General features: G+C 49.6%; 2 protein-coding genes across 2 annotated transcripts; one reads left to right on the top strand and one right to left on the bottom strand.

Moving 5' to 3' along the window:
* The first annotated feature begins 24,630 nt into the window (after nt 1-24,630).
* Tacr2 (tachykinin receptor 2) lies at nt 24,631-41,091 on the top strand. The gene is made up of 5 exons (XM_075980148.1): nt 24,631-25,147; nt 31,973-32,167; nt 34,890-35,043; nt 35,806-36,002; nt 39,504-41,091. Exons 1-5 carry the CDS (start codon nt 24,756-24,758, stop codon nt 39,718-39,720), a joined length of 1,155 nt encoding a protein of 384 aa, XP_075836263.1. The 5' UTR covers nt 24,631-24,755; the 3' UTR covers nt 39,721-41,091.
* Nucleotides 41,092-53,142: 12,051 nt separating this feature from the next.
* Hk1 (hexokinase 1) lies at nt 53,143-121,664 on the bottom strand. The gene is made up of 18 exons (XM_075980147.1): nt 121,097-121,664; nt 96,683-96,845; nt 87,067-87,215; nt 80,909-81,028; nt 77,273-77,368; nt 76,611-76,710; nt 76,335-76,518; nt 72,686-72,841; nt 70,458-70,691; nt 68,885-69,189; nt 67,644-67,792; nt 67,251-67,370; nt 65,076-65,171; nt 64,222-64,321; nt 59,430-59,613; nt 58,213-58,368; nt 55,813-56,046; nt 53,143-54,069 (listed from the first exon to the last, which is right to left on the bottom strand). Exons 1-18 carry the CDS (start codon nt 121,157-121,159, stop codon nt 53,922-53,924), a joined length of 2,757 nt encoding a protein of 918 aa, XP_075836262.1. The 5' UTR covers nt 121,160-121,664; the 3' UTR covers nt 53,143-53,921.
* Between the last annotated feature and the right edge of the window lie 8,776 nt (nt 121,665-130,440).

Here is a 130,440-nt window from a genome sequence, read left to right as displayed (position 1 = left end):
TGAGTAGACCCTTCCAGCAAGGGTGGACAATCGAGTCTTAGGTATTTTACTGAAGTCGCAGGACCGGTTTTGTGACAACCTGCTCTTGAAGGCTTGCATTGTGGATATCCTATGGGCCTCAGAGTGTGAAGATTAATCTTCAGAGCATGGCAGGGACGTGTAGAGGGGCCCTACCCTTGTCAGTAACGGCTGCCATGATGGAAGGAGAAGAACCTCAGCATGCTGTGTGGCTGACAGCATTGGGTAAACCTGCAGCTTTGCAACTGGACCCATGACTCTGCCTGGGTTTCCCCATCCATGGAACAATGAGGCCGGACTGTTTCTATCCAGCTCCAGCATCCACAGCTTCTTAGCCAATAGGTAAGTCAGCAAATGTGTATATTGCTTCGAGTCTGGGGTGCTAAGGAAATGTTCAAAAATATCAACAAAAGAATGTCTGTCCCATTGAGGAGTGGGGAATGTCGGGGCATGCAACATAGGAACACGAACACACACACACACACACACACACACACACACACGGGTGCACCCATGTGCAAAAGCACAGAAGAGGTTAACTTCAGTCGCAGGTGTATGCTAATGATACAATGAGCTTCCCAGTGGAAGAAATGGCAGGTGCAAGGGCCCTTCCACAGCTTCCTGGAGAAGCTGAAGGGGGCGGGGCCAGTGCCTAGGAAGAAATTCTTGTATCTTCTTTGCCAATGAAGGCAGCCTCTGCCTAGCGGTTGAAGGCACACCAAACCAAAGAGACTTTGTTTATTTCTCATTATAGTGCAAGCCTCAAGTAAGGTTCATGAGGGGAAGTGACACAGAATCTAACCTGTAGTTTCGAAGGCAGCTGTGAAGGTCGAGTTGGAGGGGAGGAGCTGAAAAGGAGGGGGCAGTGGAAATGGTTGGACTGAGCTGTTTTCTGGCTCCGGGGCTCTGCACGCCCCAGAGAAGCTGTGAACTGAGTCCGATACAGAATCATAAACTTACTCAGAACATTGTGAGAAACTTTTTTCTTTTCTTTTTTGTTTTGTTTTGTTTTTGGAATTTGATTACATAGTTCACTGCCCGGTGGTTCTCAGACTTGAATTTTGTAGATAACAGTGTCCTGTTGTGATGTCAAAACACTGGACTTGTCTGGTAAAGAGACAGGGCTTACTGGTGGGTGGGGCGGCTTGTGAGGAAGCAGATGTTTGGGAGGATCCCAAGGTTGGTTTGGATTCCTTTCATTGAATAGCTAGGTAGCTGTTCCTATCATTTACAAAGGGCGAAGAGGAAAAGCAGGAACAGTTCCAGGCATTTGAGGATGGTGATGATGGCGACGGTGATGATGATGGTGATTTGGAATGTCAGAATGTATCAGTTAGCTTTTGCTGTACAACAACAAAAACCACTGAACCACACGTCTCTGGAAGGAGGGGCTGTTTAGAAAAGTTCAGGAGGGTTTTCTCCAGACGAGACAACTGTTTCCTCAGTTTCCCAACCTGGGCCCCAAGGACATGTGCGCAATCTTTGGGCCATCTTCATCCATCAGAAAGTCTTTTCCAGTCAAGTGACAGGGTCTTGAGACCACACACTGCTGAAGATAGTGTGTGGTTTGGGTCTCACACCATCCTGACTCTCCATGAGTGTGAGCTCCAGCTCCAGACAGATACCAGCCTGGCTCCTTCCTGAGCAATCTGGGATAAACTCTTCCTCATGAGAGCACCCTGGGGTTGGATTTGCCTGGTGCTCCCTGCCTCCTCAGGACCCCGCCCCCAATATCACCCCCTTTTTTATATCCCTTCTGTCCAGGTTGCTGTCATCTTCTTTTGCCCAGAATTGAAAGCAGATCCTCAGATTTAGGAACTGTCATTTCTAAATTAAAACTGCACCGTCACTCTGTATGAGTTTTCCAGGACTGAGGGATACCCCCAGGGCAGACTGTGAGTATAAATGATAGAAATCGTGGGAAAGCCAAAGCAAGCCAGCCGGTCTGACTTCCCTCCTCCCACTAGCTCAGGATGCTCGCAGAGAGTGGCCTGGGTGAGACAGGGTCTCGAGTGACTCAGGCTGCCCTCAAACTGGTTGACCATGAAGGTAGTGGTTTCAATGAGAATGTCCCCCATTGGGTTGGACCTTTGAACACTTTGCCCCAATTGATGTGCTAATTTGGGGACGTTATGGAGGTGTAGCCTTGCTGCATGGACTTTGAGAGTTCACAGCTTCACTGTACCTCCAGTTCCCCCGCTTGGCTGTGTGTGGTTGGAGATGCAGTCTCATAGCTACTTGCTCCTGCTGCCGCTGCCGCTTCTGTGCCTTGCTGCCTGGATGGCCTCTTACCCGTTCTGGAACTGGAGCCCCCAAAACTCTTTCCTCCCCCAATTCTTTTTGCTCAGGGTATTTCATTCCAGCGACAGAAAAGTAGCTAATACAATGACCTTGAACTTCTGTTCCTCCTTCCTACATCTTCTGAGGGCTGGAATTACAGGTGTGTGCCTGGCATTTGGATGCTGTTTATTTTGGGGGGCACTGTCAGTATGTGTAACATGAGGGCCTTGCTTGTTGGGGTTTCTGTCCTGCCCAGTTCCCACAGCCAGTAAGCCCCAAAGATATCACACAGAGAGGTCTATATTAGGTTATAAACTGATTGGCCCATTATCTCTGGCTTCTTATTGGCTCTTGTAGCTTATATTAACCCATTATTCTTATCTATGTTAGCCACATGGCTTGGTACCTTTTTCAGCGAGACAGATCACATCCTGCTTCTTCAGTGACCTAAGCAGGACTGCAAGGAATGGGCTTCCTCCTTCCCAGCATTCTCCTGTTCTCATCGCCCTGCCTCTACTTCCTGTCTGGTTGACCCGCCTATACTTCCTGCCTGGCCAATCAGCATTTATTTAAAACATGATTGACAGAATATAGACAATTCTCCCACACCAAGTATATAACTCAGACTGTCCTGAGCTCTCAATGTCCTGCCTCAACCTCCCACGTGGTGGGAGATCACACCATGCATGTCTTAGTTTACTTTTTATTGCCACAGTGAAAACCCTGATCATCTTAGTCAGCCTTCTATCACTGTGAAGAGACACCACAACCACAGCAACTCTTGTAAAAGAAAGCATTTAATTGGGGCTGAATTAAAGTTTCAAAGGGTTAGTCCTTTATCATGGTGGGAAGCATGGTGGCATGCGGGCAGAGTTAGCTGAGAGTTCTACCTCTGGATCCTCAGGCAGCCGGGAGTGAAGGAACCACTAGGTGTAGCGTGAGCTTCTGAGCCCTCAAAGCCCACCCTCAGTAACCTACTTCCTCTAACAAAGCCACACCTACTCCAGCAAGGTCACACCTCCTAATAATGCCACTCCTAATAGTGTCACTAGAGGGAGAAGGGTTATTTGGTTTACATATCCTCTTTGCAGTTTATCATTGAGGGAAGCCAAGGCAGGAACTGAAACAGAGGCCATGGAGGAGCGCTGCTTACTGGCTTGCTCCTTACACCTCTCAGGACCTCCTGCCCAAGGTAGCAGCCCCCACTGTGGGTTATGCCCATCAATTGTTAATTAAGAAAAAGCCCCACACAGCTGAGGATAGGCAACCTGAAATGACCCTATCCTATAGCAATACTGACGAATATCTTGCATACCACCATAGAACCTTCATCTGGTGATGGATGGAGATAGAGACAGAAACCCACACTGGAGCACTGGTCTGAGTTCCCAAGGTCCCAATGAGGAGCGGAAGGAGGGAAAAGATGAGCAAGGAAGTCGGGACCACGAGGGGTGCACCCACCCACTGAGACAGTGGAGCTGATCTAGTGGGAGCTCACCAAGGCCAGCTGGACGGTGACTGAAAAAGCATGGGATAAAACCGGACTCTCTGAACATGGCGAACAATGAGGGCTGATGAGACGCCAAAGACAATGGCATGGGGTTTTGACCCTACTTCATGTTCTGGCTTTGTGGGAGCCTAGCCAGTTTGGTTGTTCACCTTCCTAGACATGGATGGAGGGGGGCGGACCTTGGACTTTCCACAGGGCAGGGAACCCTGACTGCTCTATGGACTGGAGAGGGAGGGGGAGAGGAGTTTGGGGGAGGGGGAGAAGAGTGGGAGGAGGGGGAGGGAAATGGGAGGCTGGGAGGAGGCAGATACTTTTTTTTCCTTTTCTCAATAAAAAAAAAAAGAAAAGAAAAAAGAAAGAAAAAGCCCCACAGACTTGCTCATAAGTCAATTTTTTTTTTTTGAGACAAGGTCTGGTTGTCCTGGGACTATGTAAACCAGGCTGGCCTTAAACTCCCAGAGATCCACCTGCCTCTACTTCCTGAGTGTTCGGATTAAAGGAGTGTTCCACCATACCCAGCTCCCATAAGCCAATTTTGTGGAACATTTTCACAATTGAACTTCCCTCTTCTAAAATGACTAGCTGTGTCAAGTTGACCAAAAACCCAACAAGGACAATGTGGATCTTAAAATATTTCTTGCTTTTGTTTTTATAGTCCTGGGAATTGAACCCGGAATCTTACACTTGCTGGGCAATCACTCTTATCACTGAACTATACCCTCAACCCCCTTTTTATTTCTTATTTTGAGACATCCCTTTTACTAAGTTTCCCAAGCCTTGAACTTTTGATCTTCCTGCCTCAGCATCACAAACAACTGGCATTAAAATGTCTTGTTGTTTTTAATTATTTAATTATTTATTTTTAGCTATATATGTATGCCTCTCTCTGACTCCCGAGTTCTGGGATTAAAGGCATGCACCACCACTGCCCAGATAAAGATATAAATTGTGTGTATATATGTATCTGTGAGTACGTGCACATGCGTGTGCAGGTGCCCATGGAGTCAAGAAGGGGGTGTGAGGTCCCCTGAAGCTGGAGCTACAAGTGGTTGGTTGTGAGATGCCTAGCGTGGGTGGTGGGAACCAAACTTGGGGCTGCAAGTGCAGTATGCACTTTTTAACAGCTGAGCCATTTCTTTAACCCCCTAAAAAAATTTTTTTAAAGAAAATATTCCTGTTTTTATTTTCATTTCCCCGATGGCTGGTGAAACTGAATATATTTAACATGCTGATTAGCCTTTTGTGGTTCTGCAAATGTCCTGTTTTATCCATTGTATACTTTCGAGTTAGGTCATAGATTCTTCCTGGGAGAGGCCAGTGCCTAGAGCTGAGAGACTGAGGAAATGCCTTCAGGCTGGTCCCTTGGCTTTGGTGGCAGAGGGTTCAGAGGCAGTCACCAGCCAGGGTTGGCTTTGTTGGGGCCCCGCCTGGAATTCTGGGAAAGCAGCCTGGGTGCCTTGATTGACAGAATGTTGGGCCAGGCCTGTGTGGCTCCTACAGGGAATGGCTGATGTCCTAGAAGCTCCACCTGTTGCTTGCAGTGGGGAGAAGGGCAACTGCTTCCGGAAAAGCTGAGTGCTGCTGGGAAGAGCAGCTCAGGGAGGTCTGGTTAGGCTCCCCTGGCATTCTGAGGATCTACTTTCTGTTTTCTGTTGCTGTAAGGAAATCATGGAGGCAAGCTAATTTATAAAGTACTGATGTTTATTTAGTACATAGTTCTAAGGAGTGGGAAGTCCAAGAACACAGTGCCTCCTCTGCTTGGCATCCAGTGAGCATTCTTGTATTTTAACCCGGTAGGGCATCTCATGTCAAAACTCTTCTCCCTCTTACCCCACATCCGCTCCAACATTATAAAACCCCTAATGTGGGCTCAGCTAGCAGAGTGCTCGTCTTACACACACGCAAGGCCTGGGTTCAGTCCCCAGCACTACGTACAACTGGCACACGGTGGCAGGAGTCTGTAATTCCAGCACTCCGGAGGTGGAAGCAGGCAGATCAGAACAGCAAGGTCATGTTTGGTATACAGTGAGCGCCAAGCTAGTTGTTACAGTAAGATCCTGCCCCTAAAATACAAATAAACCAAGCCACTAATGCCATCATGGGAGCCTCAGGCTCGTGACCTCACCTGTTCCTAACGGCCTCCCAAAGGACTCATTTCCAATTACCGTTAACATAGGAATTTGGGGATGAAGTTTCCAACAAGTGAATTCTGAAGGACAAACCTTCAAACAGTAGCTGCTTGGGTTGGCAGGATGGCTTGGTGAGTAAAGTCACTTGCCACCAAGCCTGATGACCTGAGAGACATTCCTGGGACCCACATGATAGGAAGAAAGAACTGACTTTCAAAAGTTGTCCACTGGCCTACACACATAAACAACACACACACACACACACACACACACACAAATGTACTCCACCCTCAGCAAGCTACAATGCTGGCTTCTTCCCCAAGCTTTCACCAGAGATCCAAACCCTCAGACATTCAATAAAAACCTTGCTGGGTCCTGGAGGGGTCAACCCTGTGCTTGAAGCCTCCCCGTCTCCTTTCTGTACTTCCTGTATTTTTAAACTCAGGGCATTTCAACTTCCTCTTCCCGGCTTCCCAGTTTCTACTTCCTGTCTCCTGTATCAATCCCTCTGGGTCCTGCTCAGAAAACCCGAAGGACTTTAACAAAATTCGATTTTCTGTTACCAACAGGAGGGACAACACTGTCATTTCTGTTTCCTCTCCCTTATGAGATAGCACCACACCTTGGTGGGGCAAAACAGACAGACAGGAGTCTATCAGACTCAAGAGCAGGCCCCGTACAATCACACAGACCTCTAGAAACCTGAAGGACCAGGAACCTGGGGTTGGTCTTTACCACCCCGTGGCTGCCCCAACCGTCCCTGAAGTCAGGAAGCAATGTTCTTTCTCCCTCTCTGAACCAATAACCCCACCTATTTTTCCCATGATTTCAGGGAACCCTGCCTCTTCGGAGTGTCCTGGGGAGGGACCACCACTTTCCCTGCTATGCTTCAGAGCGCCATGATTACTACAGGCAGCTAGGGTGGAGAGCATTGTAGATTTTTAATAAAAGACCAAGCCTCTCTCCAATTTTACTCTCTCACAAAACCAAACCAACTGCCCCCAAATGACTTCTACTATCACAGTTTCCATGTCTTAAAACCAAAGCAAACCAACCAAATAAACAAACAAACAAAAAAATCCAGATACTTGTTACGTGACTGGCTTTGAACTCCTGGAGTCTTCCTACCTTAGCCTTCAGAGTCGATAGGAGAATAGATGCATACCATTACACCAATTTGGCTCATGTTAATTGTGTATATAAGTGTCTGTCTGTGTGTGGGTCTGTGGACGTGAGTGCAGTCTCCATGAAGACAAAATGAGAGCAATGTGGATCCTCTAGAGATGTGAGGGGCCCAGCAAGAGCAGTGTGCTTTCTTAAGGACTGAACTGGCTTGCCTTAAATACAGGACAGGTAGTCTTTGGTAAGTATAAAGTCCAGTGTGCCCTTGTACAACCCTCAGGATTCAGAGAAATGCACTGGGCAATTTTGTTTTGTTTTTCCAGACATTTCTCTGTGTAGCCCTGGCTGCTCTGGAACTCACTCTGCAGATCAGGCTGGCCTTGAACTCACAGAGATGCTGCTGCCTCCCAAGTGCTGAGGTTAAAGGCCTGCGCCACCACCACCCACTGCACTGGGCAATTTTTGACATTGTGCAAACTTCAAAATGGTGACAATTTTACTAGGTTGAAAAGTGGCCTGAAACAAATGCACCCTTACCGTGAGAGGCAGTCTAGTTTTTGATTGCATGTATTTTTTATGTATGTGTGCATAGGCCTGTGTTACATGTATTGTTATGTATGTGTGCACAGGCCTGCTAGAGCCCAAGTGTGGCAGTCAGGGGACACCTTACAGGAATAGTTTCTCTCCTTCTGCCATGTAGGTTCTGAGGACCAAATCCAGGCGGCTGTGCTTGGCAGCAGGCACCCTTACCCAGTGAGCCAGCTTGGCAGCCCTGTGTGATTATTATTTGTTTTGATACAGGCTGGATAAACTGTTCATATGTCTGAGGCTAGCTGCTTTGCCTCTTGGGTGCTGGGAAGATAGATATGACTGACCACATTCTGCCCCACCCCCTCGTTATATTTTATTATGTAGCCCAGGCTGCCCTTGATAACCCTCTAGGCTCTGCCTCCAGAGTACAGGGATACAAAGTTACCAGTATACAGAACCTCAGGAGAAGTCCAGGCCAGCGTCATGCATGGAAGCCACACCTAGATTTGCAATATCCACTTACACAGAAAATGTCCATCTATGAATCAAAGCATAACCTTTACAAATTTGGCTCGAGTGGCCCCTACCATTTCCATGATTGTATCGGGATTGTGTGTCTCCTTATCCCTCTTCCCCTGCCAGGAGGATCAGGAGGCCTAGATCAGAGGGGCAACTGAGTCATGAGAATATTCATACCACATATACCTCCATGGAAGGACAAGAGCCAGTGGGACTTCACTCTCCTGAGCCTTGGTGGAAGGACAGGACCAAGAGGAAGGCCTGACATCCTCAGGGCAGAAGGGATCCCTCTTTCTTGGCAGTGAGCCTGTGTCCAACAGGGGGCAGTTAATACTGAGAATTCAGATTGCTCAGTGGGTAGGAATGTTTGCGGTGGCTCAAACACACACACACACACACACACACACACACAATAAATAATAAATAAATAAATTGTAACTATTAAAACAATTCACTCAGTGGCCTAGAAGATAAAGTGAGAGAGAAAGCTCACAATCTAGAGCAATACAAACAAAGAGGTGAAGAACAAGAGATGTCGCCAGGCGATGGTGGCGCAGTCCTTTAATCCCATCACTCAGGAGGCAGAGGCAGGCGGATCTCTATTGAGTTCAAGGCCAACCTGGTCTACAGAGCGAGTTCCAGGACAGGCTCCAAAGCTACTGAGAAACCCTGTCTCCAAAAACAAAACAAACAAGAGAGAGAGAGAGAGAGAGAGAGAGAGAGAGAGAGAGAGAGAGAGGTGCAAGGCAAAGCAGAGAAGAATAAATGTGGCCCGTGGTATCAGCCAGCTGCCCTAGCCCATCCCCACGGCCACCATCCATCGCTGACTCCATGCTGAAGGCTCGTTACCAGGGTCCCTCGCTGTCCTCAGACCCAGAAGTTAGCCTCTAGAGAGAGTTTGGTTTGTTTTTCTAATATAAATGCCATGCAGAGACGACGCCTGGAACCGCAGCAGCCATCAGGTACCTACAAGGAGAGCTTGAGAAAGCCAAATAGATGCCGATCCAAACTGGGCTGTTATGAAAGAAACAGGTAACCAAAGCCAGAACATACCTCTTTATGAGGTTCTTGTTAAATAAGAAAAGTCAGCAACTGTTGGCGACAGTCATTTTTTTACTCAAATTACTGAAAAGTGTTTCTTTTTTTTTTTTGTTTCTTTTTTTTTAAAAAAGTTTATTTTATGGTTGTTTTGGGTGCAAGCCTAGTTTTTAGGAAGGCCAGGAGAGGGCATTGGATCCCCTGGAACTGAAGTCAGAGACAGCTGTGAGCTGAACCTGGGTCCTCTGCAGGAGCACTCAGTATCTTACTCGCTCCAGCCATCTCTCCGGCTCCCCTGACGATGTTTCTAACTAATATGAGGAGTGGTGATTACAGAAATTGTGCAAAGTGAAGAAAAACTTTTAATAATATTTGTTTTTCCTCTATTTGTTTTTATGTATGTGCACGAGTGTTTTGCCTGTGTGTATTAGTTGATTGCCTGGTGCCCACAGAGGCCAGAAGAAGGCATCAAAGTCCCTGGAATTGGAATTACAGGTGGTTTTGAGCTGTCATGTGGGTTCCGGGAACCAAACCCAGGTCCTCTGGGATTTGCCAGTGGATAGCAAGTTCTCTTAATCACTGAGCCATCACTCCAGCTCATAATTTTATATGATGTGTATGAGTGTTTTGCTTGCGTGGAAAAGCACCGTGTGCGTGTAATACCCAAAAAAGCCAGAAGAGGGCGTTGGACCCGCTGGAACTGGAGTTAACCCAAACCCAGGTTCTCTGTAAGGGCAGCAAGTGCTCAACCTCTGCGCCATCTCTCTAGTCATCATCCAACCCTTTTGTAGGAGCAAAGTTCAGCTTCTCAGCCTGTAGAAAGGGAAAACACTGGGTGAGGGAGGAGGAAGGACCCAGTGCAGGAAAAGGACATGAGTCGGGAGAGAGAGTAGAAAGCTAACTGGGTTTTCTGTTCTTGTTTTGCTTTTTCGTTTCGACTCCGTCATGGATTGTTTTATGTTGTGATGGATAAGTGCATAAAATATATCTGATAGTGAAGGCGTGAAATCCAGTCTGGAGCTCCACAGCTTCAGAATGGTTGTTCAAACTGCTTAGAAGTTCACTGAGATGTCTGGACTTGGGGTCTGGTTCATTTTAGTGTGTGATTTATTTTTTTTAATTTCCAAGTTCTCTATAATTTTTTTTCCTTTAAATCTACTCACATCTAAAAAAAAAAAAACAAGTTCCTGGAGAAATGACTGCCAGGCAATCATTAGTATTTCATATTTTTTTAAAAGATGTATTTGTTTACTATGTATACAGTGTCCTGGCTGCAGGCCAGAAGAGGGCATCAGATCTCATTACAGATGGTTATGAGCCACCACGTGGTTGCTGGGAATTGAACTCGGGACCTCTGGGAGAGCAGCCGGTGCCATCTCTCCAGCCCCAGTATTCCATTTTTAACTCTTGAATGTGAATGGCAGAGAAATGCCGTGAATGCAGAGGAAGTGGCTTGCATCTAAGTGTCTGTTTGTTACCAAGATCTCATTCTCTTGAAGGACACTCAACACCTCAGAGAGAATTCTGTAACCTAAGAACTCTCCAGAAAGGTACTGTACAAAACGCAACTTGAATCAGAGCACAGACCAAGTGTGGTGTGTCGTGTCTATAATCCTACCCAAGGAAACTGAGGCAGGAGGATCGAGAGTTCAAGGTCATTCTTGGCTACCTAGTATGTTTGAGGGCAGCTTAGCCTACATGAGACCCTGACTCAGAAGAAAAGACTTTGTGAGGGTAACCTGGGCTACATGGTTGAGATTGTCTCAAAAACCTAAAAACCAACCAAAATTCATAACCATATTTTCTGTAGTTTTGAGAGTCTTGGGCTGTTGTGGGCCAGAGTTTGGAAATTTCAAGTAGAAATCAGTACAGAATGGCTTCGAGCAGTCTCGAACAACAGATTTCTTGACAGTTACACCCACACAGAAAGGAAATGTGTTGGTATGAATGAAACCCTGTAAGGAAGTGACTCTCAACCTTCCTAACACTGGGACTCCGTTAATAGAATTCCTCATGTTGTGGTGACCCCCAACCATAAAATTATTTCCATTGCTCCTTCATAACTGCAATGTTGCTACTGTTATGATGTACTGGAAGTGCCTGTGTTTTCCTATAGTCTTAGGCGACTCTTTTGAAGGGGTCTTTGACTCCCAAAGTAATCTCGACCCACAGGTTGCTGCTCTAAATGGTTGAACTGCCAAAATCAGAATTTGGAGCAAAATTCAACATGGCAAGGGTAAAAATTACCCCACCTCTGAGGCTGCAGAGGCAGCTCATCATAAGGGCTCTTATTGTTCTTTTTTTTTATTTATTTATTATGTATACAATATTCTGTCTGTGTGTATGTCTGAAGGCCAGAAGAGGGCACCAGACCTCATTACAGATGGTTATGAGCCACCATGTGGTTGCTGGGAATTGAACTCAGGACCTTTGGAAGAGCAGGCAGTGCTCTTAACCACTGAGCCATCTCTCCAGCCCCCTCTTATTGTTCTTGCTGAGGGCTTGAGTTCAGCTCCCAGCACCCATGTCAGGTAGGTGGCTCATGGCCACCTATAACTCCAGCTGCAGAAGGACCCAAAGCCTCTGGCTTGTGTGGCCACCTGCACATGTGTGCACAGAACCAGACACAGACACAGCAGGGTCTCGCTGTGCACCCTCGGCTGGCCTTGCACTACCAGAGATCCACCTGCCTCTCTGCCTCGCGTTGAAGGTATGCACCACCAGGAACTATCCTCTCGGACTCTCTCGATGTAGTCATGGCTGTCCTGAAACTCACTGTGTAGACCAGGCTGGCCTTGAACTCATAGAGTTCTTGTCTCTGTCTGCCTCCCAAGTGCTGGAACTAAACGTGTGTGCCACCCTGCCCTGTGGTAAATCTTTGTTTATAAAAGTAGCCTCTTACATTGTCACGCTGCTGCGTTCAAGTTGTCACAGGCAGAAACAGCAGGGAGTCTGGGGGGGGGGGTAGCCGTACTGCGTAGTGAGTGTGCGGGCCTGGAGAGCCTTCAGTTAATTCTTGGAGTTCTAGGAAAAGGAGCCATGTTACGTAAGGGCCTGACAGATGGAGCGTCCAGGTGGAAAGACATAGCAAAGAGTCTCAGGGTGGTGTCTAAATTCGGTCTCCAACTGCAGCCATCTGGGATCTTTCAAAAATGCCTGCCCCAGGCATCCCGGCTCCATTGGTCTCAGCTGGAGCTTTCAAAGCTCCCCGTATGATTCCAATGTGCTGTGGAGTTCAGGAGCCCCAGGCCTCGTTAGGACACGAAGCAGTATAGCACGTGGCTCGTGGAAAACAGAATGCAGCACGGAGAGAGGTTGGCGGGCTAAAACATATAAGCCGCTGCAGAAAAAAATAACAGCATCTTGAAATTTGCAGGCAAATGGATGGAGCTAGAAAACATCCTTTTGAGTGAGGCAACCCAGACCCAGAAAGACAATTATCATATGTATTCATTCATAAGTGTTTTTTAAACATAAAGCAAAGAAAGCCAGCCTACAAACCACAATCCCAGAGAACCTAGACAACAATGAGGACCCTAAGAGAGACATACATGGATCTAATCTACATGGGAAGTAGAAAAAGATAAGATCTCCTGAGTAAATTGGGAGCATGGGGACCTTGGAGGAGGGTTGAAGGGGAGGGAAGAGGCAGGGAAGGAAGCAGAGAAAAATGTAGAGCTCAATAAAAATCAATATAAAAAAAGAAAGCTAAAAAGAAAAGAATAATATGAAAAAATATATAAGCTGCTGCAAACAGAAGTCACAGATTGGAGAGACAGACAGAGAACGAAGCTGCTGAGGGCATCCCGACGTCAGGCTTGACCATAGCCCCTGCTCTTGCCACCTTAGGAGCCACCTGAAGAGGCTCCTAAAAGTCCTGTAGTCACAGGGCCAGGCATGGTGGCACACACCTTTAATCCCAGCACTCGGGAGGCAGATGAAGGTGGATCTCTGTGAGTTTGAGGCCAGCCTGGTCTACAGAGTGAGTTCCAGGCCAGCCAGAGCTATAAATCCTGGTTCTACGGAAAACAACAAAAACAGCATGCTGCAGTCAGAGGATTTGTGTTGTAAGTCTGCTCCCTGGTGGCTTTATCTGTGTGTTACAGAGAGTGAGGGTACAGTCGCCCAAACCACGGCGGAGATAATAGAGGTTGAGCCCAGGGAGGAGCAGGGTGGAAAGGGAAAATCAGGGATGAGAAAGACATGCCTTCCCCTGGTACTCAGGCCAGCACTATTTGGAATGGCCACCGTCTTGCTGCAACAGTGATTAGGGGTCTCTGCAGAACACTATGTTGAACAGAAGCCCTGGGCAGTAACAGGAGGCCTGGAGGCTTGAGTTCCCTTCCCAGCTCTGCCAGTGAGTACCTTGCCAGCTGGGAAACCACATGGCTTGTGGCTTTGTCAGGGGTCACAGGTTCATCATCTCCGTCCCTCACACAAAGGACAGGGGACAGCTATGGAAGGACATGCAAGCGCTCCTCAGTGGCCAACAGGAAGTACTCAGAGGCTTCCTGGAGGATGTGGCATCTTTAGTATCTAAGGGTTAAAGAGCGGTGAATACTTGTATCTGTGGGAAGACTTCCTGTTCTGGGGATGAAACTTCTACGGGAAGCCAGTGGGGAAAAAAAGAAAACAGTGCGTGAGGCTTTGACCATCCCACCCCGGACAACTCATTTAATTTTCCTGGACACAGGCGGGGGAGATAGCGCAGTCAGCAGAGCCATCTGTGCAAGCTGAGGACCCGAGTGTCCCCAGAAACCACATAAAAGCCAGACCTGGCAGTGCAATTCTGTAATTCCCACACTAAGGATGGGGAGAACAGAAACAGAGGGATTCCCTGGAGTTCATTGGCCCACCAAGCTGGCCAAATTGATGATCTCCAGGCTCAGTAAGAGACTATGCCTCAAAAAGTAAGGGAGGTAGGCTGGAGAGACGGCTCTGCTCTTTCAGGAACCCAGGTTCAAGTTCCAGCATCTACGCGGTGGCACAGAACTGTCTGTACCTCCAGTTTCAGGGTGTCTGATGTCCTCTTCTGGCTTCCAAGAGCACACACATGCATCTGTGCCCCATCCCACAAGGCCCCACAGAGACACAAAATAAAAGATGCAGACCCGTGCTTGACATCCTGGTAAGTGTGTAACATTGTTTATAACAAATACGATTAGAAGGGATTTGATAGGAGTTGAAGACACACACTACTTTCTTTCCTCCCTGTTTCCTGTGTATCAGGGGGCTCATTTCCCAGCAGCATGAGGTGTTTTCAGTAGTCTTGAGTACCCCAAATGTGGAATGTGAGGGCCAGTCTGGTATAACTTCCGGTTTAGTCCAGCCATGGCAGTGCCTACCTGTGCTCCCCGCCTATGAGGTCAGTAAAAATTTAAGTCAGCAGTTCTCAACCTGTGGGTCATGACCCCTTTGGGGGTCAAACAACATTTTCATGGGGTCACCCAAAACCATCAGAAAACAGATATTTACCTTACAATTCATAACCCTAGCAAAATTACAGTTATGAGGTAGCAGCAAAAATAATCTTTTTTTTTTTTTTTTTGGTTTTTTTCGAGACAGGGTTTCTCTGTGGCTTTGGAACCTGTCCTGGAACTAGCTCTGTAGACCAGGCTGGTCTCGAACTCACAGAGATCCGCCTGCCTCTGCCTCCCGAGTGCTGGGATTAAAGGCGTGCGCCACCACCGCCCGGCAAAAATAATCTTATGGTTGAGGGGTCACCACAACATGAAGAACTGTATTAAAGGGTCTCAGCATTAGGAAGGTTGTAATGGATTAAGTAAAATACTGCAGATTCCTGAGGGGCTGCAGCAGCAGAAATACTGCAGGTCCCAAGCAGTGGCGGGGGGCAGTGGGTCCCGAGAGCTGCCAGTCCCAGGCAGAGACAGCGCAGTTCCCGAGTGGCTGCAGTGGGCCATGATGAGAGACATATAGGCATGCCATGAGACCACGCCACAGGTCTCTGAAGGCGGCTGGTCCTGGGCAGGGAGCCACATGGCAGGAGAGAGACAGAGACGTAGATAGGCAGGAAACAGTCTTGAGAATCTGCTGCCCCAATTCCTTTAACATGTGGTGCCTAACCTCCCACCCTTTTATTATAAAAAAAGAGATAGGAATGTAATGGCCTATTCTGTCCCTTTAAGAGACAAACAACGACCACTCCCTCTCCCCATCCACCCAGGCAAGCTGATCTTCAGCTTCCAGCCTGAATTCTTTCTCTTTTCTGTCTTTCCTCCCCCGAAGAGGCAGCTTCTGCCTAGCTCCATTCTCCCCCTTCTCCCCTCCCCATCTCTCTCTCTCTCTCTCTCTCTTTCTCTCTCTCTCTCTCTCTCTCTCTCTGTTTCTCTCTGCTTTTCCCTTACCCCCCTTTCCCTTCCATAACACACTAAATAAATATCCAACTACATTCTGCATGGTGTGCCTATCCATGTCTCTGTCTCTGGCCCACTGCATGGCTCCCTTGCCCAGGAACAGCCACCTTTGGAGGCCTGTGGCATGGTCTCGTGGCATACCCAACTGTCTGTCTCCCCTCGTGGGACTCACTGCCCCTCATGGCCCACTGCAGCCACTTGGGAACTGTGCCATCCCTGCCTGGGACTGGCTGCTCTCAGAACCCACTGCCCACTGCTGCTACTTGGGGACCTGCAGCGTTTCTGTCACTGCAGCCCCTTGGGGATCCTCAGCATCTTTACTTAATCCATTACAAAGGTGAGAACCACTGATTAAGTGGCCTTGGGTAGGCCACCCTTGGGTCAACATCAGTGGTCAAGAAAGCCATTTGAGCCAGACTTGGTGATGCACAGCTGTAGTTACATTTACTCCAGGGACTGAGGCAGAAGGATCACAAGTTCAAAATCAGCCAGGGCAATTTAGTGAGATTCCCCTCCCATCTCAAACTTGTTTGTTTTTAATGAGGAGCTGGGAAGGTAGCTTAGTCCGGAGAGTGCTCGCTGCACAAGAGTCAGGATCTGAGTTCCAGGCTTTTAACCCCAACTCGGGAGGCAGAGGCAGGCAGATCTCTGTGAGTTCAAGGCCAGCCTGGTTTACAAAAGTGAGTTACAGGATAGCCAGGGCTACACAGAGAAACCCTACCTCAAAAAAAAAACAAAACAAAACAAGACAGTAAAATAAAAAAAGTAAATAAAAATAAAATAATTCAAGTTCACTGCGCATGCTCGGGGACCTGAGCTCGTGCCCCAGGACTCAGGTAAAAAGCTGGGCTTGGGGGCCCGTGTTTGTCATCCCAATGCTTGGAAGGCTAAGGCTGGAGGGTTGCTATGCTTGCTGGCCAGCTAGCTTAGCTCGGTTGACAGGATCCAGGTCCCAGTGAGAACCCTGCCTCAAAACTCGGTGGCAGTTCCTGAGGAAAGGCACTGAGGGCACCAAGATTGACCTCTGACCTCCTCCACACACAGGTGTGCATACACGAACATACGCCGTGCCCCCCCCAAGTAAGAATAAAATCAAAGGAGGCTGGCAGGACGGCTCCCTGAGTGTTTGATGTTAAGACTGATGACCTGAGCTTGATCCCCAGGCCCCTACACAGAAGGAGAGAACTGAGTCCCAAAAGTTAGCCTTTGACTTCCTCACATACAGCCCACAACAGAGGACAAAGAACTGTGACAAAAATAAACACAAAATTAAAAGGACTGGAAACACAGATCTGGGGGGGGGGGCAGAAGGGAGCTTACACAGCACACATGAGGGCCTCGCCTCACCAAAACCAAAAACAACAAAAAAGGCTTATTTGGCAAAATGGTTCAAGTTGCTACAGTCTTGAGAAGGAGGCCTTTGGGTGTAGCGCCCATACCACTACCAGACCGTACGCAAGCCGGGAACTAAGCTAGAGACTTAAACACACACACACACACACACACACAGAGACAGACAGACAGAGACACGGGGACACAGATCATCCTTGATACAAGAATGCCAACTTTATTGAGCTCAGGTGTAGCTTATATGGGGCTCTGGCCATGCCCCAGCTCTCGGGATCTTTCAGCTGCAGACTCATCAGAACCCACTCCCCTGCCATCAGGGTCTCGTGCTCAGAGTAGCTGCAGGCTGCTCAGAGAAGAGGAAAACAAGTTGCTTACAGGAAATTCAGGATCTGGTGGCCCACACTCCCTAACATTTGGGAGTCTTTGGAGGACCAGCAGGGTGACTTCAGACTCAGTGTCCCCAAAAGAGCATCCAAAATTCTCCCGTTGTTCCCTGATGGCCTCCTCTCTGAGGCAGGAGGTGGATATTCTGACTGCTTTATTTTAGCTTATTTTGGAGGCAGAGAATCAGATCTCACAGCCTCCCCTAAACTTTCCATGAAGCCAAGACTGACTTTGAACCTCTGCCCCCGCCTCCCAAGTGCTGAAGTACAGGCCTTCACCAGTAACTCCTAGTGGCTTTAATGTGGAAAATTAGCTTTTGTTTTCCTGCCCTTTTCCCCTGTGTTGGAAGGGATGCAATTCTTTTTTCATTTCCTAAGTACTGAAGATGAAAAGTCTTCAGCCCTGGAGGAAATCAGATTATCTCCCCATGGCTAAGAGAGCAAAGGATGATGGGTTCAGAGGATGCTGGGAGATTCCCAGGAGAGAGGCTGGCTTCCTTGAGGAAAAATGATGGTGAGGCCCAGGGAAGCTGGAGGAAATGACCACAAGGTGGTGGTGGGGTCCGGAGAGATGGCCCTTCAGTTCTCACTCCCCAGAGGAACCCCCAAATTCCTGGGCCCCAGGCACCTCGCAGAAACAAGAGCCTCCCAACCCCCACCATTCTCTGGAACCCTGCAGAAACAGGGGCTGAGAAGTCTCAGTGGCCATCCAGGCACCTCCTGACAAGCCTTGGCACCGTGCACAGCTTCATGAGCTAGGGAGAGCGGCTCTGGGGTTGATGACGTTGGCACCCATGCCAGCTGAACAAGATGGAGCCCCCAGCTAGAATGAAGCTGGCTTTCAGAGAAAAAAGAACAGAAGCCTGTTTGGGCCCAGGCACTGAGGTTTATGCTTTTCCTGAACTTTTCCCATTAGCCTAAAATCCAGCTAGGTTCCATCCACCAACCAATATCAGAGATCATTCCACATCCCCTCCTCTGTCAGAAGCCACTAAAGGCCTCTTCTGCTTTCCTCTGAAGCTCAAGGTCCATGTCAGCCATGAAACTTCAGGGAGTTCCTGCTGCCAGGCTGGGAGTTCCAGGCTGGGACTTGGCTCCCTGTTCTGACTGAGGAGCTCATGAAGATAGATGATCACTTTCTTCCAGCTCTGAGCCGATCGTCCAAGCACCTGGTCTGCTAGCCACCTGCCCAGGTCTCGGGGCTGGAGTCACTTGGCAGACTGACGCTGGCAACCTCTTTTCCTTACCTCAGCCAGGCTGCAGTTGGCCGACATTCTGGGTAGGTGCCAAGTCCCCTCTGTCTGAGATACCCAGGCTGGCTCAGGGCTGAACCCTTGCTCCCTACTCTGGGAGGGGGTCGGGCTGCTTCACCACTTCCTCCTCTGCCTGCCATAGATGGACAGATTTTGTGAGAGCCCAGGGCTGGGTGTGTGTTAAGAGCCTCTGAGCTCTGTGTATACCAGCGGCACGGCAGATGTAAACACTCTGGCCTTTCTCTGCTGCCTAGATAAACTTCAAGCTTTTAGGGCAAGGCACTGCCCCAGCACGCTCCCTCTGTTTAAAGAAGATGTCAACAGCAGCCTGCACTCTTGGCAGAAGCGGGCGCTCTGTCTCTCAGCTTAATGTTCTGGGCCACTGACTTCCCAGCCAAGGGGCACACGGCTCACCTCCCAGAGGATCCATCCTGGGCTCCTGACATTTGTAGACAGAGGAGAGCGATCTATGATCCATAGCCCAGGACTGCTGCAAACTTTCACATCCTCCTCCAGTACCCCGCAAGCCTGATACAGAGACAAAGCTTATGTTGGCCTCAATATTTTACTAATAATGTAACTGAGGGTGACCTTGAACTTCAGCCCAGTGGAGGTCATGTAGGACAGAGGGCAGCTCATTGGGGGTAGGGCCTAGGTAGCCCTCCTCTCTGGGGTCCACGCAGCTCTTTGCTGTGCGATAGACTGGACTAGGGCTTAAGGATTTGAAATCTCATAGACCCAGCAGTAACCTAACTGGGGAAACCATACAGTCACCAACTTTTTATTCAGCCAAACAATGAACTTGAGAAAAGAAACAAAGCCTGGTCCATGTCTATGTGGTGTCTTGAGCGAGAATGGTCCCCACAGGCTCGTATGTCTGAATACTTGGTTCCCAGCCGGTGGAACTGTTTGGGAAGGATTGGAGGAGCTACATCCCTAGGTGTCACTGTGCTTTAAGATTTCAAAGACTCATGATCCTCGAGGCTTGTTCTCTCTACATCATGGTTATGGATCAAGATGTAAACTATCAGCTGTTCCTTCCTTCCTCCATCATGGTCTCTAACCCTCTGAAACCATAAGCCAAAACTGAATGCTCTTTCATAAGTTGCCCTGATCATGATACTTTATCAATGCAAAGAAAACTAACAAAGACAGCTGCCCTCATCAGTACCTTCATGAAAGAAGGGACATTTTTTTACCCCCACCCACCCAAACACTAAGGCCAAAGCTTCAGAGTGATCTTTGTATTTTTTTTTCAGACAGAGTCTCATGTAGCCCAAGCTAACCTTGAGCCTCCTGCCTCTACCTCCAAGTACCTGTGGACATTCACATTTGTCACCAGCAGGCAGGCAAACATGACCCTACTGACTTCATGGAGCTGAATAAAAAGGCTCAACTTCTCACCAAGTTGTCCCTTTTGTCCCTAGTTTGTCTGGTGCAGGTGACCCTCCATCTCTTATCACTGCCCTGTGGTGACCGGATGACCCATTGAAGATGTGACCCTGCACAGTCTACAGAACAAACACACAGTTGCCCAAATGCTAAAGACAGCTCGTGAGCCAGGTTTTATGGGAGCACACCTGTAAATCCAGCATGCTGGAGGCAGAGGTGGGAGGATCTCAAGCTTGAGGCTAACCTGAATTGCCTTGGAGACCCCAAGATGTTGGAGATGCCAGAGCTGTGGGATAGCTGCCAAGGAGAGCTGACCACAAGGAGTGGAACCAGCCCAGGAGAAAGAAGTGTGTCACAGTCAAGAAAGCCGAATGGAGTTGGAGACATGAAGAATGCTTTTGTTTTTTCTATTTTCAGTGTTTTTTCCAAGAAGGGTTTCTCTGTAAAGCAGTTTTGGCTGTCCTGGAACTCGTTTGGTAGACCAAGTTGGCCTCAAACTCACTGAGATCCGCCTGCCTCTGCCTCCCAAGTGCTGGGATAAAGGTATGCGCCACCACCACCTGGTCTGAAGAGTACTTTGACATTAGACACAGAGATGCAGAGTTTAGAGTTTGTCCAACTGGTTTTTGGTCTTGCTCTGGTCCAGTATTTCCTCACGATGCTGCCTCCCCTACATTTTGGAATGGTAATGTATATTCTGTGCCATATGTTGGAAGTATGTGATCTGGTTTTTTGATTTTGATTTTATAGGGGATTATAGTTAAGAGGTTGCATGATTCTCAAAGTTCATGAATCTGAAGTTCAAAGCAGAGACTTTGAACTTTAGACTTTAAATAAGTTTGGAACTGTTAGACTCTATGGGGACTGTTAAAGTTGGACTGAATGCCTTTTGCTATCATGTGGCTATGAGCCCTTGGGGCCCAGGGAGTGGAATGTGGTGGTTTGAAAGAAAATGGCCCCCAAAGGGAGTGGCATTATTAGGAGTTGTGGCCTTGTTGGAGGAAGTGTGTCACTGTGAAAGCGGGCTTTGAGTTCTCCTATGCCCAAGCCACTCCCAGTGTCTCAGTCTATTTCCTGTTGCCTGCATAGCAACATGTAGCAACTCCTTCTCCAGCACCATGACTGCCCACATGCCTCTAGGCTCCCCACCATGATGAGAATAGACTAAACCTCTGAAAGTCTAAGCCACGACCTCACTTAAATGTTTTCCTTTATAAGAATTACTGTGGTCATGGTGTCTCTTCACAGCAAAAGAACCCTAACTGAGACAACATCCATCTCATTTTATGTGGGTTCTGGGTGTGGAACTCAGGTCCTCATGCTTTTAAGGCTATCTCCCCAGACCATTTGTCTGTGACATGGCCTCATGTAGTCCAGGCTGGCCTCAAGCAGGCTATGTAGCCAAGGATGGCCTTTAAGTCCTAATCTTTCTGCCTTGTGTCACCAAGCCTGGCTTAACCCTCCCATTTTGATGTCCCAACAAGGACTTTAAAATACCTCTCTTTAGCGGGATATTAGTTGAAGGTGGGTTACATTTGTTTATGCTGTGGAACATTTGTTTAATGATGAAAAGATGTGTTTCATTCTTTTAGGTTGCATTTGTTTGACTCTGTGAAGCTGTGATTCTTTGCCTGTCTAAAACACATGATGGTCTACTGAAGAGCTGAACGGCCAATAGCTAGGCAGGAGAAAGGATAGACGGGGCTGGCAGGCAGAGAGAATAAATAGGAGGAGAAATCTGGGAGAAAAGAAGGAGCAAAATAGAACAAGGAGAGGAGGACCTCAGGGGCCAGCTACACAGCAAGCTGTGGAGAAAGAAGCAAAGAAAGGAATTTAGAAATAGAGAAAGATAAAAGCCCAGAGGCAAAAGACAGATGGGATAATTTAAGTTAAGAAAAACTGGCTAGAAACAAGCCAAGTTTTAGCTTTAGCCGGGCATTTATAAGAAGGAATAAGACTCCATGGGTGATTTATTTGGCAGCTGGGTGCCTCAACACCCCCCACTCCGCTGGCCTAAAAGGGCCAAAAGAGTAAAAAATGTAAAAACAACCAACAACACCTCTCTTCCCGCTTGAAGACTGGCCTGTGGATTCCAAGTGCCTGTCCTGAAATAGCACAGTTGACCAGCCACACTGTGTCCCGTCTTGCACCTCTCCTTCCCTGAGCCTACAAGCCTTCCGGCACATTGTTGGAAAGCTGCAAGACTTTATGATTTAAGGAGGAAATAAAAACTCAGATTTAATAGCTCCAAAGTATAATCCCTATTACATACACAGTGGAGTGGCCCGGGCGGGGATGTGCTATTCCGGGCTTCTGGAGCTGGTGACACACTCTCAGGCATCCTAGCTCTCTGCTGGGTTTGTGGACCAAAGCGCAACCAAGTGCAGCTGCCTGAGCCCAGGAGATTGGGCTAGCAAGGAGAAAATGGCTTCCGTTCTTAATGCTACAGACTGGCCTCCAGGAGGGAGGCCAAAGAAGCATAGGGCAGGAGCAAACCCAGGGTCGATTGGATACTGCTGCTGCCACTACGGTCAAAGACATAGGCCCTCTGGTAAGAGACCAACGTCAAAACATGGTGGTCCATCCAAGAGAAGAAATAAGCCTTCGTGGCCTGGCAAAGAATGTGGCTGGCTCCGTATTGGGCTCAGGAGTTTCAGGATCCTCTGGCTGCCATTCTCAACCTCCCTAATTCTGTGACCCTTTAATACAGGCCCTCATGATGTGGTGACCCCCAACCATAAAGTTATTTTTGTTGGTACTTCATTAATGAAATGTTGCTACCATTGTGAATCCTGATGCAAATATCTGATATTTCTGATGGTCTTAGGCGACCCCGTGGGAGGGTCCTTCGATCCCCAAAGGGGTTGTGACCCACAGGTTGAGAACCACTGCTCTAGCTCATTCCAGGGAAGATGAGAGAGGGGTCCCAGAAGTACCTCTTCTCCAAAGTCAAAAGCTGGGTCCTCCAGCTCCCAAATATACTTTTCACATTGGTCTAGTGGGGACAGCAAACACAATAGATACTATTGTGGCATTGATAAGCTCATCAGGAAGCTCACAGTAAGAACTGCTTAGAAAGAAACCGTGCAGCCAGGGGTAGTAGAGCGCGCCTTTAATCCCAGCACACAGGAAGCAGAAGCAGGCAAATCTCTGAGTTCAAGGTCTTCAGAGAAACCCGATCTCAAAAAAATCAAAAAACCTGCTGGGTGGTACTGGCACAACCTTAATCTCAACACTTGGGAGGCAGAGACAGGTGGAGCTCTGTGAGTTTGAGGCCAGCCTGGTCTACAGAATGAGTAGTCCCAGGTTAGGTTCCAAAGGCTGCACTGAGAAACTCTCTCGAAAAACCAGGGGGAAAAAAAAGCCTCAGGATGTGTGGTTTAGCATTGTTTTTATCTTAGAGTCTATAATTGCATTCACTTCCACCCTACAGTGCTCAGAACTGGATGTAGCTCTGTTCATAGATAGTGTGTCTAGCATGCAGGAAGCCCTGGGCTCAATCCCCAGCACTTCATAAACTAGGCTGAACGGCACACACCTTTAACTCCAGCATTTGTAGTTGAGGATTGGGTCTCCCGCAACTACATGGCAAGATTGAGGTCAGCCAGGGATACATGAGTCCGTGTCTGAGAGAGAAGTGTAGGGGGTGGAGAAGATTTGAGCACTATTTGTCTAAGCTCAATTGCTAATATTTTAAAAATTCATTTTTATGATATGTGCATTGATGTGAAGGTATTAGATCCCCTGGAACTGGAGTTACAGACAGTTGTGAGCTGCCATGTGGGTGCTAGGTATTGAACCCAGGTCCTCTGGAAGAGCTCTCGGTGCTCTTAACCACTAAGCCATCTCTCCAGTACCCTCAGTCTCTAATTTTACATCTAAGGAATCTGAAGCTTGAGATGAGGAATGACCAGGATTGCCTGGTCCATCAATAAGTCAGGAACAGGGTCAGAGACCCAGAACCTAGCCCTTACCATGTGACTGAAACCACATCAAACTCACCTTCATACCCCCTGGGTACATCTGAACATGAAGACTTTCTTTGCAAATGGAGTAAATGTCTTTCCTGGTGTTCCCAAGCCAGCCTGGACTCATTCTCGTTCCCAAATACAAATGCCAGTGTGGAACAGCTCCCACCAGGCAGAATGTAAACACTGAGGCTTGTACCCTCTGTACCACCCCCACCCAGGCTGTGCCTTGCTTCCTGAGGTCTCTCCCAGCTTCCCAGCAGGTCCTAAATCTTTCCAGAGACACGGCCCAGCCATCCAGGCAAGGGGTGGGATGAGGGAGGGAGCAGGCAGCAACTCTGCCAAGGACCTAGCCTGGAAGGAGGAGTTGGGAGTAGCGGCTGGCCGCTGGCAGCCTTGGGAGGCTACCCTGCAAAGCTTGGAGGTCTGCTGGCTGCACACTGGACCTGAAGGACCCACAGACTCACCATGCTGTGCACACCTCTCAACTGGCACGTATCCTGAGTAGCATTAAGAGAGAGATGAATTCAAGTCCTGGATTGTCATCAACTTCCTAAATGCCCACGGCTGGACATGTCCTCATTCTGACTCTGGTTTGAAGGAGCAGAAACAACGGGTTATCGGGATGCCTCCTGCTCTAAGGTTGGAGTTTGGGGTCTCCATCTCCACAAGATGGTTGAACAGTCTGGCTGGAACCCTGTCTTCTGCTCGCCCTAACTCATTCCTGCTTGAGCCATAGGTGTGGTCCTCTGGCTACACGTGTCTGCTTTCCAATTGTCCACCCCACCCCACCCCCGAATATCTACACTCCAAAGAGGATTTCTCTCCTGTGGCAGTTTCAATACGAACTGCAGGGTCAGACCCTGTGTTCCAGGCCCAGGATCAGCCATGGGGGCCCATGCCATTGTCACTGACACCAGCATCTTATCTGGCCTCGAGAGCAACACCACGGGCATCACAGCCTTCTCCATGCCTGCCTGGCAGCTGGCGCTGTGGGCCATAGCCTACCTGGCCCTGGTGCTGGTGGCTGTCATGGGCAATGCCACAGTCATCTGGATCATTCTGGCCCATGAGAGAATGCGTACAGTCACCAACTATTTCATCATCAACCTGGCCCTGGCAGACCTCTGCATGGCAGCCTTCAATGCCACCTTCAACTTCGTTTATGCCAGTCACAACATCTGGTACTTCGGTCGCGCCTTCTGCTATTTCCAGAACCTCTTTCCCATCACAGCCATATTCGTCAGCATCTACTCCATGACTGCCATCGCCGCTGACAGGCAAGAGCGGGCACCAGGGAAGCGGGGTGGGTGTCTTGTTGGAGAGCTCAGAGGATTGCCTCCTAGACCTGGTCTGGGTTCATAGCAAGAAGACAGGGGGATACGGAGCCAAAGTAGGGAGAGCGGAGATTAGACACAGAATGACTTTACCCTAAGAGCTTGCTCAAGGTGGGAAGGAACGATGTTCCCAGCGACTTTGGAAGTGTGATTCTTCCTATCTTACTGTCTTTATACAAGGAAATTGTGCAGATTGTTTTTGTATTTGGAAAAAAGTTGAATATTGCATGGGGTTAGAGTGCTGCCTCTGGTTAGATCTATGCTTTTTTTTGGGGGGGAGGGAGATGTTGCTAGTGTGTATATGGAAGGGTACCAGCCTTTGAGAAATGGGCCTAGGATGGGGTGGAAGAAGTAGCACTGAGACCTTCTGGGGCAGGCAGGCTGGGGTAAAAGAGGAGACTCAAATGCCTGGGGGAGTGGGAATCTGACTAACAGCCAGTATGATGAGATGATTCAAAGACCAAGGAAGTCCAGGAGACGGAGACAGAGCCATGAGACCCTCGGACAAAGAGTACCGATTACAATGATTGGGTAGATGTGAGCTTTCCTTTCTCCCCTCATCCCCCACCACTCCCCAACTTCTCCCAGCAACCTTCCCCCACAGCCTCTCACTGCCGCGGAGCTATGGATGGTTTTCTGTGGGGTTCTCTGGGGATTTCCTTTGAGGCAATGTTTTCAAAACATTTTTTTTCTTTGACAATGTTTTCTACTCGTTAAAAGTGAGAAGTTTGGGGCTGTGGATGTAGCTCCGTTGGCAGCATGCTTGCTTAGTGTGTTTGGCGCTGTGGCTGTGATCCCCGGCACTGCATAAATCAGATATAAGATGGTGGTGCACGCCACCACCTGCAATTCCCACACTTGGAGGTAGCAGGAGGAGGGCCAGAGGCCCAAGTCATCCTAAGCTCCAAAGACAGTTGTCTCACACACACACACACACACACACACACACACACACACACACACACACAAAAAAAAATGTTTGAATACCATTCATTAGGTACAGCTTCTGTCTTTACACCCAAGAGAACTGGGGAATCAGGATAAGTGGGGCTAGTTAAGGTCATCCAGTGAGTCAGGGCAGAGCCAGGGCCCTCTGGGCAGTGGGTTCAGGAGAAGTCTTTCCAAATTGGGCTGGTGCCTGCTGAACATCCCTCCCTCCTCCCTGGGTCTGTCTGAATGTCCCCTAAGGATTTCTTTTGTCATGCAGCAAATTTGGGGTGCTTCCTCTGTATTGGGCACAGTTCCAGGTTTGGTGGAACCTCCACTGATGCGGGGGGATAAACAATGTTAGCACATGAGGTCTTAGAGCCTCTACCTCAGAGGGAGTCTGGACCACAGGAAGCTAGGTGGAAGCCAGGGAGCCTGGAAGGCAAGCAGGAGGGCAATGACCGGTGGCAGAGCAGGGCTCTGAGCAAGCTGGCAGCAGCTGAGACTCGCAATTCCTTTCTCCACGCCTTTTTAAAAATTTTTTTATCACATTGGTTTGTTTGGTGTGTGTGTGTGTGTGTGTGTGTGTGTGTGTGTGTGTACACGTGCTAGCATGCACACTTCTCACAATACCCCTGGGAAGGTCAGAGGACAACTTGTAGGACTCAGTTTTTAACTTCTACCTTTTGTGGGTTCTGGGGATTGAACTTGGGTCCTCAGGCTTCACATCAAGCCCCTTTACCAACTGAGCCCTCTCATTGGCCCCCTTTCTCACTTTCTTCACTCAGCAAATATATACTCAGTGTGTGCCGTGTAAGTATTGTTTTGGGGTTTAGGTGGGGGAAACCCATGTAAATGTTCCTGCTAGGGTAAAAATTTAAATCCTAAACACACGAATAAATAAACTGTAATTGTATTTGAGGCCATGAGTGTTGCAAACAAATATTGGCTAGAGGGGGCTCTCTTGGCACCAAGATGTGCTGGGAGGAATAGTCTACACTCAGTGATTCTCAACCTTCCTAACGCTGAGACCCTTTAATACAATTCCCCATGTTCTGGTGACCCCCTAACCATAAAATTATTTTTGCTGCTGATTCATAACTGTAAATTTGCTACTGTTATGAATTGTAAATTTTTTTTAGAGACAAGTTTGTCCAAGGGGTCAAGACCCACAGGTTGGGAACCACTGGGCTACAGGCTTAAATGAACATGGATGGACCCATTGGGAGGTTGGGATCCGAGCAACAATGAGTAGATCAGGGCAGCCTGGAGAATTCTAGAGACAAACATTCCAAGCAATGGATAAGGTGGTAAGGTTCTCAGGGCTCAGTCTTAACACCCAGGATGCCCCAGTGTGGACTCCTCTATTTCAACAAACGGGAAACATGCAACTCCGTGCCACAGCCTACAGTTCCTACCTTGTCTCAAAGCTCAGGTTCATCCTAGAGAGGGAGGGCCAGGCATTGCCCACCAAAGCCCTCTCTGATGAATTTAAAACAATGAATTCATAGGACTGTTCTCTTTCCTGTGCGCATGTATCCCTTCCTCCATACGACAGCCCACATGCATGAATGACCCCATTTTCATGGAGCTGGAAATGGAAGGTCCAGAAAGCTAATGCTCTTTGTTCAAGATCTTGTCAGGAAGTAGTAGAGACAGGATTCGAACCCAGATCAGCCTGATTCTAAACTCCCAGGACCTTACCCTCTGCTAATGGGGCATGAGCCACCCTACAGCTGGCCCTCATATTAAAATGTTATTCTAGGCCAGGGGTGGGGGCACACGTCTTTAATCACTGCACTCAGGAGGCAGAGGCAGCTCTGCCGGTGAAGAACTTGCAGTGTGAGCATGAATACCTGAATTCCATCCATGCTAGCACAAACTTGTAATCCCAGAGCAGGAGAGGTTAGAGATGGGAGAATCCCCAGTGCTTGACGGACAGTCAGTGTCTCAGGTAGGGTTCCTATTGCTATGAAGAGACTCTATGACCATGGCAACTCTATAAGGAAACCGCTTAAGGAGGTGACGGCTGACAGCTCAGAGGTTCACTCCATTATCATAGTAGGGTGTTGGGGAATATTGTTTTCATGTGTGTGACTGTTGTTTACGCTGCGTTTGTTTAACTCTGTGAAGCTGTGTTACTGTGCCTGTCTAAAACACCTGATGGTCCTAATAAAGAGATGAATGGCCAATAGCAAGGCAGGAGCAAGGATAGGCAGGCTGGCAGGGAGAGAGGATAAACAGAAGGAGATCTGAGCTCAAGGAGAGGAGGACACCAGGGATCAGTGACATAGCAAGCTACAGAGAAAGAAGCAAAGAAAGGTATACAGAAATTGAGAAAGATAAAAACCCAGAAGCAGGTCTGGAGAGATGGCTCAGTGGTTAAGAGCATTGCCTGCTCTTCCAAAGGTTCTGAGTTCAATTCCCAGCAACCACATGGTGGCTCACAACCATCTGTAATGAGGTCTGGTGCCCTCTTCTGGCCTGCAGACATACACACAGACAGAATACTGTATACATAATAAATAAATATTTAAAAAAAAACAGAAGCAAAAGGTCCTTGTGTAATTTAAGGTTAAGAAAAGCTGGCAAGAAACAAGCCAAGCTTAGGCTGGGCATTCATAACTAAGAAAAAGCCTCCTTGTGTGATTTATTTGGGAACTTGGGTGGTGGACCCCTCAAAAAGCCAAAAGAGTAACACATTCGGCAACGGCGGGGAGCATGGCAGTTGGGAATATGGCAGTGTGCAGGCAGACATGGTCCTAGAGAAGGAGCTGAGGATTCTACATCTTGATCCAAAGGCAATAGGAAGTGAACTGAGATACTGGGTGTGGCTTGAACATATATGAGACCTCAAAGCCACACTTCCTCCAATAAAGCCGCACCTACCCTAACAAAGCCACACCTCCCAATAGTGCTTCCCCCTGAGTTTATGGGAACCAATTACATTCAAATTACTACAGTCAGCCTAGCCCAACTAGTGAGTTCCAGACCATCAAGAGACCCTGTCTCAAAAATCAAGGAAGATAGTATCTTGAGGAAAAACCCCCAAAGTTGGTCTCTGGACTCTATACAGTATATACACTTGTACAAATACCTGCATGGAGGCAAATATTTCAACTTGGCATGGTGGTGCATGGCTTAGCACTTGGGAGGTAGAGATGAAAGAACTGGAAATTCAAGGTCATCCTCAGCTACATAGAGAGTATGAGACCAGCCTGGGCTACATGAGACCCTGCCTCAAAATTCAAATGAACTCCTGGGTACAGTGGTGTTTGCCTTTGATCCAAGCACTCAAGAGGCAGAAGCAAGCAAATCTCTGTGAGCCGGAGGCCAGTCAGGGCTATGTAGTAAGACTATATTTCAAAAAGAAATAAGCTAATCTTATTGTAATGAAGAGTTTGTGTTCTTCATTGTGACCCATGGAGTCGCCAATCTAATCCTGCCCTGATCTCTGCTAAAAGGGAATCAAGCCTTAGGTTAGGGTGCATATTAGGAAGATGGGTTTCAGCCTTGGAGAATGGTGCCTTTGGGTCCTCTAGCCTTTGAGAAACAGGCAGTGAGCCTTCCTCGGTTGGGCCCTAGGCTGATGAAGCCTGAGCCCCCACTAAGTCCAGGGTGCTCCCTGTGTGGGTCCTGAAGAACAGGGAACAGAGCAATTCAGGTGTAGACAGCTGAGACCAACCAGGATTCAAAGTCAGCGTTGCTCTGTCTCCTGGTGTGGAAAATGGAGATGACGCTCACCATCCAGACCACTGCACTTCCCCAGACACAGGGCTCAACAGCAACCCAAGTCCCTGCCGTGCCCTGCAGAGAGACATCAGCAGAGCCTGTTCTGGACAGCTTCATCAAGAAGGTGGTCTATGACCTCAGCGAGTGCTGGCAGGAAGGAGGAGCTTCTGAAGGGGAGGGGAGGAAAGCCCCCGTGCGGGCTCTTCCAGGGCATCTTTGTTAAGGTTTCCATTGCTGTCATAAAGAACCAAGACCAAAAGCAACTTGCGAAGGAAGGGACATTTTCTACTTCCAGGTAACAGTTCACGAGGAAGTCAGGGCAGGAACCTGGAGGCAGGGACTGTAGCAGAAGCCATAGAGAAATGTTTCTTACTGACTTGCTTCCTGTGCTGTAGCGTGAATTCTAATTGGTATTCATAATAAAAACTCAGAGTCAGATATTAGGGACAAAAGCTGAGTGATTGGAGAAGCAGAGCAACCTGCCACTAGGGAGTTCTCACCTCTACCAATGCTCGGACCTAAAGGGTGATCCTGTCCTCAGACTGCGCTCTCTGACTGACTACCTAGGCTGAACTGAGCTCCTGTCTTCTCCTGCCTTATATTTCTCTCTTCGCCCACCCACATCACTCCTGTCTCCACCCCCCAAGTACTGGGATCACCTTTGTGGAGTTCTGTTTCTCTTTTAGACAGACTCACCTTTAAGTAGCCCAGGGTGGCCTTGAACTCCCAGAGATTCCTCTGCCTCTGTCTCCACGGCCCTGGGATTAAAGTGTGCACCACCACTCCCTGGCCTCTAGTGGCTTAGCTCTGTGCTCTGATCTTCAGGCACGCTTTATTTCTTAAACCGCAAACAAAACATCACTACACTGTGCCTTGCTCAGCTTGCTCTCTTACACAGCACGGAACTGCCTAATCACGGGTGACACCATGAGCTTGACCCCCACCCCCGAAGCATCAAACATTAATCAAGAAAAGGTCCCCCAGGCTTGTTCACAGGGCAATCTGGTGGGGGCACTTTCTCAACTGAGGTTCCTTCTTCTCAAATGACTTTAGCTGTGTCAGGTTGAACAAACAAATAAACAACAACAAAAACTAACTAAGACACAGGGAAAACTGTGAGAGCGGACTGAACTGAGCATTGGCAATGTGCAGAGTCTAAAGCAGTGATTCTCAGCCTTCCTAGTGTTTTTAATACAGTTCCTCATTTTATGGTAACCCCCCAACCATAAAATTATTTTCATTATTACTTTGTAACTATAATTTTGCCACTTTTATGAATTGTGATTTAAATATCTGATATGCAGAATATCTGATGTGTGACCCCTGTGGGGGTCGTGACCCACAGGCCAAGAACTGCTGGAAAGATTCATGCCTGCAGGATTCAGCTTGTGCCTGCACAAGTCTACAGAACGGGTTCAGGTGGTAGAATGCATGCCTAGCAGCTTGAAGTCCTGGATTCTATCCCCAGTGCTGCATAAATCAAGCATGGCAATCCATACCTGTAATTCACTGCACTCAAAAGGATCAGGAGTTCAAGGTTATCCTCAGCTTTATAGCAAGTTCAAGGCCAGCCTGGGCTACATGAGACTCTGTCTCAAAGAAAAGTAAAATGTTTGCTCATCCTCAGACACAATCGTCTGTGTCCTATGGCACCTATGGTGAGTGGTCACTGAATGGGACCCTGTGTGTGTCAGATACAGCTACTGCTGCAGAAAGTTCCAGAGGGCATCACTGGTTTGGTTTTTGTCTGGAAAATGCTTGTACCATAAAGAGTGGTGGGAAGCTGACTTGGGAACGAGAATACATACACTCAAGTCAGGCTGTGCTTCAGGCTAGTGCTGGACTGTACCCTGCTCTGGGTTGGATCATAGTCTGACTGGCCAAGGGCCTGTCCACGCCCAGGGGGAGGCAGTAGAATGGGTTCCTGGGCTAGATTCTGGGGTACTAGCATGCTATGGCTGGAGACAGTCACTACCTCCCCATCACCACCTCTGCAGATTGGATGGGATTCCAGCATCTGCCTACAGGGCAGCTGTGTGAACAGGGAGACGCTGGCCTGAACAGCAAGGTAAGGGGAGGATGTCAGCTGATGTTGTGATCTGCTTGTAGGTACATGGCCATCGTTCATCCCTTCCAGCCACGGCTCTCCGCCCCCAGCACCAAGGCGGTTATCGCTGGCATCTGGCTGGTAGCCCTGGCTCTCGCTTCTCCCCAGTGCTTCTACTCCACCATCACCGTGGACCAGGGGGCCACCAAGTGTGTGGTGGCCTGGCCCAATGACAACGGAGACAAGATGCTTCTTCTGTAAGCCCCACGCCAGGGATGAGGGTGGGCATACATGTGCTTGTATGTTGATTCACGTCTGTGTGTAGCATGTGCCTAGAGATATTCACACTATTCTGCAGGTATATGTATGATCATGTGAGTTCAGGTTTATCCTGAATCTCCTTGACTGCCAGCAAGGGGCTGGAGGTGTGGTTTATCGGTATGGGGTGTGTCTTAGTGGTATGGGGGTGTGTCTTAGCGGTATGGAGTGTGACTCAGTGGTAGACTGCTTGTCTCGCATCCAGGGAAACCTTAAATTCAATTCCCAGAACCCCATAAACTGAGAGTGGTGGTACACACCGGTTATTCCAGCACTTGGAAGAGAGAGGTAGGAGGATCATAAATTCAAGGTCATCCTCAGCTCACAGCATGCTCAAGACAAGCGTGGTCTCTATGAGGCTGTTTTAAAACAAAACAAAACAAAATAAAGCTAACAGTGAGGCTACACCACAACAAACCATTGTAGGTGGAAAATACCCAGTGTCAAGTGTGGGAAATGCCCTCATAACTGTGACCTGGTGGCTAACTAGAGGTGACACTCACTGCCATTGCTCAGTTTCTTCATAGAAAAGCAAATGGAAAGGTAAGAATTTAAGGTGTGGTTTCTGCTGAGTGAGTGTTTTATTTCCATCACCAGACAGTCAAGGTCATTGAATCAAAACATCAAGTAGGGGACCATCTATATGAAAAGCAATGCCAAGTACCAGGCCTGTTAGAAGCATTTCATATATACTGATACTGCTAATTCTCCTAATGTTATGGAGCAAATACAGCTCATATTTTGTGTATTTATTTTAAACAATGCTGACCTTGATGTCACCACACCTGCTTCATGTGGTACAGGGGATGCAAGGGCCCGTGTGTGCTAGGCTAGCATCCTATCAGCTAAGCTACATTCCCCTGCCTAGGGGAATTGTATGTAGCCTAGGCTGACCTGGAACTCTGACCCTCCAGCCTCCATCTCGCAAGTCACCACGACCACTACATGTATTGTATCCTTCCATCTTGGTGGTAGAGAAACTGTTACATGACGTGCCCCAGACAACCCAGTGAATGGGAAAGCAGGGGAACCAAACGCGGGCCAAACTGCCTTGGAGCCTGATTGCTCAGCCTGCCCGCCACCTCACTCAGGATGAACATGGACCATGTGTGTCTGCAGATGGAGTGTGTGGCTCTGCAGGTCACACACGCGCTGCCACTGGTGTCTGTAGGTAGGCCAGTGTTAGATGTGTTTGTGGAGTCTGTACGGAAGTCAATACCAGGTAGTTATGACAGCCTACCTGTAATCTCAGGAGGTGGAGACGGTGATATAGAGCAAGGTCAGCTGGACTAGCCATGTCAGAGAGCTCTCCAAGGGAGAGACCCTGCTTCAATATATATTAGGCAAAGAGGGCTCAAGGAAGACTTCCACACACACATACATACACACATATACACACATGTGCATACACGCATGCATAGCCCCACATGTACCTACTCACATACAGATATGCACACACATGCATACATGCCTACACACACACACACACATTGTTTAAAAAAAGAAGTCACATGGTAAAAGGGGACTCTCAGACCCATTCCTTGTTGCTTCAAGGACGACCGCCCACCCTCACCTGCCTGGGAGTCAGGGGAACTGTGACTTATTCAGGAGATCCTGACACCCTCAGAAAAATGGAGCCAGTGACACGTCTCTGGCATAGTGCCTTCCTCAGAGGAAATAGTGGGCTTCAGTACAACCCAGGAATCCTCCCTGGGGACTCAGAAGGCGCAGCGCTGGCTGGGTCTGGCTCAAAGGTCTTTGCCCGATGCCGCCGTGTACCCAGGCAGTGTTGAGGAGCAGGACGCAGAGGACCAGCGGCTATCAGGGTGGCAGTCTCCGCTGCTCATCTCTGAATAAGGCTTTTGCTACACGGTAGCTCCTGAATTATCACGTCTGCTCTACTTAATCTATGTATCTATTCATGTGCACACATGTTCATTCCTGCACTCACCACATAGCTATACACACAGAGATGATTCTGGGAGAAAACATACGTTGTGAACAGGGCGGGAGGGTTGACCTTTGTGCTTGATGGCATTTGTGTGAAACAGGGTCTCATATAGCGCAGCCTGGCCTCTGATTCGCTGTGAACAGAGGAATAACCTTAAACTCCCCATCTTCCTGCTTCCATACCTGTGCTGATGGGATTTCGGGCATGTGCCAGCACACCTAGTTTAGAGTATTATATATATATATAGTAAGGTTTCTTTTTTTAGAACATGGGGCACGGGGTGGGGGGCAGAGTTTGAGCACTCTACGGCCACTCTCTCATCTACATGTGGCTTCCAGGGATCCACTTCAGGTCATCATCGGGCTTGACAGCAAGCCCGGATTCCCACAGAGCCGTCTCCCCGGCGCCGGTGTTTTATTTTATACGTTAAACAAACATAAAATTTCATTAGCTTCTCCTTTTCCCCCCACCCTTTTAGCCTTTTCAGTAACACAGAACTGGGGCTGATGCCGGTGACATTTAGTGAGAAAGGCCCCTCTTTGGCACATATACTAGCCAATGTTGCTTAATTTTTCTTTAAATCAAACAAAACCGAGGGTGGGGCTTCAAGGGTGGGGGTCCGTGGGGTTCATGGACCTTAAGCGTGGGCGAGCCTGGGTGGATCTGGCCGCCTGCTGCCCACCCAGGTCCATGGCTCTCTCTCCGTTCAGGTATCATCTGGTAGTGTTTGTCCTCATCTACTTCCTACCCCTCGTGGTGATGTTCGTGGCTTACAGTGTCATTGGCCTCACGCTGTGGAAACGCGCGGTCCCCAGACACCAGGCTCACGGCGCCAACCTGCGCCATCTGCAGGCCAAGAAGAAGGTGAGAAGGGGATCAGAGAGGGCGGGACCTCCTGGAGTCACCTGGGCCCCAAGCCTGCCCGCTAGGGGGCAGCGGGGAGCACACAATCCAGGTCACTCAGCGCTACAGACCTCTGCCGTCTGGAGACAATGCTGGACCGACTTCTTTGTGTTCTAAAAGTTTCATCATAGCAAGCAGCGGGGTACTTAGGGTACTTAGGACACTTAGTGTCCCTTCCACTGAGAAGTTGGTCTCCAGTTGCGATCTCCAACTTGCCTTCTGGTCCTCAGGAGTGCTGGACAATTAGTGTGCCTGCAAATTCCAGGCTAGTGAGGTGCCCCGAAGGGCTCAGGAACCTGGCCTCTAGGGAGAGGATGGGTCAGGTTGGAACATCACTGCCTACATAGAAGCGCTAAAGTAGACAAAGATCAGAGGGAAGGGTGGCTGGGGTCCCAGAGCTTTGACCTCCTAAGAGAGGCATAGGATGAAGAGGTGACCCGTGGGAAAGAATTCTGGGAGAGTGGACCACAGAACGGGGCTGCTAGACTTGAGGATTTCAATGGAAGGACAGCAGTGAGCGCCGACAAACTAGCCTGTGGGAAAGCCATGAGGTGGTGGGCTCTGGAGCGTATTCACGTTCCAGCGGATGGAGGGCAGAGAGGTAGACGGGCTCTGACTACAGAAGGTTATCAAGGCCAGGATGAGGGGTACCCTGCGCTGCTCCCAGGAGGGGTGACTTGGGACTGAGGGACCAAGGACTGACCCGAGCCTCTCCCTGACCAGTTTGTGAAGGCCATGGTACTGGTGGTGCTGACATTTGCCATCTGCTGGCTGCCCTACCACCTCTACTTCATCCTGGGCAGCTTCCAAGAGGACATCTACTACCACAAGTTCATCCAGCATGTCTACCTGGCCCTCTTCTGGCTAGCCATGAGCTCCACCATGTACAATCCCATCATTTACTGCTGCCTCAACCACAGGTGAGTGCCACGCTGGCTCAGCCCCTTTTATTCCCACATAGGAATGCTGCCCCCTTCAGGTCAGCCCACAGCACACCGCTCCCTGTGGCCTGGATCTAGCCTGAGTCCCATCTCCTTCCCAAAGCCTTGTCCTTTGCCGGGCCATGGTGCCTGTGTTCTTCTCTGTCCTTCTGTCTCTTCTGGGGTCTGCATCAGGGACAAGGGAGAGGGCAGAAGTCAGGATCAGAGAGATGGAGGGAAGGAGGGAGCAGGGAGAGGCAGAAGGACAGAATGAGAGGAAGGAAGAGCCGGGACAAAGAGGTAGCACTGCCTCGGAGCTAGTGTTTTTTTCTTTTTAATGTTGTGTGTGTGTGCCTGTGTACAAATGAGTGTATGCCATGGCACCTGTGTTTGGGGGTCAGAGGACAATTTGCAGTAGCTACCTCTCTTTCTACCATGTGGGTTTCTGCGATAGAACTCGGCTTGCTAGGCTTGGCAGCAGGTGCCTCTCCCCACTGTACCATCTCGCCAGCTCAAAGAGCTGGCATTTCTAAGAGCTTCATCTTAAGGATGCACCTAGTCTAGGTAGGCAGGTTGTCTAAAGAGAATGGGGGCTGGGCTGGGGAATCACAGTGCATATTTCTTGCCACCCCATCCCCCAGGATGTGACCAGGGAAGGAGGGGCTGGGATCTTATCTTACTCCTGCCCCTGGTGCTCCTAAGGTCCTAGGATACGCTGGCACCTGATCTGGGTCTCATAGAAACGGAAGAGGTGGTAAGCCAGACAGAATCCGAGTCCCAGGAGCCCTGTGCACAGAGTGAGCCTTCTATCCTGGGAGGGGGCAGGCAAGAGGGCTTGAGAGGTAGACACTGCATCAGCTCAGTCTGCTGGATGGATGTGAGCAACATGGACCCTGGGGCCTCTTTGTTCATAACTTTTATCAGCCATCTATTCAGGTGCCCAGGCTCCCACGGAGGTCTTTGTTACTCAGTTGACCCACTCACCTGGGGCAGGCTCTGTGAGTGCTTACTGGGTGCCTAGAATCTTTAGCTCCAAGAGGTAAGTAGATAAGAGAGGAAAGGGAGTCTCCCATTATACAGATAGGGAAACTGAGCCTAAGGGTGGATCCTCCTAACCCCTGCACAGGCAATGGCTCTGGGATTTGGAATTCCGTGCGTCTCCAATGCTTCCCCCTCACGCATCTTGTTCACGAGATGGATGTGAGAACCTGGAGAATGCCCTGTCTTATCAGGGAGAGACACACACCCCCAGCACCCCATGCCTGTGTGAATGTCACTCTCCTGTGTCCCGGTCACATCCGATGTTGTGACACGGCACCGTATTCAGTCCTGCAAGCTTCTGAAGTGGCTTCTGCGCTGTTCTGTGACGACATTATCACAGAGATCCGGTGTTCTGGCCTGGCCTCTCTGCTCAGAAAACACTCACTAAGTAGCTCCAGGTGCCCAGCACTTTTCCAGCCCCAGGAGGTGAGGAGAGAGCAGAAGCAAAGATTTTTTTAATATATATTTTTAATATTTATTTATTTATTATGTATATAATATTCTGTCTGTGTGTATGCCTGAAGGCCAGAAGAGGGCACCAGACCCCATTACAGATGGTTGTGAGCCAACATGTGGTTGCTGGGAATTGAACTCACGACCTTTGGAAGAGCAAGCAATGCTCTTAACCATTGAGCCATTTCTTCAGCCCGCAAAGATTTTTTTTTTTTTTTGCAAAAGCTGATGGCCTAGACATCACGTAGCAAGCTAACGTAATGTGTGAGTGTGGGCAGGATGTGCCGACGGACTTCACCACTGGGCAGGGGCTGCAGCTTACACTGGAGCAAAAGCTGGAATGACTGACTCTGCCTGGCAGCCTGAGCAAGAATTCCACACAGAAGGAACACCCAAATCAAAAGCCCTGTGGTCAAGGTCGGCACTTGATCTGGTACTTCAGCTGGGAGAGTTCTATAAGGCGTTGAGGCAGAGACCTGGGAGACAGGTGCTCTGCTTTACCTTTCAAAAGAACCAGCCCTGGGGGCCGGATAAGTGGCTCAGGGGTTAAGAGCACTGACTGCTATTGTTTTATCAAAATTTATATCTTATGATTTTTACTAATAAAGACTTGGGGTCAGAGGCGAGGGGGAACACTTGCTAGCTCAGAGAGGTTGTGGAGCAACTAGCTGACCTTCCTCCTTAGCTGGAGCCTCAGAAAGAGTGCTCCTTTTCCTCTATTCCAAACCAAAAGGGACCACCAAATTCAAAGTCCCTCCCCTCTACTTCCTGCCAACTAGTGGCTGGCTCCGGCCCTTGACCTAAGGTAGATTTTATTTTATTAATGCAATCTCAGGGTTCACAGTGTAATCAAGTATCCCACAACAGGCTGCTCTTCCAGAGGACCCAGGTTCAAATCCCAGCACCCACATGGTAGGTCACAACTGTCTATGACTCGAATCCCAAAGGATCCAGCACCTCCTTCTGGCTACATTGGGCATTGCATGCACCTGTCACTCAGACATACATGCAGGTAAAACACCCACATGCATTAAGAAAAAAAAAATCAGCCCAAAGCAGGAGATGTGGTATAGTTGATGAGATGCTCGCCTCCTGGCGGGCATGAGGCTCTGGGTTTGATCTCCAGCACTCCATAAACTGGGCCTAGTGGGGTGCACCTGCAACCTGAGCACTTTGGAGATAGTCAGAAGGATCAAAAGTTCAAAGTCATTCTCGACTACAGAGGCGTCAGTGTCACCGTGGGAAAGGGTGTCTTTTGGTTTGGTTTGGTTTTTTCCCAACTTTTCTTTTCTCCAACATCCAAGGCCTCATTCTACTTATTTTGTGACAGGCCAAGCTACCTGGGCTAGCCTCGGACCTTCCTTGAGCCCTCCCCCCCTCCTTTCTTACTCTCTGGAGTAGCCGGGATTACAGGCCCACACCCAGGCTTGAGGGAGAGCTGTTTATTTCTCTGAGCAAAAGTACCCATACTTGGTAGCTTCAATGTGCCAGTTTTTCTTAGAGGCTGCCCCTGGAAGGGGGTCGGCAATGTCCCTATTCTACACAAATGGCCAGAGCTTAATTCTTTTTTTTCTTCCCTTCTTCTCTTTATTTCCAAAACTCCTCTTTGATTCTCCATTAGAAGTCAGTTAGATCACATGGTTTCTTTGTAATATACTTTGGTTTCTCTCTCTTCTCCCTTCTCCTTTCCTTCCTCCCTCTCTCTCCCTCCATCCCTTCCTTCCTTTCAAAGCAGGGTACCACTTCCTACCTTGGAGCTTGCTGCCATCCTCCCTGCTCCTGCCTTGGATGTGCATGTCCCCCGTGTTTCTGGTTGTTCCAAAGGACTAAATCCATCCAAATGTGTATCTCTCAACAGCCCTGACTTGTTGGTGGTCTCTTCAGAGTGAGGCACCTCTGCCAGGGAGCTAGACTGCTTGGGGGGGGGGGGGGCGTGGAGCAGCCATGTGGCAGACAGCTCCTGTGCCCCTACTTCCCTTGCTTAAAGTGACTCTTCACACCCCTCAGGTTTCGCTCTGGATTCAGACTGGCTTTCCGGTGCTGCCCCTGGGTCACACCGACGGAGGAAGACCGACTGGAGCTGACTCGCACTCCATCGCTCTCGAGGAGAGTCAACAGGTGTCACACGAAAGAGACCTTGTTCATGGCTGCTGACGTGACCCACTCCGAGGCTACCAACGGGCAGGTTGGGAGTCCCCAAGATGGGGAAACTGCTGGACTCTGAAGTCTTGAGCCTGTCTGTAGGCCAGGTTTAGCCCCTTTGAGAAGCCCCAATGTCATAGCTTGTCCAACACTCTATTCTTCAACACACTAATAGTAAAACAAGATGGTGTCTGGAGCTCCAAAGGCAATGCTAATACAAAGATCTCAGAGCTCACACACCCCCTTAAGCATTCCAGGGATGAAGGAAGGAGCCAGGAAGACTGGGAGCCAACACTTGACCAATCCAGGAGCTGCAAAGCAAAATGTCTCCCTGGAATATAAAGAAGGATGGGAAAAAACTGGATCCTATTAAAGATAGTTGTGCTTGTCATGAGAAGAGGCAGGTGAGGGGATGGCGAGATGACTCAGTGAGATACTAAAGGCACTCGCTGCTAAGCCTGGTGACCTGAGTTCAATTCCTTGATCCCACGTGGAAGGAAAGAAGCAACTCCTACAAGTTGTCCTTTGACCTCCCCAAGTGTATATGTGAACGCATGCACACACACACAATGTTAAAAAAGAAAAAAGGGGGCGTCCTTGCTGGGCAGTGGTGGCGCACGCCTTTCGTCCCAGCACTCAGGAGGCAGAGGCGGGCAGATCTCTATGAGTTTGAGGCCAGACTGGTCTACAGAGGGAGTTTTCTAGGTCAACCAGGGCGACACAGAGAAACCCTATCTTGAAAAAAGAAAAAAAAGAGGGGCATTCAGTGTTAGGGTCACAGGAAAAGGTGGGGACTGTGGCAGCCTGAAAAAGACAAGGCCCCACAAGAATACTCAGCTGCTTCACTCTGGACCACTGTTGCCAGATGTTCGAAATAAAACCTGAAATCTAGTTAATATATGGAAGCTCCAGGCTTCTGAACATGGTCATGAAAATGCTTAGAAATGCTAGATACGCCAAACAAAGCAGGGCACAGCTGAAGGGACCCGAGCAGTCCCACATGGCAGTCATGGCTCCGGCAGGCCTGGCCCTTCCACTATCTGCCCCCCTCCTTGCTAAAAGCCATTAGATTACATTCCTTAAGCTAACCATCAAGGTGTATTCCTTTATTTGGCCACTTCCTCCTCCTGAGGCTGACTACCAAGGTCCAGCTATCAAAGTATTGAAGTCCAGCAATCACAAGCCCCCTTTTGGCTGCCTTAATTAACATGCCCCCCAAAATTAAATATTTCATCCTAACATGGGGTTTCCTTTTTTACCTTTATCAATTACCATTTACCTGTGGGCCATGTCTGTCTCCTCTCTATCCAGAGCCAGTCCTCTGCCCCTCTGAAGTACCCCTGCCCCCTCTCCCTTGTCCCCTTCCCCTTCTCCCTCATCCTCTATCTCCTGTCTTTGTCTCTTATTCCCTGCCCTTTGGCCTCTTGGGCTAATAAATTTTCTTTGGGCTGAGATTTTGGGTCTGGGGTGTTTTGTGCCGACTCCAATACTTTCAACAACCATGATACAGACCCCTTGCCAAAGACAGGACACACAGGAGGAAGTTCTTCCTTTGGCTGTGAGTGGGTCTAGGGCTTCTCTGCCTTAGGATTTAGCAACTCAAACACAAGCCCAGAGTAGACGGTGGTTCATAGTCCAAAGGAACCTCGGCTGAGATGCTTGGGTAAGTCACTCTGTCCCTCTGCCTGATGGCAGGATTGCCATGAGGCTCTCTGGAAGTGATGCCTACAAACCAGCAGGTCATACTCAGATTAGCACTCAATAAATAAACAAACACCGTGCCAGCTGTTAAGACACAAAAGCCACCTACAAGTCAGGAACACAGTTCCCACCCTCATTTCGGCAGCAAGGAGCTGGCAGGCAGAGGACACTGACTGTCGCAAGTCTGGGAAAGCATCAGGCCTGGTTCAGGCCTCTCCAGGACTGTACATCTCCCTGCTTGGTGGGGACTCATTCACAGCTTACCCAGGGCCCCCTGAAAACCACCTAAGCTGTAAACGTCTGCTCAAAGTTTAACCAAGCTCTCCCAGAGATCACTATGCCAGCTGCTGGTTCTGCTAGTACCCCCAATAAAGGGCTCTGATGTCACTTAGATCTGTAGTCATGACCGGGACTTCACAGAGGACTTTAGAGGCCACTGTTGGGGGAATCCAGCAAAGGGCTGGGGATGAATCCCAAACTGCAGCCTTGGGCTAAAAGCAGCCATCTCCTGAGCTAAGATGGGTAAAAGGCCCAGGTAGGAGCTAAGGTCTCACAGATTGGATCCTTAAGTCTGGGGAAGTGACGTAGCAGCCACTCTGCCTCTTTAGACTGCCCGGATGTTCACGTGCCAGAGCAGAGGGTTTGTCTGACCGCTGGAGGTTGCAGAGAGGGAGGTAAGGGTTTGTCTGACCGCTGGAGGTTGCAGAGAGGGAGGTAAAGGTTTGCCTGACCACTGGAGGTTGCAGAGAGGGAGGTAAGGCTGCTTGGGGTGTGTGGGGGGTGGGAAGGGGGATGACGTGTGAAAACGGGTTAGACTCGAGAGAAACTTGGGTAGGCAGGAAAATCAAAGGCAGGTTCTCGGAGATGGCAGCGGCTTGTTCCCGGAAGACACTGACAGGGGGGAAAAGGGCATGGAGACATGGGGTGGGTGTCTAAACAGGACCAACACGGGGAAGGGGAGGGCCCAGGGCCTGTGAAATAGCCAGGCCAGTTTCTGGTTTAGCAATCCTCCACTCCTAAAGCAGTAATGTTTACTTTCCTTGGGGCTTGGTTTTCAATCTTTCTGGAGGGTCAACACTTTAGATGTTCAAATCTTTGTACAAAGGAAAGAGCTCAGCCCCCAGACAACTACCAGCACCCCATTATATTTCATGGGATCTTCCAAGGCCAGTGTTATCTGACTGAAAATCAAGGAGAACCTGGAAGTGAGGACTACCCTGTACTCCAAGGACCCTTCGCAGTGAGGCCCTTACCCCACCCCATTCAGTACACTGGGAAAAGCCACTCCTCTGCCCACACCTGGCCTTGGCGCACGAGCTGTGAATAGCTAAGGATAGGCACCTGGGGATTGTCTCCTCGGGGAATGAAAGCTGAAGGGTCTTAGCATGTAGGCAAACCCTAAAGTTTACCAAACTTCAAGTTCAAGGTGGGGTAGCCTTAAAATTCAAATGGACATGGCTCCTGGTGGTTTTTGGGGTACGGAGAGTTTTGTCTCCAGGTAGGAAAGCTTGGTTGTATCCTGGCACCCCTGAGGGGGTTTGGGTGTTTGCTTAGAACCCACATGGCTACTGTTTCTGTGGTGGGGCAGATGTCTTCTCCACACACTGTCCCTTCCCCAGCCCGGGCTGTTTAGTAAGTACGTTGGCCTCTGAAGGCCCTCAAGCCAAGCAGGGAGTGCATTGGTTTGACTAAAAATGGCCTTCATAGGCTCCTGTCTTTGAATGTTTTGTTCCCAGTTGGTAGACTATTTAAGAAGGATTTGGAGGTGTGGCCTTGTTGGAGGAAGAGGCATGGCCTTGCTGAAGGAGGTGTGTCGGAGGCTTTGATTTCAAAAGCTCACACCAGGGCCCAGCCTCTCTCTGCCTCCTGCCTTTGTATCAAAATGTAAAGCTCTCGGCTATTGCTCCAGTACTGTCCCTGCGTGAAACCAACTCCCTTCCGTGATGGTCCTGGATGAACTAACTCTCTTAAACTGTAAGCAAGCCTCCAATCAAATGCTTTCTTCTATATGATGCCTTTGGTCACGGTGTCTTTTCATAGCCATAGAACAGTAACTAAGACAGGAGAAACTGGGTGTAGGAATTGGCTGTAGAAGGTTTACTGGTGTATGCAGGAGGCCCTGGTTCCATCTTAATTACTGGAAACTTGCAGCAGCACGGACCCAATCTGCCGCTGATATCAACTAGAGGCAAAGAGGCTCGGGCTGCCTGGGCAGGAGGCTGGAGCTGAGCGGTCCGCTGGGTCTTACCACCGGTTCTTTCCATAGTCAGTCTGCTTTTCTCTCTTCTTTCCTGGCTAGCCACCTGCTTCTGTTTCTGCTCCCATTGCATACTGGGCACCCCACTTTTGATTTCATTTCCTTCTGAAGATAACAGGTACCTAGTTCAAGAAGACTAGCCCCAACACAAGGTACGTGAACCAAGTACAAAGTCTCCACAGCTTCAAGTCATTGATGGTTTTTCGCTGGGCCGGGCTTGAAGGGTAGGCTGTTTACAGGCCCCTGTTTCCTAAGCGCATCCTCAGCATCTGCCAAGTGTTGCCAATGAAGGAAGGTAATGCTTTCAGGGACTACCTCAGAAAAGGGACGCATAGAATGTTAAGAACCACCTACTCCTGCAGGGTCAGGGGAACCAGAGGGGGTTAGGCTTGAGTTAAACCGCCGCATTCTGAGTTCCTGACATGGTTCTCTTTCTAGGTTTTGTTTGCTACGGTTAAGAGATGGGTGTGGCAGGCTAGAGAGGTAGCTCAGTGGTTAAGAGCCTTGACTGCTTTTCCAGAGGACTCAGGTTCAGTTCCCAGCAACTACATGGCGTCTCTCAGCCATCTATAATGGGATCCAATGGCTTCTTTTGGCAGGCAGGCAGGCATGCATGTATAGGGCATGCGTATACATAAAGGAAGGGGGTGACAGATGCAGGGGTTACTTGTTGCAGAACCTTGCGGTTGTGGGGGAAGATAGCCACAAATAACCCAGTGTTTTGATTTGTTTTTCTTGTTGCTGTTGAACAATGGGTAGGTGGCATTGAATTCAGGCCCACCCAGTACCCAGCCAGTGTCTGAAACCTTACTGGCTGAACCTGAAATCTCATAGTCCCATGAGCCTGTTTCATCTGAATGCCACAAGACTCGAGGATAGATCACGGGTATGTCAGGCATTGTCTCCCCAAAAGGCTTCCAGCCTGTTCATCTGGGGACCAGAAGGAGATGTGGACATCAGAAGCAAGTCTGTGAAGGGGACCCACCCTGCCTGTTGGTTATGGCTCATAGCAGGCTAGCTGCCTGGCTTGTGAAGTTCCGGGGAAAGCAAAGATTCTATGAGGGTCATTTATGTGACTGAGCTGTTTCTGATTGCGCCCTGCCTGGTTCTTCCCTCTTAGAATGAGAAAGTGTGTCGTTCTAATGGTTTTTCTGGGGTCTCTGCTAATGATTTGAATTTCCAATTGGTGGATGGGTCCCAGAAAAAGGCAGATAAATATTGGCCCCTATGCCCTCCGGCTAATGGGCTGGACCTGACCCTCTCTGCTTCTGTCTCAAGCTGTGTGGACTTGAGTGGGTGACCGTGGGTTTATAGAATCAGACAAGGCTTCAGCAGTGACACCTGCTCAGTCAACTCGATACCCAGAGCTTCCTGTGACTCTTGGAGCATGCGCAGATTACCTAGAAAGCAGCTCTTGGGGCAAAATCAAGTGTTTTTGAGGACTTGGTGGCACCAAACATTGTGGAACACTAAAGAAGGAAACCAGGAGATGGCAGGGCACGGAGCCATGAAGATTTGGGATCTGCCTGCTGATAGGCACTACCTACTCATCCAGGTGGATGAAGAGAGGGGAAGGGATACCTGAGAACACTGGGAAGACTTGGATCTTCAGGCACTCAAACAAACAAATAAATCCCGATTTTCTTTATTAGGAAGTACTATCCCCTGAGTGATAAAAGAGATGTCCGCCTCAGTGAACCCTAATTAAAATGTCTCTCTCTTCCTTTCTCTCTCTCTCTGTCTCTCTCTTCCTTCCCTTCCTTTCTAGTTTTTTTAGAGATAGGGCCTTACTATGTCTCCCTGGCTGTCCTGAAACTCACTCTGTAGACCAGACGGACCTCGAACTTGCAGAGATCTACCTGCCTCTGTCTACTGAGTGCTGAAAGGTGTATGCCATTATGCCTGGCTCATAATACTGTTTTTAGGTGCACTAGTTGTGCAGGAGACAGAATGGTCTAAGGTCCCTTATGTTCAGCTCTTCTTCTACCTTTGTGACCACTCAGAATTGGCTTACAATTGTCAGCTGGGTCCCGCTACTTTGTCTGGTGTCCCCCAAACCCTGTCCACCATATGCTGGAGAGCCTCGAAGAGTTACACCTCAAGCTCCCCAAATAACCCCAGGGGCTCTAGAGATGTTTCCCTTGCAACAAATGGTGGGAGATTTAGGACCCATGTAGGTAGGTTCACAGAGCCTGTTCATTAACAAAGCTTAAAGATATCAAACCAGTTGGGGAGAGCCAGGTATGGCTACGCGCGCCTTTAAGTCCAGCACTTAGGAGGCAGCGTCAGATGGATCTCTGTGAGTTCCAGGCCAGCCTGCTCTATATAGTGGGTTTGGGGCCAGACAGAGCTACGTAGTGAGACCTGTTCCAAATAAAACAAAAAGCAAGATTGAAGGTAATTTTGAGGCAAATCCTGACCAATATGAACAGGCCTACCCACACCTTCAAAGTCTTTTACTACACAGCCTGGAGGGATGGATGCTAGTCTTACAGACCTCAGCTTCAGTGGAAAAGCAGAGAGTGGTACTGACTACTTGCCCAGAGCAAGACTCACAGGGACCCAGGTTGTCCCTTCCAGAGATCCATCTAGGGATGTCAGGGACCCCAGAGGTCACTGGGAGAGAAAGCATTTTATCTCATTTCTGAGGGCTTCAGGAAAGCCAAGATCAAAACTCTTTTTTTTACTCACAGAGGCTGGCTTTTAACCAGGGAGCAAATGAATCTCCCATGACCTTTCTCAGCGATTAAAGACGGCTATCAGGAAACATGCTGAGTCCTCAGAGAGGACTCTGAAAGACAAACTCCTGACCCAGTCAGCCCCAGAGAGCCATAGAGAATTGCAGGAACCAGCTGTGGTAGGATACGCCTTTAATCCCAGCACCCAGGAGGCAGACGCAGGTAGATCTCATGTTGAGTTTGAGACCAGCCTAGCCTGGTCTACATGGTGAGTTTGAAGGTAGCCAGAGCTACATAATGAGACCCTGTCTTTTTTTTTTTTTGATCTATTTTTCGAGAAGCTGGTGGCTGAACCAGGTAAGCACCTAGACCAATTATTCTAACCCAGTAATTCTCAACCTTTCCAAATGTTGCGATCCTTTAATAATTTCTTACGTTGTGGTGACCTCCAATCATTAAATTATTTTTGTTGCTACTTCATAACTATAATTTTGCAAATTTATGAGTTGTAATGTAAATATCTATGTTGGTCTTAGGCGACCCCTATGAAAGGGTCATTAGACCCCCAGGTAGAGAACCACTGGTCTAAACTGATACTTATTGCATCATAACCTGAACCCGAAAAGGAGAAAGGACAAATGACATGCTGGCCTACTGGCTGTTCATGAGAGTTACCCAAGGAGAGGGGGCATGATGAAGGGTCCCTTCAGGCCATGTCTTTGTGGACAGTCAGGAAACTTCTAGAAGGAATGTCCCAAGAAAGAGCAAGCTAGAAATATGTCTCAGCTCCCACCTGGACCCTGTCCCAATAGTCAAGACAATCACCGGATAAGGACAAGGCATCCCTGAACTCTAAGGCTCAAGGCCGCCACCTTCATTCTGTGGGTTCCAAGGCCACCTCTCCAGGTTTCCATAATCCCAGTTAAACCTGAGGAGCCCGAACTTTGCAAATGGAACCCCAATGTGCAGTATTGCCCTTTCTCCGATTCCTAGATCCCCAAACTGCCATCTTTGGGGGCATATCAGGTCAGCCATGAAGTTTTTTTTTTTTTTTTTTACACAGCCTCTTGCCTGCCAGTAGGGAGATCTCTATTCCAACACCATTTTTTCATTGTCTAGAGACCCCTGCACCCATTTAGGGAAGCGACATTGTCTCCAAGCATCAGGTTGGACTTGTCCTGCCTCTGGGAGGGAACCTGTGCTTGCTCCTGGTAGAAGTCAGTATATATCTCTCAGTATGGGCAGATGAGGAGACTATAGGGAAGGGGTTCTCAGCCTGTGGGTTGTGGTTCCTTTGGGGTCACCTAAGACCACCAGAAAACAGATATTTACCTTATGGTTTATAAAAGTGGCAGAATTGCAGTTATAAAGTTGCAATGAAAATAATTTTATGGTTGGGGGTCACCACAACACGAACTATATTAAAGAGATGGTTGAGAACCACCGCTATGCACAGGGCCATCTTTAATGCTTCACCTGTTCCAACATATTTAATTTTTTTATAAATTTGTTTTTTTAACGTACAGATATTCTTTTTTTAAAGATTTATTTATTATGTGTACAGTATTTTCAGTATTCTGAATGCATGTATGCCTGGAGGCCAGAAGAGGGCGCCAGATCCCATTACAGATGGCTGTGAGCCACCATGTGGTTTCTGGGAATTGAACTCAGGACCTTTGGAAGAGCAGGCAGTGCTCTTAACCGCTGAGCCATCTCTCCAGCCCCTGTTCCAACATATTTCAAGGGCCCTGATGTGGGACAATGGTCTGTACCATTGGTATTTTAAATAAATAAATAAATAAATACTGGTATTTTAAATAAACACTGATTAGCCAGTAACCAGACAGGAAGTATAGGCAGGGTGACCAGGAAGTAAGTAGAGGCAGGGCAGTGAGAATTCTGGGAAAAGGAAAGGTCAGTCTGCAGTCCTCACCCAGACGTAGAGGTGACTGCCTCGCCAATAAAGGTACCAAGCCAAGTGACTAACACAGACAAAAATTATGGACTAATATAAGTTATGAGTTAATAAGAAGGCTGAGCTAATAGACCAACTAGTTTATGATTAATGTAGACCTCTGTCTGTTTATTTGGGACTAAACGGATGTGGGTGGCGTGGCTGACATGGACTGGGTAGGACAGAAACCTCTGTCACCAAGGCCCCACCCATTTCCCCCACCAGAAACAGTACTCACTAAAGCCTGAAGAGACAGGATTCGAGTCTATCATCTTGGCCCTTAAAAAATAGGGACTCTGGAGGGAAGGCCTGTTCTGGCTCCTATAACCCACCTATTTTGGAAGTTCAACAAGCCCCAATGATTGGAAGTTAGTAAAAGACTTCGGATTAATCAAGGCTGTGGTCCCCTTCCACCTCTGCCCTCCTGACCCAGATTCAGCCTCGAGGAACTTACCATTCTGCCTGGATTTGAAGAATGCCTTTTTTTGGTACCATCTGCACCTGGATACTTGGCTTTTATTTGCCTTTGGAGACCACACTTTTAAGGCCTGAAAAGTTACTTGGACTGTCCTGCCCTAAAGGTTTAGGGACAGTCCCTGTTTCTTTGCACTTGCCTTGGTCCAGGACCTCATAGACTGGTCAGTCCCCATGTAACTTTGCATCAATAGGTAGATGTGTTACTCTGGGAAGCATGCAAAGATATGCTGACAGGGAACTCAGTCTCTCAACTTTCTCCACCCTGTAATGATCTGTTCTGTCTCTTTAATAGACAAGTCATAAGCCACGCCCACTCCTTCCCCCATCCGCTAAGACAGGCAGATCTTCCTTCCTGCTTGCAGCCTGAGTCTCTTCTTTTTCCATCTCCCTCTTGAAGATGCAGCTTCTCTCTCTCCCCCCCTCCCTCCCCATCCCTCTCTCTCTGTCTATCTCTCTACACACCAATTCCCCAGGCCTGTACACACCCCCTCTAATAAACTCCTAAGCTGGGGGGAATTTTTTTTCAAATCAAAACAAATTAAAATGCCCATCGTTTTATTAAATACGACACTCTTGGGTGGCTGGGAGACAGAAAAGCGGGGAGCACATGTATGTGTTTCTCCTCTGGGAGCCCACTTAAATACCATGTGGGAGGGGTCAGGACCTGGCATGCTGGGATTTGGAGTCCAGACTAATGCAGCTCCCAGGCCAGGGGGCACTGTAATAGATGTCAGGGGCTGGGGGCTACGCTCCAACATCCACCACCACCCCAGTCTCCTCAACTTCTCCACCCCTCCTCCACCACCCCAGCCTCCTCTAGCCATGTGAGGGAAATGAGATCTCTTGAGAAAAGTGCCAATCTCAAGTCACATACTTGAGAGCAATGCCAGAGGTTCTCCCTCTGGCAACCTGAACTCTGAATGGAACCCTCCTATCCAAGCTTCCCCCTTGCCGCACTGTTGGACAGCTGGGTGTCTTCCTTAGGTTATGGGCTTCCCAAGTACCTAGCTTCCTGGATTTTCAGAACCAGCCAAGACTCTCCCTTAAACCCCCCCACCCAACATGGGAACCTGAGGCTAATCATTCCTCCCAGTACTCAAGGGTGTATTAACCAAGGGCCCCTACTCTGGGGTTGCCCACTCAGCCTCAATTTCCACTGGTTTGTTTCTGAAAGAGAATTGACATAGACATTCTGACCCAATCAATAGGACCCATACCACAACCAGTGGCCTACCTTAGCAAGGAGTTAGACTCAGTGACAAAGGGATGCCCAGGATACCCAAGGGCAATTGCAGCTGTGAGGCTCCTGGTCCCAGCAGACTATAAATGAGCCCTAGAAAAAACCCTCTCTGTTTATTCTCTCCATGGCATTGGGGAAATAATTCTAAAGGACACTTATAGCTGTCAGGCTCCTAATGGAGAGACCAGAGTGATCATTAAGGTCTGTCCTTGTCTCAGCCCTGCTACTTGCTTCCCTGACACGGAAAGTGTTGAACATTCGTGCCAAGAGGTCTTGCTGGAACCCTACACTGCTAGACCTGATTTTAAAGCCTGAACTCTGTTAACTGATGGCCATTCAGGTTGGAGCTTGAAAGGGAAGGTACTCCGTTGTAACAAGAGGAGACTCTTGGCTCAGGCTTTGCGCTATAGTGAGACACTGAGGGTGAACATCTGTGCTGAATCCAGATGTGCTTATCTGGTTCTGCACTTGAATGCAGCTGTCTGGAAGGAACGAGGATTAGTAACATCTGGGACCCCATTTGGGACAGTTTAGCTCCCACTGATGTGGCAGCCATGCGCTGCCAGAGACAGCAAAAGGGAGGGGACTCATGACCTGGGGTAGCCACCAAGCCAGCAGGTCCTGCTCCTAAAGCAGCTGCATTGAGACCAGAATGTTCCTCTGAGCCGGCTAGTTTCATGTCCACTTGACACAGCTAGAATCATCTGAGAGGAGGGAACCTCAACTGAGAAATGCCTCCAGAAGACCTAGCTGGAGGCAAGCTTGTGGAGCACTTTCTTTCTTAGCGATTAACGTGGGAGGGCCCAGACCATTGTGGGTGGTGCCATCCCTGGGTGGGTGGTCCTGAGTTCTATAAAAAAGCAGGCTGAGCAAGCCATGATGAGCAAGCCAGTAAGTAGCAGGCCTCTGTGGCTTGTGCACCAGCTCCTACCTCCGCCCTGGTTTGAGTTCCTCTTCAGCTTCCCTCAATGGACTTTGATTCAGGTATATAAGCCAAATAATCTCTTTTGGTCATGTTGCTTTGGGTCACGGTGTTTCACCACAGCAATAGTAACTAAGACGCCTGTTATGGGAAGACTCCTTCCTCCAACCAATGTGAAAATATGCTATACACCATCCCTAAAATGGAAGAGGCTCCCAAAGATAGCTGTACCCTCCTGGACCATTGTGGATTTGGGGACAGTGAGGGGAGAGGGGTTGCCCGTACTAGTCATGTATGACTGTCTAGTTCCGTACAATGGGGAATTATAAAATCATATCGTCTACGGAGGGGAAACTCCAACTAGCGAGGAAAATGTTTATGGGAAAGGGAACATCAGATGTTATCACTCAATGGTTCAGAGACAAGAGACACGCCGAAAGGCCAATCTGACCTGTCCTCTGCTGGTACACAGAGGCAAGCAAAGTCCCCAGGAAAGGACTAGGGGACTTTATTCACTGCCCAGGGGACCAAAGCCCATCTTTTCCTTGTATGGGTGACGGCTCTCACTGGCTGGGTCGAAACCTTTCCTTGTGAAGTGGAAAAGGCATAGGAGGGAATGATAACTGTTCTAATGAAATAATTCCTGGGTTTGGGGTACCTAAGGCTAGACAGTGACAATGGCCCAGCCTCCAAGGCACAATCTATCCAGGGACTTTCCTGGACCTCGGGGACAATTTAATCCTCCACTGCCTGGCATCCCCAGCCTTCTAGAAAGATATACAGAACAAACGTGTTACTAAAAGGGCACCTTACTAAACCAATGTAAGAAACTCCTTGGACCAAGTTGCTACCCTTAGTTAGCCCCATGATGGCTTAAAGTCACCTGGGATTGGTCCCCCTGAAAGCCTTGTTTGTATGACAAGTTTTTCCTTTCAAGGATTTGCTACACAAGCCTGAAACTAATCAACCATCCATGTCACCAAATTCCAACAAATCCTTTCAGAACTGTGAAACAGGGAGGCCTAAGAATGAAGGCATAGGACCTTTCCCACTGTGTCCCAGGGACCTAGCTCTCTGGTCAAGACAATCAAAGAGTCACCCTCTCTAAATCCCAGTTGGGACCTCCTTTTTGTCATTTTAGCTATGCCTCTGGAAGCTAAGGTGGCTGGCATGGACTTGGGATCCATCACACCAGGACCAAGAAGGGACACTTTACAGAGTCCCCACCTTATGAGAAAGCGCCTCTCCAGCAGCAGATCCGACTGCTGTGCACCACTGGAGGCCCTGAGTCTCAGGTGAGTTGGAGCCTGCCTGTGCTCTTCCCTATCGCCAGCTGGATTCTGTTCAACTGGTTGTCACCAAGTGGGAACGGTCACTCTAGCCTGGGATATATCCATCTTACTGTAACGGCCTCTGATGTTCTCGTCACCCCTTTAGCTCCTTGGCTACTCTAGGTGGTCCTGCATATGGGTGCGTTGCTCACTGGAATTTTACTGCAGCCCCCCTGAACCCCAGAATTCTGCCTCACGGCCGCCTCTCAACATCTGAATGGGGCTTAGAAGAACATGGGCAGGCAGGGAAAGGGAAGGCAGGCCCCCTGAGATGGCAGCTTCTGGTTTTCAGAAAACAGTGCTGGGGAAGGCTTGGGGGTGGGGGGTGGGGCAGTGGGTGTCTAAACAGAACCCATAGAGAGAAGCTCTCTGGAACACCCAAGCCAGTCAGTTGAGAAGTCTTAAGGGCCCTCCTCTCCCAAAGTGATTGCTTTTTTTCCATGGCTTGGTCTTCTGTCTTTCTGGACATTCATTTCTTTGTCTGTCCAAGGGACCGACCTTGAAATCTCGACAACTACCCAATACCCCTGCTAAAAAGACTCGCATTGCCTCCTCACTAAATCCAGCCAGCCCCAGAAGGTCATGTTTATTGTCCCCCAACCAAAGGACAGACGCTTTTCTAGGCCATGAGGTTGGGACTTAGGGTGTGGGGACTCCAGGGCAGGTCCTGAGGCTGCTTCTGTGATATTTTGAAGTAGAGAAGTCCTTGTCTGAACTAACTCCCAGGCCTGGAGACTTTCTTATTGATTCATTTGAGATGAATGTCATGTAGGACAGACTGGCCTGAAACTATACAAGAGGGGCCTTGAACTCCTGCCCCCACCTCCCAAATGCTGGGATTATAGGCACACCTATGATGCTTTTGAACTTTCTCATAAAAACCCCCAGCCTGGCTGTAACCATATCCTAAGATCCCCTCCCCCACAAGAAGCAGCAGTCCAGGGTTTTGAGTTGGTACAAAGTTTACTAGTCGTACAACAAGGCTCACTAAAGCAATAGGAGATTCCAGTGATGGCGTCGTCGTCGTCATGTGGGTTGGTTCCTTCCATCAAGATGGAGACAAAATGTTTTCCCACAGGACTGCCCACCTACCCCACCACCACCAACCACCACAACCACAAGACAAACAAAATGCAAGACTGTCATAACGTGGCTAGGACTGGTTCCACGGACACAACAATTCAGTGGCATCGATACATCCAGACGGGATGGCAGGCTGCAGCGGGTGCTGGGAGGGGAAGGAGACAGCAGCAGTCAGCGCCACGTATCACGCTGGCCCTTCAGGCCATGCCCCTGTGGGCAGGACTCCGGCAGTGTCTGCTGGTGATAATACACTTCACACAGGGTGGGGAGGAGACTCCAAGGACCGGCTTGAAAGGCCCAGAAGGTGGGTCCAAGAGGGGGACTCTTTCCTGGCTGGACGTCTGCCGTAGACTTGGTGCCACTACATTCACGCATGGGCAAAGCATGGCCAGGTCAAACTTGATTCATGCAGAGTGGCAGGGTGGGGGGGTCAAGGGGTCCAGGTGTGAGATCAACAGCACGCACTCTGTGTGGTATTCTATAGTGAGCTCCGTTACCGTGGTCCCCTTCCTCCCTTGGCGGCATTGTGGGCTCCGGCGCTGGGTCTCCCAGCAGGGCTTGCTGGGTGGAACAGGGGTCATCGGTTCTAGACAGGAGTGCTGGAAGGGTGGTGGGCTGGGGGCTGGGAGGATCCTGGCGCTTAGGCGGTCATAGCCTCTCCTCTGAGCCGCACGCCCACAGCTGTGATAAGGGCGGCCCCCTTGCCACTGCCGTCTTCAGACAGGAGGAAGGACACGGTACACTTTGGTGACAGTTCCTTCACAGTTTGGTGCATGATTCTGGAGAAGCTAAGAAGACGGAAAAAGGGGAGAGAGGGTCAGCTGTGGCTGGGCTGCAAACTCGCTTCCCTCAGGTGGTAGAGTGCCTGTCTTAGCATTCAGGAGGCCCAGGCCTTGAATCTGCTTCCCCGCACTGGGGAGGTGGAGGCCAGAAAGATAACAAATCCAAGGTCAACCTCAGCTGTACATTAAGTTTTACGTCAACCTGAGCTACAGGAGACTGTCTTAAAAATATACAACTGAGAAATTCTACAACAAAAACCAGGCATGGTTGAGAGGGGCTGGAGAGATGCAGGCTTATGGTCAGGTGTGCCATCAGAGTCCCCAAGAGGGAAGAATGGATAAATATAGATCTCAGACTCAGCAACTTGTAACCCAGCCCCACCCAAGATCTTGGTGGTCTTAGGGGACCTGAAACCAAACAGGAGAGTTTCTGGAGCTTGGAAACATGCAGCCTAAGACGCCAAACTCATCTCCTCCAGAGCTGGCAACCTGTACCTACAACAGGAGAAAGCAGCCCCCATAAAGGAAGGGAGGTGACCCTTGAGACTCTGTGCTAAACACGACAGAGTCAGGCTAAGGCTCTGAGCAGTGACACTTGCCTCTGTTGGACACCCGCTAGGGGTTTCCATACTCGATATACATAATTTCTAGTCCTTCCAGGAGCTAGAATCGCTGAGGTGAGGCAGTCCAGGGCAGCCTCAAGATCCTTCAGCGGCCTGGTTTATGTTGTCCTGGGCATGGACTCCAGAGCTGCTCGCATGCTAGGCAAGCACTCTGCAAACTGAGTCGCAAGCCCGCTGGATAACTTTCTAAGTGATGGCTCAGACTGTGGGCATTAGGAAGGTTGGGAACCCCTGCTTTAAACTTTTCTAACAAGTCCAGTTAGGTGATGGCTAGTCTTGGTTGTCAACCTGACCACATCTAGAATTAACTAAAACCCAACATCTGAGATTTTCCTTGATTGGATTATTGGAGGGGGTACAATCCACCCTAAATGTAGGCCACACCTAAATGTCACACATAAATGGTGACAGTCCACATAAAAGGACATGGAAGGAGGAAGGTTTTGCTTTATGCCTGATCGCCCTCCCTGCCAAGTGCATCCATCTAGTTGCTGAGGCATTCCTTCACTGGTATTCAGGATTCCGAATCAGACTGAAGACCAGCTAAGATGTCCAGCCTCCTCCGGAGAGGTGGCCTTTTCTGTTGGGAGACAGCCATTGCTTCCTAGTCTATCCCAGCCTGTAGGCCACTCTAATAAACCTACTTTTAAAGGAGATTCATCCTCTCCAGTTCTGCTCCTCTATAGATCCCTGACTAATACAGAGGGCTTCTGTCCAGACACGCTGGGGTCTGCTCCTGAGACCCCAACTTTGGAACATACAATGGGTTCAAGAGCAGGTTCACTACTCTAACGAAAAGGTTCCCTTCCCGCAGCAGAGCCCTGGCCTAAACTGACTGGTGAACCAGATAACAGGTCACCTCCCTGGTTCTGAATGACCTCTTACCAATCACAGTAGGCCGTCTCTCTCACTCTCTCACACACATACTCTCAGAGGGGGACAGCGCCACACCATGCCCGTGTGAGCTGGCTCAGTGAAGCCCTTCCCTGGCTCCCTAAACTCCCTTCAAACACCGGGGTCACTCATCTCGGGCTCGTGCATTCCCATGGAGAATTGTGTTGACACCCTAACGGAACTCGCCGGCCAGGAGGCCCTCCCCACCCATCCCGGGAGGAGCCACACTCACTGCGGATGAAGCTTGTAGAGCGTCCCGTCCACTCCCACGGTCACGTTCAGATGGTCTAGTCCTCTGTTCTCCCTGATCTTCTCTACCACGGCGGCCATGCCAGCACCACACAGCTGCGCGGCCCTCTTGGACACCACCCCACACACAGTCTTGACCAGGATACTGTCGTCACACGTGCTGTTCAGACCCAGCTGCTGAAGGATGGCCCGTACCTGCAGTAGCGCTAACCGGTCGCTGTGGAGGACGAGAGCCAGTGAGTTGGATGGAGCATGCCCCCCTTGGAGCAAAGGGCCCCGTCCAAAGCACTCTGCTGGGCTGTAGATGACATCATGGGGGGTTGTTTCCTTTCTGGTTAGCTTTTTAAATGCAAGGAATATATATTTGTAGGTAGGTGTGTCTATGTCTATGCCATGGCGGCCAGGAGAGGGTGTCGGATTCTCTGGAGCTGGATGTGCAAGATTCTGTGGCCTTCCTAACTGCACAGGCTGAGATCACACTGTGGGCCTCTAGAATAGCTACAAGCCAGGCTGTGTCTCTTTCCTCAACTTAAAATTGTGTGTGTAAGTGTGTACACGAGTCATGGGTGCCTGTGGCAGCCACAGCTGTCAAGTTCCCTGGAACTGGAGTGACAGGTGGCTGTGAGCCACCTAACTGGCTCATTGGGTCCTCTCTACCTCATCTCTTTAAACCAGTTGTTCTCAATCTGTGGCTTGCGATCTGTTGGTGGGTGAATGACCCTTCACGAGGGTCGCCTGAGACCATTGGAAAATACAGGTCTTGGCATTACCATTCAGAACAGCAAAATTACAGTTACAAAGAAGCAACAAAATAATTCTATGGCTGGGGCTCACCACAGCATGAGGAGCTGTATTAAAGGGTCTCAGCATTAGGAAGATGGAGGAAAACTTTTTTCTAATGAGTTCAAAAGTACTACATGCTAAACTATAAAATATGGGAAAAAACCTAGAAAAATGAAAATCGAGAAACTAACCATAGTCCCAATACCTTAGAGAAACTGCTATTCACAGTCTTAGATTTTTACCCTTCCTCCTCTTAAGATAGAGTGTGGCCCAGGGTCAGGGGTTCGAGGCCAAACTCAGCTACATAGTGAATTTGGGGCCATCACCATCTCCCTCCCCCCCTTTCCTAGGAGCCATATCGGGGCTGTGAGGTGGCCCACGAGTAAAGCACTGGGTATGAACGCATAATGAACCAAAATCGACTCCAGAACCCACGTCAAAAGCTGGAAGCACCCCACAGCGAGATGGGTGACCAGCCTGAAACAAGAGAGTCGCCCCCTCAAAAGCAAGGTGGAGGGAGGGAAGAAGCTACTGAAGTCCTCTGACTGCCGTGTGCGCACGCTGTGACACACAAAATCTTTTTTAAAAATGCCATTTCTTACCACACTGGCTTAATTTGCATTCTTCTCTTAGCAAGATGGCCTTTGTTCCCGCACTTAGTGGCCACACCAACTATCTAGCGTGTCCCAAGGCTGGCTTCCCTTCCAGCAAACCGAAAGCTGAAATAAGAATGGCCAGCCTTTCCCAAGGACTTACACGACATGTGTTTTATATGCACGGCATGGGTATAACCACTACTTTTCTCTGCACTTGAGACAGAATCTCAGTTAGCCTAGGCTGGCCCCAAACTCACTATGTAGCTGAGTTTGGCCTCGAACCCCTGACCCTCTGCCCTGCACATTATACCCAGCTTTCATTGTTCCCATTTTAAAGAGGAGGGACTGAGGCCCACAGTCAAGGGCAGGTCTCAGGATCAGAACTTTAGGATCTGCCCCCCAGCCCCACCTCGTGCCATGCTTCTGCCTCTTGCCACATACAGAGCAAATGTTTTTTTCCACAAAGCTGTTTGCCTCCTTCCCCCAAATACTAATTTTAAGACCTTATAGAACTTATGCAGCTCTTTCTTTTCTTCTTCTTGTTCTTCTCATTTACTATTAGGCTGTCAGAAACCGGTAACTTTGAGTGAGGATGCTGGGAATGTCAAATAGAGTGGCCATTTTGAAAATCAATATGGTAGTTCCTCAGGAAATTTAAAACAGAATTACCATAGGGTCTAGCGGTCCACTTGTATGTATATTCGCGAGAGACATAAAAGGACCAAATAAATATTTACTCCCCCATGTTCACAGCATTATTCAGAGACGTGAAAAGGTGGAAACAACCCAAGCCGCCAGGTAGTAGAAGTGGGGAAACAAAATGTGATAGCTGTGCACAATGAAATTTTACTCAGGCCTTACAAATGTTATGCTAAGTGGAGTGATAGCGCTCTAAGCGCAAATGCATTCCTACCATAGGACTCTGCTTCCATGAGGCACCCAGAATAGCCCAATTCAGAGAAGCGGAAAGCAAAATGGTGGGGAAAAAACCCCTCCCTCCTCACCTCTCAATCTGAGAGAGAAACTTGGTCTCAAAGATGCCTCGCGTCTTGAGGGGCTCGGAGATCTGTCCCCGGAAGAGGAAGCCTTTCTTGGTGAAGTCGATCAGGATATTACGGACGATCTCACCCAGGTACATCCCACTGATCATCTTCTCAAACCTGAATTAAGAAGGGGGGTGGTGCTGGGCAGGGGGTCGCTCACCCTTGCGGTCCAGCGGTCACTTGGATCTAGGACTGCCCGGCCAGGGTCTGACCAGTCACATGCCTGCCCTGTGTGTCCCCACACAGGCAGAGAGGGACCTAGCAAAGCCCTCTACCCTCCCCACATCGATGCCTTCAGCGGTCACAGAAAACTGTGCTGGTCTTTGTCGGGCCCCATCCTGCTCGGTTCTTAGCCACACCCCAGAGAGGCCCACCCAGACTGGCTCCCGCTCTTGCAGGCGCTCACACACCCACCCTTTTACAGCACACACAGGCTCCCTTCCTCCACACTGATGGCCCTGAGAGGACAGGGGGTGGGTGTCTCCGTGAGGTCACAGCCCAACACGGTACAAGGCCCTCAGCTAAGCGTTTGAGGGCAGTTTTAGACTAAGCAAACTGCTAAGTCTTAAATGGACAAAAAGAAAGTTCTTTGTTTTTTTTGTTTTGTTTTGTTTTGTTTAGTTCTTGGATGGTTTTGCCATCAACCAAAATGCAGATTAAGCCCAAAGTGGAGGAAAGTCGGGTGGGCCACAACACTTTCGGGTTAAACTGGAGCCAGTTTATTTTCCAAAAGACATGACTTGGACAAGTTTGTCCTGGCTATGCCACTGAATATCCTGATTCTTGGGAGACTGGGGCAGCCACTTCATTTCTGGGTGGACGCTGCCATTTTAGAACCAATCTATGACCTAAGCTGCAAAACTTGGAGCGGTCACTAGGGGGCGCAGGAGTTTGCAGGTGGAATGACATCTACTTCGTCCACCCTAGGGAAGAAACGGCTTGACTAAACTCTGAGACCCCCAAAGGGCAAATGAGGCGGTGTGTCTGCTGTCACCATCATTTCTGGGAATAATCCTGCACTGTGCCAAGAATCAAAAACCCAAGGTTAGTATAATACCAGAGGGATGGCTTTCCAAGCCTCTGCGCAGACTCCTCCATCTAGAAACGCTTCCTCCAGCAACAGAACGCGGACCACCTCATCACCCCGCATGCGCAGAGCTGCTCCGCGGGCTGATTACCTCTGTTTCCCAGCATTTAAGGAATACTCGTCCACCACTCTGTCAAAGTCTGTCCTGATGTCATCCAGACATCCGTTGTCGCCAAAGGCACCCCACTCCATGTTGATACACATCTGCCCCTGGTTCCCCTCCACCATCTCGATGTTCCGCATCTCCTCCATGTAGCAGGCATTGCTGCCAGTCCCTAAAACACAGAGGCAGAGGTCAATGATGGGGCCCGTGCCAAGGCATCTTTGCACCTGGAGCTCCAACGTCAGGTAAGAGCTACTTAAAAAAAATTTTAATATTAATGTATGCATATATTTAAATTAATTATGCCACATTTCCTCCCCCCACCCTCCACCACTTTTCCCTCCCAACTTCACGTGCCCCCCCCCCCCGAAAAATACCCACAGAACCCAGTTAGTGCTACCTGCATGTGCATTAGGGTGGGACCATCTGCAGAGCACTGGGAACCTCTCAGGGATCCAACTCTGAAGAAAACTAAGTCTCCCTCCCCACACACACTGACTGCTAACAGCTCCGCAGCTAGAGGTAGAATTCATGACACCCACCAGACCCGTGCTGGAATTTTTGTCTGCCTCCATGTTGTCTCGATCTTGCACAGGTCTGATGCTTTCAGTCAGAGCCTAAAAGTGTTTCTACAGCAGCCAACCACCTTTGGCTCTTATAGTTTTCTGCCTCCTCTCCCATAGTGACCCCTGAGCCTTGGAGGAAGGGGGCTGGGTGCACTCAGTTGCATTCTGCCAACTGAGCTACGTCCCCAGCCCTCAGCATATGTGTGTGTGTAATATATATATAAAATATTTGTAATATATATTATATATAAACTATTACATATTCACATTCATATACTATTAATTTATATGTATTATATATTGTAATACATTATATATAGTATATATATTAATAGTTTTTTTCAAGATAGGATTTCTCTATGTGGCCCTGGCTGTCCTGGAACTCAATCTGTAGACCAGGTTGGCCTCATACTCACAGAGATCCACCTGCCTCTGCCTCCCCAGTGCTGGAATTAGAAGGCCTGCACCACCACTGCCCAGCTGAGTGTGTGTTTTGTGGTTTGTTTGTTTGTTTTTGTTTTTTAAATGAGCAAAACATCTTAGTTTTCTAGTGTAATCCTGACTGGCTTGGCACTCTGTTGACCAGGCTGGCCTTGAACTTGCAGCAATCCTCATGTGTCCACCACCACCTCCCATGACACCAAACTTTGATTTACTTTATTTACCTAAAACCTCACCTGTCGACCTGTTCAGCCAGGGCTGTATGTAGGTTGGTAGATACTCTTACAACAAAGGAATGTATGGCTAGTGGGAGCTCAGGCAATATTTAGATGGGGGAACACGCACACGTGCTCACACACATGCACGCACGTGTGCAAGCACCCCTATAATTCATACATATGCATACCAGGGTTGTGCGAACACAGTGAGCAGCCAGAGGACTATCTTCCCACCTCATCCATTCGTCCTTTCTCATACAGGGCAGTCATGAACTACACCTAGTCAACAGACACCTGAGCGCTGGGGCTTGCATCCCACCTTTCTAGGCAACAGTTCTTTGCCTGGCTGGTATCACAAATTGTCTTGATTAGGGTTACTATTGAAACACTATGACCAAAGCAGTGTGTGGGAAGAGAGGGTTCATTTTAGCTCATCACTGTGGGAAATAAGGACAGGCGCTCAAAACAGGACAAGGAACCTGGAAGCAGGGACTGATGCAGAGACCATGGAGGGGTACTGCTCACTGGCTTTCTCAGCCTGCTTTCTCACAGAAACCAGGGCCACCAGCCCAGGGATGGTCTCACCTACAATGGCCTGGGCCCTCCTCTATCAATCACTGATTAAGAATATGCCCTACAGGCTTGCCTACAGCCCGATCTTATGGGGACATCGTCTCAACAAGGCTCCCTCCTCTCTGATGACTGGTTGACACAAAAACAGCGGGGACACAGACCTCGTAGAATGTCTGCTGATCTGAAACAAGGAACATCCCTCTGGGCGGTGTTTGATTCCCAGGGCTTCAGAAGCCACCAGTTTCCGTTCTTGAACTCCCTAGAGCATGTCTTACTTGGTATCCCCCAGGACCCAGGGAGAGGAGCAGAAGTTGCAGTTTTAGCCCAAGGGGCTATGTAAACAAACTTTCAGAGCACTAGGTTATTTTTATACTGTACGTGTTCCAGGCCCGCACATGCGTGGAGTCACAGTTCAACTTGCAGGAGTCAGTTCTCTTGTGGAGTGAACCTGGGGATCAGACTCAATCTATCAGGCATGGCGGCAGGTGCCTTTGCCCACTGAGGTTCACACCGCTAGCCCTGATGGTAGTTTTAATGTCACGGCCACAGGCTGATGGTCACTGGAGGTCATTGTCTTGCTGCACAGACAGGAACTCAGGCAAGGAGACCTTCCTACAGATGCTCTGGCCATGCTCATGAAGATCTTTGGTAGGTTTCAAAGCAACCTGAGATGTGGCTCCTCCCACACTTCTCACCCTGCCCCCCACCCTAAGCCTGGGCTCCCCTCCCCCAGCTTCCCTTTCCTTTATAATTTAGTCATTTTGTCCCTGTGCTCTTTTGGCTCCTGGTTCCTCTCGTGGCCTCCTGGTTCCCATGTGCTCTCTTGGTCCTTTCTCTCCTGCTCCTCCCCCCACCTCTCTCCTCTCACGGCCCGGTCTATCATGCTGGCCACATTCAGTCTGGACTCTTCCAGATGCCTCTGGCTGAACTCTTTCTCATACCTACAGTAAAAACCTTCTCCTCAACCATACCCTGGAGTGGCCATGTCCTCGTTTTTCACTCAATCTCGACTTGAGGGTTTTGGAGTGAGGTTCCTGGTGGTGCAGCTGCCTGTAAACTGCATTACTATAGCAAAGCCCTCGGGGATGTGGGTAGCATTCATCTCATTCAAGGATATGTCCCTCTCCCCCACCTCACTGGCCAGACCAAAGGCATAAACCCTCTGAAAAACTTAAGCAGAGTTCCCAAGGCACTCCTCCTAACAATACCACTGGATTGTTACGGTTTTCTCAATTCCCTTCTACCCAAAGTAGAAAAGAAGAGAAAAAAAAAGAAGTCCCGGAAATAGAAGATGCAAAGAAAGCCAAGATACGTAAACTGTATTCTTGGCCACAAGAAGTCTGAGCAAAGAGATCTCTGGATGGTAGCAAGAAAGAACGCCTGAATCCTGGCACCAGAACCTCTGATAGCACTGTGCCAACCTGGACAGACTTTTGCTCCCAGGCAGGAAGGTGAGGCCTGGCCTGAGAGAAAATATGCCTAGTCACTCTGGCTCTGCAGGTCCCACCAAATCCATTAACAGGTAAAAGGCTGGGCAGGGCTGGGTGGAGAAAGCTTTGCCAAAGGAAGGGATAAAGTCTCGGTGCAGACGCCAAACAAATGCCTTCCACTCGGACCTGCTTCCTGATTTTCTGTTTTCACAGCAGTCACGTGAAGCTTTCCTGGCACAGAGGACAACCTGCGAGCCCCATCCCAACCTCCAGACACCGGAAATGATCCTGAGACTGGGGTGACATTTCATGCTATCCAAGTAGTAAGTAGTGTTTGCGGATGTTGGCGACTAAGGAAGTGTTGGGGGAGGTGCAATAGTTTACTTTAATTGCCAACTCAACATGACAACAGCCTAGATTCAGCTGGGAAGACAGTCTTAATGAGGGATTGTCTGCATTGGGTTGATATGGAAGACCCAGTCCACTGAGGGCAGCACCATCCCCTAGGCAGGGGTCCTGAACTGGATACGAGGGGGAAGTCAAGTTGAGCGCAAGCAAGTGTCAGCCTGTGCATTCAATTCTCTCTACTCTATGAACAGGATGTGGCTAGCTGTTCCAGGTTCTTGCCTGTTTCTAACCTGGAATTGGGAGCGAAAATAAACCCTTTCTCCCCTAGGTTGATTTTGTTAGTTTGTTTTAGTATACCAGCAAGAATGAATAGAGGGCACTTCATTTTTCTCGCGTCCCCTGATGCTAGGTCAAAGGATTTTCTCACCCTAGTCAGAGTACTTCAGGAATTTAATGTTCTCGGGCTAGGGAGACAGCTCAGTGAGGGCAGCATTCGCCGACAAGTAAAAGGAGCTAAATTCAAATCCCCAGAACTCATGTAGACACCCGGCACAACAGTGCGTGGCTATAATTCTATTACCTGTATAGCAAGATAGGAGACAAACGAGAGACGCCATCTTAAGGTGGAAGTGAGGACCAACACTGCAGGTTGTCCTTGGACCCCCATACGCACTGTGGGGTACATGCATTCCTGCACACATACTGTCCATACATCACATGGACACACATACAGTTTCACGCTATTGAGGCCTGGGTCTCTGCCATGTTTGGAACACAAGGCAACAACCTACAGGGCTGGGGCCATTTAGACAGTGACTATTGATGGCGACTGATGTCCAAAATCACACTTGCCCTTTCCAGCTAGACCACGGTCAGGAGTGAAGATGCTCTCTGCTTCCTTTGCAGCCTGTGAGCCTGCAGCCCTGGGGCTCTTACACACAGGCTGGTTCCAGACACCCTACTCCATCTACCCAGGACACATAAGGATTTTTTTTTGTTTTTTTTGGGGGGGGTTGTGGCCTCTTTCCTGGAGAGTTCACTGACTGACAGTCCAATCATAATTGATGTGCATTATGGGATGTTGGGAATGGAACCCTGCAGCCTTTCTCCAATATAGAATAGTAAATAAATGGGACCAACAGATTGACTGTCTCCAACTAAGAACTGAGCTGCTGGATCTCTACAAACCAGGCAAGACACTTACCTACGATGAGTCCAATTTCACAGGTGGGCTCCTCATAGGCGCAGGTCATCATGGTGCCCACCGTGTCGTTGACCACGGCCACCACATCCAGGTCAAACTCCTTGGAAAAGAAAGGGACATGGGTCTTAGGGAAGGGCCAACTTGAATCGTGCTTGTTCATGCTGTGGACTGGATGCTGCTGGGAACCTGGACTGATTTCTTGACAGTGGTCTGTACTCTGACACAGAGTAGCAATATTTTCTAAGGGTGTTCACATGTGCTGCTTGGGAACCCCCGCAGTACCTGGCCGTATGGGTTCTTAGGAACTGCTTCTCTCTTTCCATGACTTTACCCCTCTTTGAGTATATCATCCCTTTATTTATTATGTATAAATACAGCATTCTGTCTGCATGTACACCTGCATGCCAGAAGAGGGCACTAGATCTCATTATAGATGGGTGTGGGTCACTCTGTGGTTGCTGGGAATTGAACTCAGGACCTCTGGAAGAGCAGCCAGTGCTCTTACCTCTGAGCCATCTCTCCAGCCCCACATTTCTTTATCGTGTGTGCACACACATGCACACACATACACCACAGGATAAACCACAGGAGTTAATTCTCCCCCTCCATCATGTGGGTTCTGGGAACCAAACTCAGGTCACCAGACTTGGTGGCAGGCTCTTTCCAGCTCCCATATTATCCTTAACAATATAAAGCTGACAAGTGTCACTTTAATGCTGGCAGTGACTGGGGACACCTCTACTGTCCCCTAATTACATGCTTCTATGGTGTTCCAATTCTTCACAAAGAAGCAAGCTTAATTTTTGTAAACCCCCCTAAGGCAAAAAAAAATTATTTTAAAAATATTGAATTACCTCTCTTCTCTTTATGGCATCCTTCAGTAAAGTGACTACATCGTGACCCACACAGTCGCTGGCCTTGAACCCCTTTGTCCAGGTGATCAAGATTCCCTACAAGAGAAGCAGCCAAAGAGCCTGGGTGAGTAACCCTTCTATAGTCAGGAGAATTTAATACCCTCCCTCTCCGGCAATAACCACGGAGGCTGTGTCTAGATGCCAGGACATCACACTCAATATAATAAAGTGTGAGTGAGACCCTGTAGGCTGGCCCCCTCCATCTTCACAGCTATCTCTTCTCCAATCCCACCTCACAGATGGAGAAACAGAGGCATGTAAGGTTGGTTGCTGACCTTGTAACGGAAGGAACGCAAAACTATAGTTATATAAGCGCTGTGTGTGTGTGTACGTGTACATGTGTGTGTACTACAGGAGTGGGAGGTGACAGTAGAGTCATCCTGATGGATGTGGTGGCCCACACCTAGAATCTCAGTACTTGAGTGGCTGAAGCAAACATATTATCCTTTAGTTCAAGAGCAGTCTAGGGTATGTAAGTTCTGGGCTAGCCTGAGCTACAGACCTCTGAAAACTGCAATGACAAAAGTTTAGGGCTAGAGATGTTGCTCAGCTGGCAGAGTGCTTGCCTAACACGTACAAAGCCCTAGCTTTGAGCCGGGCACTGTACAAACCAGGTGTGACAGTATACACTCATAATAATGCCAGGCCATTCTTGGCTTCATAAGGAATCTGAGGCCAGCCTGGGCAACATAAGACCCTGCCTCAAAAAAAAAAAAAAAAAAAGAATCAACTGCTGATATCTAAAAAGGCTTAAAGGTCAGCACCATGACCTAATGACTGATGACATCACCTTCCTTAGCTCTCCCAGCACTGCCAATCAGGCCTTAGACCATCACCTGGGGTCTCTCCCTGGCCATGTCTCCACTTGTGCCATGACTGGCTGCCTACAGATCTTCCAGACAGGTTGGCTGTTCCTCCCTCAGCGGTCCCGCATAATCTTATCCCTCTGTCCCCAATATGTCCACCCACCCGTGGCCCTTCCTGCACAGCTGAGCGCTGGCACACAGTTCTGACTCTGGCACTGGTATAGATTGCTAAGGACAGAAAAGGTAATGAAATAGGAGGACGACAGGACTCCTAAGAAGGGAGATGATTTTCACTGCAGAAGGCAGGCCAAGGGAAGAGTCCAGGTTGAACATGGCTGGCAGATTAGACCTGAGGGGAGGGGAAGCAAGAGCGTAGGCATCAACCAAAAGAGGAGCCTGGTGTAGCCAAAATGGTTGTTTGATGGGATCAGCCCCTGGGAGGGAGAGGTTTAGGGGAGGGGGCAGGGCAAGAACTGTTAGGAGGAGCCACAGGTACTGAGTGAGACCTGTCTTGGGTTTGAGTCCTAAAAGGAACCTTCACCCATCCCCACACCCAAGCCCCATCTGGGACCCATTTCACCCCATCTCTTTCTCAGGCATTTACACAAAAGTCTGTTCTAACAGCGCACTGTGCCAGGGCCTATGGGCATCCAGCTCCTTGCCATACAACCAGCCAAAAGGAAAGCCACAGGGGCTGAGGATGAGGCTAGCTGGCAGAGTGCTTGCCTAGCATGGGCAAAGCTTTGGGTTCCATGCCAGCACGCATAAATCAGGCGTGGTGGCACATGCCTGTGACTCCAGAACCTAGGAGGTGGCGGTGGTGAGATCAAAGGCTTCACAACCAAGTCGGCAGCCAGCCTGGGGTAAAGGAACAGGGGGAAAAGAAGTGGGGTTGGGGAGGAAGGAAAGAAGGAAAGAGTTAGTGAGCTACTTAGGAGGTGTGCAAAGTTCTACAACGAAGGTGACAGCCAAGGACACAGGGAAACAGAAAAGGGCATGGTTCTTTGTGCCTGGAGACAATGTAGTTCTGCCTGTCCTGGAACTTGTTCTGTAGACCAGGCTGGCCTCAAACTTAGAGATCTGCCTGCCTCTGCCTCCCAAGTGCTGGGATAAAAGGAGTTCACCATCACCTGGCAAGATGGCTCCTTTCAACAATGACAGAAGAGTAGTCTTAGGGTGTTCTGGAAGTGACCCATAAGACATGTAAGACCGTCCCAGACATCTAAGGACAGCGTTGAGGTCAGAGAAAGCCCTAACCACATGAAGTCAGCACTGTCAGAGATCTGCCGTGCCCAGGAAAGAGACTCACACAATCCAGACTCGTCTGCTTGCAGGGAAACGAGAAGGTGAAGCCCAGAGGCATCCGGGGGCCTTTGATCCCCATGTAGTCCAGGAAGTCGGAGATGCAGGAGACAATGTGGTCAAACAGCTTTAAGAGAGAAGAAACGGGTTGGCGAGGCTCTCTTTGGTTTCTCAGTTTCAGGATGCAAACATGCACACACGCGCGCGCGCACACACACACACACACACATGCAAAGCCCCTTTCTCTGGTAACTTCATATCCTAGAATCATGGGCAAGGCATAGCACAAAAAAACTTGATGTTTTAGGGCCACAGGGACAGCTACAGCGTCACGTGGCAGGTATGGGTTATCCCGTGACCACCAATGCACCCTCGACAGGCATGCGTACGTGCCCCTTACCTCTTCCCCGGTGCCCTGCATGATGTCCACAGGAATGGAGTAGATCTTGTTATGCATTTCTACCGTCCGCTTTTTCCCGCTACGGATCTTCACCAGCAGGACACGGAAATTTGTTCCTCCGAGATCCAAGGCCAAGAAGTCACCATGCTCTGTCACAAGGAAAAACACAGAGAAAGCCACAGGTGGCTATGTGCGTCTTGGTGGCTGCTGCCCCGCTCCCTGCAACTGCCCCCATCCCGCATTTCAGGGACCGTGATAAATGTTGCCTGTGCTATCCAGCACTACCTCAAAGGAAAGCTGGACTCTGAGTGACAAGCTGGGCTGGTAATAGAAGGGCAGACCCAGGAGGGAACTATTGGTCACAATAGCTAAACTTCACCAGGGTTACTTAAAAACCGGACAACAGTATCTTGACTTTAGGACCCTCATATCAAAACATGCATAATTTGTATCAATGTATGCAACCTAAAAGTGTCTTGCCACTGAAAAATGGAGGAACCTATTTCTCTCCTTTTGGGGTTCTGGGGTTCAAGCCATGGCTTCCAGACCCTGCTTCGACCCTTCGGTAGAGTGCAGTAGCCCACTGGTGGGAAAGCCATGGCTAGCCACGCTGACCCTGGGTATCCAGAAAAGGCTGAGGCTGGCCTCTCAGCTGACCCTCAGCATAGCCTGGCTTGAAGCAGAATTGCCCATGGGCACTGTAAATGGTAGTTGATCTATGCCACTAAATTTGAGAGTGGTTTACAAATTTAAGCAATAAGTAACTTAGCTCTAAGATTTTTTTCTACCCCAGTTAGTCATTATTCTGAGGATCCACTCAAAAATCTTTCCTCAGAAGTAGCGGCAGTGAGGGGCAGGATGCTTCTCCAACCTGTCCAAGGATGCAAAGCCCCAGGCCCATCTCCCTCACACATACCCTGCTACTACTGAAAAGGAGTGTGTGAATTATTCTATTAGTCTGTCTTATGTAGCTGAGGCTGGCCCCAAACTCACTCACAAAGTAGCTGAGGATGGTCCCAAACACACTCACTATGTAGCTGAGGCTGGCCTCAAACTCCAAAGCACAAGCGCGCACACACACACACACACACACACACACACATTGGGATGGGTAAGATTCCAGCTCTTGTCAAATTAGGCATTACCAGTGCAAAAGCATCCTTGGGAGGGGTCCAAAATGTCCCCTATCCAGCCCCCCTGGTTCTTGGGACAGAGGTGTGGCAGTCCCAACAAGCCCTCACCAGTCCCATCTGGGATGCTCCGGACAAAAGAAGGCAGCATCTTGACGGTAGCCTTGCTGTGTGTCTCCTTCCTCAGCCCCATCTCCATCTCTGCCCGCATCCTCTTCTTCACCTCCATCAGGTTCTGCTTGGAGAGGCGGAAGTGGGCCAGGGTTTCCTCAATCTGCCGGTGCTGCTCGGCCAGGCGGTAGGCCACTGCGGTCACCATGGCAGCCCCCTTGCCACTGCCGCTCTCTGAGAGGAGGAAACGCACATCGCAGTCAGGCACCAGGCGCCTCAGGGTCTTGTGGAAACGCCGGGAATACCTGAGGGAGAAGGTGGAAGTGGGTGTGCCGCCACAGTCGGACCAAGCTACCTGTCCGGGGCATCTGGTAACTCTCCAGTCAGCAATGCTAATCCCATTCTCTCTACTGCTTTCCTTAGGCACACACTATAGGAATGCGTAACACGCACACGTGTGCACACACACACAGTCACGGAAAGGGAGATTATCCAAAACTGCTTACAATGAGTTTTACCTACAAAAAACAAATTCAAGGGCCCATACCATCTTGTGTGAATCAGAAAACCTGCCACCACTAGCTCCAGACCAGTCAATTTCAGACCAGCCTGGGCTACACAGAAAGACTTTGTTTCAAATGATAAAAAGTAAAGGGAGGGGGAGTTCTTTCCTCTGCTGTATTAAAAGTGTCACAGGGGCCGAAGGCAAGTGCTTCAATCCGAGAAACGGGGTGAGTGAGCACTGCTGCTGCCAAGGCAAGTGACCTGAGCCAGTATTGACCTTGGACTCAGGGAGACCAGCGCCTGAAGGTGGAGTGCTGAGAAAAAAATGGGTTTAGTGGGGAGCTGACAGAAGCAACTAGCGCAGAGACAGGGCTCAGTCACCCCTCTTGTTCTGTTTTTATTTCCACTCGGCTCTTTTCCTCCTCCCTAGAAGAAAAGCTTAGGCCAGCATGAAACACAGAACTGTGTCATGCTGCATGGAAGGCTGCCTGCCAAAGGAAACAGGAAAAGCCGTTTCCCCAAAATACCAGCGGTCATAGCCTCCAAGGAACGGATTAAGAATGATTTCTATTGGCTCAGAAACTTTTTAAATGGTCTCAAGTTTCTAGTAATTCTGAAATGAGAAACACCTGCTGCAAGTTAGTCTTTGTTTACGTGCTGGCCTCAGACTCAGAGATCCACCTGCCTCTGCCTCCCGAGTGCTGGGACTAAAGGCATGCGCCACCCGGCCCGCCTTAAGTTCCAGTTCTAAAGGGGATGCCATCCCTCTGGATAAAATGCGGTCAGGCTGCGGACACGTGACGCCTCACATTCCTGTCTAGAGAAAACTCTATCTCACCTTGGGAAGTGAAAGACCCAGAAGTAGACTGCTGGAACAATATGTGAGAAGACACCGAGGGTGGGACGTCCCACGTGAGCAACTCCTAGCCCGGTTTCCCAGAACTAGGCACTCCCCACTGTCTTATCTTCCCGAACCATACCCGTGGTGGGTGCGCAGTCTGTCCTCTTGGAAGGGCCCTGGTCTCAGATGGGGGAACTAATAAATAAATACAACATAGGCTGGACTCACTGTGGGTGTGTCTTGTAGAGAGAACCATCCACACCAACTGTGGTCCGAAGCCTGGCTGTGCCCTTGTTGTCACGCAGGCGGTTCAAGATGGCCCCGAGCGTGGCAGCCACTAGGTTGGCTGAACGGAAGGAGACGATAGTGCATACGTGCTGGACCGAGACACAGTCATCATCAGACGGCTCCACTCCCAAGCGGGTTAAGATTTCCTTGGCATTTTGAATGCCTTCCTTATTCCTGTGAGGTGAGAGGCCAAACTTCGTGAGTTCGGGACCATGCCAGGCTGTGGAGAGCAAGCACCAGAGTTGGGAGGCAAAGCTGGGGAAGGCAGAACCCAAAATGCAGCCTGGCACTGTGAAACACCTGGGACGGGTGCGCTTGCCTAAGGAAGATCTGGCTGGTGCAAACACTGCATCGTGCCAGGCCTCAGAGAGGGGAGACCGCACACACAGCCCGTGAGCAAGTACAACTGTTTCCGCCCAGGAGTTAGTGCTCATAGTAAAGGGGAACCTCTCCTCATGAGGATCTGGGTTGGTTACAAGTATGTCCCGATGTTTTCTGTAAAATTCTAATTTTCTGCATACATGTTTTATGTATCTTCTTAGTTTCAGGTTAGTTTTTAAAATATCTCTAGGCCCGGCGGTGGTGGCGCACGCCTTTAATCCCAGCCCTCGGGAGGCAGAGGCAGGCGGATCTCTGTGAGTTCAAGGCCAGCTTGGTCTACAGAGCTAGTTCCAGGACAGGCTCCAAAGCCACAGAGAAACCCTGTCTCGAAAAACCAAAAAAAAAAAAAAAATCTCTATCCCCCTCCCTCTCTTTGCAGTTATGGTTCACATTAACCAAAGACCCAATGGCAGAAACAGGCCAAGGACTTCACCAGTGACTCTGAAATTAAGTTACAGCCTGCACACACAATCTCAGGACCGGAGCCAAAAGAGAACCCAATGACAAACTCCAACAAAGGCTCAGGCCAAGAGGGGGAGTCCAGGAAAGTGCTCGTCCTCCTGGTGGTCTCTTTCTTTAAACACAGGAACAGCTATGTTCAAACTGTCGGAGCCAAAGCGAAGTTTTGCTGGAATGATGTGAATTTCCTAGGACCAGTGAGGGCACGCTGCAGGTAACTCATGTGGGGACAGATGACACGGAGCAGCAAGCTGCCTCGCGTCTTGCTGATGGCCTCCGTGACTACACGAAGCCTCCTGGACCCGGTGGAACACAGAAGCTACGCACGGCACACGAGTCCTTTAGGACTGGGGATCCTGAGCTGCACCACACTGTGAGTCTCTCAGACTGCAGGCAGGCCTGTGCCTAACAGTCAAGATGGTAGATTCTCAGCATCCCATGGGATCCCAGAGGCCAGGATGCTGCCTGGACTTTCTCCTTTTCTATCTATTAGCCAGTAGTTCCTAAATTTGAATTTTAGGGAACATGGCTGTCCACAGGCATTCTCTGAGAACATATGGAAGCAGGGAGGCAGTTTGGGCTCAAAAGAAGTTTGGTAATGTTGGGTTAGCCACAGTGGTCAGGTTTCATTGGTATCCTAATTAATGAAGAGGTCACAGAACTATCCAGTCATTGACTGGACGCCTCTAGGTTCCATAGAACACAGTCTGGGAAAGGCCATGATACACCAAGAGGGAATTCCAAGAATCCAGGCCCAGCTTTGGTCAGTCCCTTGCTCAACAACGGACTCATCAGCTTCATTGATTAGAATCTTACGTGGGTGGGGAAGGTCAGGTTAGGGAGTGGATGTGTAGTGAGCGAGTGTGCGGTGTGTTTGTGGTGTATGTGTGAGATGTGTGTGTTTGTGTAAGAGCGAGGAGGGCGCGGTTTTTGAAACCACACAAGAAAATTATCCATAAAACACTTGTACTAAGTTATTTCTTTTTTTCTTCTTAAGACTTATTTTTTTTTATGTCTGTGGTTTTTCTGGTGCACCACACGCGTGCTCGGTGCCTGCAGAGGCCAGAAGTTGGATCCCTGGAAACAGGTGACTGTGAGCTGCCATGAGGGTGCTGGGGACTGAACCTGCTGAGTCATCTCTCTAGGCCCCTCAGCTGTTTTTTTAAAGACCTTAGCAGAAAGATTGTGTAGATAAACCAGCGGGGTTAGGTCGGCTCCTGAGGGTGAGGGGAGATTGATCCAGAGAGCCTGGTGTTTGGGGAGAAGCTGTCCCCAGTCCAGAGTTAAGAGGCCCCTGCCTCCCTCCTAAGCCCCCAGATGGTACCTACTTTTCAATGGCTGACACGTCACTCGTGTTGAACTTGCCCCTGGTGAGCAGCTCCGGAGTGATGCGCCCCTCAAACAGGAGGCCTTCCTTGGCCATCTTCACCAGGATGAGCCGGACCAGCTCCCCCATGTACATGCCGCTGACCATCTTCTCGAACCTGCAGGAGGGAATCCATAGGTATCTAAGTTCCCTCTGACGCAGGAAGGAATCCCATAGGTATCTAAATTCCCTCTCTTCCAACACCAGGGTCAGCATTCAAGGAGGCGACAGTGGAAAAGCAGAAGGGACCCACTGCCTCTCTCAAGCTCCCAGGCTCTGTGGTAGGCAAGGTGCGGTTCAACAGCGGGTCGCTGATTCTAGACAGGGTGGCCACCTAGGAGGACAGGACACTGCAGGGCAGGACAGGTGAGGAAGGCTGCCTGGAGGTAGGGAACTGTTAGGATTTAGATTGGGGGACAGGTGAGAGGTTCGCCACACAAACCAAAGGATCATCTCTTACACAACCGCATGATGTACTTTCATGGGACCGTCATTCCTAGCACTATACCACAGAGCCTTCCAGAACGGAGGTAGCCAGGAAATGCCCAGCTCAGAAGAGTGTGTAGTGATATTTTGTGTTTTAACAAATAAATCTTGCCTGAAGATCAGAGTGCCAAGCTAAGCCACTTGCAGTGGTGGGGCACACCTTTAATCCCAGGACTCACAGAGGCAGATGGATCTGTTAATTCAATGTCACCCTGGGCTATAGGAAACTGACCCAGTCTAAAAGAGAAACAGAGCTCACATAAAGATGATCCCAGCACTAGGGAGGTGGAGGCTAGAATGATATGGCTGGGTGAAGAGGAATGTAAGGCAGGAGGGGACAGGAGCTGAATGCAATCTGAAGCAGTCAGTCGGAGGACAGGGTCGCCCCTTTGGTCTGAGCATTGGCAGAGGTAAGAACTCTAGTAACTGGCTGCTCTGCTTCTCTGACCCTTCAGCTTTCACCCTGATAGCTGACTCCAAGTTTTTATTATTAAGACCAATTAGAATTTAGCCAGGCAGTGGTGGCACATGCCTTTAATCCCAGCACTTGGGAGGCAGAGGCAGGCGGAGCACTGACTTAGAAGCCAGCCTGGTCTACAGAGCAAGTTCCAGGACAGGCAAGGCTACACTGAGAAACCCTGTGTTGAAAAATCAAAAAAATAAATAAATAAATAAATTAGAATTTATGCTATAGAAGAGGAAAAAATGTCTGTTTTGAAAGGTGGGGGAAGCTATTCTCCATGAGGAAAGTGGTTACTTGTACATTTGTTTTAAAAATTATTAATTACGTGTTGTGTATATGTTGTCTGTGTGGCAGAGTATATGTGCTCACAGAGGGTGGTTTTGAGCTGCCTGACATGGATCCTGAACTTCGGTCCTCTGCAAGAGCGGTATATACTCCTAGCTGCTGAACCATCTCCCCCACCCCTGTACATATGCTGATCACAGCCTTGGTGCTTGATGACAAAGCTGGAGATGACAGGTATCAGGGACGGGAAGCTTCCCAATAACATGGGCCCCTGAGGATCGCTCTACCATGGAGAAGCTGAAGTTCAGAGAAGTCAATATATCTATTCATGGAAGAACAGCAACAGCAGATCTGGGTTTGGAACTCAGACCCCTCAGCCCTGGAGCCCTAAATCTTCACTTTCTGGGTGCAGGAGCTGAGACCTGGAACTGGTAAGGAGCTGAGATCAACAGATGTCTCTGTGTCTGATGGTTTCAGGTTTTTTGTTTAGTTAGTTACAGGCTGGTCTAAAGTTTGATCTACAGCAAAGATGAGCTTGAATTTCTGAGTCTCCTGTCTCCAGAAGGCCTGGGATTATAGGTCTGGTTTATACGGTACTGGGGTTCCAACTCAGGGCTGTGTGTGTGTTAAGCATCCCCAGCCCCTCACAGCATCCTTTGCCCCCTGGCCTCCCTCTAACAGCCAGAGGTGGGCTTTGGGTAGCTGAAGGCCAATCAGCTCACCCCACTGCTCTGGCCAAATTCAGGAATGGGCCAATCTCACAGTGAATGTGGTATGAGGACGGAGTACCTAGGGGAGTCCGTGGATGGAAACAGCACATGCCAAGTGAAGACTCAGTCTGAGGACTCTGGGGCTTGACACCATATTTGAGTCAGACCCAAGTATGGTTGGTCAGGGACCGGAAGGAACCCCTAAGCCACGCAGACCAGAGACCTCCTCTTGAGGGTGGCTGGCTGGCTGGCACCCCCAGGGCTGGCAGTGACACAGCAAAACAATTTGTTCCAGTCAGAGCCATCCAGCAGCCAAAGATGCTGCCGGGCCCTCGAGCACCCAGCCTGGCCTGTCGGTACAGCACACGGTCCCCTTCCAAACACAGTCTTCATTGTTCCCTGTTCCTGACAGGCCCAGGCAGGCCCGCTTGGCTCCAGAGAGTGGAAGAGAGTGGAAAGCTCCATGGCCTGGCTGTGGGAAGAGCCCCGCCGAGTCTAGGCTGGCATCCCTGAGCTGGCAGAAGGCAAGCAGGGCCCGACAGCCGATTCCTCTCAATTCTGTCGCCACTGCACATCTAGGCCTTGGTTTCCTCTACAGAGGACCCATGTTCACACAGGTCATGACCATGAAATCTGGCTACTGTGTGCTTACGACCTTGCCTGTGTCTGGCACTTCCAAAGCTATTTATATATGCATTTGAGATGGGGAGGGTGTCTCACGTAGCCTCGGCTGTCTTTGAACACACTATAGCACAAGATGACCCTGAACTTGTGATCCTTGTCTACCACCTCCTGATGATAGGACTATAGACGTGTATCGCTGCACCCAGTTTATGACATACTAGGGATGGAGCCCAATTAATCTATGACTTGATATGTATGGAGATTTTTGCCTGCCTGTATGTCTGTGTACCAGGTGTGTGCTTGGCGCCGTGAAAGTCAGAACTGTGTGCAAATCTGGAACTGGAGTTATGGTTTGGGGTTGCTGTGTGAGCATTGGGGATTGAACTTAGGTCCTCTGGAAGAGCAGTCAGGGTTCTAAACACAAAGCTATCTCTCCAGCTCTAAATTAAAAAAAATTGTTATTATTGTGTGTGTGTGCACATTTATGTGTTCATGGGCGCACATGCCATGACACACATGGAGATGAGAGAACAACTCTGCAGCTGTGGCTCTCTCCCTATCTTTACGTGGGTTTCAGGACTCGAACTCAAGTTGTCAGGCTTACACGCAAAGCACCCTCATCTACTAAGCCACCTTGCCTTTCAAGGTATGAACTCCATAGCTGTACAGCTAACCAAGCAAGAAAAGTCCGGTCACGCAAATCTGAAATAGAGGGCGGGCTGATAGTGCAAGCCTGTCATCTCAGCTACGCAGGAGGCTGAGACTGGAAGACTGTAAGTTCAAGACCAAGCTAGGCAACTTAAGACTCCATTTCAAAACAAAGAAAATACAGTTTAAAGGCTGACGATGTGGCTTGGTGGTAGAGTATTTGCCTAGCATGCCAGAGCCCCGTGGTCCACACCTGTGTGACAAAAGCAAACCAAACCAATGGGTGACAGCATTTGTGGCTACCTGAATTTATAGATTTCCTGTCTACCCACCAATCTTTCGCTAAGTGCTTCTTAAGTTAGATATATGTAGCTGGGAAGAGAAAGTCTACTCACAACTGCTTCCCAGGGTTGAGGGACCCCCGGTCTAACTCTCTGTCAAACTCGGTCCGGATGTCTTCCAGGGACCCGTCGTCCCCAAAGGCTCCCCATTCCGTGTTAATACACATCCTCCCCTCGTCGCCTTCCACCAGGTCAATGTGTCGCAGCTCCTCCATGTAGCAAGCATTGGTGCCAGTACCTGGGAGAAACAAGGTGGGGAGTCGTGACCACACACGGAAGGGGAGGGGACCTCATGGGCTGCGCAAAGGATGGAGCTCAGGAGGCACCTACCAATGATCAGGCCAACTTCACACTGTTGGTCATCGTAGCCGCAGGTCATCATGGTCCCCACTGTGTCATTCACCACAGCCACAATGTTAGCGTCATAGTCCTGAGGACCAGCGATGAAGAGAACGTCACCATCAGCTCCCACATGGGTGCAGAAATCCCAACCCCAGAGATAAGCTTGGCAGGCATGCTTCAATTCTCACACGCTACCAAGCTAGTGGGTGGCGCTGGCTTCACTGCAGCCAGGACTCAATTAACTGGATTAGAGAGCGGTGATTACGTTATGGAAACTGCAAGGTCCCCTTAATTATCTGGCTCGGGATTCTTTGGGGAGTGTATTTTTCTTGCGGAGCTACCTACATTCCTCTGCAAGCCTCCAAAGCGCAGCTGGCAATTCCACATGCGCAGGAGGAAAGCAGAGTCCAGTGCTCTAATCCCCACAGGTTACCTGGGAGGGTCTCTCTCTGCCGCAGGCCACCTCTGGTGGCTCTTCTGAGACTTCACATCTGACTTGTTCCCCTGGGCTAAAATTCTCACTTGTCCCCTGTCAGGGTGTTCAGACCACAGAACTTCCGTGTCCCTCCCCTCCGGGCAGCATGAGCGGTACGCCATTTTAAGATGGAGATTGTCCCATACCCGAATCTGCACAACCTAAGAGAAATTACCCCTCGCTTCTTAATGGCTTTATTCAGCAGCTTGACCACGTCTGTCCCTTCCACACCACTGGCTTTGAACCGCTTTGTCCATGTGATCAGGATAGCCTGCAAAAGAAAGTGAGAAAGTGGATGAGATCAGAATGGCAGCCCACGGCCTTGGGGGCTACTCCTGCACGGGGACAGAGCAGACGCCCTCAGTGACAAGTGGCCTCTACCAAGTCACATTGGAGCCAGAGCTGTCTATCCACTTAATGGGTTCTCTGGGGCAACTTTTTTTTTAATGATTTATTTATTTTTATTTTATGTGCACTGGTGTTTTATCTGCATGTACGACTGTGTGAGGGGGTCGGATCCCCTGGAACTGGACAATTGTGGGCCACCATGTGGGTACTGGGAATCGAACCGGGGTCCTCCGGTTTGGAGCCCTCTCTCTTATGCACACCCAGGTGGATGTCAGCCGGGACCCATTCAAAAGAGCTGGAGAGAAGCCTCAGCAGTTAAGAGTACTCGGTAGCTGGGGAGAGGACCTGAGTTCAGTTCTCAGCATCCGTATTTGATGACTCACAAGCACCTGTAACTCCAGTTCCAGAGGATCTGACACCCTCGCCTGACCTTTGTGGGACACAAGGAAAGCAATGGGCCAGCAAGGTGGCTCACTGGGTAAAGGTGCTCCCCAAAAGCACACAAACTTAAAACTGATGGGAGAGAGATCCAGAGAAACCAGTAAGACCTGATTGGTGGATCACCTCCTCAACTTTTCAGCCAGGCCTCAACTTCCAATTCACAACCAAACAAAAGAGGAAAAAGCCATGCTAAGCAAATTAGCCTTGCCAGGGCCGTGGTACTGAAGCACTGTGGGACCTGTGCTGCTTTGAGCCTTCCACCCCCATCTGTACGTGACGCATCCACCATCGGATAGTACGATGCTCATCTCTGCTTGCACGTTCGTGGAGCAACAGCAAGCAGAAGAGAGGCTGACTAGGCTGCGTTCCCGGGAGCATGCGTGAGTTGGGACTTAGCTCTACATTACACTTTGTATCATTGCAATGGTTTTCACACATGGCCTTAAAAAAATAAGAGTAAAAGAGAGAATAAAAGAGTCCTACTTGGCCGCTCTTTTCTCAGTGGGGAAGGTTGCTATAGACACAGCAGCTTTGCCGCGGTCATTGCCAAGGCCCTGCCAGCCTCCCAGGGCTTATACAAAGAAGAGGGGCCTGACCTGGCTCTGAGAGGCGTGCAGACTATGGGCTGCACAGGAGTGGGCAAACCCTCAGTGAGTTTGTGATCCTACACTCTGGAGCAAGAATGACTAAGCCCAGCATTAGAAATGACCCTGGTCGCTGTTTTCTTCCCATCAGCCTCCACTGAAACAAACACAGACTTGGGTGACTGGAGCCAAGCTCCTACCCACTTCCTGGTGGGTGTTATCTCATTCCTCTGAGGAACATTTTGTATGTTAAGAATGGAGTTGGTTTAGCTTTGGGCAATGGAGCTCCCAGCCTTGAACCCTTCCTCCGTGGGGGTCAGGGTTGGTAGGTAAGTCACACTTCCGGCTCCTCCTCTGCCCACAACACCCACACCCACATCTATTCCATCCTGCAGGCTCCTGTCCCCAGGAGGATGTCCCTCCTGCCACCCCTTCCTCCCTGCTTCAAAGACTGCTTTGTGGAGGCTAGGCCATATCCGCTAGCCATGCTCTCTCAGGGCCTGGCCCAGTGCCTGTTAGACACTTAGTCGTCACGTTGGTCACTTAGCGGCCATCTCGGTTATTAGACCAACTGCCAGGTCTCTAATTGACTTTTTGAGACAGGGTCTCATGTGGACCACTTTGGTTTGAACTTGCTACACAGTTGAGAATGACCTTGATCCTCCTGCCTCCACCTCCCAAGTCCTGGGTTATGACTGTGTTGGAATTACGAGCATGTACCGAGCTGGGTATCAACCCCAGGGCTTCATGCCTACGAGGCAAGCACTGAACTGAGTGGGATCTCTGCCCAGCAATTGGATATTCTGAGAACATATCTTCACACAACTCTTGCTAAAGTAAACCGAACTGTTCCATCATTAGCAATGGTTATTAATCTTTTAATGTGCCTAATGTACAAACTAAACTTTCTCAGTGATGTGAAAGTATTGGCAGAAACACACACACACACACAGTTCAGCATGATCTAAGTTTAGGCGCCTTCTGAGGAACTGGGACCTTCCTCCCATGTTATCACACAATAGCAAGCATTGAGGAAGGGCTGGGAGAGGTACTCTGGGGGCCCAACTGCTCTAAACAGCTTGGAGGTATCAAACTGACAAGTATCTAGGGAGTCTAGATGGGACTTACCCAAGTTCCAGACGGAGAGAAGTGGGGACAGGAACATCTCAGAGGTACTCAAGGGAGGGGGGCACAAAATGCAAGGTAAGACCCAGGTGCTCTCGGTTCAATCATGAATAATCCGGGTCACCCCATGAAGGCCTCGGCTCTCTATCCTAAAACAAGAGGCTCAATCTACTGAGCCCTTCTTCTGATTCTGCAAGTCAAACAAACGCACAGCCTCCGGCGTCAGGAAAAGCAGCAACAGGGACCCCATCAACAAAGGGGTCCAGGTACTGCTGAAAAGCAAGCATGCAGGACACCCGGTACCCAAATGCTGCAGTAAAGTAGACTGGTGTGAAATCACATTCTCTGCTGGCTCCTGGGCTGCAGGCAAGCCTCAGTTTCTCCATCCATAAGGGGGCTCAGAAGCACTTAACTCACAGAGATTATGTGTTAGCTATGAAGTGCACTTGAAAACATGGGCCTGGGGCCTGCTGGGCCCTCAGAGTTAACTGGCATTGGTACACACACACACACACACACACACACACACAGTGGGGTTGGGGCTTGTTCTGACCCTTCACATAGAAAAGGAACAAGCTCCGCCTACTTTTTCCACCTCTTCACAGCTCTCTGAGGAGCAGTTTTACCGCAGGGTAGAGCTGAGTGTATCCTTGCCAAACAGATGCATGAATGAACAAACAGCAAACAGGAAAGTTGCCGGGAGAAGTCAGCCACCTGGGAGCTCGACAAGGAAGCCAGAGGTTTCTCTTAAGGAAGACACCCTGATTCCTGAGGCACAGCACCTGCCCAGACTCGCAGTCGCCATGTGGCTTCCAGGTAAACACACTTCAGTCCCGATATCGCTTCTCTGCATAGCTATCGATCCTGTCTACCTTGCTCACCTACGAGAGTCCCATCAATGGTTCCCTCCACCTGGTGGCTGTAAGTACCATAACTGACTGCTAAAACTACACCAGCAACTAAAGCAACTGGTCAGCAGAACAGGCTGGAGGCATGGCTGAGCGGGTAGAGTGCTTGCCCAGCATGTACTAGATTCGGGGTTCAGTCCCCAGCATCACATAAACCAGGCAAGGAAGGAGGACCACAAGTTCAAAGTTATCCTAGGCTACTATCTAGAGATCAGCCTGGGATGCATTTGCCCCCTCAGAAGAGGTTTGGGGGTGGGGTGGGGCATAAGGAAGGAAAAGAAACACGACCCCACAAGCTCACATTAATTTTGGCAAATGGTTCCAAAACCATGAGGCATGCAAGTCACCCATAAAAGGGGAAGAAACCTGAGGACATGGTTGCCATCTTCCCCAAGGCATCCTCACCTCGTCTATTTTGGATTGTCGGCAGGGGAAAGAAAAGGTGAATCCCACGGGCAATTTCTTGTCTTTGATCTTCCTTTTCTCCATGAAGTCTCCCAGGCACTCAGCGACATGATCAAAAAGCTGGAAGGTACAGAAGAGGGACATTAGGGTTGGGGGCAGAAAGAGGACTGTTTTAGAGTGAGTGCGTGCGTGTGTATGCGCACACGTGCGTTTGTGTGTGTTTGTACCAGCAACCAGCTCTCACAGAACAACTCCAGCCCCACAAAGGTTACTGGTCATCTAGGCACTGAAGGGACATTAGAAACACAGAGAACCAACAAAGAGTCTTCCATGACACCCTGGCCATGGGTTTCCATCAGCTGGTTACTCCCTCACTCCCCACGCTGACCCTGGAATTCCTCAGGCAGCTCCAAGGTTGGAACTATCAATCAAAGCATTGTGTTTTTGCTTCACCTCCTGGAGGAAAGACGAGCACTCCTGAAAGGCATGGAATCCAAGTGTGGCAGGCACAAGGCTCTCACAAGCTGCACCTGCCCCATCGCCGACACCCACGTCCAGAAGTATAAGTGGGGCTGGGGGTCTGGATTAGCGTACAGCACTTGTCTAGCCACAACGCCCGTGTCTGATCCCTGGGACCTAACGCCACCCCGATTTCTAACACTCTCATGTAGGACTGGAAAAGGAGCCAGGTGTGCTCCGGCTGTCTTTGTTCTGAGTCATCCACGCATCTTTAAGGGCTGCCCCCCTCATCACTGTATAAATCCGCCATGCTGTGACTACCCCACAGCGTGCATCCAGCATTGCCACGTAAGCCCGCTGGCTCTGACTCAGTAGGTATACGCACAGCGCAGGAATCCACCAAGAAAGAGCCCAGAAGCCTGCACATACACTGCTGAGGGTAGGGGGCCTTTGGGGGCCCCCACAGGGCTCCTTAGAGTCCAGAAGAGGATGGTTGGTGTCAAAGTGCCAAACCTTAGTCACCTTGACCCAGCTTAGAGAGGACCTGACTCACTGCTGGGGTTAGGGAACACCCGGCCCATTCTGACTTGGGAGCCTTAGTGCGGAGTCACTATTACTCAGGCTACACACACTGCAGCAGTATCTCAGACTGAAGAGACAGACACGTGACCGTCCTCTCTGGAGAAACCAGGCTAAGCTTCCTGTGACCTACTTCAGACTGATACAAACCCCTTCCTAAGTCAGTTCTTGAGCCCTGTGCCAGCTGCACCGGGGGCTTCAGGCACTCCTGGTCCCAGTGAGCTGAAGGAAGGAAAAATGGTCGTGCGGGAAGGGCGGGGCCTGAAATGGCTCACTGCAGCAACAGGGCCACAGTAGGCACCAGGAACACATACCCAGCACCTGGAGCCGAGCCAAATGCATCTCCCCATAGCCCAGCTGCACTGGGTGTATTGGTGCACACCTATGATCCTAGCACTGGAGAGGCTGCGGGAGGAGGGTCCAGAGTTTCAGGCCAGTCGGGGCGACAGTTAAGTTCCAGGCCAGGCTAGGCATCTTAGAGATGCCCTGTCTTCTGAAACAAAAGGTAAGAAATGAGCTTGGGATGCAGCCCAGTGGTGGAGCACTTGTCCAGCATCCCAAGACCCTAGACTCAATACCCAGGACCACAAAGTAAATGGAATGAATGAATGAATGAATGAACCCTCATCACCTTCCTGACAGCATGCTCATTATTTTAAAACTACACACAGAGGCTCTAGTGACTTATGTTTATAATCTCACACTTGGGAGGAAGAGGGAGGAAAATGAGTGTGAGGCCAGTTCTGGGCCAGCCTGAGCTAGCTAAAAATAAACAAACATTTTAGGGCCAACGAGATAGCTTAGCAGATAAGTGCTTCCCACCAAGACTGGGAGACTGGGTTCAACACTTGGGCCCCATATGATGGAAAGAAAGAACTACCTCTGACAAGCTGACCTCTGACCTCCACATGCTCCCACTGTGGCACGTGTGCACCTCCACACACATGCATACACACACAAGAAAAAAATCAATTTTTTTAAGGAGGGGCAAGATGACTCAGTTGGTCAAGTGCCCTCCCCGCAAGCATGAGGACCCGAGTTCAGATCCCCAGAACACATATAAAGGGCCAGGCGAGGTAGTGTACTGCGGCCCTGGTGTGGGGGAGGAAGAGACAGAGCAGCTCGCCAGTCAGCCTGGCCAGTCAGTCAATGAACCTGGCTTCAATGAGAGGCCGTGTCTCAAACAGATAATGTAGAGCGTGTTGGAGAAGGGCTACCTGACAGCAATCTCTGGCCTCTACATTTGTGTTCTCACACACGTGTATGAGCACCCACACAACTTGTAAATACATATGCTACAGAGAGAGAGAGAGAGAGAGAGAGAGAGAGAGAGAGAGAGAGAGAGAGAGAGAGGGAGAGAGGAGAGAGAGTCAACTGACTAGCAGGGCAAATAATGGCAAAACGAAACAAATAAGAAAAGCAACAATGTTAAGTATTATTCAAAATTATCAAAACTAATGTTTATGAGTGTGTGTGTACTTACGTGTGTGTGGTGTGTGTATAAGATGTATATGCACATGTGTATCAACATGTGTGTCCCGGTGCTCATAACTGACGCCAGGGGACAATATCAAGTGTTCTATTCTATCACTCTGTTGTATTACCTTGAGAGAAGGTGTTTCATTGAATCTGGAGCTGGGCTGGTGACCAGCAAGCTAGCTCAGGCCATCCTCCTGTCTCTGTTTTCCGAAAGTATTGGGGTTACAGCCATTTGGGCAGCCACATCCAGCTTGTTGTTTGGTTTTCTTTTTCTTTGAGACGTGGCTTCTCTGTGTAACCTTGACTGCCCTGCAAACCAGGCTGGCCTCGGGCTCAAGAGATCCACCTGCCTCAGCCTCCAAAGTGCTGGGTGGGATTAAAGGTGTGTGCTACCACCACCCGGCTACACCCAACTTTTTATGTGAATTCTGGGACCCAAACTCAGGTCCTCACGTTTGTGCAGCAAGGACAATGACGGCCGAGCTGACTCCCTGGTCACTTAAGCCGTGTTTTAGCAATGTTGTGTGTAGCTTCTGAAATCATAAAGCTGAAAACCGAGAGAGGCTTTGAGATACCATGTGGGTGAGAGGGGAGAAAGGGAGACTGAGTGGAGGGCCCTGCAGGGTGAACATACTGTCTGCTCATCTCTAATTTCAGATAACAGGTTTAAAATCAGTATAAAACATCAAGTCGGACAGTGGTAGTGCACACCTCTAATCCAGCACTTGGGTGGCAGAGGCAGGTGGATCTCTGTGAGTTCGAGGCCAGCCTGGTCTACAAGAGCTAGTTCCAAGACAGCTAGACGTTACACAGAGAGACACTGTCTCGACAAACCAAAAAACAAACAAACAAACAAACAACAACAACAAAACCCCAAACATCTACACATCACGGAGGGTGAGATCCCCCACAGGATCCAGCCCCTTAAGCCTTCATTGCTCATAGCCAGTGAGTCTGAGCAGCTCCACGGGTAACATGAGGACCTGGGTCACCACAGAGCTCCACAGAAGAGGCCAGTGATCTCAGGAGATGGGCCACTCGATACCAGGCAACCGCTATCACCAGAATGCTACCAGAGATGTTCCGACTTCATCCCCATCCTTCCTCCCAGCCTGCTCCCCTCGCATCCTGATCCATAGCCACATTTTCTCATCATCAAAGATCTAAGAAACAAATAGAGGCTCAGAGGTTATGGGAGTTTGAACGTAACTGACCCCCCATAAACTCATAGGGAGCAGCACTGTTAGGAGGTGTGGCTTTGTTGACGTAGGTGTGGCCTTGCCAGAGGAAGTGTGTCACTATGGGGGCGGGCTTTGAGGTTTCCTATGCTCAAGACACTACCAAGTGGTCAGCTGACTTCATGTTGCCTGGAAGATGTAGCACTCTCAGCTCCAGCACCACGTCTGCCTGCATGCCGCCATGCTCCCCACCATGACGATAATGGACCGAACCTCTGAACTGTAAACTACCCAATTAAATGTTTTCTTTATAAGAGTTGCTGTGGTCACGGTGTCTCTTCACAGTAATAGAAACCCTAACTGAGACAGAGGTCAAGAACACTCAAGTTAGGTTGGTGGCATCCATATCAGGTGGCTCACAATACCTGGAGCCCCAATTCCAGAGGACCCAATGCCTTCTTCTGGCCTCTTGGGGTATTTACACCTACAGGTATGCGGCACACATTTCTATAATTTAAATTTTTGCTGGATGTACTAATGCACACCTCTAACCTCAGCTCTGGGAGGCGGAAGCAAGTGGATCTCTGTGTGTCTGAGGTCAGCCTAGATGGCAAAGTGAGTTCCAGGACAACCAGGGCTATATAGTGGAACCTGGTTTCAAAGTAAATAAGTAAATGAAAAAAAGGAAAAGAAAAAAAAAGTCCTAGTGGCTGAAACTGTAACTTCTAGGGGTGAGATCACCTCCGAAATCTCAGAATTTGTCCAGCTACTAAAACAGCTGACAAGGGCTTCTCATGAAGATGGACATAACGGATACCTAGCCACACGGTTGCCACGGTGATTAAATGAGCCACGAGACAGAAAGTGTTTATGTGTCAGCCACTTGCACATTACAAGCATGGTACTTGATGTGTGCTATAAAATAAGACACCACGCCACCACCGTCATCATCATTTTACGTGACTTAGAAGGAACGAAGAAACAAACAGCAGGAAGCGAAAAGATCCCAGGGATAAGAAGGAAAACTGGGGGCCCAGGCTGGAAGGAAATTACGGAGCAAGTGTCCCCTAGGATGGAGGCACCCCCTAAACAAGCCCTGCTCCTAAGAGGCCGAGGCACACAGGGAATGTTTGCACGCTGACAGTCTCAGCAGTGGCTCAACCTCGGGACCAACAACAGCAATAAGCCAGCACTTGTTAGGCGGATCAGGACCTGCCAAGCAGGCTGCTGGCTACCTACAGAAAAGAAGCCACTCAATGGGCAATGGGGACATGGGTAGGAGACCTCCCTTTCTCATGCAGTATCCTTGAGCTGAAGGGACCAGTCTCTAAAGCCCAGTGACGGAGGCAGGCCCACCTAACGTGGCTTCACCTGCCTCCGTGGCTGACGGTAAGGCCCAAGTCAGAGACAGCGTTTCCTTGCACGTTCACTGTGCTATGCTCCGAAAAACTCAGAATCCAAGCAGCAGGCAGAGTTTGAGGCCAGGATCAGCTCCTGTCTAGGTGGGTTGCTCTGACTCGCAGCCACAGTAACTTAGGCACTCAGTGGGGATCCTCTAGAGAAGGCCCCTGGGCCTCACCTCACAGGCCACCCCAGAACCATGGCTTTCTGTGGAGAACTTGAACACTGCCATCCACGAACTCACACCTTCCCCAGCAGGAATCAGGCAAGCTTCTAACTGTACCAAGACCACAGCCCCACTGTGGAATGTGGGTGGGTACAAGCTCCCATCCATAAGAGTAATGGAGCACCCCCGTGTGATAGGCTCAGGGGACCCAGAGATGAGTGAAAACCTGAGGGGACTTCCAGAACCTTAGTCACAGGGTCCTGGGGAGATAGGGACCCACCACACATCACAAAACAGGTCTTCTTCACGTGTGCACACATCCTTTGGTCAGGAAGGTTGGCCCTGCTCAAGGTCCTGTGGAAGGAGGAGAAGCTGGGGGTATAAATGCGAGGAGAGATGGCCATTTCCAAAGCAAAGCTCGCAGCCTCTGCTGGCTGAACCAAGGGTGTGTGCACACCATTAAATCAAGAGCACAGAGCTCCCGATACTCCAAGCTGGGAACCACTCCACTGGGCCTGGCTTCCAGGGAGTGGGTGAAGAAGCCAGTGGTCTGAGAGATGGGCATTTCTACCCAAAGGGTAGGCTAACCCTCTGCCAAGGAAACAACCCCGGATCCTTTAGGAGCAAAAGCACTTGCAGCAATGCCATGGGGCCTCCCTCCTCACAGCCTTCACCCGCGCCCACACCACCAGAGTTCACCAGACGGTGCATGCCTCTTCAGGCATAAGCACCTCCACACAGCTGCCTCCTCCCTCCCCTGGGGGTCCTTTACAATCGACACTTGTGACAGACCGCCAGTGAGTCCTGCCATGCCCCAGCTTTCAGAAGTCTGGCCCCTGTGGGTGCTCCAAGGGAGGCTGGCTTGACTGAACAGAACGAGGAAGACAAGGACCCACCTGGCTTCCACTGCCGTGTACGATGTTCTCTGGGGTTTCGTAGACCTCAGACTCCATGAAGACATTCTGGTTCTTGTCGTGATTCACCTGCACCCGCAGGATACGAAAGGAAGACCCGCCGAGATCCAGGGCGATGAAATCCCCCTTTTCTGACAAGGGAGGAAAGAGGTGTCATGTCAGATTGAAGTGTGAGAAGACCCTGGGCGGTATCCACCCTTTGGATCTGGCCCTATCTGTCTGCCGCCAGCCATACGGCACGTTCAGCAGAAAGTGCGCTCATCTTGCCTGGCCCTGCTGGAGCAACCCTAGTCTCACACTGCAGAAGAGGCGTGGAACAGGACACAAGGCTCCATTCCACCTTCCTCGGATTCCTTAGCCCATTTAAAGAGCAGCACTGACACCCATAAATAAAGACCACACAACGCTGGCTTTTTAGTTTGTTGAGATGGGGTCTCAGGTAGCCCAGGCTAGCCTCAACATCGCTATGTAGCTGAAGATGACCCCAGACTCCCAACCCTCCTGCCTGAGCCTCCCAACTGCAGGGATTAAAGGTGTGTGCTGCCACACCCAGCTTGCACAGGATTTCAGCGCAGGAAAAGCCTGTGCTGAGGTCCGTCCTATGCCTGGGGTTCCTTCCACGTTGGCTCAGATGCCAACCATGGCTTGCCCAGAGCTCCGGTTACTCCTTGGGTTGATTTTCCATTATTGTTGTAAGATATATACAACATGAAGCTTAGCACTAGGACCATTTGAGTGCACAGCTCAGTGTCGTGAAGGGCAATGCAAGGTTGAGCAGCTATCACTACTGGCGAAACTTTTCTATCACCCAGTGTGACTTGGATACCATTAATCAGTAACTCCTCATCCCCATCTCTCCCTAGGAACCCCCACTGCACTGTCTGAAAGTGGCCCGTTCTAGACATTTCATATGTGGAATCGGGCATAAATAGTCTTTTGTGACTGGTGGCTTTTACTTCGTGTAATGTCATTGATGCTACAGCCCGGATTACCAGGCCAGGAGTGATAGCCACCCTTGTCTCCTTAAGTACCAGTAGCCCTCAAATCCACGGCCATCAATATCAGCCTATGGAACCTCACTTTCCCTGAGAAGGATAACTAACACGCACAGCACACGCACACACAGTTTGCCATTTGAGTCACATATCATGCAATTCATTCATTCAAAGTGTACGTTTCAAGCCAAGGATAGAGGTACATGCCTGTGATCCCAGCACTTAGGCTAAGACAGAAGGATTACAAGTTCGAAGCTAACCTGGGCTACACAGTAAAAACTTGTCTAGGGTGAGTGTATATTTTTTTGGGGGGGGGGTGAGTGTATATTTTAAAAAGTCCAAAGGTTAGGATATAGCTCAGTGGTAAAATACTTGCTCAGCATATGAGAGGCCCTGGGGTTGGTCCATAACACCACAAACAAAAAAATAAATAAATGGAATTAAACAACACTTTCCTGGGCATTTCATATAAATGGTTGCTTTTTTTCGCTTAGCAAAATGTTTCTCTAACGGGCCTCTACAACGCACTGTTTATCAGCATTCTGCTCCGTTCTTTTCGTGGTTAGTGCTATCCCACTGTCTACACGCGCCGCATCTCACTCATCCCTTCATTAGCTGGTCGACACGGGCCGTTTCCACTTTGGGCTAGTATGATCAACACTGCCAGGCACACTGGCACCCGGGCTTGTGTGTGTGTGAGTGCGCACATGCAGACACGCATCCTCATTTCTCTTGGCTGTATGCAGGGGGTCGGACCGCCTGATAAAGCATGGTTAGCCTGTAGAAATGCCAGTGTCTCACAAACTGGCTGCATTACTTTCCTGTTTGTGATGGGTGAAATCTCTAGTTTGTCTGAACCTTCAGGAACGCGTGTGTGATGTCATTTTCCACTGCCACCCACATCTCTCTGATGAATGCTGACGTTGGAACATCATCTACCTACAGACTGCCCATCTATATCCACCCAGACCCTTTGCTCAGATCAAAACAGGAGGGGTCTTGATGTCAGATATATGGGGGTATGAGGACTGATCACTCAAGTATGGCAATCTGAGTTCAACCCCCAAACCAAAGTAAAATGCCAGATATGGTGGTGCACATCTGTAAACATCTGTAACCCTACTCCTACGGCCACTTGGGAGGCAGAGACTAGAGAATGGGCTGGAAGCCTGTGGGCCAGCCTGAAGTGTACTGCAGCAAAGGAAATGGGGGCTCTATGTCAACAAGGTAGGAGTTGTCCTCAGACCTCCACAAGCATGATACGGCATTAATTAGTAAGTAGGGTCAGGAATGTAGCTTAATAGTAGAGTGTTTGCTTAGCTAGCCTGGGTTGTCTTAGTCACTGCTCTATTGCTATGAAGAGACATCATGACTAAGGCAACTCTAATAAAAGAAAGCATTTAATTGGGAGCTTGCTTGCAGTTCTAGAGGGCTAGTCATCTTGGCGAGAAGCAGACAGGCATGGTGCCGGAGCAGTAGCTGAGAGTTTTGCATGTATCTGATAACCTAGGCAGCAGGTAGAAAGAGAGAAGACTGGGCCTGGTGTGGGCCCCATTCCCTGTGACACACCTCCTCCCCCAAGGCCACACCTCCTAATCCTTCTGAAACAGTTCCAGTAATGGGGACCAATCATTCTAACACATGAACCTATGGGGGTCACTTTCTTTCAAACCACCACATAAGTTCAGTTCCTGCCAAAAGAGAGAGAGTGGGATAAAGTGGGGGGTGGGGAGGGGAGAGGGAAGGGAAGGAAAGAGAAGGGAAGGGAAGGGAAGGGAAAGCGAGGGAAGGAAAGGGTTGGACAGATAACTAAATAAAGCGCTTGCTACCCAAGCATGAGGACCTGAGTTCAATCCCCAGCACCCTGTAAAGAAAGCCAGGTGCAGCAGCATGTATTGTAATCCAGCACTGGGAAGGTGGACAGTGGATCCCGGGTGCTCGCTGGCCAGCTAGCCTAGCCTACTTGCTACCCCCCAAACCAATGAAAGACCCTATGCTAAAAAAAAAAAAAATAAGACAGACAGCACCTGAATACCTGAAATCGACCTCTGGCTCCCATACACGCATGGACACTCTCCCACGTATATTCACAGAAATACAACAGCAGCAGCAGCAGCAGGGCTGGTGAGATGGATAAAGCACTTTCTGCGCAAACCTGAAGATCTGAGTTCAGTTCCCGGACTCGCCCCCCCATAACGAATGGGAGGAGAGAACCAACTCCACACAACTGTCCTCTGAGCTCTACACACGTACCCCAGCACGTGCATACCGCCATACACGCATCATATGTCCACAATAGTAAGAAATAAACAAGTTTTAAAATATAGTAACAATAAAGAAAAGTGCAAACATTTAAAATTTTTTCTTGTTACTTTCGTGGGGCTGGGCATTGAGCCCTGGGCATACCATTGCTAGGCAAAAAATTTTTACATTTTCATGAAGTAGCATTTATTTCTGGTTTTGCCCTTTAGTTCTGTGTTGTGTATAAGAATCCAAACTGCAGCTGGGCTGTGGTGGTGCATACTTTTAATCCCTCACTCAGGAAGCAGAGGCAGGAGAATCTCTGCGAGTAAAAGGCCAGCCTGGTCTCCAGAGCGAGTTCCAGGATGGGCACCAAAGTTACACAGAGAAATCCTGTCTCGAAAAGCCAAAAAAGAATCCAAACCACCAAATGCAAGTTCACAGAGGTCCATACCTACTTTTAGGAGCTTCCCGGTTCCAGCTCTTACACTTAAGTCTTTTCTACGTGGAGTCAATGTTTTGTACAGGATATGAAGTAAGGATACAACTTGGCTCTTTGTGGACAGACAACGTCCTGGCACTGCAGGCTGAAGAGACTATTTTCCCTCACTGAATAGCCTTGGTATCCTTGCCAAAAATCAACTGACCATGAAAGTGTGTCTCTGTTTCTCTGTATGTTTTATGTGTTTGGGTTTTACTTTGTTTTGTTTTGAAACAGGGTCTTACTGTGTAACCCTGGCTGGCCCGGAACATTCTATGTAGACCACACTGGCCTTAACTCAGAGATCCACCCATCTCTGCCTCCTGAGTGCACAGATTAAATCATGTACCACCAAACCTGGCTTTATTTTTATTTTTTGAAGTTAGGGTTTCTTTTCTGCCAAAATAGAGTATTCTCTTTCATACAGTGGATAAATGCTTATATTTGATTCATTATAAACTTTTATAATTGGGAAATTTTTTAGTTGCCAACTTGGTCTCGTGTTCAGATGAATAAAAGAAAGTGGGTTTCCTGCCATCGACGTTCCAGGTAACGGCTGAGAAGTTGGGGACCCTGGGCTGGCCCATCCTACCCTGTCCTGATCACCCCCCCATCTCTACTCAGCCTCTGAAATAGGCACAAGGCAGCAAGGTTCCAGGGAGCTCAGGTGAGAGTAGACAGGACAACCAGAACATGCCAGGCCAGAATTCAAAATCATCTGGACGACAGTAAACAAGAGGATGGATTGGAAGAGCACCCGACAGTGGCTGCTGAGAGCCAAGGGGGCTCTCTTGAAGCAGGAACCTCCCTACCTGAGGTGTCCCTGGCTCCATCTGATAGGTGTCTCAGAAAAAAAGGGTTGCTACACCTATTTGAATATCACTTTCACCGCCCAAGAAATGCTGGGACAATATTAACTCCATCCCACAATTCACGGATAAGGAAGCTCCAAGCAAACTGGTCCTACCAGTGGCCAGGGGACCCTCCCTTCTCACCGGCTCATTGTTTTTTTCTTTTCTTTTCTCTTTTCTTTGCTTTTCTTTTTTAAGATGTCTACAGCCTTATCTCCCTCAGCTGGGTGAATGATAAGCAGATTGGAGACTGCTGCCCTGTGCAGCGGAGTCTGCAGACAGCAGACAGTCTGAGTGTCTAAGCTGGCTCAGCAGGAACCGCCTAGGTCAGTTACAAGGTCTGTCTGCCCTTCTGTTCTGCCAGGCCAGGGACAAAGAGAATGGCTTCAGGTAAGTGCCACAGGGGATTTGGTAAGCTCTGTTGGATGCCTGGCATTTCCTTAGCTCCAACTCAGTATCTTCCTGCCTAAATCGCTTAAGTAGCTAGGATTACAGGCCTGTACCAGCCTGCCAGCCTGCCTGCCTGCCTATCTATCTATCTATCTATCTATCTATCTATCTATCTATCTATCTATCTATCTATCTATCTATCTACATGCATCTATCTACCTATCATCTACCTACCTATTTACTTATCTAATCTATCTATCCACCTATCTATCTATCTATCTATCTATCTATCTATCTATCTATCTATCTACCTACCTACCTACCTACCTACCTACCTACCTACCCTCATCTCCCCTCTCCTCTCTGACAAGGTCACACACAGCATAGCCTTGTCTTGAAGGCACAGCTAAGATGACACTGAACTTCTGATCTCCCTGCCTCCACTTCCTGAGTGCTCAGCTTACAGTGTGCCAACAGGCCCATTTCAGGCTCACTCGTCTTATGAGGCCAGCTGAGAGGGGGTGGAGTCAGAAGAATATGGTCTGCGTTTTGCCTTCTCTCTATCTCCTTCCACATCAGCGATATCAGTGAATTCTAAAACCCTCTTCACCCTTCCTCAGGAACTGTGCTTACACAGACCCCATCGGGGTCCTATAGCCAGGAAAGGTTGCTTAGAAAGGCCCTCCCTCCCCACGAAGTACATCCGCCCGCAGTGCAAGGGCGATGCTGATAGAACTCACTATGCTTCTTACAGTGCCCTACAGGTCCCAAAGCCCCCAGAGCAGGGAGAATCATGCCCTCCATTTCATGTTTATTATTTCGTTCAGTCCAATTAGATATTTCTTTAAACAGAGGAACTCGCCAGGCCGTGTTGGCACATGCCTTAAATCCCAGCACTTGGGAGGCAGATTTTTGAGTACAAGGTCAACCTGGTCTACAAAGCGAATTCCAGGACAGGCTCCAAAGCTACAGAAAAACCCTGTCTCAGAAAACAAAACAAAACCAAACAAACAGAGGAACTCATGGCAATTCTCCTGCCTCAGCATTCCCAACTGCTGGGATTATAGGTATGAGTTGTCAAACTCCCTTATGCCCATTTTACAGACGAGGCAACAAAGGCTGAGACTGAAGTAATTTCTCTGAACAAGTCAGTGAAAGTGCTGGGGTCTTCTCCATTTATATGGATTTTGTTTCTTTTTACCTCCTCTTCCTTCAAATTCAGCTTCTTGCACCAGCAGCTGACTGCCCTCCAATTTCCGTAGTGTATCCTTAGTCTCCGATCTGCCTTCCCACTCCAGGGGCCTCCAACTCTAACCCCTCCCAGCTTTTCCCATCCTCAGGGGTGGGGGGGGGGGAAGGAGCCAGTCTTCAAGAGAAGAAGGCTCATTATGCAAGGCTCTGAAGGGCCTGGCATCTCTTCCCTTCCATCGATGGCCATTATTACCAGGAAATAATGAAAAGCAAACACAGGGCCAGGTGTCTCTCTGAGCACCAGCCTGTGTTGGAATACAAGGCAAACAGAGGCTGCCTTCATGAAGGGACCTGTGAGTGAGCTGCAGGCAAGCCAACCCAGGGACAACCTTCATCCTAAACGTCACCAGAACCAGCTCTGAAAGAGGGACCCACACGCCACTGGAACTTCGAGTTGTCGTAGCCAGTACTAATTAGATCCTGTCTCAAAACAGGAAGGAAATAGCACGTGGTGGTGCTCACCTTCAACCTACAATGCTAGAGGCAGAGGCAAGCATATTTCTGTGAATTCAAGGCTAGCCTGGTCTACATAGTGAGTTCCAGGCTAGTTAGGACTGTGTAGTAAGACCTATCACCAGAAGTATCTATCATCAGACTGGAGAGGCGGCTCAGCAGTGAAGAGCATTGACTGCTCTTCCAGAGAACTGCAGTTCAGTTCCCAGCACCCACGTGACAGTGCACAACTGTAACTCCAAGATCTAACACCCTCAGACAGACAGACATGCAGTCAAAACACCAATGCATATAAAATAAAAATATAAAAATAATTAGTATAAAAGATATATCTATGACCATTGTGAGTGTGGCAGCACAAACTTGCAATCCTCCCTCTGGAGAGGCTGAGTCAGGGGCACAGCTAGTTCAAGGTCAGCCTGGTCTACATAAGACTTTAGCTCATTTGAAAAAACAAAAACAAGAAGGGAAAAATATGACCAAATACACTATAAATCATTCTGCTTTGCATGGAAGAAGATAATGGGACATCTGTATGTTTCCAGAAAATGTTTTGTGGCTTCTCCTTTGTAAAGAACATGCCATGAGCCCTGAGAGAGACAAACATCCAAGAATACACAGCTTCCCACAGCTCCTGGACTAATCGGGACCTATAATAGCCTTAGCACTAAGTGGGGCAGGGGGAAACCTCAGGAATGAGACACAGTCAACCCAGAGCAACCGCATGAGAAATACTGTCCACTAAAAACATCCAAGGGAGCCGGAAGAGACAGCACTGGCTGCTCGTGTAGAGGACCCGGGTTCTATTCCCATCACCCACCTGGTGGCTCATAACCATCCATAACTCCAATTCCAGGGCATCTGATGCCCTCTTCTGACTTCAGAGAGCTCAAGCACACACATAGTGCACATACATACTTGCAGGCAAAACATTCACATACTTATAAAAAAAAAAAAACCAACAACCCTCACACCTTTATTCCAAGCACTTAGGAGGCAGACGCAGATGGATCTCTGTGAGTTCCAGGCCAACCTGGTCTACAGAGTGAGTTCCAGGTCAGCCACCACCGCCTGTTATTTATTTATTTTTTTTAATGAACAATTCCAGATGAATAAAACATGGAAGCAGACTCTGGGGAAAGCAGTTATGCTAAAGCAGACAAAGTCCTTCCCACGCGGGACTGCTCAGGGCCTTTAATATCAACCTCAGGTCCCCACAGGGAACTAGAGAATGGGGTATTTCCCAATGAGTGGGCTTTGTCTGGAAGCATGTGGAGGGGGATGGCTAGGTTTGAGACCCTCAACCCTCAAACCTGGATAGTGGGGAAAGTGGGGGAGGGGCACTGCTTGACTAAGGGTACTTGAAGGGGCAGGTGGGAGATGCGAGTTCAGAAAAAAAAAAAAAAAGAAGAAGACATTTCCTGCCTGTTCCTCCTCGCTGATTACAGTGATCAGGTAACCTTCCCAAGCCTCCAGAATCCCCACCTCCCCAAGTCCAGCTCACTTGCCACTCTCTCCCCTCCCCTCTCAGCTGCAAAAGGCATAGCTGAACTCAGTTAACAGCCATGAGAGAATCTTTGTCTGTTTATGGGCTCACCCAAGGCTAAGAAACAGTGAGAGTTAACACACAGGGCCTCCCTTCCCCAGTCACAGGCACCAGAACATTCTGAGAATATAGCAGCCAGGGTTGTTCTGCCCACTAGAATTGCTTCAAAAGCTGAACTGCTCTCAACCGACCCTTGAAGAAACACGCCAGACTGAGTTGGAGCCAGCTCAACTCTTGAACAAAGAAACAGAGATAGAGGCAGCAACATGTGTACGGTGAGTCCCATTATAAAACAGGACAAACAAGACAAGTGGTAAGGCCGGCTATAGCCCGGACTGTTCTGGCTCTCAGCCAGATTGCGCAGCAAGCCCAGCACTTGCCCTTTGCTGGGAAAACATCTGTAAAAGCTGCAGTTTTGCTGGCACGGGCATACGAGCTGTTTCAAACCGTCTCTAGACAAGATTGAAAATCCAGGCCTCCAGAGCAGCAAAGAAACTGCAGAAGGGCGGAGGCCACACTCATGGGAGTGAACTCACAAAGAAATGACTTCCGGGAACCTGGCTCCCCTCGCGGCATGCTGTGGGTGAACCCCATCCTGGTGCTGGAGTGACTCCAGCATGTTCCTTTGCAAACTAGTAGTAACTATGAATTGGCTGGGCAAAATGGCTGCCCCTGAGCAAATGAGGCCATGGGCTCCCAGCTTCCACTTGGCCCGTGATGAGCGGATGCCAATTCCCTGGTCAGGCCTCGGGGAAAGTCCTTCAACTCCCTGCAGCAGGCAGGAGCCACAAGAACGCAGACTGAGGGAGAATTCCTGGTGCTACGCTGATATTGTGTAGGGAATTTGTCCAAACGGGGACTTGAATGCCCTACCTCTGAGTCCAAGCCCTACCTGGCCACTAGTCATGCTACTTATCTGGGGCACCAAAGGGAGGATGGCCAGGTGCTTGGGATTCCAAGAACCTTTGGTTTATTCTAGAGATGGAGGATAACCCCACACAGTACCTGAAAACCCTAAATGCCATACTTTCAAAGTGTCGCATAGACCTGCCCCGGAGGACAGGTCAGCATTGTCCAATATGGTGCCATCAGCCTGGCAGACAGATGACAGATGGGTCGATATAGCGATAGAGGGATAACCGGATCAATGGGAGAACAAGAGAATGGGTGGGCAAGTGGGTGGGTAGGAGAGTGGGTGAATGGGTGGGTGGGTGGAGAGAAAGGGAAGAATGGGGAGATCGACGGGAGAACAGGTGGGTGAGTGGGTAGGTGGATGGATGGAAAGATGAGGGAAAAGATGGACCGATGGGCGAGCGAAAAGCAACACCTGAGCAAATGCCTGTGGGAAGGATGGTCACAGGGCACTCGGAGCCCAACCTCGGAGACTCACCTGAGCCGTCAGGGATGGACCTTACAAAGGTCGGCAACATCTTGACCGTGGCTGTTGGGTTATAATCCCGGGAAAGGCCATTCTTCATCTCTTTCTTGAAGCGTGTCAGGATATCTATCAGAATTTCATCAGAGAGCCGCATGGCATACAGATACTTATCAATCTGGGGGAAAGATGAGGAAGGAGAAGAGTAAGTCTGAGTTCAAGGGAGATTCGGTTTGGCTCCAGCCTGACTGGGTGAGACAGGGCGAGAAAGTGGTGGCCTGGACAACTGAACTTCAGACACACTGGAGCAGCCCCGAGGGGACCAGAGGAGGCTGTCCAGCTCCTCAACTGGGCCACCCAGAGCAGGTGCACAGGCGCTCGTCCCTCTTCCTCACCTACAAAATGAACAAGACAACTCCAAGGCCCCTTCCAATCCTGGAAGACTACAAGGCAAATGCTGTCTGGTCCCCTAGGATACGATACAGGCAGGTTTCCTCCTCCAACAGAGGGACCGTAAGCATCCTTCCCGCTATGAGTGAGGGCTGGTACCTCAAGGTTGGCAGGACCATACAGGTTAAGATCATGGACTCTGGGGGCAGCCACACAACTTCAAGGCCTAGCCCTGTTATCTAAGACTTGCATGGATTTGTTTATTCAGTTGAAATAAAATAGGACTTAACCAGGCAGGGTGGTGTATGCCTATAATGCCAGAACTCAGGAGGCCGTAGCAGGAGGATTACAAGTTCAAGGTCAGCCTGGACAATACAGCAAGGCTCTTTGAAAACAAATAGATCAATTAATGATCAATGACTGGATGGATGGAGCAGTAGTGCCAATGGGTTTCCTTGGGCACGTGACTTTTTAAAAGTTTTATTATTTTTAGTTTATATGTATATGAGAGCTTTGCCTGTGTATGTATCTAAGTGCGCTGCCAGATCCCCTGGAACTGGAGTTAGAGATGGTTGTGAGCCACTATGTGGGTGGGAATCAAACCCAGGTCCTTTGCAAGAATATCAGGTGCCCCTCCCTGCTGAGTCATCCCTTCAGTCCCAAATACAATTTCTAAGCAGGTAGAAGTGGTCAGCCAAAGAGCTAGGGCTTTCAGAGAACACGGGTGGCTAGTCCCAAGAGGAGGCATTAACCTCACCCTCAGAATGTATGGGGTCAGCGCCAGGGGCCCCATGCCCACATGTGGGGACTCTGTGCCCACTCAACATGTTCACAGCTCCAAATAGATCTCTGTCCTTTAAACTTTTTTTCGGTCCCTGATGCTCTTCCAGTTCACAGGCTCTTAATCTCAAACCCCTGGGAGGTCACCGACTGTCCTCTCTGTTTAAGTCGCTCAGAAAGCTTTTTACTGGGAGCTGGGGGTATCACTCAGTAGAGTACTTGCCCAGCATGCGTGCAGGCCCGGGTCAAACCCAGGTCTGGCAGCACATGTCTGTATCCCAGCAGTAGGCAGGTAGAGACAGGAGGATGAGGAGCTCAGCTCCTCCTGGCTACATGGGCTATAGAGAGAGTCTCTGTCTCAAACGAAGTATTCACGAGGGAGCTGGTGGTGTAGCTCAGTGGGGTACAGTTCCTGGTACAAGGCCCCCACCACAGTGGGGGCAAGTGGTTACTGGCGCCGTCGATGCTCAACAGGAACTAGACACCTGTTCTCGTGGGGAGAGCCTTGTGACGTCCCCTGGCTTTTTTTCCCCCACCGTTGCTCTCTTGGCTTCTCTGCACCTATAAAATCCAGCTGAGCCCGAGCAGGTAACACTGAAGATGTCTGTCTTTCCATTCTACTCAATCACCATGGGAGCCTCTCACAGGCAGGCCCAGTCAGTTCTCTCCCTCCCTTCCCTGCGCTGCCACCCCATCCCCGAGGTGCCCACTCTCAATATCAAGACTCTCTGACAGCACCCGACCACACTCCCTAGCTCCTGCTGCTGCTGCTGCCTCAGGCTCCTCTCTCTGGTCCGGTGGTCACCTCCACCTGAAATGCCTTCCTTCTCTTCCCAGCTACCCAGCCCTTATGAGCCCCTTAAGATCTAGGTCAGGAGTCACTTGCTCCTGAAATCTCCCAAGTCTTGGTCCTCAGCACGGATCACAACTTCCTGTGTGTGTTCCCTCCGCAGTACCTGTGCTGTCTGTCTCAGCCTCCCCAGAGCTGCCACCCTCCTTTGGATCCCTGCAGCTGGATTTATGACCCAGTAACACTGATAAGACCTTGCTGCTGAACATGGCATCTTGGACTCACTGTTCAGAATGGCTAGAAATGTCCTGACTAAGGACAGAGTCCCAGGCCAGGTCACCTCTGCATATTTGCTCTGGTCTCCAGGCCTCCCTCCAGGCCCTGCTGTCTCCTGTTTCATAGATAACCATGGTGCTAAGAGTCTACCAGTCCTCTGTGACCCGAGGGAATCACTGTCCCCCGTCCCCGTGTCAGCTAGCCACTCTTTCCTTTCTCCTTCATGGCAAAGTCAGAAAAAGGACAATCGGAAGCTACAAAGAACAGGCTAGAAACTGCCAGAAGCATGGCTCTGGGTGGAGACACACAGTGTTCTACCCCAAGTCTGGCAGCACCAGCGTGGGCACCAACAAAGGTCACAATACAAGCATGCTAGAGAAGCCCGGAGGGGGGCGACGTCAGGAAGTGTGTCCGGGCAAAAGCAGGTGCACATGTAGCCGAAGGTAAGCGGAAATCAGTTCTGTGTGGATGGAGCAGATAGTTCAAGAAGTGAAGAAATCAAGAGGACATCACCCAGAGCCCTAAGAGCCACGCCAACAAATACAGACCTGATCCCAACACATGGCAAGCCTAAGACAGCGTCAGAGAGGACCCAGTGGGATGATGGCGCTTCGGAAGGAGCAAGGTGTCTGCACAGAGCAGGGACCTGACCCTCCAGAAATAGTCATGAGGCCACCCCAGCTTTCTGGACATGCCTCACCTGCCACCCTTCTCACACAACATCCTGACTGTCTCATCAGGCACATGCCCATCCCTTCTGACAGTGTGGGTGCCCCAGGGAAAGGAAGTGTATTGAATGGAGCTTTGCAAGTCGCTTGGCACAGGGGCAGCTTGGATGTTGCTGGCTGCTGGAGTCCTGCTGCAGCCTGAGTGTGGTTTCCACAAACCAAGTGTTTTCACGTCCAGTGTGTCATTTACCCTTCAAGAAGACCTTGTCGGGGAGATGTTCTTAATCCGTGTTTTACGGCTGCAGGAGCATGGCTACAAGCACCTACGGGATCCATTCCAACACAACCAGGGGGTACAGTTTTACACCAGCAAACCTAAGGCTCCCCCTGCAACCATCCTTGACCCTTGAGGTCTTTGAGTTGGATACGTAGAAAGAAGGTTCTAGAAAATGCAGGACTCTCTGAAGCTCCTCAGGTGTCCTTGCTCCTAGCTGGGGGATTATCTCGGTACAGATACTAATCACAAACCCCAACATTTCAAGTTGATCCTGGCCCATAGAAAGCCAAGAAGTTCAAATAAAAGGGCAAGTTGGGGGACCCTTCTCTCCTGCTCAAGTGTATGAGTCACCGTGGGACAGAACCCCTCTCAGAAAAGACATGGAAACCAGAAACTGGCGTTACTGGAGTTGTCAGGATCTCGTTCTAGTTGCCTTGGCTTGGCCACCTGTCCTCAATAGGCCAATTAAACAGACAAAGGCATTAGCTTCTCATTAGGCAAGCAGAGAAAGGCGATTTAGTCAACATGGCCACACTGAAGGGGAACAACAGAAGTTTAAAGGCACACCCAAGTCTGTCTTTGGGGTTCAGGTTGAAATAGAGGGTAAAAAGGATACATCGCTAAACAGTCCCCGTCAATGTGGTCCTTCCCACTGTGGACCCATCATTGTTTCAGGTCCTGGATCTTGGAGGGTCCCCCAGGTGGTCAGCACTGGGTGAACCGTCTTCCGAGGAGACAAGCTCCTCCTCTGGCTGGTACCAAAACCCCAGCCTTTTCCTTTCCCAGTGTGAGACTCCGGGGAAATTTTAATTCCACACGGTTCATTGTCTCTAAGATCTAATGGGCCAAGGAGGGCAATACCTCCTCCATTTAACACATCTTCACTCCTTCCAAGATGGTTACAGCCCCAAGCTCGCCTGTGTCTGCCCTTCGCCTGAGACTGTGCTTGTGTTAATGGAAAGAGATTTATCCTGGTGCACAGTTCCGGCTATACAGTTCATCAAGGCTCAGAAGGCATGCCAGCAGGTGCATTAAGGCCATGGGTTACACGAGTCCACAGAGAACTCTAGACAGTCCCCTCTCTCCCAAGTTCTCACACCCACAAACACCCCATAAACACACAGTCCCACCCCTTCTACTGCGAGTCTGCCCCATCCACTGCTGCCCAGGTGCTCTGGTTAGGCACTAATGACCCCAGACTCCCTCCGGTCTCTCCGTGTTATAACTGATCATGGGGGCTCAGCACAGCACGTCTCCAGGTAGTTCTCACAAGCCTCACGACAGGGACTCCCATGTGCTCACTCTAGTACATGGTACACCACACAAGTCTACAGGGATCTCAGGCTGACAGGAACATTGGTACCCCATGCCGAGTCAGGCCTGTATCTCCTGCCTGAGCCAGATCAGACTCCAGGGCCTTTGCCATCATCCCATGTGGGGCCAGTCCTACCCGTGAGGATTGGAACCTCAGGAGCTTTGAAGCTCAGTGCCTCCCATATGGACTTGGGCTTAGGCTGCAGACTCCATCAGCAGAAAGAAAGCTACCTTGCCAAGTCCCCTGGCCAGAAGCCCTGTGTCGGTGAAAGAACTAGGAGCCTGGCACTGGACCCTATTCACCCACATGGCTGTGCCTGACCCCAGTCCCACCTCCTGATCCCAAAAGAACAAGCACAAAAAACCAATTCAAGACTAGACATGCCCAAGTGGGCAGGCCGGTCGTTGACAGGATTGCCAGTAACCACTGGCAACGCGGGCATTTAGGCTTACTTAGGCTTGCGAAGGAAGGGCATGGTCATGGAAAATTTCACCCCTTCTCCCATTCACTCTCCATGGGAATTGAGAATGAGACGGAAGCTGGGAGTGGTGGCACACACCTGTCAGGCTGGCACTGAGGCAGCCGAGGCAGGAGGATTGCAAGTGTGAAGCCAGCCGTGTCTGCATGATAAGACGCTGTTTAAAACTAAGTAAACCTGGGCTGGGACTGCAGCTCAGTTGCTAGCGTGGTTGCCTAGCATGCAGAAAGCCCTGGGTTCCGCCCATAGCATCACATATTCCAAGTGTGATGGCACAAGCTTATGATTTTAGCATGTGGGAGCTAGAGAGGGGAGGAACAGAAGCTCAAGGTCAGGGCTGGGAAAATGGTTCAGTGGGTAAGAGCACTTGCCATGAAAGCAAGAGGACTGAGTTCAAATCCCCAGCACGCCTGTAAGATTCACACATACTCTATACGTTCCTGTAATCCACAGTGTTAGGAGGCGAGGCAGGTGGCGCCCATAAAACCCACTGAGTAGCCAACTGAACAGGGAGCTTGGAGTTCAATAAGAGATGACTGCTATATACATACGTGGTGGAGCGTGATAAAGGGAGCTACCCAGCAGGGTGGAGTGGTGGCACATGCCTTTAATCCCAGCACTCGGGAGGCAGAGGCAGGTGGATCTCTGAGTTTGAGGCCAGTCTGATCTGCAGAGTGAGTTCCAGGACAACCAGGGCTACACAGAGAAACCCTGTCTTTAAAAAGGGGAGGGGGCGCCATTCAAAGTCCTCCTCTGGCCTCTACACATGTGCATACATAATCCACACACAATTGTATGCATACAGCACACACCATTCACAACCACACACTGAAAAATTTTGAGTCACTCTGTGTAGGGAGTTCAAGGCCAGCCTGAGCTAGTGAGACCCTGACTCAGAGATAAAAAAGTTTAAGGAGGAGGACAAAGCAACAGGAGTCTGGAGCACAAGCCTCCAAACTGAGTTTTCCAAGCAAGGCACTTCACAGAGGAAAACTGGGCAGCTGGGAGCAAAGGGTTAAGAAGTTGGCATACATGTGGCGGAGATTTCAACATAGGCTCACTTCCCTTTTCCAAGCAACTGAGACGGGGGACAAGGGGTTTGGTGCTGATTAAGGTCACTGGCGTTAACACTTGCAGAGGGCTCTGTCAGACAAGTGCCAGCCATGAAGCAGGGTTGCTTTCCTCCGTGCCACTACGACAGGTAAAGCCATCAGGAAAGGCCATTGTCTCCAAGTTAGAGGAGAGGACATTGAGAACCACTGCTCTACAAAGTCACGGGGCTTCTAAGCAGAAGCTGTGTCTGGACTCTAGACAGTGTAGCCCCTCACTTGGGGCTTCCCCCCTTTTTTTCCTCACATGTTGGAAAGAACAGAGGGGCTGTGGACCAACAGCTGGGTTCAGATTAAGGACCTGCCATATCTTAGCTGGGTGGTTTTAGTAAATTATTTAATCTTTCTCAGTCCTGCTTTTCCCACTTTTGAGATGGGGACAATACTTTCATCTAACAGATATTTGATCAAGATTCGAATCATGAACTAAAAGCCTTCTTTCCCCACCCGAGTGACATAATCCTGTGTTCTCAACTCACTTTGTTCTTCAGAAATACCCTAAGAATGACTTCACTACAAATTATATTAGCCCATTTTATTTTAAAAAAAAAACATTTATTTTTATTTTACATGTATGAGTGCCTGCATGTGTCTATGTGCACTGTGTGCTCGTGGAGGCCAGAAGGTGCCACTGGATACCTTGGAGCCACCTGGGTCTCTGCAAAAGCAAAGAGCAGCTAGTGCTCTAACATCAGGAGTTACCTTGCCAGCTCTAATATCAACCCACTTTGTAGAAAACGACAGGCGACAGACAATAAGCCTAAAACATTCGGGGCAAACCAGAGGTTCTGCCCAAATCCCCAAAACACTTGCAGTTTTGCTGCTTTTAAAAGCAGTAACAAGCCAGCACCACAAGCCATCCCAGCACCAAGTGCAAGGTCATCCTTGGCACACAGAGTTCAAGAGCAGTCTGAGCCACATGCACTGTCTCAAGATACATAGGTCAGGGATGGATGGATGGATGGATGGACAAAACAGAAAGAAAATGACAACAATAATATGTACTAATTTTTTAGACCAGTCAAATACACTTTTTATTTTGGGGTACAAGAGTGTAAGTTCTCTCCTACCCCAAGATACCCCTGCTTAGTGGGCTCTGTGTCCTTAACAAGCTTTCCTGCCTGCACAAATATGCACATGATACTGGCTCTTAAATTTTGTTTTATAAAACTGGAAATTCCCCTGGGACACTGGATCCCTAACTCCACCTTCCTCTCGCCTCTGTGAATTGCTTCTAAGACCTGCCTGAGCCACACAGGAGCACTGCTAGGGACACAGGCTGGCTGAACACAGGACAAAGGTGGGGTGGTGCCAGCTCTAATCTGACTCCTGGCTTTGTGCTCCTGGCAGCCCCTTAGCCTTCCTCCCCTACCCTTCCCACCACCTATCCTGCGGGTGTATTCAGTGACCTTGATCCACAAAGGCCTCCCCTGTGCAAGTCCTCTCACAAGCTGGTTCCCACCGCACTGTCTGAAGAACACAGAGCACGTTAATTCCACTGCCCCAAGGAAAAGTTACAGGTCAGAGAGGTTCCTCACCTGGCCAGCCAGAGAACTACAGTGAGAAGCTTCCCTACCATCCCCGGTCTTTTGCTCTGTCGTCTAAACCAGATGGGTCCAAATCTTCTGACATTACAGTGCAATGCAACCTGTATAGGGTGAGCTTGGGAGCCAGGCGTGGTGGCCCATGCCTTTAATCCCAGCACTAACTCAGAAGGCGGAGGCAGATGGATCTCTGAGTTCAGCCTGGTCTACACAGTGAGTTCGAGTTCAAGGACAGCCAGAGATGGTGAGACCCCATCTCAAAAAATCAAAACAGAAATTTCATGTGTTCAAGGCTAGCCTGGTCTACAGAGTGAGTTCCAGGATAGACAGGGCCAGACAGAGAAACCCTGTCTCGAAAAACAAAAAAAAAAAAAAAAAAGAGTAAAAAGAAATCTCATACTGTCTTAAGCAAGTTTATAATTTTATGCTGATCTGCATTCACAGCTGTCCTCAAGAGTCAGGACGGGGGCTTCCCCGGTGGCACTACTGTCAACTCCAACCAGCCATAAACAGTGTGCCCGCTGAGGCTGGCAGAAAGCATGCCACAACTCACTCCCCATCAGGGGCCGGTTGCCTACGTACCCACCCATTCCCCGGTCATCACGGGGAGAATGTTCAGAAACCAGAGCAAAGCCGGAAGGCCCAGGCCCACCAGGCCCTCCCTAGTGACTGGTGCCATCTCAGGACCAGCCCAGGATCTGTCTACTTCCTACCGCACGTGGCTCTCCAGCTGCCAGCCCCACCTCACGGCTGCAGACGGCCGCCATGGAGGAAAGCAGTATCCTTCCCACTGCAGGGAGAAGGGGGGCATCCACAACCCTTTGGGAGGTCCTGGAGTAGCCGTAACTACCAGTACAGTATGCTCATGCTCTGACAGTATTGTCACCCAAATTTCCTCCTTGTAGAGTCCCCAACAATGGCTTCTGTGAGTCTTGCTTTCCTTCTTTTGAAACAAGGTCTCACTATGGAGCCCTGGTTGGCCCAGAACTTGCTACATAGATCAGGCTGGCCTTGAACTCACGGAACCTGTTTGCCCTTGTCTTCTAAGCGCTGCCGTTACATGACGACACCATGCCAAGTGACCCGTCTCTTGTTCCTCCAAGCCACCTTCAAACTCACCTTCTGCACAGGACATGCCATGATCCACCCGGCCCCACGCCGCCGCCGTCTGTCCCTCTCCTCAGCATCCCCCCCAGCCTTAGGTGTCCTCTATGGAGAAGTCAGCCGGTCCCGGCACACACATCACGGTGTGTGTCTTTCCTGATGCCGCAGGAACACATGCATGGTCCACACCTTTGCTGGACTGCTAGTGCCTGAGGGGCAGGTGCCTTGTCTTCTGCCCCGAGTGTGTACCCCAGTCCTCAGCCTGGTGCCACGATGTGGCTTCCTCTGCTGGGCTGGGTGGCTCCTCGGCTGCGCGGGAGGCCTCAGAGGGTTTGCTGACTGAGATAAGGCCTACTGCCTCCTTTTCCCCAAACGGCCCAGAACTTCTGTCCCAGCACCTAACCCCCTCCGTCCCTTCATATAGCGCCCTTAATTGGCTGAGGCCCAGCAGAACACGGGGGCCCTAAAGCTAATCAGATTCTTAGTTCCTGTAAGAGGGTACCCAGCAATCTGCAAGTCACCAGAGAACCGGAATATGATGGCACATGTTGGGAAACTGAATTCCCTGCAGAGGTTCTCCAAAGGCCTGCCTCACATATCTCCAAAGCAAAAACACAAACAGGACCGTCGCTCTTCTTCTGGGCCCACACACAGCCCTCCAGCGCAGCGCTTATGCTGCCGAACCGTTTCTTTTGCTTCAGCTGAGCCCCAAGAACTCCTCACACAACTCCATCCACAACCGCTGCCCCCAGCTTCTGTTTGCTTTATGTTCTTATTCACATGCACACATATGCACAGACGTGTGGAGACCAGACGTTGGTACCAGGTTCCTCAATCTTTATAACTTCTAGTTTTCATTTTTGTTGTTTGTTTGTTTTTTTTTTTTTTTTGAGACACGGTTTCTCTGTGTAGCCCTGGCTGTCCTGGGATTATGTAGACCAGACTGGCTTCAAACTCAGAGATCCTCCTGCCTCTGCCTCCTGGGGATTAAAAGCATCCACCACACCTGGCTTTTTTTTTTTTAAAGACAAAGTCATCACACGCTGAACCTGGAGCTCACTAGTTTACCTAGACTGGTTGGCTACCAAATCCCGGAGTCCTTGGCACTCGGCCTCCCCAGTCCAGGCTCTTGACACTGGACCTAGATTCTTTTTCTAATTCAGGTGTATGATTACTCTGGCTGCACGTTACACGTGCATGTACATGCCTCACGCTTGCAGAGTGTAGAAGATCCACAACTAGTTACACATGGTTGCGAACCACCACGTGGGTGCTGGGAACCAAACTTGGGTCCTCTGCAAGTGCAACAATGCTCTTCACCACTGAGCCCTCTCTCCAGCCCCTGCACCCGGCTTTTGGGTGGGTTCTGGGGATCCAAACTCAGGTTATCTCAGCTGGCACAGCATCTGGTACTACCTGAGCCCCAGCACCGGCAATTTTCAATTATTTGGGGGGGGGGGATTTTTATTAGTGTGTATGTGTCCCGGAGCTTACGGGTGGTTGTGAACACCCTGATACAGGGATTGGGAACTAGTCCACTGGATAAAGGTTGCTCTTAAGCACAGAGCCCTCCCCCCACCCCCACTGTTGTCTGTTTCCGTGGGTTGCTCTGAAAGACAAGGTCTTGCCGTGTCTTTCCGCTCAGGATAGTCTGGGACTGGATATGAAGGCCCAGGCTGACGGTGCTGGTAGGTGACCACCAAATTCTCTGTGCCGCAGTTTATCTGTCTAAAGGGTAAACGACTCTTGCCCTTTACTTGCAGTTTCTACTGTTGTGACGAAAACACCATGACCAAAAAGCAAGTTGGGGAGGGAAGGGTTTATCAGGCTTACAGCTCAGCATGGTTGTTCCTCACTGATGGAAGTCAGGACAGGAGCTCAAACAAGGCAGGATCCTGGAGGCAGGAGCTGATGTAGAAGTCATGGAGGAGTGCTGCTTACTGGCCTGTTCACCAGGGCTTGCTCAACCGCCTTCTTAGAGAACCCAGGACCAGCAGCCCAGGGATGGCACCACCCACCATGGGCTGGACCCTCCTCCATTGATCACTAAATGAGAAAATCCCTTACAGCAGGATCTCAAGGAGGTGTTTCCTCAGCTGAGGCTCCTTCCCTCTGATAACTCTAGCTTGTGTTAAGCTGACACCCCAAACCACCCAGTACACCTTGGAGAACAAATGTGGAGTGACACGGAACGCTACCTGGTGGGATTATCGTGGCTCACCCAGAACACACCCGTGGGCACCTAAAGCAGCCAGGTGAGGGGCCCTGGCTTCCTGGATAATCAGAGCTCAGTGCCCTAGGCAAGGATCCTGGCTCCCATCTGCCTTGGTCTCTGGTCCAGTGAGAGCTCACGGCCCCCTAGACAAATGCTCAGATAAAAGCCACTTGTGTCTGAAACGCCTACACTCTGGGGCGTCCCTGTGTCTGCCACAGGCCATCACTGCTATTTTAACAATGGAGATGGGAGTGACTTATCACAGTTCCCCCAAGGGTTGAGTCAGGGCTTTCCATTCCTGACCTAGTCACCTCCCTCCGCGGCAGGACCCCAAGAGAGAAACCGTCTGCACTTTACGTCACCTGTCACCTTAGGCTAGAGAGCCTAGGACACTGGGAACGGGGAAGCTGGAGGTTCATTCCCTCCTGGCTAGCCACAGGAAGCTAAGGATTGGCCTGCTGTTCCCGCTCTGCTGCATTCCAGGGACGCTGTCTTCCCGGAGGGCACACAGCCTCCAGAATTTTTAGCTGGTTCAATGACGCAGTTACGTTCTGTTCTCTTCCCTGCCGTGGTCACGACCACTGGCCCCAGCCAGTACTTGTTAATAGGTGCCAAGGTCACCAGCGAGGACCTTGCTCCTGACCTCAGCATATTATCCTAGTGCTCTTGGCTAGGGGTATGACGAACAAGGGAAGGTGTCTGAGTTTGTTGCTGTTGGCCTGTGTTGCCCTGGGAGCTGAGACAATTTCCCTGTCTGTGAGGCCTGCGGTTTTCTCATGCACAATAAGGTCATTAATGGCCACATCGCAAGCCCTGCAGATTAGAGGAGGTGTCCATAATCTTGTCTCTAAAGACTCAGCGTCCTCATCACATGGGAATTTTTGGGCTGGGTACCTTGGCACAGGCCTGCGATCCCAGTGCGCAACTCGGGCTACACAGCAAGACCCAACATACACAAATGAGGGGAACTACTAGAGGTTTGCTGAGAACCTTCCATTACCCTGGCTCTGGTGACGGTGTCTCCTGCTTCAGAAGAATGCCAGAAAAATCCTTCCAGCTTTGGGGCCATAGCTTGCCCTGAGCCCCATCAGCGGCTCTCTGGGAGTCTGAAGTCCAGGACCACAGTCCTGGTTCTGTATACCCAACAAGAGAGCACCCCATGGTGTCAAGGATGTCGGAGTCCCTGCACTAGCCTGACTGCTTTCTAGCCATCAAGATTACACGACTCTACTTCCAGGACCTCATCCGCAACCCGATGTAAACTGTAGGAAGAAACACTTACTTTATTTCAAGCCCACTGGAGGTACTCAACTCCACAAAGCATTTTGTTCAATCAAGTATTTTGAAAATAGAGCAAAACCTTGCCCAGGGGGGAGCTGCACCTTTACTACAGCGATAGCCCGGGTCTTCCATTCCACTCACCCCACCCATCTGGACAGGGTCCTGGAAAGCACCAGGGCCTATGGGAGAAATGAGGTCTGGAGCAAGTGTTGCTGCTCCAGACAGTTTGCATGTGTCAATCAACAGATGACATCACCCACCGGTGGCTTACTGCATTATCAGGCAGGGGTCAACAGTGGTCATTTGCAAATTAACAATTTCACTGTGCGTGAACTTACTAGATCAGTTTCCTTTCCAAATGAAAAGGGTCCTTCAGCTCTGAGCAGTGTGTGTGTGTGTGCATGTGTGCGTGTGTGCATGTGTGCATGCGTGTATGCGTGTGTGCACGTGCATGCGTGCGTGTGTGTAGGAAAGGATGTGTATGTGCGTGTGTGTGTGTGTGTGTGTGTGTGTGTGTGTGAGAGAGAGAGAGAGAGAGAGAGAGAGAGAGAGAGAGAGAGAGAGAGAGAACACCACACCGAAAGCACTGAAAGGCGGAGAGTGGAGCTGGTGTTGGGGAGAAGCAGACCTAGACGGTCCCAAGCCAGCTCTGTTTCTCTCCACCCATCCTTTTTTCCTTTGGATCAGTTTCCCTAAACTGCAGCGTGAGAGCACTGGGTGGGTTTGAGTCAGGGGACCCCGCTGTCACCACCTAACAAGCAGCTTCACCGTTTGGGGGGTGGGGGGTCTTAGTTTCCTCACTTCTACATGGAGGTATCCTCCTCCCAGGGCCTCACAAAAAAAAAAATTCTCTTCCTGCACACTCAGGAAGGAGACGCACAGAAGCAAACGTTCATGCCAGAGTGTGTGTATGGACATCCACTACGGTGTTTGCATCCATCAGCTGACAAACAGGGCAAAGGCGATGTGTTATCAAAATCCCAGTGAATGCTACAGGGTCAGTCTTCTCTGAAGTCAAGAAGGTGGAGGTCGTGTAAACCTATAATCCCAGCCTTTGGGGATTATGAGTTTGAAGCCAGGCTGACCTTTGAGTTCAAGTTCCAGGCTAGCTTGAAGTACACAGAGAAATCTTATTTTTAAAGAAAAACCAAGGCAGAGAGAGGGCTCCACCTGTAAAGTTCATGGTGTACAAGAATGAGGACCTGATTCTGGATCCCTAACTCCAGATAAAGCTGGGCAGAGCACAGTATCTGTAATTCCAACGGGGGTGGGGGGAGTGAGCAGAAGGGCCGAGACAGGTGGGCCCAGTCGGCCCAGCCAAACTGGTGAGCTCCAGATTCAGTGAGAACCCTGTCTCAAAAAATAAGAGAAAGAAGCTAGGATAGCCTCCACACACACACGTGCATGTATACACTTGCACACACAAGTGCATATGCGTGTACTTAAAAAAAAAGTCAAAGAAAAAGGCAGCGTGTAGCCCTGGCACCCTACCCCACCCCTGCTGCTTCTATCCCAGAGGGAGGTGATGTGGGAGTGTCATATATCAATCTGTTGATTTCTTTGTTTAAGCAATAAAGAAACTGCTAGGCCCATTTGATAGGCCCACCCTTAGGTGGGTGGAGTAAACAGAAGGGAAGGCTGGGAGGAAGAGGAAGTGAGGTCAGACTCCACAGCTCCGCTCTCCGGAGCAGACGCAGGAGAGACGCCATGCTACCTGCTCCAGGGAAGACGCACACCATGCCCCAGCTCCGACCCAGGATGGACTTAGGCTAGAATCTTCCCGGTAAGCGCACCTAGGGGCGCTACATAGATTATTAGAAATGGGCCAGAGCAGTGTTTAAAAGAATACAGTGTCCGTGTAATTATTTCGGGGCATAAGCTAGCCGGGCAGGGCAGGCGGCTGGGGTTTTGGGGACGCAGCCCTGCCGCTGCTCATATTACTACAAATGACGCCCAGACGTGTGGCTAACTAAACCCACTTAAAAAACCTGAGAAGGCTTAAAAATAAGGGAGAGAGCATTTAACACAGATTTTTGCTGTTCGTTGGTGGCGTGCTGTAGAGAGATTTCCTGATTCAGCAACAGCAGCAGAAAAAAAGCTGCGTTATTTTAAAGTGTGGATTCCTGGGGCTGTGCCGCCAGTGCAAACTCTGGCTTTATGTTTGTGTTCCCGCTTGGGATCGGAAGGAGAGTGCTCTGAGACTGTGACGATGACTCAGAGCTCCCCGCCTGCTCCTGGGCAGAAGGCAGAATCAGGCTTAGGCAGGCGGAAGAGCATGGCGGATTCCTGCCGCCATACAGAGACGTGTTTTTAGACTTCGCAGTGCTCTGCCTGTCAGATTTGGATGTTACTTGGATGAAAAGAATTTCTGTGCTGCACGCTCAGTCTCAGAATTAAAGTGCTGAGTGCCGCTCCTACCTGGTAGCCCCAAGAGGCTTCCTGACTCAGCTTCAGCTGCAAAACCCTGCAGCTCATTAAGAGGTCCTGCCACGAAACACTTAAACGGTGTTGACGAAAAGCTGAACACATGCTTTTCGGTTTTCAGCCGTAGCAGGAAAAAAGCTGCCCGTTTAAAAATGCCGGCTTTCTGGGCCATCCTGCCAGGGCAAACTCTGACTGTTTGAGGCAGGAGGGCTGGCTACCGAGAGAGGACTTGAGTGTTGTCTGTTGTAGCTTGCTGGCTGGCAGGGACCTTACAGCCAGTACCTCAGCCATGAGGCTGGAAAGCTAAGGCATGGACTGTATCTAGCTGGCAAAGCCACGCCTTTAGTCCTACCGATATTGCTTGGTAAATTAAAGGCTCTTGTGGTCAGAAAAAGAGATATACAGTAAAGAGAGATTCAAAGACAGAGAAAATTTCTGAATGGTTTAAAGTGTGTTAAAAATATATGCAAGCTGAAAGTTGAAGTTCTTAAAGCAAAAAACAAAAAAGGAAGAGAGTTGTTTTGTGTCCTAGTACACACCTTTAATCCCAACACTTGGGAGGCAGAGGGATATAGACTTCTGTGACTTCAAGGTGTGGTAGCACACACCTTTAATCCCAGTGCCTAGAAGGCAGAGACAAACAGATCTCTGTGAGTTCAAGGTGTAGTAGCAAACACCTTTAATCCCAATGCCTGGGAGGCAGAGACAGGCGGATCTCTGAGAGTTCAAAGACAGCCTGGTCTACAGATATATGCTCAAAAAGCAAAAAGTTAACTTAGGAATGTCTCAGCTTAGATTCTTAAGCGCCTAATGATTTAAAGGCGCAAATCAAAAGTGCTCCTGGATAGTAAAAAATTGCAGATTCACAATAGGACAGATTCAGACCACTAAATGAGTCACACTGTTGGATGAATGTACGTTGGCTTGGGAGAGAGAAGAAAAAGAATATAGAGAATAAAGTTAATGTTTAAAAAAAAAAGGGTAAAGTCTTTAAAGAGACAGAGTACAGATAGTTAAGAGATTAAAAGAAATAAAGAAAAATAAGCCGCGTAAAGATGAAAAATTCACAGAGAGTCTGGATTATATACATTGTGTTTTCTTTAAAATTTTTGACTGTAAAGGAGCTAAGTACAGAGAGACATTTCATTATATGGGCTGCCAACTGGAACCAGAATGGATATAAGGGTATTACGATTTCAAAATTTGGGTCTAAGGATATGATGCTTTGGAGAGAGTCTTCTTTTGTTTTCACAGAGGATGAGACTCTATGGATTTCTTCTATTCCGATTTGGTATGATGGACCACGTCCTCCTGAAGGGTTGCTGTGAACATCTTCAGAAAATTGCTTTGCTCAACTGCCAACTGAGATAAGCCTGGCACACAGGTTACACTCTAAATAATCTGATTAACGACGCCCCCATTCAGCAGGAAGCAGTTTGGAGAGAAAAAACTGCGCCCATGTTCCCAAATATGGTTTATAAACGTTCTTTTACATTTAAAGGGGGATATGATATAGGTATGAATAATTTGCATTAGTATAGATTTTGCTTTATTTATAGAGATTTAAGGTCAATTTTGTTATATGTATAAATGTTTCTGATGTAACTTTTACTTGATAACTGTTTTGTTATATGTAATTTTGCTATGTTAAGGTTAAAGCCTTCCTTTTTTTGTTTAAACAGAAAAAGGGGAAGTGATGTGGGAGTGTCATATATCAATCTGTTGATTTCTTTGTTTAAGCAATAAAGAAACTGCTAGGCCCATTTGATAGGCCCACCCTTAGGTGGGTGGAGTAAACAGAAGGGAAGGCTGGGAGGAAGAGGAAGTGAGGTCAGACTCCACAGCTCCGCTCTCCGGAGCAGACGCAGGAGAGACGCCATGCTACCTGCTCCAGGGAAGACGCACACCATGCCCCAGCTCCGACCCAGGATGGACTTAGGCTAGAATCTTCCCGGTAAGCGCACCTAGGGGCGCTACATAGATTATTAGAAATGGGCCAGAGCAGTGTTTAAAAGAATACAGTGTCCGTGTAATTATTTCGGGGCATAAGCTAGCCGGGCAGGGCAGGCGGCTGGGGTTTTGGGGACGCAGCCCTGCCGCTCCCCATATTACTACAGGGAGGTTCCCTGCGATCCCAGAGGGAAGAGCACCTGCATGCGCGTGCGCACGCGAGTGAGTGAGTGAGTGAGTGAGTGTGTGTGTGTGTGTGTGTGTGTGTGTGTGTGTGTGTACGCGCCTGACTGCTGACATTTTATGCCCGCACTGGGCAGGCTCAGTTACTGTTTGCAAAGGGCTGAGCCTCAAGCTTCTCCGTTGGTTCAGTTTTCCCTGCAGCACAGTGCACACCCACCCTCTTCTTTCACGGAAGATAGCCTGAGAGAGGAGGCTGTTGGTTTGGGTTCTGTCTGAATAGGGCTGGGCACATTTCAGAGACAGATAAGACTACTCTACCACGGGCTGATCCAAAGAGGGCCCCAGAGTAGGGTGGGGGGCAGAGGGGGGGATAGCTCTGCCCTCTGCAGCCACCAGGACCCAGACAAAAGGCTCAGCTTCAGGTGGGTGGGGGAGGGGCACAAGTCACACCTAGAGCTGTCAGGTTCACTTGTTGAAACTGTAAGCCACCAAAGCCATTTGAAAGAAAAATCAGGAAAGAGGCTAATTACGACATACTCCAGTGCTAGGGTGTGAAAGGAAGTGACCTGAGGTGCTCTATTACAAATCCGGAAAGGGTCAAGGACCTCGAGGTGGCTCGGGAGGTCAAAGGGCTTGTCAGGCGAACCTGACAACCTTGAATTCGATCCCCAAGCATACACAGTGGACAGAGGCACGTGACCTCCACACATCACAGCACACCCACAAATAAAGTAACACGATTAAAAAAAAAAACCCAAAAAACCAAAATATATGTAAAAGTTTGACTATGCCAAGGGTCATGGTTGGCATGACTGGCGAAACAGCTCAAACGCTGATGGGAGTGTGTTAGGGCAAGTTCATCAGGGTCAACAAATTTTACTGACAGTCTTGGGAGCATCAAAGGGTGATGAAGATATCATACAACACTGTTACCGCAGGCTGGAAATATGAGGTGGAGGGTGTAGTCCCTCTTGACCACTTTCCAAGTTTGCAAATTTGTCGACCCTGGTGGTCTTGCCTGTCACACTCCCACAGCACAGAACAGTTTGAATAAAGTCCACCGAGGAACATGAAAACAGTCCCCCAAATAGAACGTGGAGCTGAAGGAAGGGATTTGGCAGAGTACGTGCTGCAGGGCACCAATGATGAATGTGTACGACCATACAAAGCAAGGCCACGAGTACTGCTTGAATTCCGGCGCCACCACCGCATTTACAGTGCCGGATGCTATTTATAGACAAGGAGGGTGCATGCGCAAAAGCATGCACAGAAACGACAGGCATCAAGTTCAGGATGGTGGGGGTGCGGGGAGGGAGGGGGGGGCTGGAGATGGCTCAGTTAAGAGAGATGACCGGTCTTCTAGAAGATCCCAGTACTCACACTGGACAGTTCCCAGCCACCTGTAACTCCAGCTTCTGGGGGATCTGACGCCCTCTTCTGGCCTCCTTGGACGCCCAAACACACACACACATAAAATCCCTTAACACTAAGACATTCAGAGGGGCTGGAGAGATAGCCCAGGGACTGCAACAAGCACCTGCTCTTCATGCAGAGGACCCAGGTTCAGTTCTTGGCATCTACATTGGCTCATAATTAATTACAACTGCCTGTAACTCCAGTTCCTGGGGTTCTAACTCCCTCTTCTGGCCCCTGCAGGCACAATCAGACAAAAACATTCACACACAAAAAAACAAAATAAAATAAAAAAATAAGTGGGGGGGGGGCAGGTGCTAGAGAGACGGATGCACGGTTAAGAGCATTTGCTGCTCAGGTTCTGCTCCCAGCATGCTCACGGTGGCATAGTCACCTGTAACTCCAGTGGCAGGGGATCTGACACCCCCTTCTAGCCTCCTGGGGCACCAGTACACACGCAATGTACATACATGCATACAGGCAAAACATTCACATATATAAGATAAAAAGAATTCTTAAAAGAAGACAAATAAAGTGTTCAGATAGGAGACAGGAAAAGAAAGAATGGGATCCAAGGTGGCTGCAATGTCAACTGTGTCTGACTTGTCAACCCGAGGGGTAGGTACATGTATATTTGTCACAGAAACCTCGATATTTTTATGTGCCTCAAATTTTCCTAATAAAATAATTCATATTTTTATGTGAGAAGGCAGGGAATTAAAATACAAGTTCGGAGGTAAATCAGCAAAATAGACAACAGTGAGCCTTTCTCCTAAAACAGGGAAGAAGAGCAAGAACATTCTGGATTCCGTAATTTTATCGTAACCCCAGGGATGGGGAATGGCCTATCACCCAATCCCCGGGGTGGGGGGTGATGACTGCCTATTGCCTGTGTGTGGGGAACAGCCTCCGGTTCTAAGAAGGCACTAAGAGCCCTTCCTTCTGCAGCATCCGGGACTGCCCACGGGAGGGGTGACCCAGAAGCACAGGTGTGATGCCTTCTGCCCTGACAGCCTGGCTATTAGATTTGTTTGTAACTTGGCAGTGATGGGAAATTGAGCTGAGTATCTAGCGCATTCCAGAAAAGAGGCTCTGCTGCAGAGCCACGGACACGGCCCTCTCTGAGAGAACAAATGAATACATATAAGCATAGTGCGTCTACGTTTGAAATATTCATGAAGGATTATATTTAAGTAGCATCCTATGGGACACAAGGTATCTCAAGATGCTCAGAGCTAAGAAGTCATTACAACAAGGATCTTAAAACTGCACGGTGGCTGCTGTGCTCTGGACTCTGTCTCTCAAAGCTTGTAACAGGCTTGTCTGTTCAGTTCACCAGAAGTCAATGTTACAGCTAGAAAACCGCTTTAAGATCAGACTCGTGGAACGCAGCACACTGAGTGGTTTCCTCACGTCCCACTGATGTGGAACATTAGGCTGGGAGACGGTGGACACTTGTCCACCCTTCCTCCGGGTAACAAGCAGAGCCTGCTTTCCATAGTCCTGGACCTGAGTCAAGGAGCCAAGTGGAGGTGGCTGGGTCACTACTAATTCCTGCACACAGACACAGGGGAGTGGCTGCCTCTGTGTAGCCAACAGATCTCAGTTCCTCCTCAGGCACATGCAGAGCTGGCTCCAGAGACTAGCTCCGTCAGCCAGGAAACCCTAGGTCCAAACACACGGGCACACATGCACGCACGCACACAGGCAAACCATCCAGTCATGCCCAGTCTTTCAAGGAGAAGGCTGTCCACGATTTCCCCGGGGAACAGCAGGAATGTGGGAGGCTGCACCGCCCGGCGAGGCCAGATGAGGAGGAACCTCGCAGCCAGCCACTTGCCTGGTTTATTCCGCACGACGACGTTCTCTCAGGATCCCACCCCTGAATGACAGACCCCACTACTGGGGTGGTGAGGCCTACGACACCTGTGGTGAGGGACCAGGGACTGTGACAGGACACTCTCCAAAGAGGCCTCTGCTAGCCATGTGTGCAATACCAGGCTGAAAAAATGCACAAGACAATTTTCATAACTTTCCTTTTAAAACTCAGTGTCTTGCTGCTGTTGATGCAAGTGCGGGCAGGCTTTTGTGGAGGTCAGAGGAAAACTTGTGAATGCTGATTCTGTCCAACTGTGGGGTCCGGGGATTGAACTCAGGTCCTAGGCTTATGAAATAAGTGCTTTCGGCACTGAATCATCTCACCCGCCCTCCTTAAGCCACAAGGAACAGAACAGCTTTGAGTCGGGGTCTCACGGTGTACCCAAGGCTAGCCTAGAACTCTTAAGTCTCCCAGTCTCAGCTTACAAAGTCTTGGGACTACAGGCATGAGCCACCACAGGCAACTCCGTTTCTCCTTCCTTCCCACTGCTTTTACAGCTACAGTGGCCTGCCAGCCTCTGAGAAATGGCCTTTGGTGGCCTTTTAATTGATAAGCACATTCTGCCTGGCTTTCCTGGGCCACTGGACAAACCACACCTGTGCGTTCCCTACGCAGATGATGTGGAGTGATGGAGATCCACCCAGAGGAAGTCCGCTAATGTTTGCTGTTTGCTGCTCTGGGAAACCTAGGGAGAAAGACATCTAGTCCTTCTCTGATACTCCTGGCTCCATTTTCCTTCTTATATTATTAATATTTCTATTATTACTACTATTATTATTATTTTCTACCTACCACTGCCTCCCAAATGCTGAGATTAGGAACACATCTCTTTCAAGATTGTGTGTCTGTGTGGCTGCCCCCAAGCAGCCCAGAGGTAGAGCCCTCTGGAGCTGGAGTTACAGGTGGTTGTGAGCCACTTGCTGCGGGTGTGAGAACTGAACTCAGGACCTTGGCAAGAATAGTAGGAGCTCTTAACGTCTCTCCCGCCTTCATTTTCCTGTCTAAACAAACAGCACACAGTGGAATCCTTCAAGAGCCAGGCCTCTCCTGGTGACACACAATGGAGGAGGCTGGGCAATGCAAGGCACGTTAAAAGCCACTTGGAGGTTAAAGGGCCCCGCCTCCGGCTTCCAGAACTAGAGGACTTCCCGCATTCTGCTAAATGGAAGGGGTCGTACGTGCGCCTGTTCTTCCTCTTAAAAACAGGAGATGCATGAAGAAAAAAAAATGTATGCTTTATGATTCCATGTGGCCACCTTTTCCACAGCACCCTTTAACCAGCACTATGCAAGAGGAGCCTGGAGCACATGGCTCTGAGCTAAGTCAGCCTGCTGCTTCCGCCCAGAATGTGGTTCACAAGGCTGGATTACAGTTCCCTCCCAGGCAGCAGAGGGAAATAAAGCCCTCTCTTGGATGCTTTTGTATTCTGGGCAACTCTGAAAACCTTCCCCCAACAAGATCTAATTTCCTTCCTCCTAGCAGTCCTGTGAATTACCAGAGGGCACCAAGTCTGTCTCCAGAGCCCGACTGGCTGAGGGCTGAATCATCATGGCTGCCCACACCAGGAAAGTCTCCACTGGGTTCCCTTCAGGGCGGCTCCCAGGGCCCAGCCCCACAGAAAGAAAGTGATTTGAAGACTTGTACACCCAGGCAGCCTTTCTCATATCAGGCAGTGAGTGGCGTGGGAAGGACAGGTCCCTAACAAGACTGTGAGTTCCAGAGGTGCTCAGCAGAGAAGGACACTGCCCATTGGAGCAAGTGACCCCCATATGCCCAGGGATGCTCTTCTGGACCATACCCACACATGGCAGCCCACCATACTGGCAGAGGCGATGCCCTAGAAGAGAGCTAAGATGGGGGCTGGAGAGATGGCTCAGAGGTTAAGAGCACTTTCCAGAGGTCCTGAGTTCATTTCCCAGCAACCACATAGTGGCTCACAACCATCCGTAATGAGATCTGGTGCCCTCTGCTGGCGTGCAGGCATACATGCAGGCAGAACACTATATATAATAAATCAATCCATCAATCAATCTTTAAGAGAGAGAGAGAGAGAGAGCGAGCTAAGGCGTATATGAAGTTCTGAGTGAGATGTAGACGAGAACTCCTGGGTTTTTGTTGTTTTCATTTTTCAGGGTTTTTCTGTTTTTGTCTTTGTTTTAAGAGAGGGTTTCTCAGTATAGCCCTGGCTGTCCTGGAACTCGCTCTTTTATAAACCAGGCTGGCCCTGAACTCAGAGAACCACCTGCCTCTGCCTCCCAAGTGCAGGGATTCAAGGTGTGAGCAATAAAGCTTCTCCTACACAAACAAGGTAAAAGTTTCAGCCTCAGAACCCTCCTCCAGCAAGGCTCTGGGACAGAATGGAAAGGATATCACAATCTCAGAGTGAGGAGGGCTTTAGTTAGGTTTTATCATTTGAATCGGAAGTCACCCGCTCCAATACCTACCTACAGGGGCCTGGTAGACAGAATATGACAGAGGTGAATCAGGCCACTTGTTGGAATGCAGAGCTGTGGTCTTAGTCCAACCCAACCACTGGAGGCCACCTAGCACCTTGTAATGGAGCGGCCAGGCAGCTGACAGCCTCACAGGTGGCTTAGCTCACAAGGTCATTGGGCCTCCACCCTGGCATCTGCGCTCCAGAGCCACAGAGGGTATCATAAGTAGAAGAGCTGTAAACACTTGGTTCAGGCCTAGTCTAAGTACAGTCTGCTGTGCTGGGACCTCTTTTTTTTTTTTTTTTTTTTTTTTGGTTTTTCGAGACAGGGTTTCTCTGTGGTTTTGGAGCCTGTCCTGGAACTAGCTCTTGTAAACCAGCCTGCCTCTGCCTCCCGAGTGCTGGGATTAAAGGCGTGCACCACCACCGCTGGGCTGTGCTGGGACTTCTGTCTCCTCTTTCCATGAGATAAGCATCAGTAGTGCACACCACAAAGGAAGAAACTCGGGAATTACAAGGGCTGAGGCATAACTCCCTGAGGCCAGGTCTCTCCAGGGGAGAGGCCATGCTTCCTGAGGTGTGGGAACACTAGCCTGTGGCACGTTCTCAAACCCACCTCCTAATGGTCCACGCCCAGCCTGAGATAAAGGATGGGAGCAGTCTCCAGTAGGCTTGTCTCTCAGCGCCTCCCCTTCAGCTGACACCAAGAGTCCTGGTCAAGCTCTTGGGTGGAAAGAGGCCGAAGCCCCGCCCTGGCTCCACCCCTAACTAGCTGTGTGTCCTTCAGGAGGTCATAATCCTGAGTAAGACTATTTCCTAATGTGCCAGGTGAGGAGGTCTCAGGTGGAAAAAGAGTCAGCCCCTGGTCACCTGTGGCTCTCACCTGTGGATAGTACTCCTTGTCTGAATGTCGAAGTCAGGTTGACTAAACCTACCTAACCTTGATAATATCAACTCCCCCAGGGTAAGTAAAGTATACCTACAGCACTAATAAAAAAAAAATGTGTGTTTCCCCTACTGTCTCAGGCTATTTCTGGGAAAACATCCTGTCTAAGGTGGCAGAAAAGTGAGCTACATCTTTTAAGACCCACCAGCACATGGCACTTGATACTAGACAAACATCACTCCTAGGACCAGGTGTCCATGTGCAAGAAGACGCTTGTCACAGACAACACAAGCCAACCACTCAGCGCTCTTCAAGTGACTAAAATGTCTTATTTGAGCTCCTGGGCTGAGACTGCCTGGAAATTACAGCTTGGGAGGAATAAAAAATTCCATTCAGACGTGCGGTTCCAGACCTGAGGCCTATGAGCAAAGTTTCCGGTGGCCTCTGCTCCCCTGCCCACACCGGAAAGCCAGGCGGGTCACCCCGTCCTCAGATTAAGGAGCAGCTGCAACAGCTGGGAGAGCCCAGTGACAGTTTTCAGGAGGGCATTACGTTCTCCAAATGGGAATCCCAAAATATGGGATGCCTGGCTTTCAGCCAGCACCCTCACCAGCTGCTCACTAACCTCCCCGGCACATCTCAGTGATCACACCTTCCCCGCCCACGGCGCAAGGACCTTTGCAAACAGGCCCTACAGACAGGCCCGCTGGTCCCCACCCAGCCAGGTCCCAGTCAGGTCCCAGTCAGGTCCCAGCCCGGCACTTCGCGGGTACCCGTCTGACATCCACCGTCCTTTTCAAGGACACTGCAGTATGCAGTCCGGCCTTAGGGAGGGGGGTCTTCAGCCAGCCGCCCAGCTCAAGAACACACAAGCTCTCATGCTGACAATGCCCTGGTGAATCCCAGCGCGAGGCCTGTCGCCTGTTGTAGTCCAACCAGATGCTGCCTGGGAGAGGCTGGGGGAGGATGCAGGCGGTGGCGAGCGGATGCGGGAATGCAAGGCTGTGGCCAGGGCGGCGCCGGCGAGGCTCACCTTTTTGACTTGGTCATCCTTCAGTTCAGTGAAGTAATAGGCTAGGAGCTGCGCAGCGATCATGCTGGCGGTCGGGGATGCGGGGAAGCAGGCGTGGGGCCAGTGGCTCCTCGGTAGCCCTGCTGAGCAGTGGTCCTCCGGTGGCGGATCTGCGACTCCTCCTCCTCCTTTGGCTCCTCCCCCTCAGTCCCCGGGCGGGGCGTCGGCCTGCGCGCTCCGGACCTCCGGAGCTCCGGGCCCTGGGAGGGTGACAGCCGCCAGCCGGCCCACCTCCTCAGTCCCCATTGGCTGCAACGCGCCTCTGCAGCACCAGGCTGGGACTTCCCAGCAAGAGCGGGAGAGTGACGGCTGCTCCCTCCCGCGCCGGAAAGGAGGCAGCACCCAGCACGTTCCCCACGTAGGGAGCGCACGGTCACGCGTGGTGGCACTGTGCCATGCCTGAGCGGGTGGGTGGAACGCGGGGCAGGAGGTGTGGGACGCGATCTGGAGTAGACAGATCCTGGAGTATTGCCCCCGGACACACAGACTGGAGAGCACGAGCGGGGCCACACCCCTTCCTCGGAGATTTGGGTTCGCCCCCCCATCCCCACTGTTGGGGGAAGCACACAAGTGGGCGTGGAAAGCGAGCGGAAGCCGGAGTTAGGCGGCTTCACTGATCTTGCGCTGGGTCCCTGTGCCTGCCCGCCCGTAGAGGAGCTAGGACCTAAGGATGATGCACAGCATCCCATCTTAGGCCTACATCCCAAACTGCCAGAGTTCACATAGCTAAACCCAAAACTCCCGCCTCGGTCTCGCTATGCAACAGCTCTGGGCCCCCCGAGAGGAATTTAGGCCCCAGCCTCCTAGCCTTCTCTGGCTCTTGGGCATTCAGGCCCTGGGAGGTTGGGCGTACTGCTCAGGTAAGAACTCTAACATACAGAAGTGACTACCACCCTGATTCCACAGGTAAGGAACCTGACGCCCACTTTACAGCTGCGTGCGTGCGTGCGTGCGTTTACTCATCTACCACACTGGTGACCTTGCAGTTGTGTATGGCTTCTCTTGCAGGCCATATTCCTGAGAATATTCCTGCAAGCATATGATGACCTGAGGTGACAAGAGCCCAGCTTCTACCGCACACCTGGGTTTTGGGAGCTCCTGGCCTAGCATCTATGGGGGCAAAGATACCTAAGCCCCAGGACACCCTTCAAGTACCCCATGGCCCTCACAGCCTATACCACCACCTACTAAAAAGGAGGAGCTTAGATCCGAGGCCTCCATCCCCCACCCTGCCTTAGGACAGGTGCAGTTGTGTCCTGAGTCACCTCTCTGGGTCAGATAAAGCTGTAGTGACAGAGGCCTATAACCCGTGGTTTCTGTGCATCTAATACAATAAACAGGAGAGGAGGGTAGTGTCGTAGAATGGACTTGGGAGCCTACAGGTTAAAGTTTGGGGGCCTGCCACCTGTATATCATCATTTCCCAACCCAGGGGCCTAACAGTTACATTTGAAGTATAGTTTTCCTAATAGACCCTTCTCCCCTAAAAAAAAAAAAAAAAAGATTACCTAGCCTTTGAGTCCCATGTAAATCTCAACCTACCCTGGATAACTATAAATCAGAAACAACGGGTTTCCTGGCTGACACAAACACTATCATCATGGCCACAAGGACAAAATGGTCCTTCTGAACTGTATTTGAATCGGTAGGTGTGCTTCTGCCAGCTCTCAAGGCTGGGGAATCTGAGGATGGAGAGTTGTTTTTGTTGTTATTGTTTCTTAGTTCAGGAGGTTAAGTGGGCCACCTCTCTGAGCCCAGGGTCATGGCCCTCACCCAGCCTTCAGCTAGCTCTATCCCCCATCCTCCATACAACCCTTACCCAACAAACCAGAGGTGGGACCCGTCCCTTCCCCCAGCCCGCGTACCAAGAGGCTCAGTACATACGCACATATGCAAAGCCAAGCTCCAAAGGTTAGCATTGTTTTCTGGTACAACTCTAGGTCAGACCCCCTGCTGTTCCCAACAGCCCCCCCCCCACACACACACACACTTCACCCTTCACCACCGCAACCCCACACCCTCCTCCTTTACAGTCAGAAAAGCGACGAGAACGTTTGAACTGTCTTCATGGATGCTGGCTACCCGCCATCGAAGCCATTCCAAGCTGCAAGCCACATAATTAGACTGAAAACCAACCTAATCGCATCATGTCCCTGCCCACAGTCTCTTCTGGGCCCTGTAGCCTGATGGAGCCAATTTAAATGTGTTGGCCCGGTAGCTGACCCTACTCTTTCTGGTTATCTCTTTCCTTGCCCCTGGCCACAGCAGGGCTAATCCCACTGTCTCCCCCCCCCCCCCAAGTCCATCCCATCATGCCCCTGTTCACATCACCGTGCTCACACATCCTTCTCTGCTCTCCCGCGCCTGCCAAGGTTCTAACCAAAGGCAGGCAGACGCATCTGGTTCTCCTTCCCTAGCCAGCCTCCCCTGACCTCAGCGACTCACCCTGGCCTCCCAGGCCCCAGCACCTCCACAGGGCACACTCGGACAGTGCTCAGAGTCCATGCAAATGGACACCAGGGCTCTTCTCTACAGACAAGGAGCCGGACGCACAACTGGTGGGCCATCTTGCCCAGTGGCGGGTTGCGGTAGAATTTGGAGCCAGGACTCCAACCCAGTTCTGATGCTCAGCCAGCACTCTGTCCACCCTACCTCACCACCTCAGGCAGCTTGGGTCCCAGATAAGCAACACTGAGTCAGGACAGCCTGCCTGATATGGATGGCTGTCTGCTGGGAGTCTTTTTATCTGCTCTCATCAGGCAGTTTCCTGAAGCTAGCACCAGGGCTGTGCTGTGTCTCCTGTCAATTGAGCCACAGACCACCTCATGCATGGTTCTTGTTGGATTTTGTTGTTGTTGTTGTTGTTGTTTATTTTTTGTTTGTTTTCTGAGACAGGGTCTCACTACATAGTTCCAGCTGTCCTGGAACCCTCTGTGTAGACCAGGCTGGCCTTGAACTCACAGGGATCTGCCTGCCTCTGCCTCCCCAGTGCTGCGATTAAAGACATGCACTACCATTCCTAGCTTTATTTTTAAGTTCTTCAGGTTTATTTTTTGTATATGAATATTTTACTTACATGTATTATGAATGTATGTATGTGTGTGTGTATACCATGTATGTGCCTGGTGCTCAAGGAAGTCAGAAAAGGACATCAGATCCCCCGAAATTGGAGTTACAGATGTTTGTGAGATGCCGTGAGGGTGGGTGCTGGGAATTGAACCCTGGTCATCTCTAAGAGCAGCCAGTGCTCTTTCTGCCCCCATCAAAAGGATTACGATGCACAAGTTGAAAACCCTTGCCTTAGACACACAGGAAAAACTCAACCCAGAGAGTATCAGCCTCCCTGACCCCTTCTGGAAAGGGTCCCCTTTCCCTCAAGTCCCCTGAACTCTCAGTTCATTTGCTGTGCCTCTCCTGGTACAAGTTACAGGAAGGACCAAATGATGCCAGGCTGCACTCCACCACCACCCCCACAAACACACCTGCCTAAAATACAGGCTGGATGCTTAGACCGTCTATTAATTTCCATCCGGCCCACAGGACTGGGTATTACTCCACAGTGATCTCCCACAGGATGGCTGATCCCCTGGCACCTGGGAGCGCACGCCTACCAATGATCGTGTTTACACAATGTCACCAGTTTATTGAGCGGTCTCTCCTCGCGTGTTGCCTCATTTCACCCTATAACGGCCTGGAGAGGTTACGAGGACAAATACCATTATCCCCACTTAATCAGTTAGTGAGGTGTGAGAGCAGCCTGTAGGTCTCACGGCGACAGTAAGAAGCCACAGCCCAACCGTGTTTTGTGTTTCTGTGGTTTGCAACCTGACTGAGGACTTGCCCAACAAGAGCTGCCGATTCAGACCCTGGATTTCCATGGGGATGAAGAGACGGGTGGCTGGTCTGGTAAAATCACATTCTCAGCTGCGTTCCCTCTGACTGGCCCAGAGTTTTGCCCTCTGATGTAACAGGGTCAATTAACTGGAAATTGCTACGCTAAAACTATACCCTATCTGGTCTTGTTTAGCCCAGTGAGTGTTTTGCAAATACTGGCCAACACTTAGCATTTTTAGACTCCACTAAAACCCACATTTCTAGCAGCCAGGGTCTAGCCACACGTGTTGACAAAATTATGTAGCAAGGGGTGGGCGAGACAGGAGAGCAGCCACTATGCTCTTCAGGCCAGGCAGGTGCCTGTAGCCAGCCCACGCCCACCCGACCCACCCACTCCACTGATTGATGACACCCGTAAACCATTACTTGCTTCCATCATAAAGGGTGGGCTTGATAGGACCCCTGGCAATAGGGACGGTGTTGGGATAAAGCAAGAAGGAAACGGGGTGCCAAATTTAAGTTTTGCATGAGAATGCTGTACCCTGAAAACACCTGCCCCTCAGGTATCATAATGACTCCTACCTGCCTACTTGGCTCTACCCTGGTTGGTTCATCACTCCTTAGAGAAGGGTAGACCCCTCACATCCTCAGCCTCTATCCCAGGGAAGCTGAGGAAGGCCTGGGGGAGGGTGGGTTAAACTGAAGGCCCGAGGCGCTTCCTTTAGGCACCTGTTCCTGATCTCAAGCCAGGCCTTCCCCACAGGAATCCCTGTTGGCCCAGAGCAAGTACAGGTATCCTTGCTGACCACCCTGACTTTCCTGGCCAGTGCTGGCCGTTCCTCTGCACACGACCACCTTCACAGAGCCAGCAAAGGCCCTGCCTCTACCCACCAGCCTTTGATTTCCTGCCAAAATATGCTAGGAAGTTCTTACACACACAGTCCACATCCACGCCTAGACAGGGTTCCCAGGGCAGGAGTGTTCAGAGCAAATGTAACAAACAAGCAAAAAGTTAAGTACTGGCTGGGAGGTGGTGGTGCACGCCTTTAATCCCAGCACTCAGGGCAGAGGTGAAGGCAAGCAGATCTCTGTGAGTTCGAGGCCAGCCTAGTCTTCCTAGTGAGTTCCAGGACTATGCAGTATGTTGTCTTTTTTTTTTTCAAATCTTTTCTTTAAAACTTTTTTATTTTTATTTTATGTGCTTTGATGTTTTGCATTGAGTGTCTGGTCCCCTGCAACTGGAGTTACAGACAGCTGTGAGCTGCCGTGTGGGTGCTGGGGTTTGAAATCGGATCCTCCAGAAGAGCAGCTGGTGCTCTTGACTGCCGAGCCCTGTCTCCAGCTCCTGTAAGGTGCCATTTGGGTTGCTAACAAGCATTAAAAAATTGTTAAGTGGATTTTAGCCTGGGGTTAATATTTCTAACGATTTCGGAAATGACCCTAAACGTGCTTCTGCCATCCTGTTCTGTGTATTTGTGGGAAGCAGTTTGCTCAGCTTTGATGATGGTAAGGTTAAACAGCAGCTATTGTCTCTAAAAAAAACAAAACAAAACAAAACACAAATATTTGGCATATCCTTGAGGATGAAATATTAAGCCCAGGTTTAATTCTATATGAAAACAAACACATCCATCTTCTTTTTTTCTTTTTACTCCAAACAGCCTGGCTGTCTTGTAACTAACTCAGGCTGGCCTCAGAACTCAGAGGTCCACCGGCCTCAGCCCACTCCCGCCCCACCCCACCCCACCTCCAAGTGCCGGAATTAAAGGCCTGTGCCACCACCTGGCTAAGCATGCCCATTTCATTAGCAGTCAAATTACCTTCCTCTTTAATAGATGGCAAAAATGAACGCACATCAGAGCTGGTAGAGGGCGCCCTTGCTGTGCAAACCCGACAGACTGAGTTCCACCCATGAAACTCATAGGAGAGAACTGCCTGGCCAAGTTGTCTTCTGACCGCCACACATTCACGCACACGCACTGACGACCCCCTCCCACACAATCATTAACTTAAAAATTAAAGTCAACTGTAACAATAACACCTTTAATTCCAGCACTGCAGAGGCAGAGGCAGGAGGATTTCTATGAGTTTGAAGCCAGTCTGGTCTACAAAGCAAGTTCCAGGACAATCATGGCTACACAGTAAAACCCTACATTAAAAAAATTAAATATACATATATGTGAATAATTTAAATTTATTATTATCAGCAAATATTTGATTTGTATACTTCCTTATATAACTATGTACTTAGGGTCATATAAAAATTTCTTAGACAAGGTGGGTCACAAAGTAGCTTCTTTTTTTTGTTTGTTTATTTATTATCTATACAGTGTTCTGCCTGCATGTGTCCCTGCAGGCCAGAGGAGGGCACCAGATCTCATTACAGGTGGTTGGAGAGATGGCTCAGTGGTTAAGAGCACTGACTGCTCTTCCAGAGGACCCAGGTTCAATTCCCAGCACCCACATGGCAGCTCACAACTGTCTGAAGATCCAGTTGCAGGGGATCAGACACCTTCACACCAATGCACATAAAATAAAGTTAAATAAACTGTAAAAAATATTAAAAAAAAACAACAGGTGGTTGTAAGCCACCATATGGTTGCTGGGAATTGAACTCACGACCTCTGAGCAGTCAGTGCTCTTAACCACTGAGCATCTCTCCAGCCCACATAGTAGCTTCTTAAGAAGCTCTGCTATATTCAAAACTTAGGAGGCAGAGGTAGGAGAATTGCCACAAATTTGAAGTTAGCCTGGTGTACCTAGCAAGTTCCATGCCAGCCAGGTCTACAAAGTGAGACACTATCTCAAAAGTAAAAATAAGACACAAAAATAAAGGAGCCATGGTATACAGAAATGTTCTGGGTTTTTGTTTTGTTGTTTTTGGTTTTTTGGGTTTTTTTTTGAGACAGGGTCTCACTGTTTAGCCCTGGCTGTCCTGGAACTCGCTCTGTAGCCCAAGCTGGCCTCAAACTCACAGAGATCCACCCGCCTCTCCTCCAGAGTACTGGGATTAAAGCTGTGGCCATCACCACCTGGCTGAAATTACATGTTTTTAAGGCTGACTCATTTTGAAAGTATTCATCTGAATTTCACTTTCTTTTGTTAGATAAGATTATATCAACTAGAAACAGCACCACATATGTATGTGTGTGTGTGTAATTTATTTATTTTTAATTTTATATACATTGGTATTTTGCCTGAATGTATTTCTGTGTGAGGGTATTGGATCCTCTGGAACTGGAGTTACAGACAGTTGTGAGCTGTCACATAGGTGCTGGGAATTGAACCCGGTCCCTCTAAAAGAGTAGCCAGTGCTCTTTAACCACTCAGCCATCTCTCCAGCCCTAGTACTGCTTCTTTTTTGTTTGTTTTTCGAGACAGGGTTTCTCTGTAGCTGTGGAAAGCCTGTCCTGGAACTAGCTCTTGTAGACCAGACTGGCCTCGAACTCACAGGGCCTCTGCCTCCCAAGTGCTGGGATTAAAGGTGTGCGCCACCACTGCCCGGCCCCTAGTACTGCTTCTTTATTCATGCAAAGATGTGTGTTCATTCTGCAGCATGCAACTCGACTAAGGAACAGTCAGAAACTGGGAACGAGCTGAGAAGGGAGAAAGGCGGGAACAGGCTGTGGGTCATGCAGTGAGCCATATCTCTGCTACACAAAGGAACGTCTCCCTGAGATGTAAATTCACGTAGCAGCCATCTGATTTTGTCATTGTTTGAGGATTTATTTGTATTTTCTATGTATGGCTGTTTTGCCTGCATGTATATATGTGCACCATGTGTGTATAGAGCTTGGAGAGGCCAGGCAAGGGCTTCAGATCCCCTAGGCCTGGAGTTACAGGTGTTTCTGGAGCCACCCTGTGGTGCTCTGTAAGAACAAGGTATCCTTAACCTATGATGAGACATCTCTCTAGCCCCTTATTTAACTATTGGTTTGTGTGTTTTTTTTGGGGGGGGGAGGGCGGGATTCACCAGGCTGGCCAGGCTAGCCGCATACTCCTAGGATCATACTTTAGCCTCCAAGAGCCGGAACTACAGGCAGGCAGTACACACAGCTAATGCAGCAGCTTCACGGGTAGAGTTCAGTCATTTCTGATACAGCCTCGGAGCGAGCACATCCTCTCCTCAGTCAACCATAGGATATTTCCTCTCCCTCTTTCTGGTAGCTATCAGTCTGTGAATTTCTATACACAGGGTCACTGGCCAACATTTAATTGATATCCTTGCCTATTCTGATTATTTTATATAAATGGAACGACACAATATGTGGTCTTTCATGACTGGCTTCTCTTATTTGAAATAATTTTAAGGTTTGTCCGTGGCCTATGTATCTGAACTCTGTTTTTCTGTTGTCACGTAATGTTCCATTGTGTGGACATACCACAATATATTTCTCCTTTCCTTGACAGATGAATAGTTTGTTTTTTCCCACCTTGATGAGTTAAGTCAATTTTTGGTATGGCTGCCATAATATAATGCCACAGATTGGGCGGCTTGACAACATAAATGTATTGTCTTCTGGTTTGGGAGGTTAGATATCCAAGGTCAAAGGCAGGCAGGTTTGGTGGTCTGGATGAGAATGGCCCCCATAGGCTCCCATTTTGAATGCTTGGTCCCCAGTTGGTGGAACTGTTTGGGAAGGATTGGGAGGTGTGGCTTTTATAGAGGAGATGTGTCACTAGGGAAGGGCTTTGAGGGTTTAAAAACTCATTACCATTTCTTCCTCCCCTTCCCTTTCTTTCCCCAAAACTTGGGAGGTAGAGGCAGCAAGACCTTTGTGAGTTCAAGACCAACCTGGTCTACATAGTTTTAGGCCAGCCAGTTAGGGCTAAACAGTAAGACCCTGTCAAAACAGAGGCAGGCAGTTCTCTTGCATGTTCGAGGCCAGCCTCGTCTACAGAGTGAGTTCCAGGACAGGCTCCAAAGCTACAGAGAAGCAGACAGAACAGCCACACAAGATCTCTTACACACATGCGCACACACACACACACACACACACACGTTTTAGAAGGAAACAACAAAATGCATTTAGGAACTTACCTTACTTTCTGTGAGTGGGGGTTGTACTTGTTGTTCAACATCTATGGCCTTAAAGACAAGACAAGACAAGTGTTACAGAGGCAGCTTGACACCCGCATTCACACATACTGATGCTGCAGCTGATCAGTCGAGCCAGGGAACCAAAGCAATTACCAGGAATGGTGCAAAGGGGACTAATGACTGCGGGTGGAAGGCAATGACCACAGATAGTTCCTACTCGTGAATTCGTCCACACAACACTTATCAGGTCCTCACAAAAAAAGCCAAGCCTTATGGGAGGCACCAGTAATTCAAAGACAGAGAAGGAGGGCTGGAGAAATGTCTCGGCAGTTCAGAGCACTTGTTCTAGAAGAAGACGCAGGTTCAGCTCCCAGCACCCACGTGGTAACTCACCACCACCCCTCATTTCAGTTCTAGGGGATCAGACAACC

Source organism: Microtus pennsylvanicus, chromosome 7 (genome assembly GCF_037038515.1).
Source record: "Microtus pennsylvanicus isolate mMicPen1 chromosome 7, mMicPen1.hap1, whole genome shotgun sequence".
Classification (NCBI taxonomy): Eukaryota; Metazoa; Chordata; class Mammalia; order Rodentia; family Cricetidae; genus Microtus; species Microtus pennsylvanicus.
Note: the sequence above shows the minus strand (reverse complement) of the source record. Positions and strands in the feature narration are given on the sequence as shown.

Bases quoted from the DNA above. Each gene is read 5' to 3' on its own strand.
- Tacr2 (XM_075980148.1), top strand. From the start codon at position 24,756: ATGGGGGCCCATGCCATTGTCACTGACACCAGCATCTTATCTGGCCTC. The intron at 25,148-31,972 runs GCAAGAGCGGGC...ATCTGCTTGTAG, and splicing joins ACTGCCATCGCCGCTGACAG to GTACATGGCCATCGTTCATC. The intron at 32,168-34,889 runs GTAAGCCCCACG...CTCTCCGTTCAG, and splicing joins GGAGACAAGATGCTTCTTCT to GTATCATCTGGTAGTGTTTG.
- Hk1 (XM_075980147.1), bottom strand. From the start codon at position 121,159: ATGATCGCTGCGCAGCTCCTAGCCTATTACTTCACTGAACTGAAGGAT. The intron at 64,322-65,075 runs GTAATTCAATAT...TTCTTTTCCAAG, and splicing joins ATGCCATAAAGAGAAGAGAG to GAGTTTGACCTGGATGTGGT. The intron at 56,047-58,212 runs GTGAGGAGGGAG...CGTCCTCCACAG, and splicing joins TTTCTCTCTCAGATTGAGAG to CGACCGGTTAGCGCTACTGC.